The 118,981-nt window shown below is 39.0% G+C and overlaps 6 protein-coding genes across 8 annotated transcripts; 3 read left to right on the top strand and 3 right to left on the bottom strand.

Moving 5' to 3' along the window:
• Positions 1 to 4,604: 4,604 nt before the first annotated feature.
• Positions 4,605 to 15,866, bottom strand: LOC137012896 (gastrula zinc finger protein XlCGF57.1-like). 2 transcript variants are annotated; one of them, XM_067376383.1, is made up of 3 exons: positions 12,194 to 15,866; positions 8,217 to 8,362; positions 4,605 to 5,878 (listed from the first exon to the last, which is right to left on the bottom strand). In XM_067376383.1, exons 2-3 carry the CDS (start codon positions 8,299 to 8,301, stop codon positions 5,058 to 5,060), a joined length of 906 nt encoding a protein of 301 aa, XP_067232484.1. In that variant the 5' UTR covers positions 8,302 to 8,362; positions 12,194 to 15,866; the 3' UTR covers positions 4,605 to 5,057. The 2 variants fall into 2 exon arrangements, with proteins under 2 accessions (XP_067232484.1, XP_067232485.1); XM_067376384.1 differs by lacking the exon at positions 12,194 to 15,866 and adding an exon at positions 9,036 to 9,064.
• Positions 15,867 to 19,649: 3,783 nt separating this feature from the next.
• LOC137012200 (zinc finger BED domain-containing protein 4-like) lies at positions 19,650 to 21,482 on the top strand. The gene has a single exon (XM_067375340.1). The coding sequence runs from the start codon at positions 19,650 to 19,652 to the stop codon at positions 21,480 to 21,482; it is 1,833 nt and encodes a 610-aa protein (XP_067231441.1).
• Positions 21,483 to 30,409: 8,927 nt separating this feature from the next.
• Positions 30,410 to 79,185, bottom strand: jade2 (jade family PHD finger 2). The gene is made up of 12 exons (XM_067376999.1): positions 78,451 to 79,185; positions 69,634 to 69,697; positions 67,789 to 67,874; positions 65,141 to 65,298; positions 64,709 to 64,881; positions 61,634 to 61,845; positions 54,818 to 54,985; positions 52,904 to 53,020; positions 51,350 to 51,865; positions 50,779 to 50,896; positions 40,486 to 40,611; positions 30,410 to 36,601 (listed from the first exon to the last, which is right to left on the bottom strand). Exons 2-12 carry the CDS (start codon positions 69,695 to 69,697, stop codon positions 35,862 to 35,864), a joined length of 2,478 nt encoding a protein of 825 aa, XP_067233100.1. The 5' UTR covers positions 78,451 to 79,185; the 3' UTR covers positions 30,410 to 35,861.
• A 7,594-nt stretch (positions 79,186 to 86,779) lies between these two features.
• Positions 86,780 to 90,768, top strand: cdkn2aipnl (CDKN2A interacting protein N-terminal like). Its single transcript, XM_067376925.1, has 3 exons — positions 86,780 to 87,039; positions 87,241 to 87,352; positions 90,536 to 90,768. The coding sequence occupies exons 1-3, from the start codon at positions 86,822 to 86,824 to the stop codon at positions 90,539 to 90,541; spliced, it is 336 nt and encodes a 111-aa protein (XP_067233026.1). The 5' UTR covers positions 86,780 to 86,821; the 3' UTR covers positions 90,542 to 90,768.
• A 28-nt stretch (positions 90,769 to 90,796) lies between these two features.
• On the bottom strand, positions 90,797 to 100,029 carry ube2b (ubiquitin-conjugating enzyme E2B (RAD6 homolog)). Of its 2 annotated transcripts, none has more exons than XM_067376923.1 (6): positions 99,872 to 100,029; positions 96,388 to 96,468; positions 96,263 to 96,288; positions 94,190 to 94,249; positions 94,027 to 94,115; positions 90,797 to 91,392 (listed from the first exon to the last, which is right to left on the bottom strand). In XM_067376923.1, the coding sequence occupies exons 1-6, from the start codon at positions 99,913 to 99,915 to the stop codon at positions 91,264 to 91,266; spliced, it is 429 nt and encodes a 142-aa protein (XP_067233024.1). In that variant the 5' UTR covers positions 99,916 to 100,029; the 3' UTR covers positions 90,797 to 91,263. The 2 variants fall into 2 exon arrangements, with proteins under 2 accessions (XP_067233024.1, XP_067233023.1); XM_067376922.1 differs by having other exon boundaries at positions 90,813 to 91,392; positions 94,190 to 94,279; positions 99,872 to 100,026.
• A 2,120-nt stretch (positions 100,030 to 102,149) lies between these two features.
• ppp2cab (protein phosphatase 2 catalytic subunit alpha b) lies at positions 102,150 to 113,211 on the top strand. Its single transcript, XM_067376921.1, has 7 exons — positions 102,150 to 102,476; positions 108,554 to 108,763; positions 110,040 to 110,213; positions 110,354 to 110,443; positions 110,577 to 110,738; positions 112,338 to 112,456; positions 112,538 to 113,211. The coding sequence occupies exons 1-7, from the start codon at positions 102,375 to 102,377 to the stop codon at positions 112,608 to 112,610; spliced, it is 930 nt and encodes a 309-aa protein (XP_067233022.1). The 5' UTR covers positions 102,150 to 102,374; the 3' UTR covers positions 112,611 to 113,211.
• Positions 113,212 to 118,981: the final 5,770 nt, after the last annotated feature.

Here is a 118,981-nt window from a genome sequence, read left to right as displayed (position 1 = left end):
AATGAAATATAGAGCTGAGTATCATCAGCATAACAGTGAAAATTAACACGTTTTCTAATATCTCCCAAGGGTTGCATGTACAGAGTAAACAGCAACAGTCCTAGTACTGAGCCTTGCGGTATTCCAAATTGAACTTGTGATCGATATGATGCCTCTTCATTTACTGCTACAAAATGATAATGGTGAGAAAATGGTATGATTTGAACCATGCGAATGCAATTCCACTAATGCCAACATAGTTTTCGAGTCCATTTAGAAGAATATTGTGATCAATAGTGTCAAATGCAGCACTGAGATCCAGTAACACTAATAGAGAGATACAACCACGATCTGATGATAAGAGCAAATCATTAGTAACTCTAATGAGAGCAGTCTCAGTACTATGGTACGGTCTAAATCCTGACTGGAAATCCTCACAGATACTATTTCTTTCTAAAAAGGAACATAGTTGTGATGAAACTGCCTTTTCAAGTATTTTTGACAGAAAAGTGAGATTTGAGATCGGCCTGTAATTGACTAATTCTCTAGGATCAAGTTGTGTTTTTTTAATAAGAGGTTTAATAATAGCCAGCTTAAAAGTTTTTGGTACATATCCTGGTGATAAAGACGAATTAACAATATTAAGAAGAGGATCTATGACCTCTGGAAGCATCTCTTTCAATAGTTTAGTCGGTATAGGGTCTAACATACATTTTGATTTTGATGATATAACAAGTTTAGGCAAGGCAAGGCAATTTTATTTGTATAGCACATTTCATGCACAATGGTAATTCAAAGTGCTTTACATAAAGAAGAATAATAAAAATAGATTATAAGGAATAGAAATAACAGTAAAAACATCTGGATGGATGAGCTAGGAAGTCGTAGGGAGTTTTTTTTGTTATTGTTGTTGTTGTCCGTCAGAGTGGATGGATTTATCCATCAGAGCAAATCTAAATGGATCTTCCTCACACAACAGGACCGCTACCTGTTAAGGCACTTCAAAGTTTCAATCTCCCCTTTTGCCAAGACACCTCAAACTGCTCCACACAGCCCTAATCCCCCTTCCGGAGATATCTTAACCATGCACCACAGCTCAAATTTCCCCATGGTTTGTCCCCCAGATTTTAACCTAATCACTTTCTTCCTGATTCTCCCAGCTCTTTCAACCAGACAGCAATATTTAAAATGCATTAAAAGTCAGAAATAACCAGATGATACATAAAAGATATAAAATATATTAAAAATGAAATAAAAACAGGAAAAGGAATTAAAAGAATAAAAAGATAATAAGTCTAAATAAAGTGCAAACAGTTCGGACATAGCACAGTGCTCAATCAGCAAATGCATAGATAAAAAGATGTGTTTTGAGCCTGGATTTGAATGTGGCTACTGTTGGAGCACACCTGATCTCTTCTGGAAGCTGGTTCCAGCTGCGGCTGGCGTAACAGCTAAAAGCAGACTCTCCTTGCTTTGAGTGAACCCTTGGTATTTCTAAGTGACTTGATCCTGATGATCTGAGTGATCTATTTATATTCTATGAGCATATCTGCAATGTATTGAGGTCCTAGGCCATTGAGTGATTTATAAACAAGTATCAGTACTTCAAAATCAATTCTAAATGCAACTGGAAGCCAGTGCAAGGACCTGAGGACTGGTGTGATGTGTTCATGTTTTCTGGTTCTGCTCAGAATCCTAGCAGCAGCGTTCTGTACGAGCTGCAGCTGTCTTATGGTCTTTTTGGGAAGACCAGTGAGGAGCCCATTACAATAATCCACCCTGCTGGTGATGAAAGCATGAACAAGTTTCTCTAAGTCTTGACTGGAGACAAAGTTCCTAATTGTTGCAATATTTTTGAGATGATAATACGCTGATTTAGTTACTGTCTTTACATGGCTACTGAAACTCAGGTCTGACTCCAAAATCACCCCAAGATTCCTGACTTGATTTTTAGTTGTTTGACCCCTAGAGTGAAGGTACATGTTCACTTTGAGAACTTCATCTTTGTTTCCAAACTCAATGACTTCAGTTTTGTCTTTGTTTAACTGAAGGAAGTTTAGGCACATCCAATTTTTAATTTCATCAATGCACTGGCACAGGGAGTCAATGGGGCTGTAGTCGTTAGGTGATAGGGCTAGATAAATCTGGGTGTCATCTGCATAGCTGTGATATGCAATTTGATACTTTCTCATTTGGCTCAGTGGCAGCATATATAGGTTGAACAGGAGGGGTGCAAGTATTGCAAGTTTAGACAATTCTTCCTCTCCTAAAGCAAAAAAATATTGTGATTGTTCCTCAGGAAGTCTATAATGCACTGTCTGATGTGATACTGTAGTAGACGGTTGCTTGGTTATAATTTTCTCTCTGATCGTATCAGTCCTGCAAGTAAAGAAATTCATAAATCTACTGAATGTTAAAATGTCCAACAATCAGTGCTTTTTCGACATTGACCAATAGGTCTGAGAGAAAATCTGCAAAATCTTTCAGAAAGTCAATGTAGGGCCCTGGGGGTCTCCACACTGTAGCCAGAGCTTTTTCTTATACTGAAAGTGTAACATTTAGCACAAGAACATCAAATGAATTAATGTGTTCAGTTCTCTGAGTAACATTAAGGATATCTCTATAGATTGTTGCAACACCGCCGCCATGACTAATCAGATGAGGCTCATGCTTATAACAGTAGCCTGGTGGAGTAGACTCATTAAGACCAAAATAATCATTTGGCAGACTACACCAAAGCTATTATCTGTGATCAGTTAATTTACAATAACTGCTTTAGGTGTGAGCGATCTCATGGAGCCCAAGCTTTAGAAATTGTTGTTGTCCATCTGTTTTAGGGGTGGCCAACTTCAGTCCTGCAGGGAAAAATAGGACAATTTTGTTGGATAAGTTAAGGCAGTAAACTCAAGTATAGTCTGTGCACACATTTTAACCAAAGCTCAGCTTCTCTACATGATACCACATTCACCTATTAATGACAATCAAGAAATAAACAGCTGCTAATGCCAGTTCTCCTTCAAAAGTTCTCCTACATCTGGTAATGTATGCTACACTACAGTTCCCTTTTAAAAATTAGTACCACGGTTAGCACACTGTGAGGCAACTGTTGAAAAGTGAGGCACGTCCTGATATTGCTGAGTTAGATGCGTTCCTGGGTCAAAATATTTAGTTGATCCTGGAACAACATTTAAGTCTGAAAATTTTGTCTTAACCCTATTCCTACTCCTAAACCTAACCCTACCTATAAGTTATCCCAAAAATCAGAGGGAAATGATAGATGAATAACACTGATGTAGAAGCACCAATTCATGATTTTAAGCCTAAACTTGACATAATCTGTAAACTTGTCCCTCAAATCTGATTAGTTGATTTGAACGTTCCAGGATCAACAAAAATGTTGACCCAGGAATATGTTGAACTCAGCAAAATCAGGTTATGCAAAAGTGAGACCCAGGAGCCAATAAAACAAGCTATCTGGTACTGGAATGAGGTGTTTAAACTATCTGTTAAAGATTAGGAGTTAAGCTATTGGTTTAACAAGGCCATGAAACACTATCAGTTGAAGCCACAGAACAGACTTAAATACTACAATATAAAAAATAATACAAAAATGAATTAGGAATAATGGGTGTACAGTACAGTTAAAAATGGAACGTTTCATTTATTTCAGCAGGTGGTCATGTTGTGATTGTGGGCTCATATCTGCACCTAAACCCTGACTCAAAATGGCCTTCACCTCTAAACTGTGATTATTCAAGCAGAAGTTAAAAATCTCCAAACCAGAAGACTTCATCAAAACGGGTTGTGACATCAGAGGTGGTGGAGCGGTAAGGGTTGGTTTCAGGAGGTTTTCTAGGAAGAGCCAAAGCTTCAATGATCTTGTTATAGTCCATGATCTTCTCATATACCTTAGAATCTCTAGAGGTGAAATGGGTTGTAATAAAGAGGAAGTATGACCTCCAAAAAAAGTGAAGCCAATACCCACAGCTCCTTTAATCTTAGAGGGGTTATGATCTGTGTTGTTTTATTGTTTTATAATGTTTCCTGGGGTGCACTTATAATGTTTGTATGATTTTGACATCAAAAATGGTCATAATTTAGAAACAAAAGGCATTTGATTTACTGACACACAGACAAAGATCATCTGACTGTACATGAATCATTAATATCAGATCAGGCATTAGAATGAACACAGTTACTGACATGTTGTTGCATTACTGTCGAGTCCATATCATAAAAGTCTGTTTGCACCGAAATGCGATTGATTTACCAAAGAATCCACAGTGAAATGAACCGAATACAAATAAATAAAGCTCAACTGAGACATTCACATTGATGAAAATAAATAACCATATTCTTGCATTAGGATCCTTTGAAAGGTAATGTTATTTTAGTCCTGTATCGCTCTTCTCTCCTCGTCATCTCACTAATACACCAGTGGGCGGAGCTAAAGCTGTAATGATGAAGTAGGCGTTGATTTCTTCTGTGGAGGCGGAGTTTCACCATCTATAGACACATTCCAGGATCAGTCGTTCTCTGGGTCAATAAAAGCTTTTATTGGAATAACAAGGAAGTTTTCAGTTCTGAATCTTACAGGATATTCTTATAGTATGATGACCTCTTATATATCAAAAGCTCAAGGAAAAGTTGATTTCTCAAATCATGACCCCTTTAATCTTAGATATAACTCTGGTTGTGACTTGTTGCATGTTCCACCTCAGAGCAGAACTAAATGAAGTCTCTTCTGACAAATATAGTAAAATAGAGAACTCCATGTGTTTCCTGCAGGCGGATCTCTGACACCCTCCTTCATACAATCAAAATTAGAGGGCGTCTACCGCAACCGCTCCATTTTTTAAACTGTGGCAAGAGAGACTGAAAGAAGTGATCATGAAGGCAGAGAATCAGATTTAGCCCAAATTCAGTTGAGGCATAAACAACCCTAATTTCACAAATAATTTATGGTGCAATTTTAAACTTTCCACATAAAGTGCTAAAATTCTCACATAAGCATGACTTTTCATGTGTATCTGCATGAATGATGACAAAATATATATTTATTCCATTGGTCACAACATTTAAATGTGAATCTTCATGTGGGAATTAAGGGTTGCTTTATGTCCGAAACTCTTTCCACACTGAGCACATGTAAACGGCTTCTCTCCAGTGTGGATGTTCTCGTGTTTTTTAAGGTTTCCTTTATGAGTGAAACAACTTCCGCAGTGCTGGCAGGTGAACGGCTTCTCTCCAGTGTGAACTCTTATGTGTTTCTTAAGGTTTCCCTTTTCAGTGAAGCTCTTGGCACACTGAGGGCATATGTACGGCTTTTCTCCAGTGTGAATTCTCATGTGGGCAATAAAAGTTGGTTTGTGTGTAAAACTCCTTCCACACTGAGGGCAAGTGTAAGGCTTCTCTCCAGTATGAATTCTCATGTGGCTTTCAAGGCTTCCTTTCCGAATGAAACCATTTCCACAGAGTTTGCAGACGAAAGGTTTCTCTCCAGTATGAATTCTCATGTGGCTTTTAAGGCATCCTTTTCGAATGAATCTGCTTCCACACAGTTTGCAGGTGAAAGGTTTCTCTCCGGAGTGAATTCGGATGTGCCTGTTAAGGATCACTTTTTGAGTGAAACTCATTCCACATTGAGGGCATGTGTAAGGCCTCTCTCCAGTGTGGATTCTCATGTGAGAATTAAGGTTTGCTTTTCTGTTGAACCTTTTTCCACAATGTTGGCAGGTGAAATAAATTATATTCGTGGCCTTTTGAGCTCTTTCTCGTGAAGTCTTTTCAGTTTGTAAGCAACTAAATGATTTTTCTCCAGTAATAAAATCATGATGTTCCTCATACTGATCTTTCATTTCATTCAGTTCTTGACTCTCCTCTTTCAGTGCCATCAGGTCTAAGGCAAAAAAAGACAAATACTAGTTAACCCCAGTTTAATGGCATAAAGCAACAAACATAAAAAAACAACATAAATATTTAAACCAACAACGTGTATGTTAGATGATCTCTTACTCCATTTACCCAATGAATTTTACCATGAAATTAAAGAAACATCAAAGATTGTTGAACAAATAAATATTATGTACATTGAAGGAAGTTTGTCATCTGACCAATCTGAAGGATTTGAGAGATATCAGCTAACTCTTCTGTATTATCAACAAGTGTTATAAAATAAATGTTATTAACAAAAATATAGTTTTCTACAACTCTGCAATTCTGGACAGTGGATCTCGGGGGTCAGAGTTTAGCTCCAACCCTAATCAAACACACCTGAACAAGCTAATCAAGATCTCCGAGATTACTATTGATCCATGTTAGAGCTAAACTCTGCAGGAAAGTGGATCTGAATGGACCAGAGCTGATGAAAATGTAGAGACGTCTCATCAAACACAAGTATGGAGTGCCACAAGGCTCAGTATTAGGTCCTCTGCTTTTCTCCTTGTACTTCCCCTGAGAGACACTATTTCACTCTTATGCTAATGATATATTTTTTTTATATTTCCTCACATCCTGACAAAAGTTCTCAACTCTCTAAGATAGCAGAGTGTATTAGTGATATAAAAAATGGGATAACTAGTACTTTACTGCAATTAAATTCTGCCAAAGCAGAAGTACTAATTATTGTGTCATTATCTTACGCAGGTGACGCAGTAACACAGTGAAGCTTCCGTGTTTACATCTGAATCCCGGCTCAGTATTGGCTAAAGCTGATCACGTGATCAGCATGACGCATGCGTGTGACGCAGGAGCTGACCAATAAAGTGTTGATTATATTGCTGTCTATGGATGAATCTTAAACCTCTCAAGATGAATGAAAGTCTTACGGGTGTGAGAGAGTTATTAACTCTCATGTTGTTTTTAATTTTGAGTGAACAAACTCTTTCAGGACATGTTGTTGATGATCTCTGCCTAATTTTGTGTCAAATCGTTTAAAAGATATTGCAATTTATGACAAATTAAAAATGGCGAACCGATAGTTCGTCTGATCCTGGCAACATCAGTATCAATAGATTCGGCATGACAAAGTATCCACAGACATCAAGATCATGATTTTCTGACAAATTGTTCAAAAGTTATGAGTAAAAAGAACCATTTTTCAGATCTCAACACTTGTAGGTGGTGCTGTTCCCGAATCTTGCCTCAGATCATGGCATTTTTTGGGTGAACTATATCTTATAAACAGAGTTGGGGAAAGTTACTTTTAAAAGTAATGCATTACAATATTGCATTACTCCCTAAAAAAGTAACTAATTGCATTACTTCTTTACTTCTTATGAAAAGTAATGCGTTACTTTACTTTTGCGTTACTTTTTCTCACCGGGGCTGGGCTTGTTTGTTTTTTAATAACAACAAAAAGTTCTATTTTTGGCAAAAAAGGCCCTTACACAACAAAAGTAAAATGAATAAGCCTCAGGCTGAAGGAAATGCATATTGACTCCTGTACAGTAGAGGGCGCAGCTCAAACAAACCTTTCAGCTGTGCTTCCATTCTGGATTAAAGAAGAACAGGAGGAGGAAGTTCTAGTTCTTATTTCTAAATCTAAAGTATTTTTTGCTTATTAGTTTGGTTGAATTAGGTATATTGAAGGTCAGCAGCAAAGACATTGGATAATAATTGAGATTAAATACATAAAGTATATTTGTGTAATTTAATATAGTTTATTATTACAGATTTGCAGAATTCTGAGATTGCATTTCACTGTTTTTATTCATTTTGAAGAATACTGAATGTTTTTGTGCAAGTGAGATGAGTAAATGCATGTTCACATTTAGTCTAGAACTACAATAATTATCATGTTCACAAAGCGCACACTTTATTTCTCTCAACATGGGGACAGGAGATCTGTCAGTCAATAAATGTGAAAAAGTAACTTGCGTTACTCATTTGAAAAAGTAACTTAGATATTTAGTTGTAAATTGAAAAAGTAATGCGTTAATTTACTAGTTACTTGAAAAAGTAAGCTGATTACGTAACAAGTTGCTTGTAATGCGTTACCCCCAACACTGCTTATAAATACAGTAAGCAGAGTCTTAGATAAAACTACATCGTGATTCATTGTTCACATCACAGCAACACACAGATATGCATTTTTATATCTTGATATCGGTAAGACAATATGTGACCCGTGCTGGCAAAATGAGTCGCAATGAGCAAATTTTCAAAAAGGAAAAGAGAGAAAGCTGCAGGAGGGAAGACAGGGTACTGCTGAGTTAAGCTGCGAGAATGAAACCAACCTGTTTTTTCTTCAGTCTCTTCATGCTTCACTTTGAATGCTGCTTCAATCCTCACATCTTCTCTCTCCTCTTTAATCAACGCCATCTTAAACGTACATCACGTGGATCTCAGTTCTTCTCCAGGAGTTTTTCTGTGTGTTTGGACTCTGTCATATTTAAGATCAGAATAATTATCAGAAAGCAAAATAAATCCAAACTAAATCTCAGGTTTGCGTCTCGATCAGTGCCCCAGTTCATTAATCGGCGCACTGAGAGTTAATGGACTTAAATAGCTTAGTTTAGTCAAAAAACACTCAAAACTAGCACTACAAATTAATACAAGAACACAAATTATTTATATAGGCACTTTTTATTTACTAATGGTATTTATTTATTTATTTATTTGTAGCTAACATTTAATAGATTACATTTTCATGAAAACATTTGCAGTTGTTTGTGTTCCCGTTGCATTTGCACAGTTTTGACCAGCAGGTGTCGTTAGCGTGCGGCGATTCGAATCACTGAATCATTTTGCGAAGCATTTGGTTCAACTGACTCGGAGTTTCGAAAAGCTCAGTTTCTCCATCACTGCTTGGTGCCAGTGACCGAATTTATTAGGATAAATTTATACTCGAAAAAGAGAGCGAAATGAGACGCACCTTTTTCTGTTACTCATGTATGGATGTCATGATTCACGAAAAATAACGTTCACAAATGTTAAATAACGCATTATAATGTTACATTCAATTTTAATTTATTTATTTTACATAGCTTGTAAACGATTAAATTGATCGAACAGTTTGATTGATTTAAACACTTTAAATGCGTAAAACCACAAACCTTTCTTCAGGTTAAACACAACAGACGCAGAAGTGCGGCGCTGCTTTATGACGTCACATCGCCAGACCAAAAATAAAAGCCCCGTTCACACATTACTGTCACAAACGGTACATTGTTTGGGTGCAGAAACCATTTATACCAGATATTATATTATTAAAATGCAAATAGTAACAAATGTGGGTTGCAAGTTAAAAACACATACTGAAAAGAGTTTATGACATCATAAGCAGTGTTCATATTATGTGCCACTTTGGAGTGGGTGATATGACGTAAATAAAGATTCTTTCAGTTATTCAAGAAAATGTATTTTACAGTAACTATATCACAACATAGTTATTTTTGCTATATTATTTATACAAAAAAAGCAAAGGACAAAAAATAGAAAAAATACAATAGAAGACAAAGTTTTTTTAGGTGTAGTAGGTGTAAGTAAGAAATACTGACAGAGGTCATAATCAATGGGATTCTTTCTTTCAGGAAATGGTGAGAAATGAGGGATTTGAAATGTTGTAAAAGTGATGCGGAGATGATGGCGTTTTTATTGCTCAACAGGTGAGTAAAGCATTTTATTGAACAGTTAAATTTCCATATTTAGCTCTGTAACAGTTCATTGTAAATCATTATCTATTGTAAAGGGTCATTTTATTATAGTTGTTGTAGCGCTGTGCTGGAATTTATTTTCAAGGAAGTACAGTGTTTATTAGTGGGTAAAGCTACAGTAACGTCTTCAGCTAGTCAGCCTGAGGTCCTTTCCATCTAAACTTGTTGTATCTTAAGCTTAGTAGTGAACGTTTTATGAGCAGTAGGATAAACATATTCATCCACTCAGTCACGCAGAGCTAAAGCACAAACAAAACAATGTTCTTCCACAAAATGCATGCATTTGGGACCAGGCGACACCGATGGGTCCTGGAGGCAGAGGGACCGGGCGATACCGATGGATCAGATGGGACCAGGCGACACCGATGGGTCCTGGAGGCTGAGTTGAAGCCACAGCAACAAGCAACAGAGGTGGAGCCAGGGTGCCTAAGGACCAAGATAGAACTGGAGGGAAGACGAAACCAGACAGAGCCAAAGGGGTGGAGAGACGGAGGGCACTGTACGGCTCGTAAGTCAGTGGCACAGACAAGTAGATGTCTGATCAAGTTGGAGCTGGAGGGACAAGGCTGTTAGGATGATGGTATCTGGTGGAGTCAAGGGAGAAGCCAAGGCAGAGCCGATAGGTCGACAGGCTGAGGTGGAGTGACGGGATCAGCAGCTGGAGGCGGAGCCGAGGAATTCTCTTTACTGGGCAGAGCCGGAGATCTGAAGTCAAGTCAAGTCACCCTTTTTTTTTATTTATATAGCGCTTTTTACAATGCAGATTGTGTCAAAGCAGCTTTACATTGATAATTGGTATATCATTTTTCCTTTTAAAGAATAGTGGCAATGCAGGCAGATCAAAAGCACTGTTGAATAAATGTCATGGATACTGTTGAATATCAAATGTCAAGTCAAGTCAAATTAAATTAAATTAGGGCTGCACGATTAATCGTATTTTATCACGATAACAATATCTGCTTCTCTCGATTGATTTTAAATAATCATCACGATATTGGCCCGCTCTATGAAAATGAACATAATTTGGAAATATTGGAAGTAATATTAGGAATTTCGGTGTTTTATCTTTTGAAGCTCCTAAAAAAGTTTTACCAGTTTTCATAATGTTGATCAGCTAGAAATTATTTTTCTTTGCTTTACGAATTTGCGGGGCAATTTGAATCTGGTTTGTCTTATTGCAAACGAATTGTGTTGCTTTAAAATCTAATGTGAATACATATTACAAAGCGCTCACCAAAACCTGAAGACCTGAGGTAAATTGACACCATGCAGAGGTGTCAGAGTAGGGGTGAGAGGCTGAAGGGAACCAGTGGAGGCAGGGCTGAGGAACTGGCTGACTTTGGAAGAAGGAGTTTGGGTGGGAACTCTGGAGACACAGGAGACTTTGAGCTGGACAAGACTAGCGGGGATGGGAGAAATGGGTGAAATAACCTCCTCCAGTTCCTCTATAAAATTTCCAGAACTCATCCACAGCATGGGTGGGGCTACCCTCCATGCCCTTGAACTCCACAAGCAACTCCACAGGAACGGATGATGTAGCCGCCTCACATACCAGGTCAGACTGTCCGTTGGGCTCGGGCTCCTGGGCGAAGTGTGGCATAGCCATCGGCTCTGGTGCTTTCTCTGAGGCAGACTCGGTCTCTGTGTCTGCAGTGAGCTCAGGCATGAAGTCCTTGTGCATGAAGTGTGGCCAATTGGCTGGGCGTTGGGAATAGAGTTGAGTCCACTGGAGGATTATGGGCGGCTGTAGCTGGAATGGGCATGCCGTTTGTGGAGTGGGCATTCTCCTCAACCTCCTCTTCTGTAAGGAGAGATCCAGTCATCCACAGTGCATATTCGGTGTATTAAAGCAAAGAGCTCCTGGAATTTCCCACAGGCAATTGGGGCCTTTGCACTGGAGGAACCTTTTATAGTTCCTATAGTTTATGGCCAAGTACCTGCTTTTTGGTGTGCTTGCACTGCAGGAACTGGGAATGATTTTAGTTCTAGGAACGCTTTTTGAGGGAACTAAATTAGCTCCTACTCCCCATTTTAGGAACTCCCAGTGACGTAAGTGTATGCTGATTGGCTGAATGCACGTGAAACACCAGCAACCGCCATTTTTTAAAAAGCTGTGTACACACACACAGATTATAGCCTTCATATTTATTCCACAAACTAACTCTTCAAACTTGGAAAACTGTGATAGATGGAAATCCCAACCTTTATGCTAAAGAGAAAATCCAACGCATCTTTGAGGGGACCAAGCGAAACGTGATTATATATTTCTGCCAACATGTCCTCCAACCAATACGCCCATATAGGTTGTTTGTCACTTCCCTGAAATACGACCCATAGGAGCATTTACTAAAGTTGCGCCCCTATCGACAACAGGACGCTTTCATTTTAATTCATTGTTCCCTTTTATCTGCTTCATATTTCAGGTTTCGCGTAGCTCAATTGGTAGAGCATTGCAATATACAACAATATGCTATCATGTGATTATGCGATTGTGTGTTCGATCCCAGGAATATTTAGTTCTCGGGGGCTAGTTCCTAGAACTAAGTTCCTAGAACTACCTGGTGCAAAATGGGCTAATGTGGCCTCATTCCAGCAAACTTGGTGGCACAGTTCAAGGAAGTCCTCCACATAATTCTCCAGGGAATGTCCCCATTAATAGCTGGTCCTCAGGGCTTTTTCTTGCTGCTAGATCCATATTTAGAAGGTCTTGTGATCTGTCACGGTGTGGTCAGGCAAGGATCTAATTGCAGCACTTTAATAATAGGAAAAAACAAAGAATTCACAATAAAGATGATCATTAGAAAACACATGGCAGCATAGGCAACACAAGACAAATAATTAAAATTGAAGACTATAAATACACAGAGGAAACAAATGAAATGTAGGTGAAACAAATCAGTAAACATGGAAACAAACGGGCACTCGTTAGGAAACTAGGTTAATTAACAATGACAAAGAGCACAAGAAAACAGAAAGGGAACAGACCCAAAACAGAATATACATGTTACAACACTACAATAACAACTGAATGACTATGTTTTCCATCAACACAAACAAAGCTTGAGAAAAGCACAGATCCACACTGACACACTGATCTTACGGTCTATATGAGGATATCACACATTTATTCTGACATGTTATTTCAGTGACAGAAGTTCAGCTGTTGTATTAATGTAATCAAGAGAAAATAGGAAACTCTATAACATCTCACATTACTGATTCATAATTCAGCTCAAAGTATTATCGGTAGAATCTCTCTGATGATCTAGGATAATAAACATTAAACCCAGGATAGAGAGGCTGAGTGAATGTGGCCTGGACTGTGTCAATGAGGCTCATTTTGTCATAGACGCTGTAGAAGGAAAGAGTTCCTGCACTGTGGTCCACATTCACTCCTATTCTACAGCTGGACACTACAGGGAGCTCAGAATCTGTGATATTATGAATGAATGAGTAACTGGAAGGGGAGCAGGTCAAACTCCAGGACTGATCATTACATCCAAATATACACTCATAACCTCCCCCCTTCCCGCTGATGCTCTTATATAAAATTGATATAGACACATTATTCCCACTCCAGTAACAGCATCCACACATACTCCCTCTACACAACACTTAACAATATCCATCAAATCTGTCTGGATTACTCTGTTCCTATTAGACAGTTGGAGGCTTTCATTCACTGTGATCCAGGATTTGGATCCAGAGTGAGCTGATGGGAATCTGATGGAGATAAAACACATCAGACTCAGGAATTATAAAACTGTTAGATTATTTCTCTATTCTCCAGTGCCACCAGAATATGCTCAGTCCTTTCAGGAATGACTTTCAAGCTGAGGGAAGAATGTTAAATTTTTTCCTTGTACAATAAGAATATACATTACATCATATAGGAATCTAATACAATACTAAAGACGAAAACAATACTTTACATTGCTCAGATGTCCTGGAAGCAGATTCCTTTAGCTGGACAAATCCAGATCTCCTATGTGGGCTGGTTTTCAAGAACCATATATACATATCCAAATAATAAAAACAGATGTTCTGAAACAATAACAAATTCTTTTCCCCATCTCCATCTTTCTCTTGCTCCCCAAGGTTAACGAGTACATGCAGGGAGAGAGAGGGGGCTAAGATCCCGTTTTCTATCAATTTTACTTCCCTTTCCTGTAATTCTTGAGCAATTTTGGTCATATACTTTAAACCTTCATCAATCAAATGTCTATTAACATTGTTGTCAGGCATGAATGTGCAGCAAGATGTTCCTACTATAACACACACTCCTCCTCTCACCGCAGTCAGTTGATCCAGAACCAGTCTGTTTTGCAGAGTAGTTAGGCGGAGTCCTCTCCGTTCCTCTTTGATAGCCGCTAGAGTGTGTTTGGTGGTGTTAATGAACATAATAAGTTCATATCTTGTAAATTATATTTGCAGGCTGTTGACGCCTATTGCTGGAAATATGCCTTCAAAGAACCTTTTGGTACCAGTCCAATGTTTCTTTTGGCACTGGGTTGTTCTGCCTAGATGCTAATTGAACTGCGGCTGGAGATGAAGCAGTTTTTTCCTTTGTTTTGTCATATTGTTATGGCTTTGTGGTTGGATAATCATGGAGTGCTCTTCCAAACTTACCAACGGACATCTTCCACTCCAGTATATGGGGACAGATGTGTAAACAGTGTGTCCATACAGCCAATACCAGTCTTTAATGACCCTAGTTCCAATATGGCTTGGGGCATACATGTGACAACTTTGGCTTTCTTAAATGCACAGTGTGGTGTGCATCTATTCCTTGTGATGTGATTACTCCCATTATATGTAAGCACAGTGAAGTGGTAACAGCAGGGAATTATTTTTATTTGGCAGTGCCAATACGTTTGATTGCATTTATTGCTGGGGATTTCACCTAGCTTGAATGCTCGATCTTTTCTTTCCACACAAAATTATTCTGGGATTGAACCTATAGTTGTCACTCTGGCCCATTTCCCGGTTGTTTTATAGGCTGCTAGCATTCCAACCACGCTAAGAAATACAGGGCACTCCCATTCCTCTTCCAAGGCTGGGGGCCCAACCACTACAAGTGGTCCGGAAGCACTATGTGGCATTTTCGTGCAAACATTGCAGGCGCCTTTCTTGCCTTCTGACTTTGCAGTATAATTGGCTAGTCACCAGCACATGTTTGCTGCTTAAGCGGGTGGTGCTTCTTCATGATCTAACCTAATCTAAATTCCATTACCCGTGCTGACAAGGGCTTGCGAGCAGGTAAGCAGGCTTATCAGCATAGCCAGGCATATTGTTAATTTAGAGGCCATGGCCTAATAGGTTTAGCAATAATTGTTGCTTTCTCTTTTGTCTCTGTATACACATCTTTTTGTCCTCAGTTGGCTCCCCCCTGCTCATTGGATTCAGAACAGTGATGGAACTTCTTGTTCAGCTCCTCCACCACTATACTTTCCCCTCCGAGCCAGTTTGAGCTTCCCCTATGGCTGGAGCCGCCTTCAGTCCAGTGGCATGAATCCACTGTGGCTGGAAGTGAGTCCGCACTCCTGTCCTTGTCACAGCGATGACAGTGGCAGGCCCAAGATACCTAGGCTCCCCAAGCTTTGTGGGCTTAAAGCACTTTATCAAAACCTGTTGGCCTGGAACAATAGGATGAGTTGGCTTTTCTGCATGAAATAGGAAAAGAAAGAGAAACATTAATGCCATTCAGTGTTTTGACTAGGGAATCCACATACTCTGCGATGATCACCTCTGTGTCACTTGTGGAAAAAATAGCCTGTGCAACATTTGACCCATGGGGTTGGGAAAGGTCTACCCATAATAATTTCACATGGAGACATCTTTGTTGTTGAGGATGGGGGCATTCTCACTGCAGATGATTTGGAATGTTAAAATGCCAAATAATATAATTATAATATCAATTAGCTAGCAATTGTGTGACTTTTTAGGCGAATGGTGTTCACATTCTATGACCGCTGGTATACCAAAACACAGTATAATTTCATTTAGCAAGCACCACTTCTACCGTCTACACATTTTCTTTACCACACGGAAAGGCCTCCGGCAATTTAGAAAATTGATAGACTATCACGTCACGTACAGGATACAGCAGAGAATCGTGGCTAATTGCCTTTTGTTTGTTTGTTCATTCACACACCAGGCAAGGATCCAACAAAGAATTCTTTCTGACATTTGCTATGCAATATGATTGAAGCAGTAAGTATACTTCGTACATCCTTGCAAAATACTTCATTTGACTCTTACGTGTACACAGGTGATCGATTACCTCTCCCTGGCCTTCAGGGGTCCGCAAGGAGCAGTTAAGCAGTTCTTACGGTGTGACAAATGACACAGAAGAAGAACAACAACAACAATGGAGGAGAAGGACATGCTGCTTTGCTTGTTGTTGTATAAATCATGCACATGATTTATAAATCGAGGGAACAAAATAGTAAATTGTGTGCATGTTTTAGTATATCGAGGGAACGAATTAGTAAATCGTGCACACGATTTAGCCTACTATTTTTTTCCTGCATGTCATGTCCAGGGCTTTGTAGATTGGGAAGCTGGACCGGACCGTGTGTAAGCTTTTTCCAGAGCCATATGGAAGTCTACAGCCGAGTCCGTCACTTTTCCATTGCAAACAAAATGGATTGATATCGCAAATTATTTTCGATGATCTGGAACTTCCCACTCTGTGTTTGTGCTATCAATGGGAACCATGTAAAAATCAGAGCGCCTCTGAACTCTGGCACTTTAACTAATGAGGGACACACTCAGTTGTGTTAATGGCAGCTTTTGACGCTCACTACTGTTTTACTATGGTAGAAATGTGAGCCTATGGTTGTCAAAGTGACAGTGGTGTCTTCAAAGAGAGCACCTTTGGATCCAGACTCCTGGAAGGCAAGCTAGGAATACCACCCCCGACCACTCTGCCAGGCACAAATGTCATGGCCCCCTACTGCACTGCAACTTGAAGCGTCCAATTCCTGGTCAGTATACTTCTAAATATTGATTGTGTAAATGTTTGGTTATATACACGTAACATGTTTTCATTCTCTTTAATCTTGTTTCACCCAGGCTCAAACCTGCACCTCAACGATCAAGTGTACAACTACCATCATTCATGGGCACGAAGATCCATCGAGAACACATTTGAGATCTTGGCTTCCCGGTGGAGAATCTTTGGCCGGCTAATTTACTGTAGTACAACAAACACTGTACACAGTCAAAGATTGCGTCACGCTGCACAATTTGTTAACCTGTACAGATGCTGCAAACCCTGGCAGTACCAAATACATTCCTGCCAATTATACAGACACCACAAACTTGAATGAAGATGTTCATCTGGGGGAGTAGAGAAGATTAGTTGAGGGAGACACTAATCTCCTGGATCTGAAGAACCTATCCATGGCCAAAGCAACAAGAACTGCTTTGCACGCAAGACACAACATGTACAGGTGTGAAGGGATTGTTACTTTCCTGACAGGGCACTACTTGGGCCTTTTCCCACTATGGAGTGGCATTTCCCTTGGAAAACAGTATGATTCAGAGTCCAAAAAACAACCTGAACCAATAACACAAGACTGAAAGAGAACCAGGGACACAAACAGCCAGAATGTTAGTTTTGGATTATAAAAAATTATATCCTACAAAGAAGAAATGGCAAGAGGGAATCATGAGAAGGGGTCTACTCAATGTCTTAAAATAAGTCAAGCTTTAAGTGAGCTATTATCCCTGGTCCCTCTTCAGCTTCTTTGAAACAGGCAGAGAGGGTGATGGGGAGGCAGTTGAACGCCATTCCAAGGGCTCTCAAGACAATGGGGATGGGGTGATAAAGGGGATGTGGACAGGGGAATGACCTCCATGTCACTGGAACATGGGCCCGGTGCAATGCACTCGAGGTTCAGTGTGATGAGAGGGTCGGTGTGATCACTGCACTTGTTCTGAAACAACAATATAAAAGATCAGAAATGCACTGTACCGCCAGCAAAACAACAGCCATAGCATGTTATATTTTAACTTAAAAGGTGGTACTAAGCTTAAAATTGAAAGGCAGTAAGAACCCTTTGAGCTGAATTTTTTTTTTACAATGCACTTAAAACAACACGTGAACTGAATGAGCTCTAATAAAAAGTAAAAAGCCAAACAATTTAAGAAGGGACACAACAAGCACAGAGGGCAACCAACCATGCGAGTGCCCAATTCCATCATACTTAGTGAGGTAGCCCAAAATGTTTTGAAACTGACACACTTAAAAAGTGTCTCTCAGTTGTATGGCACAGTAACTGGAAAAATGTGCAGTCAACAGTTTTTACACATTTCCGAAAAACAATTAAGCTTACTGACCACCTGGATAAGAATGAGGAAGACAATACAGATGCATTATCAGACCATGATTATCTGTGCAATGACATGGCTGAGGAAAATAATGAACTGAATTACTTCTTTGAAGAAATTCATTCACTTGACCAGCTTGTAGAGCCTTAGGATGACAGCAATGGTGGACCAGAGAATACAGGACAAAAGGAAAAAAGCCAATGGACATCAGCAACAACTGGTAGAAAAATATCGGCTAAGAAGCAGAACTAAATCTCAAAAGACTTGGACTCATAGTTTACAAACAGTTAAAAAAAAAACAAAAAAACATGTCCAATTGCAATTAAAGGATTAGTTCACTTTCAAATAAAAAATTCCTGATAATTTACTCACCCCCATGTCATCCAAGATGTTCATGTCTTTCTTTCTTCAGTCAAAGAGAAATGAAGGTTTTTAATGAAAACATTACAGGATTTTTCTCCATATAATGGACTTCACTGGGGTTCAACAGAATGAAGGTCCAAATGTCAGTTTCAGTGCAGGTTCAAAACGTTCTTAAATGCTCACCTTGAACTAGCTCTCTTCTTCTTCTTCTCTATTAGAATTCCGGCAGTGTAGACGCTGCTAAGTGTATTACTGCCCTCCACAGGTCAAAGTTTGAACTGATTGTTATATACTTGCACTAGCATATTGTATATGACAATTTAGTTCAAACTTTGACCTGTGGAGGGCAGTAATACACTTAGCAGTGTCTACATTGCTGGACTTCAAATAGAGAAGAAGAAGAGAGCTAGTTCAAGATGAGCATTTATGGTTAAAATGTATACAATTAAGGCCTTCTCAAACCGTTTGGCAAACCCATTTAATCTGCTGCCTATTACACGTCAAACTAAGATTACTGTAGAGACAGAAAGTAAGACTGTTAAGTTAGCACTTTTAAACATCTGCTCACTTAAAAATAAATCACTTCTAGTCAATGACTTTATAACCACAAACAACCTAGATTTTATGCTTCTAAATGAAACATGGCTTGAAGACAGCTGCAGTGCAACAATCCTGAATGAAACAGCCCCTCCTAACTTTACTTTTATGAGTGTCTGCAGAGCTGTTAGGAGAGGTGGAGGTGTAGCTGCTCTATTTAAAGATGTCTATCAATGCAAGCAAGTGTCATATGGTGATTACTTGTCTTTTGAATACTTGGGTATTGTGTTAAAAGGTGCTCCTCGCATTCTACTTATAGTTATTTACAGGCCTCCAAAATACTCTCCAGCATTTGTGGAGGACTTTACAGAACTGTTATCAGCAATTTCCTCAGAGTTTGACTGTTTTACTATTACTGGGGACTTTAACATCCACACAGAAAATGCAGAATCCAGTATGGCAAAAGAAATCATAACTGTTTTGAATACTTTTGATCTGACTCAACATGTACATGGACCCACACACAATCGTGAACACACTCTAGATCTAATTATTAGTAAGGGTCTAAACTAGGGATGCACCGATGCATCGGCTGAACATCGGAAACGGCCGATATTTGCCTCGTTAACTGCCATCGGCCATCGGGAAATAAAAATGACATTCACCGATGTCTGATGATTATGTGTGTCATGAACGCTGTGCTCAGGAGAAACTTTTTTCCCTCTTTTTATTTGGGCAGGGGGAGATACCGAGTCCTCAGTAATTTAAACAAAGAAGATGGCGGTCGTGTGGCAATATTTTACAGTTTCAGAGAAAGATCAGCGTTTTGCAGTTTGCAATACGTGTTCCGTTGAAATTTCAAGAGGGGGGGCTGTTAGAAAGTCATTTAACACAACAAATCTCATTGGACATTTGAAAAGCAGGCACGAGGCGGTGTACGGCGATTACCTGCAAGCTGACCAAAAACGGAAAAATGAAGCCGCCAAGAAAGCGCAAACCCCCGGTAACACTCAGACTTCAATTGACACGGCATTTGAGAAAGCCAAACAGCTGCCTCCAGACAGCGCCAAAGCGAAGCAAATAACAAAAAAGGTGATGGAGTTCATCGCTTTAGATGACCAGCCTTTCTCTGTAGTGGAGGACGTGGGTTTTCGGAGTCTGATTAAGTTTATGGAGCCACGCTATACGCTGCCGAGCCGGCGTCACTTTGCCGAGGTCTGTCTCCCCGAAATCCACAACATTGTGGCCACGCACATTCGTGAGCTACTGGCTTGCGACATCGCTGCAATCAGTTTCACCACAGATATATGGAGTTCAGATGTAAGCCCTGTGAGCATGCTTAGCCTCACGGCACAGTGGATTGATAAGGACTTCAATCTGGTGAAGGCAGTGTTGCACTCCCAGGAGTTCGCAGGTACCCACTCAGCATCTGCTATCTCGGAGGCATTTGAGAAAATGTTCCAGACGTGGAAAATCGACAAAACCAGAGTGCATGCTGTCGTGAGAGATAATGCTAGGAATATGACGAAAGCTATGATGGACAGTGGTCTGGCTAGTTTTGGCTGCATGGCTCACACACTGCAACTAGCAATTCATGATGGTGTTTTTAGCCAGCGCAGCCTCACGGATGTTGTGGCTATTTGCCGAAAAATCGTCGGCCACTTTAAACACTCACCCCTCGCATATTCACGTCTCCAGGCTGTGCAGATCCAGTTGGGAATGAAACCAAAAAGGCTACAGCAAGATGTTTCCACTCGCTGGAATAGTACATTTTATATAATGGAGAGCTTGCTGGAACAAAAGCGCGCACTTGCTACATATGCCGCAGACTACGACCTCCCGGCCACTCTCGGTGCGCACCAGTGGCAATTAATTGAAAACTTTATAACACTCCTCTCCCCGTTTGAACAATTGACGAGAGAAGTTAGCTCATCAGAAGCATCAGCTGCAGATGTCATCCCCTCTGTGACAGCCCTGAGACGTCTTCTGAGTAAGCAGGCTGACACAGACCACGGCGTTAAAACAACAAAGACCTCATTATTAGAGGCTGTAAATAGACGCTTCGATCAAATCCAGTACGATCCCATGTTCTGCATTGCCACCTATTTGGACCCCAGATACAAGGATCGTTACTTTGATGAGGATGTTAAACAACGCGCTCGAGAAATACTTGAGGCACACCTGTTGCCTGCTGCCGGTGCAGAGGATTGGACGCGCGATGGAGAGCGCGCACATGACACAGAGCGCAAGAGGCAACGATCCGACAGAGCAGGGCCCTCCCTGCATGATGTGTTTGAGGAGACTCTGGAAGAAAATGGACCAGAGAGGACAAGTACCTCTGTATCCCAACAACTGGGTATTTTCCTGGCAGAGACCACTATTCCCAGAGGTGAGAGCGCACTCTGTTATTGGAGAAATAACCACCTGCGTTTTCCCGAACTCGCACAAATGGCACGCAAATACCTTAGTGCGCCATGCACCAGCACCGAGAGTGAGCGGTTATTCAGCTCTGTGTCTCATGTCTTGGATGAAAAGAGAAATAGGCTTTGCTGTGACAAGGCAGAGATGCTTATCTTTGTAAAGAAAAACATGCATCTTATTAAGAAGTAGGCCAGAGATACAGCAGGTTACTTATGTGTCATTAATGATCAGAAGTGGAGGTACTGTTTTTGTTTTATAAGATGCCCCATGTTCCAGCCTGTAAGTTCTGAAACACTGTAATGTTTTATTCTGTATGAGAAAACACAAGTTGAAAGATAGCCCTATTTATGTTTGTATTTATGAATAACAATTTATTTTAATAGCATAATTTATTTATTTCACTTGTTTTTGCATTTACACTTGATGTATTTTTTTTTTATTTATCAGAAAAAAATGTTTTATTGGGCCATGAAAATAATCTCATTGAGTAAGTTTTTGTTTATCAGGCTAAAACCACTCAAATAATTTTGTTGGGCAATGTACTGAAACAATCTTTTCATTGATTAGTTAGCAGTCAAATGTTTTTGAATGTTATTTTTCAGAAAGGTAAAGAACTTGTCATAAATAAGGTTATAACTAATGTCAACCAAGTGACATTAAAGGTTGCTTTTGTTTCATAAATTGGTTTGATTGAATTTGTGCTTATTCTAGGATAGTGTGATCAAGAGCTGAAAGACTTGTAGGTTTCCGTGGCACAAAAGAAGAAATAAATAACAAAAAGAAAAAACATCGGCATCGGCCATCGGCCAAGATGTTATGTTAAACATCGGTATCGGTATCGGCCCAGAATTTCCCAATCGGTGCATCCCTAGTCTAAACATTTCATCCATTGTCATTAAGGATGTAGCGCTATTTGATCATTTCTGTATTTTCTTTGATATATTGATCTCTCCAACTGTTGAAGCTAGATCTGTCTCAGTCAAAAAGCTATGCTTAAATGACAATACAAAATACACAGTTTATGAAGGCTATATCTTTAACACCAAGCATATCTGCAGACTCTGTTGATTTTCTCCTTGATTCTTTTAACTCAAAAGTACAGAATGTTATCGATAACATTGCTCCTGTGAAAGTCAGGAAGAAAAGTGGCAGACAAAAAGCACCGTGGAGAAACTCAACAGCAGTGCAGAATATGAAAAGACAATGCAGAAAAGCTGAGCGCATGTGGCGTAAGACAAAACTCGAAATCCATTATAACATCTATAAAGATATTCTTCATGCTTTCAGTGTGGAACTAGGCAAAGCTAGACAGACCTTCTTCTCAAATATTATAAACAGAAACTTAAACAACACCTGCACTCTTTTTGCTACTGTAGAGAGACTAACAAACCCCCCCAAGTCAGATTCCCAGTGAAATGCTCTCAGACAGCAAATGCTGTGAGTTTGCTTCCTTCTTCTCTGAGAAAATTAATAATATCAGAAAGGCGATCAGCACATCCTTGAGCTGCACTGGGGTAAAACAGATCAGATCACAACCTCATAAAGCAGCTATTATGTCTGTTTTCGAAGCAATTGATGGTAAAATTTCGGAAGAAACAGTACAGCACCTTAAAACATCAACCTGCGCCCTTGACACACTTCACACATCTTTTTTCAAAAGCGTGTTTAACTGTTTAGAAGCAAATTTCCCTAAGAAGTGGTAAACGCCTCACTTCTCTCTGGGACTAATCCAAAATCCCTGAAAACTGCAGTTGTTAAGCCCCTCTTGAAAAGGAGCAATCTGGATAACACCATATTGAGCAACTACAGACCAATCTCAAATCTTCCTTTCATAGGCAAGATCATTGAAAAAGTTGTTTTCAATCAGCTGAACAAGTTCTTAAGCTTGAATGGATATTTTGACAACTTTCAATCTGGTTTCCGACCGCATCACAGCACAGAGACAGCACTCATAAAGATAATAAATGATATTCGCCTAAACACAGATACAGGTAAATTATCAGTGCTGGTTCTACTCAATCTCAGTGCTGCATTTGACACTGTCGATCACAACATACTTCTTGACAGGCTGGAAAACTGGGTTGGACTTTCTGGGATGGTCCTTAAATGGTTCAGGTCATACTTAAAAGGGAGAGGTTATTATGTGAGTATCGGTGACCATAAGTCTGAGTGGACATCCATGACATGCGGAGTCCCTCAAGGTTCAATACTTGCACTCCTCCTGTTCAACCTATATATGCTGCCACTGAGCCAAATAATGAGAAAGAACCAAATTGCATATCACAGCTATGCAGATGACACCCAGATTTACCTAGCCCTATCACCTAACGACTACAGCCCCATTGACTCCCTGTGCCAATGCATTGATGAAATTAAAAATTGGATGTGCCTAAACTTCCTTCAGTTAAACAAAGACAAAACTGAAATCATTGCGTTTGGAAACAAAGATGAAGTTCTCAAAGTGAACATGTACCTTCACTCTAGGGTTCAAACAATTAAAAATCAAGTCAGGAATCTTGGGGTGATTTTGGAGTCAGACCTGAGTTTCAGTAGCCATGTAAAGACAATAACTAAATCAGCATATTATCATCTTTAAAAATATTGCAAGAATTAGATGCTTTGTCTCCAGTCAAGAAACTTGTTCATGCTTTCATCACCAGCAGGGTGGATTATTGTAATGGGCTCCTCACTGGCCTTCCCAAAAAGACCATAAGACAGCTGCAGCTCGTACAGAACGCTGCTGCCAGGATTCTGAGCAGAACCAGAAAACATGAACACATCACACCAGTCCTCAGGTCCTTGCACTGGCTTCCAGTTGCATTTAGAATTGATTTTAAAGTACTGTTACTTGTTTATAAATCACTCAATGGCCTAGGACCTCAATACATTGCAGATATGCTCATAGAATATAAACCTAACAGATCACTCAGATCATCAGGATCAAGTCACTTAGAAATACCAAGGGTTCACTCAAAGCAAGGAGAGTCTGCTTTTAGCTGTTACGCCAGCCGCAGCTGGAACCAGCTTCCAGAAGAGATCAGGTGTGCTCCAACAGTAGCCCCATTCAAATCCAGACTCAAAACACATCTTTTTATCTATGCATTTGCTGATTGAGCACTGTGCTATGTCCGAACTGTTTGCACTTTATTTTATACGTATTATCTTTTTATTCTTTTAATTCCTTTTCCTGTTTTTATTTCATTTTTAATGTATTTTATATCTTTTATGTATCATCTTGTTATTCTGACTTTTAATGCATTTTAAATATTGCTGTCTGGTTGAAAGAGCTGGGAGAATTAGGAAGAAAGCATCAGTGATTAGGTTAAAATTTGGTAAAATTTAAATAAGGGGACAAACCATGGGGAAATTTGAGCTGTGGTGCATTGTTAAGATATCTCTGGATTACAGTCAGGACACTTTCCAAAGGGGAAATTCAAACTGCGTTGCATAGATATCTCTGGAAGGGGGAATAGGGCTGTGTGGCGCAGTTTGAGGTGTATTGGCAAAAGGGGAGATTGAAACCTTGTTTATCAGTTTGAAGTGCCTTAACAGGTAGCAGTCCTGTCGTGTGAAGAAGATCCATTCAGATCTGCTCTGATGGATAGATCCGTTTAGATCCACTCTGACGGACAACAACAACAACAAAACTCCCTAAGACTTCCTAGCTCATCCATCCAGATAGCAAAATTGTCTGTTTTTACTGTTATTTCTATTCCTTATTAGGGCCCGAGCACCGATGGTGTGAGGACCCTATTGGAATTGCTCAGCCAATTATTCTTCTTCTCCAAAAATGAATCGCATTTTTGAGGGCCTAAACGTTCTCAAAAACTCATGAAACTTTGCACACGCGTCAGAAGTGGTGAAAATTTACATCTGATATGGGTTTCAGAATTAGGTGTGGCAAAATGGCTCAATAGCGCCACCTACAAAATTTCAATTAAGCGCCCTTCGTGCTACGTTTCACATACAGTTATGAAATTCAGTAGACAGATGTAACAGCCCAATACCTACAAAAAAACCTGTGGGTGCAAAGTTTGTAAACCCAACAGGAAGTGAGATATTTTGAATTTTCTCTACAAAATTTTGGCAGTTTTTGCCATTTCCACATGTTGTACTTTAACGAACTCCTCCTAGAGCTTTAATCAGATCAACATCATATTTGGTCAGTCTAATCTAAAGGCCTTTGAGACGTTAAATTGCGAAGATCTAGAGTTTTCGATGAAGGGCTTGTCCGAGGCGGCCTGGCAAAGTTCGATGTTTCGCCATGAAACAGGAAGTTGTTGTAACTCGGGCATACAATGTCTGATCTGCCCCAAACTTCACATGTTTTATTAGAGTCCTGACCTGAAGACATCTATATGACAATTTTCAGTTACAGTCATAGCGCCACCTGGGGGCAACAGGAAATGACATGTTATACACTGTGATTAACTCCTCATAGAGATTAAACCAGATCAACATCATATATGGCCAGTCTAATCTTAAGGCCTTTGAGATGTTAAATTGCAAAGATCTTGAGTTTTCGTTGAAGGGCGTGTCCGTGGTGACCGTCAAAGTCTGATGTTTCGCCATGTAAGGTGAATCACTTTTTTGAGGGACGAAACATACTCAAAAACTCATGAAACTTTGCAGATGCGTCAGAAGTGGTGAAAATTTACGTCTGATATGGGCTTCAGAATTAAGTGTGGCAAAATGGCTCGATAGCGCCACCTAAAAAATTTCAACAAAGTGCCCCTGACACTACGTTTCACATACAGGTATGAAATTAGGTACACCAATCTAACAGCCCAATACCTACAAAAAAGTCTCTTGGAGTGAAATCTGAAAACCAACAGGAAGTGAGATATTTTGAATTTTCTTTGCAAAATTTGTGCAGTTTTTGCCATTTCCACATGTTGTACTTTAACGAACTCTTCCTAGAGCTTTAATCAGATCAACATCATATTTGGTCAGTATAATCTAAAGGCCTTTGAGACGTTAAATTGCGAAGATCTAGAGTTTTCGCTGAAGGGCGTGTCCGTGGCGGCCTGGCAAAGTTCGATGTTTCGCCATGAAACAGGAAGTTGTTGTAACTCGGGCATACAATGTCTGATCTGCCCCAAACTTCACATGTTTTATTAGAGTCCTGACCTGAAGACATCTTCATGACAATATTCAGTTACAGTCATAGCGCCACCTGGGGGCAACAGGAAATGACATGTTTTACACTGTGATTAACTCCTCCTAGAGCTTTAATCAGATCAACATCATATTTGGTCAGTCTAATCTAAAGGCCTTTGAGACGTTAAATTGCGAAGATCTAGAGTTTTCGATGAAGGGCGTGTCCGTGGCGGCCTGGCAAAGTCTGATGTTTCGCCATGAAACAGGAAGTTGTTGTAACTCGGGCATACAATGTCTGATCTGCCCCAAACTTCACATGTTTTATTAGAGTCCTGACCTGAGGACATCTTCATAACAATATTCAGTTACAATCATAGCGCCACCTGTAGTCAACAGGAAATGACATGTTTTACACTGTGATTAACTCCTCATAGAGATTTAACCAGATCAACATCAAATGTTATCATCTTAAGACCTTAGCAATGATAAATTTCAAAGATCTTGAGTTTTTGCTGAAGGGCGTGTCCGTGGTGACCGACAAAGTCTGATGTTTCGCCATGAACGATAAAGCTGTTGTAGCTGAGGCATACTATGTCTGATCTGCTCCAGACTTCACATGTGTGATAAGAGTCCTGGCCTAAAGACATCTATATGACAATATTCAGCTATCCATAGCGCCACCTGCTGGCAACAGGAAATGACATGTTTTATACTGTGATTAACTCCTCATAGAGATTTAACCAGATCAACATCAAATGTTGTCAGTCTAATCTCAAGACCTTAGCGATGATACATTTCAAAGATCTTGAGTTTTCGCTGAAGGGCGTGTCTGTGGCGGCCTGACAAAGTCTGATGTTTCGCCATGAAAGAGGAAGCTGCTGTAACTCAGGCATACAATGTCCGATCTGCTCCAAACTTCACATGTGTGATAAGAGTCCTGGCCTAAAGACATCTATATGACAATATTCAGCTATCCATAGCGCCACCTGCTGGCAACAGGAAATGGCATGCTTTACACTGTAACTCACTGCCAGATTCACATTTCATTATGCCACGAAGTATGAAACATGCTAGAAACACGTTAAATCATGCAACACTTGGCTGAGTGCTAATTTATGCGATTAACACCACTAAAGAAACAGGAAGTTGTTGTAACTCAGGCATACAATGTCCAGTCTGCTCCAAACTTCACATGTTCGATAAAAGTCCTGGGCTGAAGACATCAACATGGCAATATTCAGTTACGGTCAAAGCGCCATCTGTTGACAGCAGGAAGTGTGGCATTTCGAAATGACTTTGGCATAATTCTCCTGTATTCACTCGCTTACATGCATGTCGCCCACTGTTCACTGTTTTCCTGAGGCCAACAGGTGGTGGTGAGCCCGGGTGCGAGGGCCCTTTCATCGCTGCTTGCAGCTTTAATGTTATTATTGTTCTTTATGTAAAGCACTTTGAATTAACATTGTGTATGAAATGTGCTATACAAATAAAATTGCCTTGCCTTGCCTTGCATTGCTCTTGTTCTCCCAAGAGATGGTTTAAAGCAGTGGTCTCAAACTCAATTCCTGGAGGGCCACAGCTCTGCAGAGTTTTAAATGAGAGGCTTAATAACAGCCATCTTAAAAGTTTTTCGTACATATCCTAAAGACAAAGATTAATTAATAATATTAGGAAGATCTATGGGTGCTTCTCATTTCTTATTTGTGCATCCTTGTTTCCTTTCCTCGTGTCTCAGCTCCACCCCCCATAGGATATGAAGGGAGGAGGCAAGGAAAGAAAATGAGGACGGAGGAATCGAAGGTAAAGTTATTTGTATATTGGAATGTTCTTGATCACTTGAGCGTCACTTAAAAGTGTCATCAACAAGCTGGAGGATGTAGAAAATCAAGGAAACGAGGAAGCATCAATTTGAATCAAATGTTGAGAAGCACACTATGACTTCTGGAAGCATCTCTTTCAGTAGCTTAATCGGTATAAGGTCTAACATACATGTTGTTGATTTTGATGATTTACAAATTTAGGCAATTCTATAGCAAAAAGATTGGAATTATCCCTCAGGAGGTCTACAATTCACTGTCTGATGCGATACTGTCGTAGACAGTTGCATGGTTATAATTTACTCTCTGATAGTATCAATCTTGCAAGTAAAAAATTAATAAAGTCATTACTGCTATGTAACTTAATGAAGCTCTATTTCTTGTTAATTTATCCACTGTATCAAATAAATACATACGGTTGTGTTTGTTTTCTTATAATAGTTAAAATTACAAAGTAAGCAGATCTAGCAGTTTTATGGCCTTTCTGTAGGCATAAATACTGTCCTTCCACGCAATGCTAAATACCTAAAAGTTTGCTATAAATGCAAAAACTTTTTTTTGCAGGGGCAGTCTGCAGGCCTAATGGATAGAGAGTCGGATTTGTAACCCAAAGGTCATGGGTTCGAGTCTCAGGTCCGGCAGGGATTGTCGGTGAGGGGAGTGAATGTCCAGCGCTCTCCCCACCCTCAATACCACGACTGAGGTGAGACCCTTGAGCAAGGCATCGTACCCCCAACTGCTCCCCTGGCGCCGCAGCAATGGCTGCCCACTGCTCCGGGTGTGTGTGTTCACTGCTGTGTGTGTGCACTTGGATGGGTTAAATGCAGAGCACAAATTCTGAGTATGGGTCACCATACTTGGCCACATGTCACTTAACTCACTCACTCAAAAAGTTTTGTTTTCTACCAGCTGTGCTTCATTTTCTGATCTGCTCATTATAACATGGCTTTGGACTGCTCTCAATCTTCTTTAAGCACAAAGGAGCAACTGTGTCCAATGTGCTAGAAAAGAGAGTTGAGAGTTGATAGTTTCTGTTGCAACATTGAGTTTTTCTAAGCTGTCTGGTACGCTGAGGAGTTCAGGAATCAAGAAGATTATTTGTAAAGCAATCTTTAGTGGTAGAAGGGATAGTTCTACCATATTTGTAACAAGGAGTTGGTTTTGCAGCCTAGGCTAAATGGAGTTAGGGTAAGACTGGATAATGATCTGAGATGTCATCGCTCTGCTGCAGAATTTCAACAGCCTCAACATCAATTCCATGTGAAAATATTAAATCTAAAGTATGATTACAACAATAAGTGGATCCTAACACATGGGTGAGTAATTAATGACAGAATTTTCATTTTTGGGTGAACCCCTTCACTTCACTTTCTGTGCCTATCTCTTGTGGTGTCCCACAGGGATCTATTCTGGGCCCTCTTTCGTTTTCCCTCTGCATGCTTCCCTTAGGCTCCATCTTTGAGAAAAATACCATTAATTATCATTGCTACACTGACGATCTCGAGCTCAAGCAGAAATTAATTTATTAGATAATCACTTTAAACTTAGCAGAAATTGCAGTGTGCTGTTCTTTTGCATTTATTGATCTCTTTTAATGCCTTGACGAAGTCAAGTTGATCGTAGCTCCATTGGTGGCAATGGTTCTACGATCAATTTAGGCTTATGGAGCCCTGGATGGTAAATAATTTCCTACAACTGAATGAAATAAAACTTAAATGCTTCTGCTAGGTCATACTGTTACTCCCCACAAAATTTAGAGTCTAAATTGTTTTATTAAGAAAGTTTGGGTGAGCATGCTCAGATAATCTACTCATTCAGAGCGAGAGGAGGCTTATATATAGAGGCGACTTACCTCTGTTCCATGACAGATTTTCCAGCATCCCTCCTCCACCCAAACTCCTCACTTTCAATTCCCATCCCAGCCAGGGATGGGGATGGGGAATAGTGCTCCAGATTTGGGCCAAATTTCGAGCTCAGAGCCTTCTTCTCGGTCAGCATGCCAAATGCAAATATTTTATATTATATCTGATTATATGCAAGTGTGAACTCGTGAAATAAAGCTTGACTTGACTTCAGACATTGACCGCCAGGGAGTTTGAGTGTGACCCATAAGTAAGGAATACCAAACTGCCTGTCCGATGTAGGGATGCTGGAGACTATGTATGCTTTCAGTTGGTCCTAAATTTTATTATAAAATTCCAAAATGTCATGTAAAAATAAAATTGAAAGTGAACTTATTAATAAATCATGATTTCTATGTGAAAACATTTGTATACAGATTTTAGTAAATATGTGCATGTGAATGACAGTCACTTGTCGCCACCTTCTGGTGTAATTTAGCTTGAAGAAAGAGCTAATGTAAAATCCCCCTCACTAAAAACTTACTGAAAGCTTTTGATATACTGCGGTATTCTTTTGTGTTTTGCACATATGGTGTAGCCACACAGAACACAGAGACGTGTAGACAGAAAGCACAGCTTTATTGACTGCACTGGTCGACCACAGCCGAGCGCTGGCGATGATGGGACGGGAGCTGTTATTAAGGCATCACAAACAGCATGCACATACAGTCACATGAACATTATATTGCTCTAAAGACTGCTCAACATGGAAAATGTACAAAACGGAAAAATAGGTTTTTGCACTGATGAAAAATACTTTTGTCCTTCTATAAAGATTTCCAATACAAGAAAATAAATATAGCAAAAAAAAAAAAAAAAAAAAAAAACTAAAATAATTTAAAATAGCTCTTTTTTTTTTAATATGTTCAATAGTTCTCTCTGCTATAAACAAATGGCACAACATTCTTTGAAACAAAGAACATAGAAGGATAAACCCCTGCAACATTCATATCATCATATCGTAACCGTGTCGAGCGGAAGATGTCAATAGATTTACAGGACACAAGTGATTCTTAATAGACTACAGCCTGCTAGTGCTTTACCTCTCCTCTGCCTGATTTCATTAATTTAGGATTTCACTGAACAGTAAACAAGTCAGTGGAGAGAGTTCAGACTTCGATATGACAGCAAAAGCTGCTGTTGGACTTTCATGATGGGATTCTAAAGCGCTGCAGAAGTTCAGAGCATCACTGAACTGGCCCACATCTGAACGCAGCTTCGGTACAGACATGCACACAGGTTCAGCCAGAGGTAAACCACAACACTGAAGGATATTTGGATGAAGGGGGTATGTGAAAAAAATAAATAAAAGAGCCTTAATGTTCCTAAAAATTGGCTTCATTTTCTTTATGCAAAATATAATTTATTTCAGTGGATGAAATATGACTTTTCTTCAGCCATTTCTTTGAGATTCAACTATTTGCAATAAGGAGCCAATCATAGATTCCCTGTAACTTTACTCCATGGATGAGAGGGCAAGAACAAAGGTGTCCTCTCAGGCCGAACTGCCTGCTTTTTAAAAACAGACCACTCAAACCACAAGAAAAGGGGTGTGCGATGTGTCGTCTACGATGTTAATTGTTGTTTTAACAATGTGAGCTGACATTATGGAGTATATCACTCACTTTGAACAATCCAAACCCATCTTGAGAGAACTCTTTCACTGTGATGTAGCCTAGTAGAATGAAGCCAGAATGACCCCGAAATTAAATATGTAGGGGCAAAAAATGCTCTGTATAAGTTTTTGTCTTTTATATTTATATCACGATACAGTTAAGCAATGTCACATGAGCAAGTGTGCGGTTTTCCCAAATATCAGCACAACTGCAAATGTGATATTGATTTTATAAAATTCAACCGACAAGAATTTTATATTAAATGAGTTACATTTTAGACACATTATTGTCTGTTTTTGCTCTAATTCACTAACGACGACAGTTCTAAACAAAGCCAAAGCAGAACCGTTTTGAGTTTCTGAGCAATGAGTGAATGATTCAGTGACTCACTCATCTAGACAGTGACTTGCCACTACCTACTGGGGTTTTTAGTTTCATAATTAAAGTATTATTTCATTTTTAACATTTATACTAGGGCTGCACGATTTATCGCACGCAATTTGGCAAAAGCTGTGATTATTTTATGCGCAGCTTGTCAGAGCTGTACGGCTCTGTGATCAGTAGTAAATGCTATCGCTGTAGCTCAAACAGGAGATTGAAACGCTTTGATTGATTAAACATGACTGAAACGTTTTGATAATGAACACACGACTGCCTTATTCTGTGTAAGAAGCCACATCATCTCACAGAAGGATGCTCAACTGAAGTTATGAAGTGAGTTTGGAGTAAAAACATGTTATTAAATGTTGTCTTTTGTTGGACAAAATGTTAATAAATGCTTCTCATGTCTGGAAAGATGTTTTGACACGTTTTGTTTTTTCAAACACATTATAAGCGATTCAAACTTTCAGTGCTTTCAGATGGATTAGCATTTGGAGCCATAGCTCAGTGATAAGCCAAATCGTTTAAGTGCGATGTCAATGTTTTTTTTCTAATCGTCCGATTAATCGTGCAGCCCTTATTTATACTTCAAAATTTTTATTTTTAAACGTTATACTCATTGCTTTATTCATGCAACTGCAGTGTAAATTAATTCATGCCACCTCTAAACTGCATTGCACAGTCTGTGTAAATACATCTAATGCCACTTCAGATGCTGTTTAAATGTAAATTTTAATCGAAGAGTTCATTTCGGTGAAAAAGAATATGAAGAATGTGTTTACGTGAGTCAGGCCTAAATCAGCCAAGACAAAAACCAACTCAGCAAAACATCATCTAATTATTGTTAGCAGAAAATACAGAAACATTTTTTGTCAATATCGCACACCCCTTGTTGGTCTTGATGATTACCAGCAGCCAGCAGTTTTGAATCAAAGCCAGCAGTAAAGTCAAAAAACAACAAGTGCAAACACTAGTTCCCCTTTTATGTCGAAGTGTTTAGCTCACTAACAACATATCTGCCAACAAATACAAGTGTCAAGACCTACTCTGTCATTCTTGTCCTGTTACGATGTGGGAAGAAAATGATTGCACAGAAGCTGAACATTTACAGAGATTACGTAGAGTATATGTTATAGTTTTGGTACACGAACGGCAGCGAAGCATGATAAAGAAGCGTGAACTCTTGCAGGTGGCTGAAACTAGATCACTAAAGGCACAGTATTCAATGTCTGCGTTTGGTGCATACTGAACCAGAGAACGGCAAATGACCAGCATCTATGATTAGTCCCTATTAAAGCAGCTAAGATATATGAGATCTGTACAGGTCGCTGTCTGTGGTCTGTATGGATACAGCAGACAGCCGTCACGGTTTAAGCCAATGAAGAGTCAGAACGAGGAGTGAAGAAATTCAGTCGTCGTTCATCCACCGTGGAGACGTTCCAAACCCGTATGACTCTTCTATGGTACAGAGAATGACAAAGACTTGTTTATCAGAAGACTAGAATACAGCACACTGGAGATCTATGGTGGAATGGAAGGTTTTCAGTAAATAAAGACTTGGAATGTGGCGCATGGACTCCTGACTACTCTTTTGTCTGTCTTTTTTTTTGGACCCATTTACCTTCATTAAATGGAAAGGAACATTGATACGGGTTTGGAACGACATGAGACTGAATACATGGTGACAGAACTGTCCTTGTTGGGTGGACTAACCCTCTGTTGGGTGGACTAACCCTCTGTTGGGTGGACTAACCCTCTGTTGGGTGGACTAACCCTCTGTTAGGTGAACTAACCCTCTGTTGGGTGGACTAACCCTTAGTTGTTCCCTCAGGTCTGCAGAGAGAAAACACTCTCCGCTCATTGACACACATCACGTATGCGACATATCAGTTGATTTTGTCTCATAAACGAAACATTTCTGGACAGAGCATCAGACTTCCTGTGGCCCATCATGTGATCACTGATGAGAACGATGCTCGATTGATGATGCGATCCAGGAGTGTACAAGTGGACATCAGTGCAGGTCGGGATCTTCAGAAGATCCAGACTCAATGTTTACATCCACTTCGAAGTATATGCTGACTTACTTTTCTTTGGCATCATCATACAAAAGAAAGAAAGAAAAGAAACTCAGTGTTTCATCATCATTATACCGTGAGAAGATCCTCTCAACACACGTGAAGCTTTGCCAAAGAATGTACAGGTTTAAACTTTTCAGATGATTGCGATCACTTCTTCTCTTTAACCCTGAGATTAACACTGTGAGTTGATTCATTAGACGTCACAAATGTCAGTAAACAACTGAAGAACTGACTGACTGATGTTGGTTCAAGAAAAGCACTTTGCTAAAGCAGGATCGATTGTTGGCTGGATGCTGTTTTCTAGGCACCTAGAACATCTACGGCCTCGACACTTTCATACGAGCTTTTTGGACCAAGCAGGTTTTCATTTCTGATTGCCATCGTTGTATTAAAATGGTAAAACATGCTGATTATTAGCTTGATTTGGGGGGGCTACAGAAGGCACGCTTGAATGGAGAATGACAACAGTTCTTTCTGAAGAAATGGACCAAAACAAGTGGAAGAGAACGTTTGAATCTTGCAAAAAGATCCCAAAATCGAAAGAAAAAACACATTTAGATTTAACTGGGTCACACCATCACGAGTGGTCCGGTGGAGGTTGCCTGACCATTTGTAATTTATTTTGAGGGATTACCTCTACGTATTACCTCTAGTGTATTTTACTTGGTTTGACCACAGCTGCTGTCTTCACTATCTTGACTCAAGACGTTCCTAAAGCTCCTTGAAACAAAAACATATGTTTAGGGTATATTACAAAATACATTTTGCCCCCTATGAAGTGCATATGTGAATATTATGTAGATGTATTGTTTACATCAAATTCATGCTTTAATAGTAGCATAATTGCAACAGGTTTCATCAGTCCAGTCTGTCCATTTAATGGCTTGCAAACATAAATGTCTGCGTTTCATTTCAAAGGGCGTCTTCGACGATGTTTTTTCTGCGTACAGAACTGCAGTGACGAAACTGTGCTCCCAAATGATCTATCGTGCAACATGCAGAACATTTCAATTTTGAGAATTTTCACAATGCAACTCCTCTATTGGCTGTAAAAATTTGTAAAAAAAATAAAAAAAATAAAGCTGGTTAAAAAGCTACGGCTAATGGAAATCTGGAGGAAAATAAAAATGATCAAGCAACCATTTTTGGACCACTTGAGATAGATTGACCCAACTGTGCTCAGATCTGTCCACTGGTAGACACACACGTACACGCTCGTGATGCTGGTATGTCTAGACTCAAAGCGAATGAGGCGGTGGATTCGACAGGTACACGTGTGCTACATTCCCCAACGGCTATTTGTGCTTATTTGCGTCATATTTTCTCTGTAAATAATTTTAAAGTAGCCACATCCTCTGGAGACACACAACATACATGTTCATTCAAAACAAACACAACCTGAACAGACGTTATAATGCCCACGTCATTGTCCCTGCTCCAGGACAGATCCTATTGCTTCCCAAAAGGACACATCCGAAAGTGTTCATTTAGACTTTTTCTTGTTCCTTGCCGTTTTGTCAAGCACAAATGGTTATGGTTGCATAAATGTAGGCGACTGGCTAATATACTCTGACAGATAAAACAAGAAAAGAAGGTCTGGAGACGGATGTGTCAAGAGAGACCGAGTCTCCTACTGATGACAGAAACAGCACTAGGAGTGACACCAATAGTTTTAGGAGGCGAGCACGCTTCGCCGCACTACTTGCTCCTTCCCAGCATGCAGTTGGGGCAAGCGCAGCTTTCGGCTGGATGAGCGCAATTCACTGTCACTCTGTTCTGCATCAGAGAAATAGCCGTCTGTTTCAGTGTCCGGTGCAGATGTGCTGTTCCCAGTGCTGTTCTGTAGCGAGGCCTGGGTCGTTTCACTCTTAGACCGTGACTTGCCCTGTCTAGGTAGACGTAGGCGTAAGGCCATCTGCGAACGCTTGCCGCTCTCCGTATCCCCAGTGCCGCCATCCCAAGAGCCATGCTCCTCAGAAATGTGGCACGAGTCCATTTTGGAGATGGCTGGCTGCAGAGGGTCCGACCTGCCCTCGCCGCGGTTGTGATGGTGTTGGAGATGGCGCGTTCGCTCTCCTCGTTTGGGCCGCTGGTCCTCAGACCAAACCTTGCTTTTAACTGTGGATCCGATCCGTGGAAGTGAGACGGACTTCCTGCGGTTGCGTGGCCCACCCCTTGCCTTGCGGCCCAGCTGAGGTGTTTTCCAGGTGGACTTCATGGAGTGGTCCATCATCAGGCTGAGCAGGCTCTCCTCGCCCTGCAGGAGCTGGTCTGAGAGGAGGCTGGCGGACGGGTCGTCGCTCTCTCCGGATAGAGACCACTGGCTCAGCATGTTATCTGCTGTGATGTGAACGGACTGAGCCAGCCAGCTGTCAAACAGTGAGCCGTCCAATGGAAAGGATTTGGAGAAACCTGTGGAAGAGATGTTCATTAAACATTGACCTGTTGTGTCACTGCGACACAGCATGTTTAGGAGGAAAACAATGTTTCCTGAAACAGTATACTACACTAGCAATCACTTCAAAAGTATGAAAATGTTTTGGACAATATTGGCATGAATCCTTTTTAATTTGTGATAATTTTGCACTGATAAGGGACAACACAAACTACGAAATCATATTTTATTATATAAACAGTTTATATTAAACTTAAATTTTCAATTCCTCAAAATATCCACCATTAGCAGCTATCTGACCTAAACTGGGTTCTAATTGGTTCATTGTATTCTAAACTTAATTGGCAATCAATTGTTGAAGCTATTAAGGTGTGCTGACCCAAAAATCTTTTACAAACCTGGGCCAAGTTTAAACCAGTAACCAGCATATCAGCTGGCAAAGGGGCATGTCTGACTTTGACATGTATATATTGCCATTATTATGTACAGTGGGTACGGAAAGTATTCAGACCCCCTTAAATTTTTCACTCTTTGTTATATTGCAGGCATTTGCTAAAATCATTTAAGTTCATTTCCCCCCCCAATTAATGTACACACAGCACCCCATATTGACATAAAAACACAGAATTGTTGACATTTTTGCAGATTTATTAAAAAAGAAAAACTGAAATATCACATGGTCCTAAGTATTCAGACCCTTTGCTCAGTATTTAGTAGAAGCACCCTTTTGATCTAATACAGCCATGAGTCTTTTTGGGAAAGATGCAACAAGTTTTTCACACCTGGATTTGGGGATCCTCTGCCATTCCTCCTTACAGATCCTCTCCAGTTCTGTCAGGTTGGATGGTAAACGTTGGTGGACAGCCATTTTAGGTCTCTCCAGAGATGCTCAATTGGGTTTAAGTCAGGGCTCTGGCTGGGCCATTCAAGAACAGTCACAGAGTTGTTGTGAAGCCACCCCTTCGTTATTTTAGCTGTGTGCTTAGGGTCATAGACTGGGCCGAAGGTTTACCTTCCAATAAGACAGAGGTCCTGAGCACTCTGGAGAAGGTTTTCGTCCAGGATATCCCTGTACTTCGCCGCATTCATCTTTCCCTCGATTGCAACCAGTCGTTCTGTCCCTGCAGCTGAAAAACACCCCCACAGCATGATGCTTCCACCACCATGCTTCACTGTTGTGACTGTATTGGACAGGTGATGAGCAGTGCCTGGTTTTCTCCACACATACCGCTTAGAATTAAGGCCAAAAAGTTCTATCTTGGTCTCATCAGACCAGAGAATCTTATTTCTCACCATCTCAGGCTTTCATGTGTCTTGCACTGAGGAGAGGCTTCCTTCGGGCCACTCTGCCATAAAGCCCCGACTGGTGGAGGGCTGCAGTGATGGTTGACTTTCTACAACTTTCTCACATCTCCCGACTGCATTTCTGGAGCTCAGCCACAGTGATCTTTGGGTTCTTCTTTACCACTCTCACCAAGGCTCTTCTCCCCTGATAGCTCAGTTTGGCCAGACGGCCAGCTCTAGGAAGGGTTCTGGTCGTCCCAAATGTCTTCCATTTAAGGATTATGGAGGCCACTGTGCTCTTAGGAACCTTAAGTGCAGCAGAAATGTTTTTGTAACCTTGGCCAGATCTGTGCCTTGCCACAATTCTGTCTCTGAGCTCTTCAGGCAGTTCCTTTGACCTCATGATTCTCATTTGCTCTGACATGCACTGTGAGCTGTAAGGTCTTATATAGACAGGTGTGTGGCTTTCCTTATAAAGTCCAATCAGTATAATCAAACACAGCTGGACTCAAATAAAGGTGTAGAACCATCTCAAGGATGATCAGAAGAAATGGACTACACCTGAGTTAAATATATGAGTGTCACAGCAAAGGGTCTGAATACTTAGGACCATGTGATATTTCAGTTTTTCTTTTTTTAATAAATCTGCAAAAATGTCAACAATTCTGTGTTTTTCTGTCAACATGGGGTGCTGTGTGTACATTAATGAGGAAAAAAATGAACTTAAATGATTTTAGCAAATGGCTGCAATATAACAAAGAGTGAAAAATTTAAGGGGGTCTGAATACTTTCCGTACCCACTGTAATCAAAATGAAAATTATTATTGCTGGTCTTCAATGATAATGTCAGGTTACTTTAATGTATTTGCACCAAAAAATGATAAGTATTTATGCTGATATTGTTCAAAACCACACTTAGCCAGGGGTGTTTCCAAACTTTTGGAGGGCAGTGTATGTTAAAAATGTTATTGCAATTAAAACTCTAACCTGCCACAAAGAAAATGTACTGCAAAGAGTAGTTCTTTTAGGCATCCCATTGAATTTCTTTCTTTCTTTCTTTCTCTTTCTTTCTTTCTTTCTTTCTTTCTTTCTTTCTTTCTTTCTTTCTTTCTTTCTTTCTTTCTTTCTTTCTTTCTTTCTTTCTTTCTTTCTTTCTTTCTTTCTGTTTATTTATATAGCACAATTTAAAAGGCAACCAAGGTTGCGCCAAAGTGTTTTACATAGGAGAATAAAAACATACATCCACAACATAAAACACCACATCCAAAAAAAAAAAAAAAAAACACTTCTAGTCATTATATGCTACCACCATTAGGTGTGCAACAATTTCTTAAATATTTCCAAAGATTTGGCGGACCTGATCGGCAGAGGTAGTTCATTCCAGAGTCTTGGCCCTATCACAGCGAATGACCGATCGCCTTTATATAGGCACCTTGTTCTAGGCACTACAAGTAAATTTTGGTTCCCTGGTCGTAGTGTTCTGGGAGTATTATATGGATTTAAAAGATTTGTCAAGTATGACGGTGCCTGATTAGTTAAAGATTTAAACACGAACAATAAAATTTTGTATTTGATTCTAAAACGGACCGGCAGCCAATTTAGGGAAACCAACACAGGGGTAATTGGTTCATATTTCTTCACCTTCTTTAGTAACCTTGCCGCAGCATTTTGTACCGATTGTAGATGGGACAAAGATGTGGCAGAAATGCCAGAGTACAGAGAATTACAGAAATCTAAACGTGATAAAATAAAGGCATGAATTACTCTTTCAAGGTCAGAGTTTGTTAAGAACTGTTTTACTTTAGTTAAAAGACGCAAATTATAAAAACATGCCCGTACCACTGAGTTAATTTGCTTATCTAATTTTAGGTTATTATCAATTAGGAATCCTAGATCTTTTACTGCTGTTTTCAAATTTGGCGCCAGTGGGCTCGAATCTAATACATTTTTTTGTCTAGTTCTTTAAGTGGCTAAAAACTATAACCTCAGTCTTTTCCTCATTCAGCATAAAAAATTGGATGGCAAAACATTTTTTAATGTCCTTTAAACATTCTAGAAATAACTCAACTGAAATTGTGGAATGTCTAATTGGTAAATACATCTGCGTGTCGTCGGCATAAAAATGGAATGAGACACCATATTTTCTAAAAATACTGCCCAAAAATTTGTTATAAATATTGCAACAATAAAATGTCTAAATAACCAAATAATCAAATCTGTTGTTCTTCTTTAGAACGTAATTTGACTAACATAAATTACACCTGTGAGATCCTAAAATGACATGGCGGTAAAGAATGAAGACCAAAAAATGTTGAGAACCTCTGCTGTATTTACTCTGAAGTAGTTTGCCTTGCTTAAGAAACATTAAAGGAAGTATTTTAAAAAATGCATTTTAAAAGCACAATTGAATTGTGCTGCTGGTCAGTGTACTAAACCAAACTGATCCATTCTGATTTTATATATATAAAAAACGTTTATGAATCTAATTGAATTAACCATCACCCCAAACATTCACTTCTCCAACAGGTGCTCATCTCAGACAGCAGAAGTCTTTTTTGGCAGATCTGTACAGACAATGAAATGGAACATATAATTCACTGGAGAAGTACACACTTACCCAGCTGTGTGAATAGAGAATTGTCGTCTGATCTCCATTTGTCCTTTTCTGGACTGCTCTTCCTCCTTTCTTTTACTCGTTCCCTGACTCCATTGCGATGAATCTTCTCCCCTCTCAGAGTTTTCTCTATAAAGTGCAGAAAACAGAGTATGCAATATACTTAAAATGAGCAATTAATCCTCCTTGGCATAGCTGAGAAAATAAATTAGAAATTTTCAATTAAATATGAAAAATTACACATCCAGTGCTTCTAAAACCTGTCACCACACATTTGCCCTAAATTTCTCATGTTTTTCTAATCACACACCTGATTTAGATCATCAGCTCATTAGTGAAGACTGTAAAACCATAACTGAGGACAAAAGGAAGACATGTGATCAGTGGCGTAGTCGGGGGCCATACGCATAAATACGCCTTATGCGCCTTATGCTTACTTCTTCCCCAGGACTGTTTGCGTATAACGACTATATATATATATATATATATATTATATATATATATATATATTTACAAATTTACTTCTATATTTACGAATACCTAATTATTCTGTTGCTTCAGAAGCCCATAATCACAATAACTGCAGTGATTTTGTGCAGTGTCTCCAGGACAGGTTTACGAAGCACTGCGTTATAGAAAAAGATCAGTGAACACCAGATTATAAATCAACAGTCCACAAGAGAGCGCAAGGCATAACTCGAAACCAAACAGCAACCCGTTTTATTGTTCATTGTAAAGAACAAACCCGGCTGTCAACAAATGCATTTACTTTTAATTTTAAAACATATTCTTTTAATTTAGTCAGTATTTCATGCCATATTAATTTGTCAAATTTAATAAAATTGAATCTAATATCAGTCTATATAAGTTTAGTTTAGACAAAAATATTCTAACATTTCAAGCATTTAAACATGTATCTACATTTACAGTAAAACATTTGAAAACTGTCCTTGCAGATCTCCTGGCTCAATAATATTATAATGGGTACATCACTATGAAATACAGTATCTTGAACTCTTTATATTTCAGTTATTCATTGTCCATATTCTAGTACATTGTACCTGAAAGAGCACAATCACAACGTGATTTACACATTTTGAGCAACACCGCGTTCATATCTGATTAAAACGTGTGAGAAGTGCACATAACCATATTTGTAAGAGCAATTACGAGTCACAATTCCCTGTCTCTGATTTAAAGGACTCTTATTTTGATATGCTTTTGTCTTGTTTTGCCTGTGTTCAGTTCCTGTGTTTTAGTTCCATTTCAGTCAGTCATGTTCGATGTTACATCAGAACTGAACTGACGAATAGGGATCTCGCCTGAGAGCCAAATCACCTTTGAGTGCAAGCTAAATGATACAACGGACATTGGCCTGCGAGATTTGCATCGCGCTCTGCCAGCGAAGCAGGTATATAAGGAAGAGCGTGTGCAATTGCACATTCAGCTTTTCGCTGAGCACATTTGCTGAGCAGAGCCGAGCACTTCTGTTCCGCTGCAATCATCTGTTCAAGTTACTAAAACTACGAGTCAGGAAGTAGCTCTGCATTCATCGGTGTTTGTTTGCCGGTGCTGCAGCGGTGGTTGTGACTTCAATGAGTTTTCTGCTGTTCCAATACAGCTTAAAAAGAGCCTAAAAGCACACTGAGGGGGCCTTCTTGGATGAGTCATGTACCCACTGTGGGAAGATAACCATCTCGGTGCTGCGGTCGAGACTCGATTACCTCAGATGCGGTGGAGTCCCCTCACCTATACCCCAATCTAGCTTTTGGATGAGATTGCTGGTCCTTCTCATGGGGGACCAAGTGTTTCATTCAGGGCTCCATTGGAGGATCTGATGTCAAACGCTGCATCGGAGGTTGCACTAGAGTCCTCAGGGGATAAAAACCCGGCTGTGTTACCTCCTTCGGGGAGAGCAGCATTAGTCGAGTCAGACCCAGAGCTGACAGCCTTTTTTTCCTGGGCCGCTGATGGCGTCAGGTTCAAGTCGAGGCCTCCACCGTGTCCTGAATGCTTGAGGCTTGATGACTGGTATCTTGGGGCGGCCCGCGTTGACCATCAGCACCCCGCTCCGATGCCTTTCTTCTCAGAGGTGCATGAAGAGGTTATCAAGGCCTCGGAAGGTACCTTTCTCTGGTGCCACTTCCTCCCTCACTACTCTCGATGATGGGTCAGTCAAGGGGTACGTGGAGATCCCCCTCGGTGGAGTATGCTGTAGCAATGCGATTGTGTCCGCAGACCACTGCCACCTGGTTGGGTGATCTGCATCTCCCTTCCAAGGCCTGTAAGTTTTTGCCCGTTTTCACGGGCAAGGCTTACAGAGCTGCTGGACAGGATGCCTCCTCCCTGCAGGCCATGGCTCTCCTGCAGGTATATCAAACCAAGCGAGTTTAAGAGCTGCACGAGGGTAGTTCAGACTTGGGGCTAATGCAGGAGTTGCGCACAGCAACAGACCTTGCCTTATGAGGGGCGAAAATAACTGAGCACTCTTTGGGAGATGATGATATCCACTCTGGTGGTCCAGGAACAGCATCTTTGGCTGAACCTGGCAGATATGAGGGAGACCAACAAATAGCGTTTTCTCAACTCCCCGATCTCCCAGGCTGGCCTCTTCAGCAACACAGTAGAGAACTTCTGAAAAGGGCTGGAGTGAAGGTTGTCTCCCTCCATGACACGGGTCTTGAAGTGGAACCTGTTTGTTGAGTGGTGTTATTCTCACTGAGAAGACCCCCGAAGATGCTCGATCAGAGCCATGCTTTCCTTACTGCAGGAAAGACTGGAGTGATGGCTGTCTCCTTCCACACTGAGAGTGTATGTTGCTGCTATTGCGGCACATCACAATGCAGTAGATGGTAAATCTGTGGGAAAACATGACCTGAAAGTCAAGTTCCTGAGGGGTGCGAGAAGGTTAAATCCTCCTCACTCTCACTTTGTACTCTCTTGGGACCTCTCCTTGAAGCCAACAGCATTACAGAGAGTGCCCTTCGAGCCACTCCAGTCAGCTAAGCAAAAAAAATCCCGTCGTTGATGCCAGGGGGTAAGATCCAGTTTTCCCTGGTTGAATACCTTGACATTGCCTTAATGCTGAACAGCTCATCATTTACTGGACAAGGAATCCTGCAATCCCCCAGTACCTATCACGCCAGAGTCTCGCGATGGATCCATAATTGAGGTCAGTGCGAGCAGCTGGCATGCCAAGTCCAGCGCCCTCAAGTCTGGTGGTCTCAGCGCCCTCAAGTTGTTGGTCTCAGAACTCTGAACTCTGTGTTTTACCTGTCCTCTCTGTTATCTCTGTCTGCCCAGCCACGATCACAGACACTGATTATGAACTTTATGTTATTATGTTATCTGTTCTTTTTTACAGCCACAAAAGCCCATTATGAACTCTCTGAGCATCTTGTCATGGCCATGGAAGCTGATTTTGAACTCGCTGAGCTCCCTGCTATGGCAATTGAGGCCGTCAATAATCTCTCTGTGCTCTATGCTTCAGTTTTGCCATGGTATCCAGCACCGACAGTACCGCCAGCTCCACCATTGTCTTCAGAACCATCTGCTGTGCTGTGGGGGTCTTCAGTTCCATCTGCTCTGCTGAGGTGGCCTTCTGTTCCGCCGTGAGGGTCTTTACTCCCATTTGCTCTGACGTGGTGGGCTTCTGCTCCGCAGTAGTAGCCTTCTGCTCTGCCTGCTCCACTGGGGTAGTCTTCTGCTTCACTGTGGTGGTCTTCTACTACGCCTGCTCTGCCCTGGTCGTCTCCTGCACCTTAAGCTCTGCCTTGGTGGTTTTTTTATTTACTTATTTAAAAAAAATAAGTGGGGTGGGGGTGGGGTTCTGTCACAATTCCCTGTCTCTAATTTCAAGGACTCTTATTTTGATATTCATTTGTCTTGTTTTGCCTGTGTTTTAGTTCCTGTGTTTTAGTTCCTGTTTCCTGTGTTTCCACTGCGTTAGTTGCCATAGTTATTCATTGTTAAATTGATTAGTGTCTCAACTGTTACTTTCTGTAACTTTCACTACTGTCTATGCTGGTTAGCTAGATGCCTAATACTACCAGCCAGTCAGATTTCTTACAGGCTAATTTGTTTATTTTAATAATTACAATTAATTGTTAAAAAAATAATAAGTAGTATAATGAATCAAGGTTGTTTGTCCACAGTTGTAAGACAGAAAGACTTTAACACCTTACAGTCATTTATTTCTTCTGTAAATGTAAGGGAATCTTTTGCTGTAATCTCTCTCTTCATTCAATAATCATACAGAAACCTTGGTTACTCATTTATAAAATTACTCTTTTGAACTAGCACTGACAGCTTGGGCTGTTTATAAGCAAGACAACAGGAAATCACAAAAAAATTCCCAGGAAAATCAACCCTGATTCATCTCACAAATTAGACGAATATCACATACTACTGAATCTACGCAGGCTGCAATCATCCACCTAATGTCATGCAACGCAACCATATATTACTGCAGTAAATCTCTGCACCAGGTAATGATAGTTGCTTGAATGTGATGTTGTCAAGAGAGGTTTGTCTGTAGTAGTGTTTTCATGATACCAAAATGTTTACTTCGATACGATACCCGATTAAATGATCTCAATACCAATACTGAAATGATACCACGGTAAAAGCCTAAAACAACAGGAAAAGTAACTGAGTAATAGATGACAGAACATGGTACTTACAATTCGGTTTTATTTATTTAAAAAAATATGAGATGAAGATGTTTGCAACATTGATAAAAGAAACAAGCCAAATTAAAGTTATTACTGCCCTCAACTGCATCAAATTCATGAAAAAAAGTTTGCTTGGCGCAATATAAATCACACTCATTTGATGTCTATTTGGAGGGCATGAGCATCATTTAAAGCACCAGTCGAAAGTCTGGAAACATTAGTTTTTTTTTATGTTTTTAAAAGAAGTTTCTTCTGCTCACCAAGGCAGCATTTATTTAATCAAAAATGCAGTAAAAACAGTAATATAGTAAAATATTACATTTAAAATAACTGTTTTCTATTTCAATTGAATCGCCACTGGTCTCACGATTCAATTCGATTATCATGTCAATGATTCAATTTGGTTCCATGATGCATCACGATGCGTTGTATCCTCAATTTTCAATATTACTGCCCATGGCTACATTTTCGTCAATGAATACAAGCAGTCAGATTGTTATTTTATCTGCTCTAAGAAAGTACACTTTCTGAATGTAGCTAAAATCAAACAAAACTTAAGTGTGAACACAGCATATGACAGGAGCATTTAGAACTAATAAACACTAGTAAAAACTAAAAGTGCATGAACCTGTCAAGTACTGTACTTAAGTTACAATAACGCTTACAGACACTCGCACACACTCACACACTCGCACGTGCTCACAAGTTAAAATAGTGGGTTTATTTTTCATTACTCATTTTTGTGATTCACCTCCCTCCGCCATTTTACACTAGCGCGAGAAGCACTTATGCGACAAATGACGTCAGAGAAACGTCAGTAGGCTATAATCAATTATGGTCTATTGCTGCATCAATGCAGAATCGTCCACGCCATCATTACTCCAATCTTCAGTCTCACATGATCCTTTAGAAATCATTCTAATATGCTGATTTGCTGCTCAAGAAACTATTATTATTATCAGTGTTGAAAACAGTCGTGTACAATTTTTTTTTTTTTTTTCGAGATTCTTTGATGAATAGAAAGTTCAAAAGAACGGAATCAAGGTAATACTAAAAAATATCTACGTAGCAGTTTTTCCTCATAGTATCAAAAATGGTATTGAATATCGATATTTTTCAAGGTATCATATAAAAGTTAGAAACTCCAGTATTGTGGCAATACTGTTTAAATGTGCACCGATAATAATATGATTAATAATAATAGAGTAGGAAATAAGAGGTTTACATCATAAGCAAACCTCTTCACATTTCACATCTATTTACATGCAGTTTTCCATGAATACAAATATTATTAATAATTATTTACTTTAATAATAATTTAACTACATTACTTTAATATATATTCATATTCCTGTTATTTTTCATTTTATATTGCTTTTCTGTTTAATCTTATATTCTATGCGGTGTTGTCTCCTCACAAGAAATTTAGAGATAAGGGAATGTCTCCATCTCAAGGTTTTTAACATCACAGTATAATGTTGTGAAGCAGGAATTTTCATATAATAAAACTACAGACAGAGAAAGATATTTAACAGATTATTCAAGATGAACAGATTATTAATTTTTAGCATCACGTTGTCTCATTTGTAATATATAATAAGTGGACATGGCAAAACTGTAAGAGTGGTGAGCATAAACAAAACACAAAGTACATAAAGTTCAAAAATATTAACAATGCACTGGTTTTACATGTCTGAAATTACTTTGAGGTAAAAAAAAAAAAAAAAGAAGAAGAAAATTGAGTAGAAAGTGCAAACAGGGTTGTTGCACATTTTTTTTAAATTAAATTTAAGACAAGACCTTTTTAATACCGAAGAAATGCCCTGACAATTTTGCTTATTTCTGTTAATTATAACATTTTCATGGCTAAAGTCTGATTACACTGTATTCAGCACAAACTTTGCTACAATAATATAAAAGTAAAATAAAATACAATAAAATAAAAGTTTGTTTTGAGAAAACAATGTTTATGCATGGTTAGTAAAAAAATATTTTTAAGTCACGGATATAAGGCCATAAAACACATACTGAACAGGTGTTCACAAGACTTTTGAGAAGTGGATCTTGTAGCCTAAAGGTGTTACTAGAAAAATGATGTGAAAATCATCATGCCCACACATTCACATAAAATAATATATTGATTTTTTTTTTTTTACAAGACAATTTTTGTGTTAGAATGGCCGTATTTAAGGGAGTGTCACTGGCCATGTATATTGATGTGATTCACACCTGGGAACACAAAGACCCTCCCCTAATGGGCCTATCAAGGTAAATGTGACTGAGAAACCAAAGAAAGAATATGAGGAGATTAAAAGAATGGGTTTTTCTTTGTTTGTAGTTTATTTACACACAACATAATCAATACATACTGAAGATCAAATGCACATTATTGAGCACACTTAACTTAAAATAGACTCTTGAACTGTCACACACCTTTGTGCCATCCCTGGAAACAGTTCCTGTTTAACTGTTGATACAAGTAAACCATACCTGGTATTTCCAGTGTGTCTGCTGATTCTTTTGCCATGTACTGAAGAAAAAACTGCCCCACCATCATTAGTCAGTGAGTCACCATGTTCATGTAGAATATTAGTTCAATTTAGTTGAAAAACTTGCCGATGTTGGTATGGCGCGGTCAGAAAAAACAGTTTGAAGAGACTCGTGTGAAAGTTTGAGTCTGCAGGACTCATCAGTGGTGTCTATCTCGTCCCTGTATTTAAAAAAAATAAAATAAAATAAAAATAGAAAGAAAAAGAGAGGCGTGTAAGCATGCTGATATCAGGAGCAACTATATTATTGCATTAGTAATCACTATTAATATTACCCACTTATAACAAAAACATGATTTTTGTAGTAATAGAGGCACGCATGCTTTGTGTTTATTGTCATATATACAGTACAAAAGTCATTTTATGCTTTAGAAACAACATTATCACTTTATAAACATCTAAGTTTGAGCTGATATTTGCAAACAGTATTTCAAACACTAGTCTAAACATTCTTAGACTATAACATTCATCATATTACAGTGTAAACACTCTTATTACTTTTATATTGTACTATGTTTTAATATTATAGAGCAAAAAAAAAAAGCTTTATATAATATTAGATGCAAAGAAAGATTGCTTATATTTTATATTTCAAAGCTTCACTTGATTTCACAGGGAAAAGCCCAACTAGTAAAATGTGTACAAGTTTATGTAAAAATAACACGGTAGCTAATGTAATAATGAGCTACTTACTCGTCAGAAAAGATATCCACCGCTGGATCAAGCCGCGCATAGCATAGCATTCTTCTTCTTCTGAGGTAAATTCAAGGGTTATTCCTCACAGTGTGTCTTCTTCCAAACTCAATGAAAAGCAGAAGAATCTGATGAAGCTTGATGCTTTGTTTATCGAGGTTGATGGGGGCGTTTACAGGTTCGCATGGCTCACATAGACGATTACCGTATGAATAGCCTGCACTGCGCACGGTCATATTAAAAATAGGGAGGTTATGCGTAATGAGTTTTCATAATGTGATATAGGTTATAATGTAATGAGGTTTCATAAAGATTACATAAAATGAGAATATCTGTTTTCAATTTGATTTGATTTTAGTAGACATTTCAAGCTTTCCATAGACATGTTTCTCATGTCTTTGTAGCAAGTATCCGCTGAGTTTCAGTTCATATTTGTGATGCATTTCAGAAAGAAATTCATGGAGACTTAGACAGCAGAAAGCGCACCCTGTTTGTTTACTTTATTTTACAAAAGCACAGTTTTATTGTTATTGTGAGTGTACACTAGTAAAAGTAGACTTTTAAGGAAGATGTATTTCTTCTATATGTATGACCAGAAATTACAGAGTACTTTAAGTTCTTTCCGCTGGCTACAGTACTCAAATTGGTATACTATAAAAATATTAAACACCTGACATTATGTAACACCCTAAAACATGTTACATTGCTTAGTAAAAGTTCAAATCTATGCATAATTGGATGTGATGTGACTGATCAAATGACGTGAAATGAGTGAATGGCTGTTTGAAACATTTAAATACTGTTCAGAAACAGAAAGTAGCACCGCTGCTTTGTTTACAGGGGTTATCAGGGTAACAGCTACATTTCTGCTGTTCCATAAGCACCATCTACTGTCAGCAAGCGAATGTGCGTTTTCATTCAGCGCGTCTCCTGCTTTTCATCTGTATTGGGTTGTTTCCATCAGAGCGCGGATGCCTCTTTGACATAGCACACATGAAATGCATCGAAATAATCGAAAATAATAAAATAAAATCGAAATAATTCGTAATTCCCCTTAATTCCCATTGTACCCAAATTATGCGTCTTGCATAAATTGCACATGGCTCCATTGCTGTCATTAGTTACTTCTAACTCATCTCCGAAACTGTTCATCTTCAAGCTATTGAGAGTTAAATTTGCACTTTCCCATTTTGCTCGAATTTGCCCGCTCTTGTCTTCCAAGCGACTCATCCTCATCGACTCATCTCTGTGACATACTACGTAAGAAAAAGACATACGTAACACAGTCAAGTTGCAAACTGGATACTACCAAAGACTTGGTGCTACACAGCCTAAAACCATATTTTTTTTAATCAGATTTAAGACCATTTTAAAATGTATTGCCTAGCAGAAAGACTTTTTAACTGCCTTAAAAATCACGGGAGTCTAATTTCAGACTTTTAAGACTTTTTAGGCCCCGCGGTAACCCTGGAGAAATGTAAACATCGTAAACCGGTCACTATGCTACACAGATTAACATGGGACCGCATTCTCATACTCTTGGCGTTGTCGCTGGGATAGCACCTTTTCAGGTAATGGAAAAGGTTTGTTGAGTTTCCTGCCTTGGTTGGAACCGACCGTCGACATATTTTGCAGACTGTCTGGGTCGGATCACAAAATGTGTTTTTGCATTCCACTGCACTACTTTTGCATTGGTTTTCTATGTAAACGTGCTAGACGGATGTCTTTCGCGTCTTTTGTAGCGTTGCATGCATGACAATGCATTTTAAAAACGCAGTGTTCAAGTTAAAAGAAGTTCAACATTTAAGAAACTGTGTATTAAGAGCTTGTTCCATTGAGCTTCATCTCTTGTTTTCGCAAATAACGCATTCTGTGTAATGCGTTCTTACCTTTTTTCTTTCAACAATTTCCTTAGCTTTGGAGGGTAACGAAAATTCAATTTCATTTTCGTTTTCCTCGCTGGCTCCTTGAATACTGACTGGATGTTGTCACGTTTTACTTCTGATATGTGATAGACTGGTAGGTTAATCCATATAGAGTAAAAATGCCAAGAGCTTATCATCGTTATCAACATATATTTTATGGCATATATGTTATCGCATATGATATATTTTATCTCAGTATGATATTGTTTATCGCTTAGCTCTAGTTTGAGCACCTTCTTTCGCTGACCATTTGTTTTAAAAGGAAAAAATAAAACATTTTTGTAGGGTCTATTTTGAACCTTATTTTAGCTGTAAATGAACTTGACTCCCAAACACTGCTTACAACTCTCATATTCTTCTCACTTTGGTGCATTTCCAGCTTAGCTATCAATCAAAACCGGCAGATCAAAATGTCAAAAGAAAAACATAAGAGATTGTTGTGAAGAGTTTCCATACCTCCATCCAGGTCCTTCTCTAAGAGCTGAATCTGCAAGGCAAAGATCTTCTCCTGCAGGTTGCATAAAGAGTGTTTGATCCTCTCTCTGCGTGTGACCATGTAACACAAGTTTCGGACCTGAAAGAAAACACGCCAGTCACTGAAATTATTAGCATGTTTCTGGACAATGGTGTAATGTTACACCTTCAGCGCCTTTTACAATCTACATTCCAGGGCCCTCACATGCAATTTCTTGCCTACAGTGACCCTAAATATGAACATTATTTCCTAAATGTTTCTACAAATGATTTATTATTCAATATGCATCATGCTTTACAAATCTCAGATCACATGCACATAAGTAAGAACATCTGCCCCATCCACATGCCCTTCTATGGCGAGACAATGGAATTAAACACATACTCCAGGTTCATTCATATTGTATAATGTTGTCACGGTTCTGCCAGTGTATTTAACTCATTAACCTAATCAGTGACTAAGTTTCATTATCAGTAATAGATTCATTTGCCAAGCACTTTTACTGTAGATCAGGGATGGGCAACTTGTGAGAACATGTGCAGCTACACTCACCCTCTCGAGATCCTGACGCAGGTGAGTGAAGAGCTTCAGACGGCGATACAGAACATCCTGCTCCTGCTGGGCGAGGTTGTCCACCTCATCCCTCTTGATGGTCACCAGCGGCTGGTTGAAGTTGGCCTTTCGTCGCAGTTTCCAGTACTGGAAGAGGAAGTCCACATGAGCATCTGGCAGGGAAAGGCTTTCCGCAACATCCTTGGGGTCCACTAATCTATAAAACTCGTCTTCAAGCTCTTGCAGCTTCTGCTTGCGTTGGCTGGCCTTCTCCCGTTCCGCTTGCTCCTGCTTTGCACGATCTGAATGAGAGATCCCTGGAAGATCCGGCCCAGCGTGCCGCGGTTCGGGCCTGTCTGCACTAGCGCCACTGTTTGAGCGCGAGACGCTACTGTGCTCTAGACAGTACGATTTGAAGCGCACCTCATCGTTCTCCGCCAGAGTGGTGCGCATCTCTAGTCCGTGGTCAAACGCACAGGTCACGTGGAAGGCCACGACGCAGGATGGCATGGAGCACTGTGCAAACAGAACGGAATAATTAGAGCGGTGTTTCACATTCTGTCATTATTTACTTACCTTCATGTCCTTCCAAACAGGAACACAAAAGGAAATATTTAGGGCCTGAAGCTTTCGAGCTTCAAAAAGGGCAGAAACGTTCCATAAAAATATACAACTTGCTACTCCCTAATTCTTCTGAAGTCAAGCGACCAGATTTCAGCCTTTTAGACTTCGGTAATGTGATTTAAGAATACTTTCCCCATTAACCGTATAAAATGCACAACACCGCTGTATTCTGCATCAGTGACACGTGCTCAGATGTAAACAAGCCCAGCATGCATGAGAAGCACATGACTGAACGACTGAAGGAGACACTCTGAATGAAAGTGCACGTTCACTCTCTGACAGCAGAGGGCACTGATGGAACAGCAGAAATGCAGCGGTTACCCCGGAAACCCCGCAAACAAAGCAACTGCGCTACTGAATAAATGCCTCAAAGCCATTCATTTTTTTGTAATCTCAATGTTATCCATCTCAGCACCAAATACTTAAAAGACTTAATAGGCTATTTATTTTCAAACTTAAACATTTTAATCTGGACTACAGCATGCCCTAATGATTAGAAATGTTCTGATTATTTGTTATTGTACAGTAAAACTTTGAGACATCATTAGTTAACATTTTAATTCATTATTACCAAACTGACAATGAAAAATACTTATAAAGCATTAACACTTTTTTTTTGCAACTTATTTCAATGTCGTGATAATACCGTCATAAAAGCTTCAGCAATTAATCGCAACATGAAAATTTGATACTGTCACATGCCTACAGCCTTTATTCCTGAAAAAAACTTGACATCCACCTGAGCTTTCCAAGTAAAATAGTCCATGAATTTTTGAACAAATGAAAGCTGATCCTGTTCTTAATGACTTGTGTATGAATCAGACTAATCTAATTCTTGAGTTCACAGCCAGTTGCACCAGCTGTGTCACAACTTATTCTGCTCTCATGACTTCAAATGTGTCAGACATTCAAATCCAGCATGCCTCTCACCTGAATACATGTGCCAGTGTGTTCACGACACAGGCTACAGGACAAGGCCCATCGACTGGCCGGGATGTGTGATACTTTTGTAATGGGTTCCATCTTCTCAGGGCAGCCAATGCTCACCTTTGTCAACATGAAGACAACAGTCAGAAAACAATGCGTAATCAGATTAGGGATGGCTGACTAGTAGTCATGATGAATATTTCAGTTTTACTTAATACATCACATATATATTATACATGGATCAAAAAACAGATATTAATACTTTTATAAAACAAGGACACATTCACTTTATATTGATAAAAGTATGAAGAGAAATGTTTTTAACATTGATATTAAGTCCTCAAACCCGAAGTGGCCAGGTAACGGGTTTCTGCAAAGTTATCATCATGTTATCATTACTTTACTTCATATACATTTCATTTTAAAACTTCGAAGCTTGGCTTTAAAGTGAATATAATGAATATGTCCAACTCTAATGCAATACGTTACTTTTTTAAGGGATGATACGATATTGTAACTCTACTTTTAAAAGTAACTTTTTCCACAGAATCTACAGCAGGCACAATGACCGAAAGCATCTCTGGGGGCGACACTTTCATGTTAGATTGAAGTTCAATTCTTTAAAAATGAAATAAATGAGTCTCACGAAGCCTATCAAGGAATTACACTTTGCATTGCATCACAAGTATTTCCCCAATCCTCTCAAAAGTGTTACAGATCAAATTAGCAGAAATGGGGAATAGATATGAATTCACTGCATCTGTAAGCCATGGAAACTCAGCCTATGTGTTCATTCAGTTTATTCATCAGCACTGATTTCTGTGAGCCTTTTCACTCGCTTTTGTGGCTTTCTACATCCTCATCATTCGTCTATTGTTACTGCCTCGCTCTTCAATTTCTGTACATTTTATTGGAATACCCATTTTGGCCAGGCTTTTCAATATTCTCTCTTTGAATCCTTATCTTCTTGTCAATTCTTCTTTTGTCCTCCTTTGGATATTCAGAATGTAAAACTATGCACTAAATGTGTGGGTCTGTGTGTCACGCCTTTACAAAAACATCTTGCCCTCCATCTGACCAAACAAGTTAAAATTTCCAGCTGAAAAGCTTTCCTTTCAATCACATGACAAGACAAAGCGAGCCGGGGGAAATATTTCAATTAGAATTCATCCATTATTGAATGCTAATCACAATTTTCCTGTGTTGAATAAGTGTGAATATGTTCTGTAGCACTTAACAAAAATAAGCTTTGTGTGAAAGGCTAAGTGACATGACCAATGATTTCCTTTCTGCTTTTAATACTTTATTGCATCTTTTATCAGGCAATCATTTGTGAGGCAAAATTCAATCAAAAGTGAATTTCAACTCAACTAGGGCTGCAACAAATCAATAATGTAAACAATCCACTGAATTTCATTATCAATTAGTTGCATAAGTGCACCATGCACCAAGAACCTACATCAGAAAATAGTGCACTAAAAAACACTATATTTACAGGGAAATATGTATGACTGCAGAACATTCTACCTCCTACCAAGTAACACGATTGTTTTTCCTTATTATAATGTATAATTCAGTGATTTAAAATGCCCTGATGCTTCCAAACCAAACCAAAAAAGCTGCAAATGTTGTTATGATCAATTTAACCCCATAAAGCTACTGTATCGTATTTGATATGCAAATTTATAAGGCCTTTAAATGATCAACATGATCAAAACTTTTCTGATAAACCTGTCACACACAATCTACTCCATGCCATCTGTCGTTTGATTGATGGTTTAGTCTTTCTTAGCAACTAAACTGAGCCAAAAAGTCAGGGTTTCTGTTCATATTTTCATTGACAAAACCAGAATGTTTTCATCCCTAAAATTGAACACTACTTATAACTACTATCCCCAGACTAGCTTTGTTTGATACCTCAGGGATCCATAAGGCACAGCTGACGTGGACCCATTTGGTTCCACTACGAGTGGGTTTCAGAGCTCCTCCTCTCCTGGGACAGAGCAAACATTTGGGCTGCACTCCAAGGGCACATGTTCGGCACAGCCAGTTACCCTGCGGCACCTTCAAGATCCCGTAACATGCCTGCAGGAGGAAAAACACTCTTCGTCAACACAACCAATAATTTGCAAAAATCTGAATTGTGTCATCAGAATTATCAGTTTCTCTCGAATACTTTAATTGTGATTGTACATTTTAATGAACAGAATTTATTTTAATATGTGGAGCAAGTGCATGTTATTCTTAAGAGTAAACATACAAAAAAAGCTAAAAAAACCAGGGGCTGGATTCACAAAAATATTCTTCAAGTAGTTAAGACATTTCTTAAAATTAAGTTTGTAAGAATTATAAGAATGATCAAGTGCAATTCTTGAAAAAATCTTTCAAGAATTTTAGGTTTATATGTTAAAATTCATTCTCCATTGTTCATTGACTACTATTAGTATGCCATTCATTGGTTTATCTCTCCTATAGATGTAAACACTGAGCCCCTCAGACACCATTAAAACAGTGAGAGCGTCTGCTCAGGGGCGTGGCTACTGTAACAGGCTGAGAGATTAGGGCGTGGCTACTGTAGCAGACTGAGAGATTAGGGTGTGGCTACTGTAGCAGATTGAGAGATTAGGGTGTGGCTACTGTAGCAGACAGAGATTAGGGTGTGGCTACTGTAGCAGACAGAGATTAGGGTGTGGCTACTGTAGCAGAATGGGAGTTTGGGGCGTGGCTATAGTATCAGGCTGAGAGTTTGGGGCGTAGCTACTGTAGCAGGCTGAGAGTTTGGGGCGTGGCTACTGTAGCTGACAGAGATTAGGGTGTGGCTACTGTAGCAGACAGAGATTAGGGTGTGGCTACTGTAGCTGACTGAGATTAGGGTGTGGCTACTGTAGCTGACAGAGATTAGGGTGTGGCTACTGTAGCAGACAGAGATTAGGGTGTGGCTACTGTAGCAGACTGAGATTAGGGTGTGGCTACTGTAGCAGACAGAGATTAGGGTGTGGCTACTGTAGCAGAATGGGAGTTTGGGGCGTGGCTATAGTATCAGGCTGAGAGTTTGGGGCGTAGCTACTGTAGCAGGCTGAGAGTTTGGGGCGTGGCTACTGTAGCTGACAGAGATTAGGGTGTGGCTACTGTAGCAGACAGAGATTAGGGTGTGGCTACTGTAGCAGAATGGGAGTTTGGGGCGTGGCTATAGTATCAGGCTGAGAGTTTGGGGCGTGGCTACTGTAGCTGACAGAGATTAGGGTGTGGCTACTGTAGCAGACAGATTAGGGTGTGGCTACTGTAGCAGAATGGGAGTTTGGGGCGTGGCTATAGTATCAGGATGAGAGTTTGGGGCGTAGCTACTGTAGCAGGCTGAGAGTTTGGGGCGTGGCTACTGTAGCTGACAGAGATTAGGGTGTGGCTACTGTAGCAGACAGAGATTAGGGTGTGGCTACTGTAGCAGACTGAGAGATTAGGGTGTGGCTACTGTAGCAGACTGAGAGATTAGGGTGTGGCTACTGTAGCTGACAGAGATTAGGGTGTGGCTACTGTAGCAGACTGAAAGATTAGGGTGTGGCTACTGTAGCTGACTGAGATTAGGGTGTGGCTACTGTAGCTGACAGAGATTAGGGTGTGGCTACTGTAGCTGACTGAGATTAGGGTGTGGCTACTGTAGCTGACTGAGATTAGGGTGTGGCTACTGTAGCTGACTGAGATTAGGGTGTGGCTACTGTAGCAGGCTGAGAGTTTGGGGCGTGGCTACTGTAGCTGACAGAGATTAGGGTGTGGCTACTGTAGCAGACTGAGAGATTAGGGTGTGGCTACTGTACCAGGGTGGGAGTTTGGGGCGTGGCTACTGTAGCTGACAGAGATTAGGGTGTGGCTACTGTACCAGGGTGGGAGTTTGGGGCGTGGCTACTGTAGCAGACAGAGATTAGGGTGTGGCTACTGTACCAGGGTGGGAGTTTGGGGTGTGGCTACTGTAGCTGACTGAGATTAGGGTGTGGCTACTGTAGCTGACTGAGATTAGGGTGTGGCTACTGTAGCAGGCTGAGAGTTTGGGGCGTGGCTACTGTAGCTGACATAGATTAGGGTGTGGCTACTGTAGCAGACTGAGAGATTAGGGTGTGGCTACTGTACCAGGGTGGGAGTTTGGGGCGTGGCTACTGTAGCTGACAGAGATTAGGGTGTGGCTACTGTAGCAGACTGAGAGATTAGGGTGTGGCTACTGTAGCTGACTGAGATTAGGGTGTGGCTACTGTAGCTGACTGAGATTAGGGTGTGGCTACTGTAGCTGACAGAGATTAGGGTGTGGCTACTGTAGCTGACAGAGATTAGGGTGTGGCTACTGTACCAGGGTGGGAGTTTGGGGCGTGGCTACTGTAGCAGACAGAGATTAGGGTGTGGCTACTGTACCAGGGTGGGAGTTTGGGGTGTGGCTACTGTAGCTGACTGAGATTAGGGTGTGGCTACTGTAGCTGACTGAGATTAGGGTGTGGCTACTGTAGCAGGCTGAGAGATTAGGGTGTGGCTACTGTACCAGGGTGGGAGTTTGGGGCGTGGCTACTGTAGCTGACAGAGATTAGGGTGTGGCTACTGTAGCAGACTGAGAGATTAGGGTGTGGCTACTGTAGCTGACTGAGATTAGGGTGTGGCTACTGTAGCTGACAGAGAGATTAGGGTGTGGCTACTGTAGCTGACTGAGATTAGGGTGTGGCTACTGTAGCTGACAGAGATTAGGGTGTGGCTACTGTAGCAGACAGAGATTAGGGTGTGGCTACTGTAGCAGACAGAGATTAGAGTGTGGCTACTGTAGCAGACTGAGAGTTTAGGGCGTGGCTACTGTAGCTGACAGAGATTAGGGTGTGGCTACTGTAGCAGACAGAGATTAGGGTGTGGCTACTGTACCAGGGTGGGAGTTTGGGGTGTGGCTACTGTAGCTGACTGAGATTAGGGTGTGGCTACTGTAGCTGACAGATTAGGGTGTGGCTACTGTAGCAGGCTGAGAGTTTGGGGCGTGGCTACTGTAGCTGACAGAGATTAGGGTGTGGCTACTGTAGCAGACTGAGAGATTAGGGTGTGGCTACTGTACCAGGGTGGGAGTTTGGGGCGTGGCTACTGTAGCTGACAGAGATTAGGGTGTGGCTACTGTAGCAGACTGAGAGATTAGGGTGTGGCTACTGTAGCTGACTGAGATTAGGGTGTGGCTACTGTAGCTGACTGAGATTAGGGTGTGGCTACTGTAGCTGACAGAGATTAGGGTGTGGCTACTGTAGCAGACTGAGAGATTAGGGTGTGGCTACTGTACCAGGGTGGGAGTTTGGGGCGTGGCTACTGTAGCAGACTGAGAGATTAGGGTGTGGCTACTGTAGCTGACTGAGATTAGGGTGTGGCTACTGTAGCTGACTGAGATTAGGGTGTGGCTACTGTAGCTGACAGAGATTAGGGTGTGGCTACTGTAGCTGACAGAGATTAGGGTGTGGCTACTGTAGCAGACTGAGAGATTAGGGTGTGGCTACTGTAGCTGACAGATTAGGGTGTGGCTACTGTAGCTGACAGATTAGGGTGTGGCTACTGTACCAGGGTGGGAGTTTGGGGCGTGGCTACTGTAGCTGACAGAGATTAGGGTGTGGCTACTGTAGCTGACAGATTAGGGTGTGGCTACTGTAGCAGGCTGAGAGTTTGGGGCGTGGCTACTGTAGCTGACAGAGATTAGGGTGTGGCTACTGTAGCAGACTGAGAGATTAGGGTGTGGCTACTGTACCAGGGTGGGAGTTTGGGGCGTGGCTACTGTAGCTGACATAGATTAGGGTGTGGCTACTGTAGCAGACTGAGAGATTAGGGTGTGGCTACTGTACCAGGGTGGGAGTTTGGGGCGTGGCTACTGTAGCTGACAGAGATTAGGGTGTGGCTACTGTAGCAGACTGAGAGATTAGGGTGTGGCTACTGTAGCTGACTGAGATTAGGGTGTGGCTACTGTAGCTGACTGAGATTAGGGTGTGGCTACTGTAGCTGACAGAGATTAGGGTGTGGCTACTGTAGCTGACAGAGATTAGGGTGTGGCTACTGTACCAGGGTGGGAGTTTGGGGCGTGGCTACTGTAGCAGACAGAGATTAGGGTGTGGCTACTGTACCAGGGTGGGAGTTTGGGGTGTGGCTACTGTAGCTGACTGAGATTAGGGTGTGGCTACTGTAGCTGACTGAGATTAGGGTGTGGCTACTGTAGCAGGCTGAGAGATTAGGGTGTGGCTACTGTACCAGGGTGGGAGTTTGGGGCATGGCTACTGTAGCTGACAGAGATTAGGGTGTGGCTACTGTAGCAGACTGAGAGATTAGGGTGTGGCTACTGTAGCTGACTGAGATTAGGGTGTGGCTACTGTAGCTGACAGAGATTAGGGTGTGGCTACTGTAGCAGACAGAGATTAGGGTGTGGCTACTGTAGCAGACAGAGATTAGAGTGTGGCTACTGTAGCAGACTGAGAGTTTAGGGCGTGGCTACTGTAGCTGACAGAGATTAGGGTGTGGCTACTGTAGCAGACAGAGATTAGGGTGTGGCTACTGTACCAGGGTGGGAGTTTGGGGTGTGGCTACAGTAGCTGACTGAGATTAGGGTGTGGCTACTGTAGCTGACAGATTAGGGTGTGGCTACTGTAGCAGGCTGAGAGTTTGGGGCGTGGCTACTGTAGCTGACAGAGATTAGGGTGTGGCTACTGTAGCAGACTGAGAGATTAGGGTGTGGCTACTGTACCAGGGTGGGAGTTTGGGGCGTGGCTACTGTAGCTGACAGAGATTAGGGTGTGGCTACTGTAGCAGACTGAGAGATTAGGGTGTGGCTACTGTAGCTGACTGAGATTAGGGTGTGGCTACTGTAGCTGACTGAGATTAGGGTGTGGCTACTGTAGCTGACAGAGATTAGGGTGTGGCTACTGTAGCAGACTGAGAGATTAGGGTGTGGCTACTGTACCAGGGTGGGAGTTTGGGGCGTGGCTACTGTAGCAGACTGAGAGATTAGGGTGTGGCTACTGTAGCTGACTGAGATTAGGGTGTGGCTACTGTAGCTGACTGAGATTAGGGTGTGGCTACTGTAGCTGACAGAGATTAGGGTGTGGCTACTGTAGCTGACAGAGATTAGGGTGTGGCTACTGTAGCAGACTGAGAGATTAGGGTGTGGCTACTGTAGCTGACAGATTAGGGTGTGGCTACTGTAGCTGACAGATTAGGGTGTGGCTACTGTAGCAGGCTGAGAGTTTGGGGCGTGGCTACTGTAGCTGACAGAGATTAGGGTGTGGCTACTGTAGCAGACTGAGAGATTAGGGTGTGGCTACTGTACCAGGGTGGGAGTTTGGGGCGTGGCTACTGTAGCTGACAGAGATTAGGGTGTGGCTACTGTAGCAGACTGAGAGATTAGGGTGTGGCTACTGTAGCTGACTGAGATTAGGGTGTGGCTACTGTAGCTGACTGAGATTAGGGTGTGGCTACTGTAGCTGACAGAGATTAGGGTGTGGCTACTGTAGCAGACTGAGAGATTAGGGTGTGGCTACTGTACCAGGGTGGGAGTTTGGGGCGTGGCTACTGTAGCAGACTGAGAGATTAGGGTGTGGCTACTGTAGCTGACTGAGATTAGGGTGTGGCTACTGTAGCTGACTGAGATTAGGGTGTGGCTACTGTAGCTGACAGAGATTAGGGTGTGGCTACTGTAGCTGACAGAGATTAGGGTGTGGCTACTGTAGCAGACTGAGAGATTAGGGTGTGGCTACTGTAGCTGACAGATTAGGGTGTGGCTACTGTAGCTGACAGATTAGGGTGTGGCTACTGTACCAGGGTGGGAGTTTGGGGCGTGGCTACTGTAGCTGACAGAGATTAGGGTGTGGCTACTGTAGCTGACAGATTAGGGTGTGGCTACTGTAGCAGGCTGAGAGTTTGGGGCGTGGCTACTGTAGCTGACAGAGATTAGGGTGTGGCTACTGTAGCAGACTGAGAGATTAGGGTGTGGCTACTGTAGCTGACTGAGATTAGGGTGTGGCTACTGTAGCTGACAGAGATTAGGGTGTGGCTACTGTAGCAGACTGAGAGATTAGGGTGTGGCTACTGTACCAGGGTGGGAGTTTGGGGCGTGGCTACTGTAGCAGACTGAGAGATTAGGGTGTGGCTACTGTAGCTGACTGAGATTAGGGTGTGGCTACTGTAGCTGACTGAGATTAGGGTGTGGCTACTGTAGCTGACAGAGATTAGGGTGTGGCTACTGTAGCAGACTGAGAGATTAGGGTGTGGCTACTGTACCAGGGTGGGAGTTTGGGGCGTGGCTACTGTAGCTGACAGAGATTAGGGTGTGGCTACTGTAGCTGACAGAGATTAGGGTGTGGCTACTGTAGCAGACTGAGAGATTAGGGTGTGGCTACTGTACCAGGGTGGGAGTTTGGGGCGTGGCTACTGTAGCTGACAGAGATTAGGGTGTGGCTACTGTACCAGGGTGGGAGTTTGGGGCGTGGCTACTGTAGCTGACAGAGATTAGGGTGTGGCTACTGTAACAGGCTGAGAGCTCTGAATTCCATTTTTTTTTTATACTGTAGAAGTCACTCGGGACCAGCAACTGTTTTTGAGAATACAAAATATCTTTAACATTACTATTTACTCTTAACATCGTGTAAAAAATAAGAATTGTCAATTTTGTTTTCATGGTGACTTTAATTACAGTCCCCAAGCATTGGCAGTAGATCTCAATGCAATCTGGATAATTTGTAGAAGAAGTACCTGGTGCACACAAACGTTGCACTTGTCACAGAAAACCATCTCGTTGCCGTCCTCCCCCTCAGGTGAGCGGCACACGTCACAAACTACGTCCTCGTCGTATTCGATACCCAGCCCCTCCTCCGTCTCGATGGCCTGCTGCATGTTCTGCTGACACCTGCTCTCCAGCTCCACCACAACCTGCTCCATGGTGAGCTCGTCCAGCTCCGGAAGTGCTGGGAAGCACACATGACAAGACAGGCTAAGTAATGTAGCACAGTGAAGAGAATTGAGAGAAGGAGAAGGAATCGGGACATAAAGACTGCTTGAAACTTTTTGCAAAATGCAGGTCTTTTAATTATAAACAAGCCTGAATACACCAGGACTCTTATGTTGAAATGTCTATGCTTTACTATTGCTGGCAGCTAAAATATGATCTCTTACAAACATCTACAACATATTACAGTACAAACACCATAATAAAGTAAACTGTGAAAATTCATCAACAGTAAATCATAATCAATTGTTTGGCATAAATGTGTAATATTTATTGTTTATGAACTGCTCTGAAACAGTGAGCTGTGTTTCTATATTTGAACATGCAGCGCTTGTATTCATTAATGAAATCACAGCCTTCTGAAGTTTAATCATCACACTAAGCCGTATCACAATTCCTGTTTTTCCATCCCCAAATTTAAAGTCCGCGTGAACTGGAAGTTGCAATCGTCTTTTCTCCAGTGTTGTAATGTATTTCCAAGTGAAAATGAATATTGAATAGAGGGCAGAGTTTGACTTTAGCGCTCCTCCTCTCCATCTCTCGCTCATAGCAGACTAACGGTTGCAGAGGAGTGGTTTACACGTTTTCAACCCAAGCCGTCAAACTGACGTCATCAGAGAAGGAACGCCATTCCAGACCGGAAGTAACTTTTCAGATTTTGATTAAAGATTACTGTGACAAACAATCGTTTTTCTGTGTTTTAACTTGCACGGATTAATTGTTCACCACAAGATTAGTAATATGCACTAACAAAGGAAATAGGGTCGATTTTGATTTCATGACGACTTTAAGGCCTCTTAAACTGATCATTAGGACATACCATTTATTAAAATATTTTTGTTTAGACTTTTTAAGGACTTTATTTATTTGTATAGTGGTCTTTTGGCATCTCCATGTGATGTGGTCCTGTTTGGTATAGCACCTTCACATAGTATATACATAAAGCTCTAAACAAATATAACATTTATTTTTTGCTGTTGCATTGTATACATTTTGAAAATTAAAAAGTATTTCTTTTTGTTTTTTAATTGAAAACTATGCACTGGAATGTTTGTCATGTGCGCTTTGATGTGCACAGTAGTTCTGAGTTAAATAGACTGGGTATGGATATCAGGTGTCTTTTTGGAGTCTCAAAGTGTCTTCTTTGGAAAGACACTTAAATTTATATAGAAAAAAGCTTGTTCAGTCTTGTCACTACCATCCTTAAACTTAAATTAGAACTTGATAAAACATTTATCTTTTTTCAAATATGTTTCAAGCCTCTCAAATCCTAGTCTTACTAATTTTTTTTCTTGAAAGTATATCATAGAAAAGGATTATACCTGTAGAGATGCAGCCATTTCATTTTGGTTGATACTAGTATTATGTGTTATTTTAGTGTTTATTGTAGTTTTATTACAGTTTTATTAATATTTTGAATTAGCTTTTATTTTTTTTGTTAATTTTAGTTTAATTTTTTAGTAAATTGTAATGTGCTTTCATCATTTTATTAGATTTTATTTATTTATTTTATTTTATATTGATATTTAGGTTTATTTTTATTTCAGCTTTAGTTTTTAATTTATTTCCAGTTAATAATTTTAGTGGTTTCTAATTAAACTTATTTCAGTTTATTGCCGAGGCAATCAGCACTAGTACATGACTAGTACTAGTACACAACTTACACAAAGATCATTTAGCTGAAAACTGTAACATTTATCTGACAAATTTACAAATAATTTGGCAGAAAATTACATAATCTGAACTGAATTAAGATGGAAAATGCCACTAACTTGTGTTGTACTGTATAAAGATCTTGAATCTTTTGGTAGACAGTGAATCGATTCAATTCCAGATCGTTTTTTGCAAATTCAGAATGATTTAATTCGAGACAATTCACAATGAGATTCGATTTTGCATTTTTTAAGTGCATTCATATGATTTTGTAAATGCTTTCCCTAATGTGTCTTACTCAGGGTGTGAAATAGACCTTCAGGGGGTCAGAGAGTGATGAAAAAACCCTTTTGTCCGTTGTTAGATCATGTTAGTTCTTAATGATGATACATCACTTTATTTTGATAGCCTATAAAAATGTACATTTTTATAAGCCAATATTTTAAAAGGCTTAGCTGTTGATATTATCTGTTGTGTAGGATCGTGTAGGTTCTTTATTTTATTTTCATTTACAATAAAATGCCAGTTTTTAACTTTTCCTTTCTACCGCCCAGTGATGATTCTGAAAGAAAGCGGGTGGGTGTTTCATGCTCATCTGACTAACAGATAAACCACAAGCTTTTGTTTCAGTGTTGTTAATGTTGTGGTTATTTCAGCAAACAGTTTGCTTCCTACTTTCAATTTAACTGCATTAAGTTAAATTTCATTTATTACTCAACGGAACTGTGCGCATGCATTTTAGACACTTTATGTTTATGACTTTATGTTTTAGCTCCGTCCTTCATCCATCCTCAAATAAGCGGGTTTTACTTCAGCTGCTCAGGTAATGTCAATGGAGTGACCCATTTTCGGGGGCAGCCAAAATTACACTTTAAAATAAGTCTGAGCTATAGAAATGTATCTTTATACTTACAAGTAAAGCTTCATGTTGCAGGATTTTATCTTTTCCATGACTTTATCAATGGTTTGAGCGGTTTGACTCAATTATTGACCGAAGCAAATGATTCACGATTTAAAAATACATGTTTCAGGATTGATTCATATGCATTGTCAGGATTTGTAATCGATGCATTGAGAAAACGAGTGAATCTTTGATACTGACTTGTTTTACAATAACAAACTTGCATCATTAAAAAAGGAAAATGATTCAGATAGTCAGTAAATCTTACCTAACTGTCTGAATTCAGTATTAACTAGTTCAAGCCAGGTCACATCCAGATCATCCAGATCGTAGCGACTCAGCGGCTCAGTGAGACCATGTGACTCTCCGAAGCCAAACTCTGACTGGCCCCTGGCTTGGATTGGTGAAAAGAATGGGATTCGATTGACATCAGGAAGCTCCCTGGTGGGGAAAAACACACCTGAATGACCACACAACTCATCATACGTGCATCAAGCATTGGAAGTTTCAGGTTCAACTCCGTGGACTGTATGTGCTGCATAACGCTGATCAGGACATGCATCATGTGACTCATTCCATATTGACTTATAAGCAAAAATCAGGTTTTGAATAGAGCACCTATGATTGGTCACTGAAATCAGTCATACTGAACAGGTTCCAGTGTTTTCAGTCAGATGTTTGTTTTCTTGCTGAATCTCACCTGACTACAGGCTCAGGAATGGGTTCCACATTGGCTGGCACCTGCACACCCTTCTCCCATTCCTGCCTCCAGGGGTCTGACAGGAAATAGAACTCCTCTGGGCTCAGTTGTGCTGAATCAGGCAACTTCATGGCTGTAATGAAATCTGTCCGAAACACCTGAAAGAACAGAACATTGGCAACATTCAACAAGGATGCTTTCTTCAGGCCGTGGTGGCATTTTCACTGGCGCTGAGGTGAGAATAAAAGCAACTTTGTGTCAGAATGCAAAATATATGAGAATAAAACATTAAGAGTTTGAGCATGAAACAAGATCTCTTCACAGAAGACAAACTTTAAATAAACAGACACTTTTAAAAACTTAATTTGACTGAGTATTTCTGAGTGGGTGACTTAAACGTAGGGTGGGACAGAAACCAAAAACATTATTTGTTCATCCTTCAAAGATTGTTCCCATTTGTAAAACTAAAAGTTTCAAGATGTAGGAAAACTAACACTTGTTGGCAAACAAACACATATTTGAAAATAAAAAGACATTAAATTAGCACTATAACCAGTAGATAGAAGCAGACAAGCACTTATTGGCTTATTAGCCAGTCCCTCCAGAAAAACGCGATTATGCGATCGTCTGATTTCATGCATAATCAGCCAAAGTCCGCATATTTATGCGGGGGTCGCATTTTTTCAAATACGCCGCACTTTCGCCCAGTGCCCAAGGAAGTCGACCGGAAGTTGAAGTCGGCCGGGTGCCGCCATCTTGTAGCAGAACTTCACTTGCGTTAGCATCCCCATTGACTCCCATACATTTTGGCGTCACTTTGACAGTGAATAACTTTACGTCTGAGGCGTTTAAAGACTCCATTTGTCCATTATTTATTTCCAAAGATACACGACAATGTATAAAGGGCTCCATTACCTTCTATGTTACATTATGGCCCCGTAGAAACAGTTTTTGTAAAAATAAGCTAACGATTGCGTCATAACCACTCGACTCTCTGTCGCACAGAAGAGAAGTTACCGTACAGACAAGAAGAGAAGCTCGCAGGCAATCGGGGAGACGTCAAGAGAGAAGCCTACTGGCGTTACATTTTAAAATACTATACAAACTAATTAATCAGAATACTTACTCCTGCTCACTCACGCCAAAGAACTCCCCGCTCAAGCTCGCCGTCTCTGCAAGATTAACGATGGCAGTTTGCACGCACAGCTACTAGAAGATTTACATCTGTCAGACAGGTTGCTGACGTCATCAAGCTTAGTTTGAGACTGCGCGTCAGAAAAGGAAGTGCTAAAAATCGCTGAAAATGGGCTTCACTCGTCTCAATTGAGTTCCAATGGGGTCGCTGTGTCCATTTCTTTTACTGTCTATGCTTTCGCCGCATAAACTGCCGATTTCAGCAAGCAAAATATATGCGGGGCTAGCATGATTTCATAATCCCTGCATTTTCGTTGCAAAAAAGTCACATATATCTTAGCAGAAAGTTGAAAAATGTTGCATTTACTTCACACTAGTAAAGCGCCATTATTTTCCCCCTATTGCCATGGGAACCTTGTGAAGTGACGTAATTACGCGACGTGAACATCATCTGCAAACCATGAAACCATGATGAAGCACACAAATCATTCTCATTTGCCAATAAAATTAAGCGCAAAAGACCGCGCAAAGCAGTTTCCTGGTGTGTTACATGACAGTGGGAGCAAATTATTTTGCGTGCTGACGCTGGAAAACCACTTTCACTTTGCCACCGCCAAGGATGGTTAAAGCAGCAGCGGAAGCAGGCAGGAAGAAGCACACATTTTTAAAAATATTTTATCTATTCATTTTTATAGAAGTTGTTGGATATTAATAATAATACGTTTATTTTATATAGCGCCTTTCTACAAACTCATATTCCTTTTGTAAAGCTAAGACTCAATGTTTTGTAAGTTTGAGCCATGTGTTAATTAAGGTCTGAAATAAAACAGAATGAGAACTTAAATATTCTGTGATTTAGTATTCTTGCTTATCATAGGAAGTAATAGGAAATACTCTTTACATTAAAGTAGTAGCCTAGTGAGAACAGGGTGTTGGGGGAATCACCTTTTATTTTTTTCTGTTTTTCATCAAACCGCAGTTTTTGCAAGTTCCCGCAATTTCATCGCATAAAATTGCAAAAATATCCCGCATATTCCATCGCATTTTTTAACAAAACGTGCCGCATAATCAAGCATTTTAGCCCGCAACAATCACAAAAAAATCCCACGTTTTTCTGGAGGGACTGATTAGCCATTTCCTAAGTAAATCTCATGAAAAAAAACAAAACCTTTTTTTCTTTCAAATTGCGACTGAATTACACAAATGAAACTTCTGGATGCACTTAGCCAAATCATTTAATGATTAATTTCTTATTTAAAAATGAGCTTTTTGTATAATTGTATAAATATTAGACTTTTTAATTAAATTCAATAATTCTATTGAATCTGAATTTAACATAAAATAACCACACTTTTATACCAATAGCAAACCACAACCATCCAATCATCCAATCAATTCCCCAGGGACAAAATCAAGCCCCGCCCTACATTTGTTCTTGTTCAATAAGGAAGAAAAGACTAGCACAACTTCACTTTCATGCTGACTTTAAACTTGCGTGAAACAGTATTTCTCACCTCAGATGGTTTCTTCTGCTCATGGCGTACCCATGTGCTATTGGTCCCCGTGTTCTTTGAAGACCGTGACCAGGTGGTCACATGACCTGCAAGAGATTGAAGTGTCATACCTAAACTTACAGAGAATTACATCATCATTTACTCACCCTCATGTTCTTCCAAACCTGTATGTCTATCTTTTTGAATGACAACAATTGGTGCTGTGCTGTTCGGCATAACTGATTAATATCTGATGATAAAATTTACACTAAGGTCAAAGTTGGAAAATAAACAAAATTAAACTTTCATTTAAAAAGAATAAGTATTGTTTGACCTATAATTCATTTGTCTTTAGTGTTAGCACTCTGTTGATTAAAGGTTGCATTAACCCTCTGGTGCTCTTCTGTCATTTTCGACTGAAAAAGTTTACAGTTTTATTTTTCTATAATTTTTTACTTCATCGGAATAGTATGAAACTTGGTAAAGGTTTTGGCACTTACTGCGTGAACAAAAAAAAAAGTAAAAAATGAGCGCATTGGAAATAAACGAGAGACGAATTTCTTCTAGTGGAAACTTTTGGTACTGCGGCCAAACAAAATATTACAGCGTAAATCTAATTTAGTACCATAAAATCACCTAAAAATACAAAATATTAAATAAAAAACATTATCAAACTAAAATATAGCACATTCATTTCATTGAAATAATAATAATTGAAGCACCAGAGGGTTAAGCCTATGAAGCTACTGTATCATATTTGATACGCAAATTTCTAAGGCCTCTAAATGATCATGATCAAAACTGCTGATAAACCTGTCGCACACAATCTCCTCAGGTCCTTCTGTCATCTGATTGATAGTTTAGACTTTATAAAGTAAAAGTCTTTTAGTATAAATGTGCAAATTCTTCGAAATCTGCACTGATTTTTATCAAGTAAATGCAAGAATAACTTTGATATTGTTAGTAATATTTCAACTGGACTGAAGCAGGTTTACTTGATTATCCAGACATCATTTATTACAAAAATCAAAGTATCAAATATGATCATCAGGCTTTTGGAAGGTTTATTTGTTCATCTCTCAACCATCATTGTATAGCATTGCATTATATGTTTTAAAACTACAAAGCTTTGAAAAGAATTTAAATATCATCTTACTGAGACATATTGATATTTAAATGCATTTTATGTCAGTATCTGCTATACTGTTATAAAGACATTGATTTACATCACAAGAGTCAGAATTTCATCACTTTTTGTTCATATTAATATCAGCATCTGCACCAAAATTGCATATTTTTGCTCCTCTGAATAAAATTGAGCTGTTTTTTCCTCACTATATCAGACTATATGAGACATAAAAGCCTGATGGATCCAATATTATACTCAAAAAAAAAAAAATTAACTTTTTTTAATGATTTTGTCAAAAAAAGTTCTCAAAAAAGTACCTTAATCTCTGGAACAGTACATTAATCATTCAAGTAATGGTCGATTATCAAGAATAATCATTATTTACAGCCCTCATTACTATTTTATAATATTGAAATCTGATATTAATCATTATTATACTACTGTAATTTAATATCCAAGTTGGCTGAGTTTAAAAAAAAAAACAAAAAAAACAATCGATAGTACAAATATTATTATGTATATCATACAGTCGGCATCTTGCTGTGCCGTTCGAGTTGGATAAGAGAAAGAACTCAGGAGCAGATCACATCTGCTGGGACGGATGATGTGGCTCGTCAGGGTCACCAATGAACAAACACTAACTTCCTTCAAATCTAAATAAAGCTAGCGACTGACACTACAGTCCTCTTCACTAATGTGTTTCCATCTCCCTGTCTCCATCTGTGTTTATTACTCACTGTCGGTGGTGTCAGAGTCGTTGCTGCTGGTGGAGTACTTCCTCCTCTTCATCTCACTCTCCATCTGTCAGGAAAGAAGGGATGAACAATTATCAGACTCTGAAAAGATGGCAGAAACGCGTGAGGAAAGCAAAGTGTGAAAGTGTGTGTCTGTGCTGACAGGGATGCTGTACACAGACAGAAGAGGAAACACTTCACTGGCTGTTGGCAGATTTATATGGCCATAAAACAGGGCTTTTCCCTTTCATGCTGGTCTCTTCCTGTCGCCTTTCCCTGCTCGATCATCACTTTACATGAGGCTGAGAATCACACTCGCCGATGCTCCAGCTGCCCTCACTACAAGCAGGGCTGCACGATGTGGGGAAAATATCTAATTGCAATTTTTTACATTCATTTTAAATCGTGATCGAATCAAAATTCCAGGTTTGTGTGCTTGTTTGTAGGGCTGCACAATTTGGCCAACATTTTGTGATTACTTATCAATACAAATATAAAAATAAACAATAATAATAATTATTATTAACATTAGTATTACTAAATAAACAAATAAAAATTAGTATAAAAGTAAACTACAGCTATTGTAATATTTTACTATAAAAAATATTTAATATTTAAGAAAAATCATATAATATTATATTAACTAATGTCCGGTGCACACTGCATAGTTTTCAAAGTTGTCAGATCACTATTCTTCTCACACTACACGACTGTCTGGGGTACCATGTTGTGCACAGTACATGACGGATCGGCGACATTACACAACACTTCAATAGGAAGAATCAATGACAACTCTGTCCAATCTCTCCAACAGTGTGTAATGTTAGCTTTAGCCCGTTAGCCACGGAGCATACCATCAAACTCATTCAGAATCAAAATGTAAACATCCAAATAAATACTATACTCACATGATCAGCATGCAGCATGCATGACGAACACTTTGTAAAGGTCCATTTTGAGGGTTATATTAGCTGTGTGAACTTTGTTTATGCACTGTATTATAGTCGAGAGCTCGAGGGCGGGGAGCGCGAGCAATTAAAGGGGCCGCAGCCTGAATCGGTGCATTTCTAATGATGCCCCAAAATAGGCAGTTAAAAAAATTAATTAAAAAAAAATCTATGGGGTATTTTGAGATGAAACTTCACAGACACATTCAGGGGACACCTTAGACTTATATTACATCTTGTAAAAAAAAAAAAAAAAAAAAAAAAAAAAGTTCTAGGGCACCTTTAATTTCTTTTTGTTTTCTATCAAATGTTGGATTTCCTACATTTTGAAATGTTCGGTTTTACAAATGGGGACAATCTCAGAAGGATGAACAAATAATATTTTTGGTCATCACATTAAAAATAACATTTAAAGTGCTGGAGAAATGTTGCGTGTGCGTGTCTAATTACAAACACAGTGTTTCTTATTCAAACGTTCCCATTAGCTTTGTCTTTATTGCAATCAATAAACTGGTTTATTCGTGGTTTATTCGTGTGGTTTTGTACAGCGAGTACAGAATGAACAGATAACAGTTCACATGGTCAATTAGTTCAAAGGATTTAAAGTTTTGAAAAGCTTTGTTTCTGATGAACACATCTCTAAAGAACACAGGAAACACTGGAGTATACAGGTGCTGGTCATATAATTAGAATATCATCAAAAAGTTGATTTATTTCACTAATTCCATTCAAAAAGTGAAACTTGTATATTATATTCATTCATTACACACAGACTGATATTTTTCAAATGTTTATTTCGTTTCATTTTGATGATTATAACTGACAACTAAGGAAAATCCCAAATTCAGTATCTCAGAAAATTAGAATATTACTTCAGACCAATACAAAGAAAGGATTTTTAGAAATCTTGGCCAACTGAAAAGTATGAACATGAACAGTATGAGCATGTACAGCACTCAGTACTTAGTTGGGGCTCCTTTTGCCTGAATTACTGCAGCAATGCGGCGTGGCATGGAGTCGATCAGTCTGTGGCACTGCTCAGGTGTTATGAGAGCCCAGGTTGCTCTGATAGTGGCCTTCAGCTCTTCTGCATTGTTGGGTCTGGCATATTGCATCTTCCTCTTCACAATACCCCATAGATTTTCTATAGGGTTAAGGTCAGGCGAGTTTGCTGGCCAATTAAGAACAGGGATACCATGGTCCTTAAACCAGGTATTGGTAGATTTGGCACTGTGTGCAGGTGCCAAGTCCTGTTGGAAAATTAAATCTGCATCTCCATAAAGTTGGTCAGCAACAGGAAGCATGAAGTGCTCTACAACTTCCTGGTATACGGCTGGATTGACCTTGGACCTCAGAAAACACAGTGGACCAACACCAGCAGATGACATGGCACCCCAAACCATCACTGACTGTGGAAACTTTACACTGGACCTCAAGCAACGTGGATTGTGTGCCTCTCCTCTCTCCCTCCAGACTCTGGGACCCTGATTTCCAAAGGAAATGCAAAATTTACTTTCATCAGAGAACATAACTTTGGACCACTCAGCAGCAGTCCAGTCCTTTTTGTCTTTAGCCCAGGCGAGACAGATGCTGTCTGTTGTTCAAAAGTGGCTTGACACAGGGAATGCGACAGCTGAAACCCATGTCTTGCATACGTCTGTGCGTAGTGGTTCTTGAAGCACTGACTCCAGCTGCAGTCTACTCTTTGTGAATCTCCCCCATATTTTTGAATGAGTTTTGTTTCACAGTCCTCTCCAGGGTGCGGTTATCCCTATTGCTTGTACACTTTTTCCTACCACATCTTTTCCTTCCCTTCGCCTCTCTATTAATGTGCTTGGACACAGAGCTCTGTGAACAGCTGCAAGGTGTCAATGGTCGTCTTTTGGACAACTGTCAAGTCAGCAGTCTTCCCCATGATTGTGTAGCCTACAGAACTAGACTGAGAGACCATTTAAAGGCCTTTGCAGGTGTTATGAGTTAATTAGCTCATTAGAGTGGGGCACCAGGTGTCTTCAATATTGAACCTTTTCACAAAATTCTAATTTTCTGAGATACTGAATTTGGGATTTTCCTTAGTTGTCAGTTATAACCATCAAAATTAAAAGAAATAAACATTTGAAATATATCAGTCTGTGTGTAATGAATTAATATAATATACAAGTTTCACTTTTTGAATGGAATTAGTGAAATTAATCAACTTTTTGATGATATTCTAATTATATGACCAGCACCCGTAGAGCATACTAGACTAACAAGACACAGGTGAAAACAAATGAGGGGAACCAAAAGAACTACAAAAGGACTACAAAACTAGACACAGGAAACTAGAAATACAACATAAAAGTCCAAACAAGCAGAGAACATGTCACAGATGAAACGTGTAGGGCTGGGCTAGGATGGGATGGGTACAGCTCTGCGGCACGAGCTAAGAGTGTGTGTGGAGAGCTGGATGTGTCCAAAGAGAAAGTGAGCATGAAGAGGAGAATTCTGGGTGAGAGAGAATAGACTGCAGTCCCCCAGGGAGAGAAAGAGAGACATCTTCAGCTGTTCTCTCCTGCACAGCACAGCCAACGCTGCTATTTTTAGGAACCAGTGAACAGGAGAAAGAGACACTCTCGGACGAGAGCAGAGTAACAGAGCCGGCTGTGTTACCGTCACACTGATGATGTTACAACGGCTGTAACTCTCGGCTCATCCGATCACATGTTATAGAGCGACACAGAATGTGAGTGAGGCTCACAAACAACAAGAGAGTGTGAACAGTTGTGTTTTATTATTTTATATAATTTTTTTTTAATTGTGTTAAATTGTTACTGTTTCTGATCTCCCCGAAATGCCTCCATCTTGAGTTTTCTTCCCAATGTTCCTCATTTAAATAATTAATGCGCAGAATAAAGGGGCGGGGCCTGGTTGAGTTAGTTAGTACTGTGTTGAAACTGGCGGTTATGGTAATGGGAGGGACATTTCCCAAACACCAATCACAACACACTGCTCCAGCCGACCAATCAGAGCACATTGTGCTTTTCAGAAGGAAGGGCTTCATAGAGACAGGAACTAAACAGAGCGTTACTGACAGACTGGGAAGAGAGGAGCTGCAACAATGGAGAATATGAGGAAAATAATCAACATTCAAGCAGGAAAACCTGCTCTAGTAGAGCACAAAAACAACACTAAGACTTTGAAAAAGGTATTTAGGTCCTCTTTAAAGTTATGATTTCAATAATTAGACATGCTTTCTAGAATCAATTAAAACAGAAAACACTGAATTTGGGAAAAAAAAATACATCAGATTTCAAGTGTAGAAACATCTCAAAGATGATCAGACAAATTAAAATGCTCTATATTTCAATTGTAATAGCAATGTAATTATTGAAGATTTTCTTTTCAATAATTAAGCATTTCTCTCTGGTTTATAAATCAAAGCATTGCATAGTCATCTCTCTGGGTGAAAACACTCATCTGTTCGCTCTTCTGGAGACGTCGTCCTAACATCAGGACCACATCCATCTCTCACATCATTTAATCTCCAGCACGAGCACACGCTGCGGTGAACGCTTTCTCAGAAGCATGTCACGCAAGATGTGTGACACAAATCCACTAGTCAGTGGAGCGTCGCGAGAGGTTACGGGTGATGGGGAACATCAGAGCCTGAGCTCCTTCATTCATGAATAACCCCCGCCCCACTGAGAAACACACACTGCTACCCATGTGACTGCCTCGCCTCCTTCTCCACCAATCACATGACAGCTGCCAAACACATTGAACAGATATAGATGCTCTAACAACACCCAATACCAAACACCTTCACAACACAAATGCTAAAAAAATATATAATAAAGATAAAAAAATAAAGATATATTTGGACACACAAGTGTTTTTAACAACAATTTGTATATATCTGCTCAAAACCTGATTTATAAATCACTTTTTAGGTTTTTTTGCAGTTGACAACTAGACAAGAATTACAAACATTGTTACACCAGTAGGTGGCGACAAATGGCTGTTAAAAATGTATTTGTCATTGAGTGACTGCATCTGAAATTGCATACTTCCCAACAAGTATATTCTGATGTGTGCATATGATGGACACTTTACTATCCCATGAGGCAACGGGAGAGGATTTGTGAATGACAGTGAAGCGACGCAATTGATTTTTTAGCAGCAGTGTGAGATTTCGGATGCAGCCAATCGTTCACTCATCTGTTCAAAAACTGTGATTTATCCTTTAGAGAAACAAGAAGTATATGAGTCAGTCATTGAATCATTCATTCAAACCATTATTTTTTAAATAATTCAAAATGATAAATAATAAATATTTTTTTTAAATAGACTGCAGCAACTATTTGTCAGAACCTCTAATAAATTAAATGTTATTTTAATTAGTTGCCTATTCAGAATCATGGGAGAATCGTGATCTTTATTTTAAATCTCTACTTTAATCCAGAATCATGTAGCTCTACCTAATTTAACTAATTTACTCAAATTTAATGCCAAGGTAGTTAAACCAAAGTAGAACATTAAAAGTAGGCCTGGGCAATAAAACGGTATCGATATTTATTGACGGTATGTCTAAATCGATGACAATAGAAAAAAATGTTCGATATAACTCTCTATATATTATCACTTAAATGCGTAAAAATGTAAACAGATATGAAGTTAGGTTGCATGAACAACTCTCAAGTGCACTCCGTCCCTGGATCACAAACAGACGCGCTACAAGTGAAATGCAAACAAGTTGCTGTGGAGTTCAGTTGCACAATCACCACGTGAAATCAGAACACACAAACACATGAAAATGAGTGCTGTACCTGCTGGCTACGAGGAGATTGTGAATAAAAAAAGGACATATCAGCTCGTCGCTGTGGCAATCTTTCTGAAAGAAACTTGGCGCTGAAAACGATGCCTTTCTCGATTACATTATTTCACCACCAGGTGGCGACAAGTGAGTGTTAAAAAATTTATTTGATATTGAATCTTCATCTGAAGCCTGCACGCTGAAGCATGTGTACATCGCGTAAATATTGAGTTCTCTTTCAAGTCTTGCGCTTGAACGGACAAATTCACACAAAGATTATGTCAACATGCCTGTCTTGGTGAGTATCCTAGCAAACATGGTAGGTTATGTCTTAAGTGAACTTAAACACTCAAGAAAGAACCATGCGTTCAGTATCAGTGCACTGGATCCATGCATTATGTTTTAAAGTGACAGCAGCCTAATATTCCTGCTGTCTGAATGTGTTTTTAAAGTTAATCAGACAACAAATGACAAGGAAATCACTCATTGCTGTTGACTGAATAGCTTTTTAACTTAATTAATAATGATTAATCTTTATTTAATTTATACAGTGAAGATTATAATCAATATTGTTTTACAATTGATTAGCTACTTTCAGTTTCTGTACCTGAAATCTATTGTTAGATACCTGAAAAGCACTATTTTATTTGTATCTTTGCTCTACTGTATTTATTTGTGCTGTTGCTTGTAGTTTGATTATTTGTTTTTATTTTCCGTATTTTTATTTGACAGTAGTCCTTTTTTTCCTTAACATCGCACATACCGAAACCGTGACCCTAAAACTGACGTAAAAACGGAACCGTGAGTAATCTGTACCGTCCCACCCCTACTTTGATTCTTATACACGTTTTGCTCAACATGACAATCTTGACATATTTACACAAACTTACAGTATCAAATTCTCATGTTGCGATAATTGCTTAAGCTTTTATCACGGTATACGGTATTATCACGATATTGAAATAAGTTGCAAAAAAGTGTTGTCATAGTAAAACAGGTTTAAGAACTTTTTCTTATAACAAAAAAAAACTCTGAACATTTAAATACAATAACGCAGTACACAAATTATAAAGTAAAATGTTTCAAACAGATTAAAGTACAAAAGAATTATAAAGAAAAACAAATAACACTATATAAGGTCTCGTTATTTAATGTTAGTTAATGCATTAACTAAAATTAAGTATGAGCAATAGCCACATTTGTTACAGAAAGTAATATTTTTTGTTAATATTAATTAAAAAAATACAACTGATCATTGTTAGCTTTAGGTTCATTAAATAATAATTACAACTTTTGACTTTAGTAATGTTAATAAACGAACTAGAAATTAACAGATTAATAAATGCTATTTTAAATGCTAATAAATGCTAAAATAAAAGTATTTTTTCATTGTCAGTTTGGTAATAATGAATTAACATGTTAACTAATGAAGCCTTAGGTCATCAAGTGTTACTGAACAATAACAAATAATCAGAAAACAAAAAGGGCATGTTGTAGTCCATTTTAAAATATAAAAATGTTTAAGTTTGAAAATAAATAGCCTATTAAGCCTTTAAGTATTTGGTGTTGTGATGGACAACATTGAGATTACAAAAAAATGAATGGCTGTTTGAAGCATTTTAAAAACGTCACTAGCGCAGCTGCTTTGTTTGTGGGGTTTCTGGGGTAACCGCTGCATTTCTGCTGTTCCATCAGCGCCCTCTGCTGTCAGAGAGTGAACATGCACTTTCATTCACTATTCGTTCTGCCATGTGCTTCTCATGCATGTTGGGTTTGTTTACATAGTGAGCGTGCCTCATTCATTATCGTGATATATCGTAGTACCGAATATCAGCATATGTCTTCACCCAAAAATGAAAATTCTGTCATTAATTACTCACCCTCATGCTGTTCCACACCCGTAAGACCTTCGTTAATCTTCGGAACACAAATTAAGATATTTTTGACGAAATCCGATGGCTCCGTGAGGCCCTGCATAGGGAGCAATGACATTTCCTCTCTCAAGATCCATTAATGTACTAAAAACATATTTAAATCAGTTCATGTGAGTACAGTGGTTCAATATTAATATAATAAAGCCATGAGAATATTTTTGGTGCGCCAAAAAATAACGACATATAGTGATGGCCGATTTCAAAACACTGCTTCAGGAAGCTTCAGAGCATTATGAATCAGCGTGTCGAATCTGCAGTTCGGAGTGCCAAAATCACGTGATTTCAGCAGTTTGGCGGTTTGACATGTGATCCGAATCATGATTCGGCACAAAAGATTCATAACGCTCCGAAGCTTCATGAAGCAGTGTTTTGAAATCGCCCATCACTATATAATCATTATTTTGTTTTTTTGGCGCACCAAAAATATTCTCGTGGCTTTATAATATTAATATTGAACCACTGTACTCACATGAACTGATTTAAATGTTTTTAGTACATTAATGGATCTTGAGAGAGGAAATGTCATTGCTCAGGCCTCACAGAGCCATCAGATTTCATCAAAAATATCTTAATTTGTTTTCCGAAGATTAACGGAGGTCTAAAACGACATGAGGGTGAGTAATAAATGACATTATTTTCATTTTTGGGTATAGTAACCCATTAACTGGAAGAATTTGAAATGGAAAACTAGAGTAAAAGTACTGCGTTAAAAAAACGATAAAATAATGAGGTAAAAAAATATGAAACACGTTTTCCCGCTCCTCACACGCAGCCTCGCCCCCTCCGCAAGACGTCACGCTGTGTGCGTGAGCAGCAGCAGACTGTAGGGGGCGTGGCCGATGACCCGCAGGGCTTGTTTGTGAATCTGTTCGTAAAGGCCGTTCAGCGTTCATAACTTAGCCGCTGATTTGAGCTTAAACTCACCGCACTGCACTTACAAACAACTTTAGCATGATCAGCTGCAGTCTGTTGAGTAAAACCTCGACCCCCCCATAAAAACTCAAGAAGAGTTTATCAATAATGACAGACAGGTCGAAAACAGCACATAGTTCGTGAGGATTTCGCAGAATTCACTTGACAAAATCAAACGCCCATCCCGAAACTGCGTGATAGCAGAAAAAGATGGCACATTCTTTCGCTTTACCTTATTCGAGGGCGTGATGTCCTCGATGGCCAGAAATCAGGGGATCATTTGAGGCCAGGCACATGTATATCTCGTGTGACAGCAGCACGGCGGATGATTTCCCCTCCACAGCCCGAATAAAAGTTACTGTCGGCGGGTTAGCGCGACCCGATGGCTTCCGTCGAGTTGTTGTTTCCTCACTTATTATAGCAACGTTCATCTGTTCGTCATCCGCAAAACTGTTTCTGAGGAAAGCATTTCCTCACATCCCTGCAAAGTGAAGCGCACTAACTGCTCCAGTGTCGTGACAAGCCATCGACTTCAGCGTCTGAATTTCAGGTTTATCATGTTGTTTGTGTTGGTCTGAGTGAACGCGAGCAGCAACATAAGCTCACTCTTATAACTCTTTTGGCGCCATATTAATGACGTACCAAAAATTTCCGTTACAAGCGAGCCGAGAAAACACAGTTCGTGCGCGTGAGCATCACACGAGCTGGAGGAAAACGCAGCGAAAGCGCGTCGCGTTACCTGTCAAGTTGTGTAATGTCCATCAAGAAGCGAGCATGAAGAAGAAAGTCAGCGGCTTCTCTCCTCAAATGAGTGAACGGGGCGGTTCGCTAAAATAATCGACCATTTTACAGTGAATCCGATGGGGGGAGCCATGAACAAACACGAAAGAGGAAATGCCGTTTGACACAACAAATATGACATCTTCAGTTTTCCCTGCAAGAGGACAACTTTACTTGGGTTTAGATGTGAAATGCATCACAGTTAGTATCTGACGTTAAAGTTTCTTATAATGAGGGAACATTAAAGTCACGTGATTCGGTTATAACACTGTATAAGCGCTGTGATGAGGCAGATGTAATGCTCCAAGAGGTGGCAGTGATGAACCTTTCATTGATCAGTTCTGTAAAGAACATTTTGAGCAACGGAAAGAATTTTTATTTGTTTTAAAGGGATAGTTCACCCAAAAATGAAAATTCTGTCATCATTTATTCACCTTCAAGTTGTTCCAAACCTGTCTGAGGTACTTTGTCCTGTTGAACATAAAAAATATGTTCTGAAGAATGTTTGAAACCTAACCAACCAACTGTTTAAAATAATTTATTCAAAATAGCTTCTTTGATCATTTATAAAGATGTCGTGTTCAGCCTTTATCGGCCGCAATTAATGTTGTGTGCATATCTGCAATTCGAATCTGAATGCAAGTAGAATTAAAATGCAAAGAGTTCATATTAATTACTGTGATTTTTAACTAGAAAAGCAATGTTTCTTAGATGGATGGATGAATAGATGGACGGATGGGTGGATGTATGGACGAGGGAAGGATGGATGGATGGATGAATAGATGTATGGATGGACGGAAGGATGGATGACAGATGGGTGGATGCATGGACAGATGGATGGACGGATGCATGGATGGATGGGTAGATGTATGGACGGATAGACGGATGGATGAATAGATGGACGGATGAATAGATGGATGGATGGGTGGATGTATGGACGGATGGATGGGTGGCTGGAAGGACGGATGAATGATGGATGTATGGACAGATGATAGATGGACAGGTTTATGCATGGACGGATGTATGGATGGACAGATGACGGACGGATGGATGGATGGACAGGTGGATGCATGGATGGATGTATGAACAAATGAAGGATGGACAGATGGATGAATAGATGGATGGATGGGTGGGTGGAAGGACAGATGGGTGGATGGATGGACGGATGGATGGATGGGTGGGTGGAAGGACGGATGAACAGATAGACGGATGATGGATGGATGGATGGACAGATGGGCAGATGCATGGACGGATGGATGGACAGAAGGATGGATGGACAGATGATGGATGGGTGGGTGGATGGATGGATGGATGGATAGAAAAATATAATTTTTGTGTTCAGCAGAAGAAAGAAACTCATTCAGGTTTGGAACATCTTGAGGGTGAATAAATGAAGACAGAATTTCATTTTTTGGGTGAACTGTCCCTTTAAGAGTGCAGAGGCCTGAAAACATACTTGGACTTTAATATCTTGATGTCATGCATTTCAAAATATTCAAGTGGCATTTATTGTGAAAAATCGCACTTGTGAAGCAAAAAGAAGTTGTTTCGGTTTGAAATGATAAAAGACAAATCTGGTCAGTGTTGTGATCCCTAAACCTGTGTGAACTTGATAGATAGATAGATTGATGGATGGATGGATGGATGGATGGATGGAAAGATGGATGTATAGATGGATAGATGGGTGGATGGATGGATGGATGGATGGACGGATGGATGGAAAGATGAATGAATAGAGGAATGATGGGTGGGTGGACAGATGGGTGGATGCATGGACGGATGGACAGACGGATGGATGAATAGACGAATGATGGATGGATGGACGGATGGATGAATAGACAAATGATGGATGGATGGATGGATGGACGGATGGATGTGTGGACAGATGGATGGATGGATGAACTGATGGACGGATGATGGACAGATGGGTTGATGCATGGACGGATGGATGGATGGACGGACAGGTGGGTGGGTGGACAGATGATTCGTCCATCCATCATTCATCTATTCATCCATCCGTCCATCCATCATCCGTCCATCCATCTGTCCATACATCCATCCGTCCATCCATCCATCCATTCGTCCATCCATCCATCATCTGTCCATACATACATCCGTCCGTCCAACCATCCATCCATCCATCTGTCCTGATGGAAGGACGGACGGATGGATAGATGGATGTATGGTTGGATGATGGATGGGTGGGTGGATGTATAGAAAAATATTAATTTTGTGTTCAGCAGAAGAAAGAAACTCATACAGGTTTGGAACATCTTGAGGGTGAATAAATGATTACAGAATTTCATTTTTTTAGGTGAACTGTCCCTTTAAGAGTGCAGAGGCATTTCAAAGTATTCAAGTGGCATTAATTGTGAAAAATCGCACTTTTGAAGCAAAAAGAAGTTGTTTCAAACCGAAACAGAACTTGAGCAGAACCGACTTCATTCACTAAAATCACTCAAACACATTGCTGAGAGAAGCTGTTTCAGACAAGAGAGAAGATATCTATTGAAATAAAATGCATTTATAAATTTTGATATTAATAATAATAATAATATAGTTAACCAATTAAATTATAAGCACAAGGTTTGAGTCATAAACATTAGACTATTATTCAACACCCTTCCTGCCTCTGTTAAACAATATTGTCATATTCAGACTTTTGATGGTTAAAAATGAATCTCAGTCATTGAGTTGTAACTAATCACACCTCAGCGTGAGACCTGCATCTTGATGCTTTGAAACGTGAATAATATAGCAGTAGTTCGAGGGCTGCAGGACAGAACCGCAACAATATGAGTCATATTAGACTGTAATGGTTGTTGTAAATAATCGTTCAGTTCTGCAGCAGAAGCACATTCGTGTTCCAAATTATAGCGTTGGCCTGACCGAGCAGACAACTCATCAGATTTTCTCATAAAACATGCCATTATTTTGCCATAGCAGTCTGTTTCAGAGTCTGTCTGTGGCCGAGAGATGTAAAACTATCACACTATAAACTTGTGAGTTACAGGAATGATGTGACGTGCGTATGAAACCCTGTTTATGGCACGAACAACATAAACCTGATTTTATGAATTTAGAATAATTTTAGTTTTACAGAACGAAGCATGTGAAAAAATGAATGAATGAGTGCTGCAGTGCATGCAGTGTTGTGGATACCTTTGACCATCTGCACCCATTCGACCAACATTTATCGGTGTTGCCAACAATAGCTTATGAAAATCTCTCATGGTGAAGTAAATGTGTTTTAAGTCGGCATGAAAGTGAAGTTTACTTGGTCTTTTCTTCTCTATTGTGTCATATATCTGAGTGAAACTGCTTTGCAAACCAGAACAAATGTTGATTTTGTATGTGGGGAATTGAGTGGATGGTTGTGGTTTGTTATTGGTGGATCTCATGTGAGTGACAGGTTGCCCCACCCTCATCATCAGAGAAGAGAAGAGATGCTGCAAGAGGGAGGAGAAGATATTCTGATTCAAGATTACCAGAACTTGAATTTAAAATAGGGATGCACCGATATGAAAATTTTGGCTGGTACCGATAACTGATAATTCTCTATATTTGAAAGCCGATAACTGATATATTGGCCAATAAATCTAAATCCAAAATGTTATATAATTTTTGAGAGCCTGATTACAAAAACAAAAGCCTCATCAATAAAAAGCCATGTCCCAAACACACGATTATTATATTCTCAATATAATATTATGTAGCCTATATGACAGATTTGTGCTGCACGTTGTACTTAAAGGTGCCATAGAATTGAAAATTGAATTTACCTTGGCATAGTTGAATAACAAGAGTTCAGTACATGGAAATGACATACAGTGAGTCTCAAACACCATTGTTTCCTCCTTAAGTAAATTTGATTTGTTTAAAAGACCTCTGAAGAACAGGTGAATCTCAACATAACGCTGACTGTTATGTAACAGTCGGGATCATTAATATGTACGCCCCCAATATTTGCATATGCCAGCTCATGTTCAAGGCATTACACAAGGGCAGCCAGTATTAACGTCTGGATCTGTGCACAGCTGAATCATCAGACTAGGTAAGCAAGCAAGAACAATAGTGAAAAATGGCAGATGGAGCGATAATAACTGACATGATCCATGATATCATGATATTTTTAGTGATATTTGTAAATTTTCTTTCTAAATGTTTCGTTAGCATGTTGCTAATGTACTGTTAAATGTGGTTAAAGTTACCATCGTTTATTACTATATTCACGGAGACAAGAGCCGTCGCTATTTTCATTTTTAAACACTTGCAGTCTGTATAATTCATAAACACAACTTCATTCTTTATAAATCTCTCCAACAGTGTGTAATGTTAGCTTTAGCCCATTAGTCACGGAGCACTATCAAACTCATTCAGAATCAAATGTAAACATCTAAATAAATACCATACTTACATGATCTGATGCATGCATGCAGCATGCATGATGAACATTTTGTAAAGATCCATTTGAGGGTTATATTAGCTGTCTGAACTTTGTTTATGCAATGTATTATAGAGTCGCGAGCTCGGGGGCGGGGAGTGCGAGGATTTAAAGGGGAAGCATGCTGAATCGGCGCATATTTAATGATGCCCCAAAATAGGCAGTTAAAAAAATTAATTTAAAAAAATCTATGGGGTATTTTGAGCTGAAACTTCACAGACACATTCAGGGGACACCTTAGACTTATATTACATCTTGTGAAAAAGCATTCTAGGGCAACTTTAACTGTATTTTTTCTTTTTGAAGTTATTTTTTCATATTTCAAGCAATTCAGAACCATCATGGTGAACAGTGCACATCTGAAGTCTCTCAGCTGAAGGAAATAATCCATTATTTATCGGCTTTAATATATGTTCTTATCGGCCGATAACAATAACATGAAAATGAACATCGATACCGATATTGTGGCTGATATATTGTGCATCCCTAAGTTAAAACAACAATGTGCACTGATAAATCATTTATAATAAACACTGCGATATAAAACCCAGTTCATATTTAAGTGCATCCGTCATGAATGGAAGAATATTTAAACTTTTATGTGATATGTTTGTTGTATGTATTGTATTGTATTTTATTTTATTTATTTTTCAATCTTGTTTTGTGTTTTGTTGGCAATTTATACTATGGGTCTGAGGGAAACAGAATTTCAATCCTTTGTATGTCTTGAACATATAGTAGAATTGACTAATAAAGATGAATTGAATTTAAATTGAATTGAAGAAAAATAATATGCGCCGTAATGAAATTCTTGAAACGGCCCTGCTGGAGAAAATATATAAGGTTTTTGTGGGTTTGTTTGTTTTTATTGTTGTCGCCAATCTTCAATCCACACTCCAGTCCAGTAGGTGGCGGTAATTCTCCTATACGCTGATTTGCCAACCGCCAATAAACGCTAGAAGAAGAATTGCTTTTCAGTAGGTGGATGAAATGAACGTTCAGATCAAAGTTACTTTTAAAAGTAATGCATTACAATTTCGAGTTACTCCCTAAAAAAGTAACTAATTGCGTTTTATGGAAAATAATGCGTTACATTACTTTTGCTTTACTTTTTCTCATCTGGGTTGAGTTTGCTTGTTTGTTTTTTAATAACAAATAAAAATTCTATTTTTGGCAAATGTAAAGGCCCTTTCACACCAAAAGTGAAATAAATAATGCTGCCTTTCACGCGCTATCGGAAATTTGATAATTCCCACTTCTGAAGTCGTGATTATGAGCTTATCGCATTCAAGTTTCGACATGAGAGGGCATTCATGTGCAATTTTATACCTAGGAAACTCATATTTATGATAATTCAGTGAGCACGTGAGGGCAGCATAAGCCTGAGACTAAGGAAACGTAAATTCACACCTGTACAGTAGAGGGCGCAGCTCAGACAATCCTTTCAGACGTGCTGCCATACTGGATCACAGAAGAAGAAAGTTCAACACTCTTACTTATGCAATAAGACATGAAAAAGAAACACAAATGTATGGAGCCCTGCACATGACATGCAAGAAAAAAATAGTAGTAAATAGTAAATCGTGCGCACGTTTTAGTAAATCAAGGGAATGAATTAGTAAATCGTGCGCATGTTTTAGTAAATCAAGGGAATGAATTAGTAAATCGTGCGCATGTTTTAGTAAATCGAAGGAATGAAATAGTAAATCGTGCGCACGTTTTAGTAAATCGAGGGAACGAATAGTAAAACGTGCGCACGTTTTAGTAAATCGAGGGAACGAATAGTAAGCGGTGCGCACGTTTTAGTAAATCGAGGGAACGAATAGTAAGCGGTGTGCACGTTTTAGTAAATCGAGGGAACGAATAGTAAACGGTGCGCACGTTTTAGTAAATCGAGGGAACGAATAGTAAGCGGTGGGCACGTTTTAGTAAATCGAGGGAACGAATAGTAAGCGGTGTGCACGTTTTAGTAAATCGAGGGAACGAATAGTAAGCGGTGGGCACGTTTTAGTAAATCAAGGGAATTAATTAGTAAATCGTGTGCATGTTTTAGTAAATCGAGGGAATGAAATAGTAAATCGTGCGCACGTTTTAGTAAATCGAGGGAAAGAATAGTAAATCGTGCGCACGTTTTAGTAAATCGAGGGAACGAATAGTAAATTGTGCGCACATTTTAGTAAATCGAGGGAAGGAATAGTTAATCGTGTGCACATTTTAGTAAATTGAGGGAACGAATAGTAAATCGTGCGCACGTTTTAGTAAATCAAGGGAACGAATAGTAAGTCATGCGCACGTTTTAGTAAATCGAGGGAACGAAAGAGTAAATCGCGCGCACGTTTTAGTAAATCGATGGAACGAATAGTAAATCGTGCGCACATTTTAGTAAATCGAGGGAACGAATAGTAAATCGTGTGCACGTTTTAGTAAATCGAGGGAACGAATAGTAAATCGTGCGCACGTTTTAGAAAATCGAGGGAACGAATAGTAAATTGTGAGCACGTTTTAGTAAATTGAGGGAACGAATAGTAAATCGTGCGCACGTTTTAGTAAATTGAGGGAACGAATAGTAAATTGTGCGCACGTTTTAGTAAATCGAGGGAACGAATAGTAAATCGTGCGCACGTTTTAGTAAATTGAGGGAACGAATAGTAAATCGTGCGCACGTTTTAGTAAATTGAGGGAACGAATAGTAAATCGTGTGCACGTTTTAGTAAATTGAGGGAACGAATAGTAAATCGTGCGCACGTTTTAGTAAATTGAGGGAACGAATAGTAAATTGTGCGCACGTTTTAGTAAATTGAGGGAACTAATAGTAAATTGTGCGCACGTTTTAGTAAATTGAGGGAACGAATAGTAAATCGTGCGCACGTTTTAGTAAATTGAGGGAACGAATAGTAAATCGTGCGCACGTTTTAGTAAATCGAGTGAACGAATAGTAAGTCATGCGCACGTTTTAGTAAATCGAGGGAACGAATAGTAAGTCATGCGCACGTTTTAGTAAGTAGCGGGAACGAAATAGTAAATCGTGCGCACGATTTAGCCTACTATTTTTTTCCTGCATGTCATGTCCGGGGCTCCGTACAAAGTTTTTGCTCATTCGCAGCAAAGACATTGGTTAATAAATTTTAATTAAATAAAGTGTATTTGTGTAAATTTACATATTATTGCATATTCTGAGTTTTCACTGTTTTTCTTTTTGAGAAATACTGAATCTGTTTTTGTGTAAATGAGTAAATTCATGTAATGCAAGTAAAATATTAATTTCCCATCAATAATTCGCACTCCAGCTCAGTTGGTGGCGGTAGTGCACCAAAAGCTGGTCTGGCAGCCGACAATAAAGTGAAAAGAAGGAAAACAGTAGTGACGTCATCTCTCAAAGATGGCGACTACAGATGTCGAAGATTTCATCGGACAAAACAGGCTGTTGGCAGACTTTGTCGAGAAGTTTCGCGGCCTGTCCGAAAGCGACAAGCAGTGGAAGTACAGGAGGGAGTTTTTATTCAGGAACATCAGCAACTATGAAGAGGAAGAGTCTCGAGTGGATCATCTGCTCGCGATGTCTATGGTGTGGGCGAACAACGTGTTCCTGGGCTGCAGGTCAGAAACACAAACACTGACCGGCCAGCATTTGTTGACATGCTTTATTGTGAGATATGCGAGAAAGAAACAAAGATCTTGTTTCATCGTCTGTCCTAAATGTCTTTATGGCACTTTTCTCTCTTTTTGCTGCAGTTATTCTGCTTATCTGTTGAATAAAATACAGTGTTGTGTTGTTCATGTTCTCATGTTACTCTGCAGGTACAACCCAGAGCTGCTGGAGAGAGTGAGAGAGATGGCTGATGGGATTGATGTGGAGGACGCTCCTGTTTTCAAGACCAGAGATGAGCTGATCCAACAACAACAACAGAAGGTGAATAATCCTAACGCCTTTCAACCGATCCTTCATATTACAGCTGAAGTGTGTACAATCTTACAATTTGTTGGCCTTAAAACGTATTAAAATGCACATATGTACACCAGGGAAACCTAATTTTTCTGGGGGGAGCATGCATATATATATATATATATATATATATATATATATATATATATATATATATATATATATATATATATATATATATTATATGCATAAGTTGCCAGAGTAACTAAGTTTTAACAAATTTGTTTGTTTTATGAAACAGAATTCGCTGACAATAAGTCTGACTAACTAAAATAAGCCTGGCTTGTTTTGTAATCTTGTTTTATGAAACAGCCCTCTGAAATCTTCACAAAATAAGTGTAACACATTACAAGTGACGCGAGTTGTGTAATCAGATTACTTTTTTCGAGTAAGTAGTGTAAACATGATGGTTATTGTAGTTCTAGATTAAATGTGAGCAGGCATGTACTCATCTTCCACAAAAACAGATTCAGTGTTCCTCAAAATGAATGTATTCAATCTCACTTTATTAACCAGTGTCTTTGCTTCTGATCTTTCCAGTTAAAGGGTTAGTTCACCCAAAAATGAAATTGTCATTAATTACTCACTTTTATGTCGTTCCACACCCGTAAGACCTTCGTTCATCTTCAGAACACAAATTAAGATATTTTTGATGAAATCTGATGACTCCGTGAGGCCTGAGCAAACATATTTAAATCAGTTCAAGTGAGTACAGTGGTTCAATATTAATATTATAAAGCCACGAGAATATTTTTGGTGCGCCAAAAAAACAAAATAACGACTTAAATAGTGATGGGTGATTTCAAAACAATGCATCATGAAGCTTCGGAGCGTTATGAATCTTTTGTGTCGAATCATGATTCGGATTGCGTGTCAAACTGCTGAAATCACGTGACTTTGGCGCTCCGAATTAAAATTAACGCTCCGAAGCTTCCTGAAGCAGTGTTTTGAAATCGTCCATCACTATATAAGTCATTTTTTTTTTTTTTGGCGCACCAAAAATATTCTCGTGGCTTTATAATATTATTATATTGAAGCACTGTACTCACATGAACTGATTTAAATATGTTTTTAGTACATTAATGGATCTTGAGAGCGGAAATGTCATTGCTCCCTATGCAGGGCCTCACGGAGCCATCAGATTTCGTCAAAAATATCTTAATTTGTGTTCCGAAGATTAACGAAGGTCTTACGGGTGTGGAACAGCATGAGGGTGATGAAAGGGGATAATGAAAGGGGCACGCTCACTATGTAAACAAACCCAACATGCATGAGAAGCACATGGCAGAACGAGTGGAGACGCGTTGAATGAAAGTGCACGTACACTCTCTGACAGCAGAGGGCGGTGATGGAACAGCAGAAATGCAGCGGTTACCCCAGAAACCCCACAAACAAAGCAGCTGCGATAGTGACGTTTTTAAAATGCTTTTGTAATCTCAATGTTGTCCATCACAACACCAAATACTTAAAGGCTTAATAGGCTATTTATTTTCAAACTTAAACATTTTTATATTTTAAAATGGACTACAACATGCCCTTTTTGTTTTCTGATTATTTGTTATTGTTCAGTAACACTTGATGACCTAAGGCTTCATTAGTTAACATGTTAATTCATTATTACCAAACTGACAATGAAAAAATACTTTTATTTTAGCATTTATTAGCATTTTAAATAGCATTTATTAATCTTAGTTAATGTTAATTTCTAGTTAATGTTTATTAACATTACTAAAGTCAAAAGTTGTAATTATTATTTAATGAACCTAAAGCTAACAATGATCAGTTGTATTTGTTTAATTAATATTAACAAAAAAATATTACTTTCTGTAACAAATGTGGCTATTGCTCATACTTAATTTTAGTTAATGCATTAACTAACATTAAATAACGAGACCTTATATAGTGTTATTTGTTGTTCTTTATAATTCTTTTGTACTTTAATCTGTTTGAAACATTTTACTTTATAATTTGTGTACTGCGTTATTGTATTTAAATGTTCAGAGGTTTTTTTTGTTATAAGAAAAAGTTCTTAAACCTGTTTTACTATGACAACACTTTTTTGCAACTTATTTCAATATCGTGATAATACCGTATACCGTGATAAAAGCTTAAGCAATTATCGCAACATGAGAATTTGATACTGTAAGTTTGTGTAAATATGTCAAGATTGTCATGTTGAGCAAAACGTGTATAAGAATCAAAGTAGGGGTGGGACGGTACAGATTACTCACGGTTCCGTTTTTACGTCAGTTTTAGGGTCACGGTTTCGGTATGTGCGATGTTCAGGAAAAAAAGGACTACTGTCAAATAAAAATACGGAAAATAAAAACATAATCAAACTACAAGCAACAGCACAAATAAATACAGTAGAGCAAAGATACAAATAAAATAGTGCTTTTCAGGTATCTAACAATAGATTTCAGGTACAGAAACTGAAAGTAGCTAATCAATTGTAAAACAATATTGATTATAATCTTCACTGTATAAATTAAATAAAGATTAATCATTATTAATTAAGTTACAAAAGCTATTCAGTCAACAGCAATGAGTGATTTCCTTGTCATTTGTTGTCTGATTAACTTTAAAAACACATTCAGACAGCAGGAATATTAGGCTGCTGTCACTTTAAAACATAATGCATGGATCCAGTGCACTGATACTGAACGCATGGTTCTTTCTTGAGTGTTTAAGTTCACTTAAGACATAACCTACCATGTTTGCTAGGATACTCGCCAAGACAGGCATGTTGACATAATCTTTGTGTGAATTTGTCCGTTCAAGCGCAAGACTTGAAAGAGAACTCAATATTTACGCGATGTACACGTGCTTCAGCGTGCAAGCTTCAGATGAAGATTCAATATCAAATAAATTTAACACTCACTTGTCGCCACCTGGTGGTGAAATAATGTAATAGAGAAAGGCATCGTTTTCAGCGCCAAGTTTCTTTCAGAAAGATTGCCACAGTGACATTATTTTCATTTCTGGCTGAACTAACCCTTTAAACCATAATAATAAGCAAGAAATGTTTGGAAAACGCTAGTGTGAACTGAGAGCGTTTTAAATTAAAACACTTTTCAAATGTAGACATAGCCTAACCCAAGCACAACTGAAGGTATCGCAAATCTGATGTCTTTTTTCTCTCTTCTGCAGAGGTGATGCCTGAAGGATTCGCCGTCGTTTCATTACAAACACCTGATGAGGAACTGACGGAGATCTGTGGATCAGAACCGTCTCCTCAACATCAATCACTAGATTTTAATGATTAGCTTTGACTTGTAACATCTTATCCCTAGTTGTACATAAGTTTTTTTTAAATATATTTTGTTAAAATAGGCTTTTGTATTATTAGTAATTTGCATGCAATAAAAGAACACATTCTCTTCACTCCAAGTCTGAAAAAGTTTTATTTTTTTTATACAGCATATTAGAAGTATAAATGTTCTCATGATAAATTCACAAAATCTAACATCCTCATAACACTGTCATCCAGGTATCATTGCATGTAGGACACCGTTCATCTGGACATGCCCTCGGTTTTTTATTTGAAGCACAAACATGTGAGCATAAAGATGCTATCAAATACAGATACAAAAAGATGATTCCCACAGTTGATCTTCAGGTGTGTTTAAAGGCAAAACGGGCATGTAATCTTTTAAGAGATTGATTTTCAAATATATTACTGATGGTTTACTAAAAAAACTCAAAGATGGATATATTCAGGGACTGCAATCGTCAACCGCATCAATCGACAACAGTACATTTCAAATTGTGTTAGCAATAACTTACCATGCAGTTAAAAAAAAAAAAAATAAGCACACACATGTTGATTTTTGTCAAATGTTCCTGTGGATTTGTGGTTGTGGAGTTGAATGAGAGCGTTAAGAGTCGACCCAGCTCTGCTCCACGATGGCCGACACTCTCTTCTCATATTCACGTTTGTTCTCCTGATAGAGCTGAGCGGCTTGACTGTTGGCTGGGCTGTTTGGGTTGGGCTCGTCCAATAGAGACTAAACACAACCACACAAGAATTATGGGAAGAGATCTGAATGAGCTGAATCTCACCATTCAATAATATCTGCAGGTCATTTTCCATACCAAAATCATCAAAATGTTAAATTACACAAATATACTTTATGCATTTAATCTCACTTTATTAACCAATGTCTTCGCCGCTGATCTTTGATTCAGTTAAACTATACTAACAAGAAAAAAGACTTTAGATCAACATCACTTTTGTTTCATTTATTAGTTTTTATTGCTGAAGTAAAAGTATTGAACTTTCTTCTCCTGCGATCAAGCAAAAGCTTATTCATTTCATTTTTGGTGTGAAGGCCTTTACATTTGCCAAAAATAGAGTTTTTGTCTGTTTATTAAGATAATAAAACAATCAAAGCCCAGTCCAGATGAGGATAAAGTAACGTAATGCATTACTAGTCAATGGGTTTTTGGTTAAATGGCTGAAATATGTCCAAGGTTTTAACATCAAAAAAACGATTTGAAAGTATGCTATGATTGAGTAACAGTTTTGCATTTACAACATCTCCCACCATTACATGGCTGGAATTGTTTTTAAAGTTTAAAAGGTGCAATGTGTAAATTTCAGGAGTAAATTTCTGACAGAAATGCAATATAATATAACTATGTTTTCAGTGGTGTATAAAGACATAATGAACCGTTATATTTTTATTACCTTATTATGAGCCATGTCAAGTCGTCATTGTGCACCAACATGTTTCTACAGCAGCCCTAAACGGACAAACAGCTCTCACGACCACATCTTTGTCCTGTGTTGGCCACCGTAGCATCTCTATATTGCAATTCTCAACCTCACCGCTAGATGCCGCTAAAATGTACACACCACACCTTTAAATTAAAGTTTTACTTTTTCCTTTGCATGTTTCGTGTACAGACGACAACGTTGACAAAACAATTCCCGTTCACACGGATCCACGAAAACAACTAATAACGTTGTATTCTGCTGCCAGGCCAGTAGATGGCGATGTGACTTTGTAAAAAAAAGACCGCGCATATAGACTGAACACGTAATACACATGACGTCATCGTTTTCATAAATTCACGTTTACTACTATACTATAGACCGAACACATAGGCTGCGTCCGAAAGCTTAAAAACTTCGGAGGATGCGTTCCAAGGTTGGAAGGCATCAAGGAACGTCCGAATTAAATGTTAGCTTCACTTCTTGTCACCTGAGATCCCTTCATCTGATTTTTTTTATTTTATAGGCAGCATAGATGTATCCTTCACTGCCTTTGATATCCCACAATCCTGTGCTTGCCATTCTGTGACAGTTGAGCTAAAAAATAAAGATGGTGTCTGAAAGTTGTGGTTAGTCAATTTGTGTGTAAATGTACGTTTTTGACTAACATTTTCCACTTTTGATGTCATTTCTAGTGAAAGCTCACTATTGTAGTAATTAAATATTCGCTTAGTTCTCACTAAAGCTCGCTCAATTTTGCTGTAGATCATTAAACTGTTACGCTGCCTCAGAAGTGTGTCTGAAATCAGTTTCATGAGGAAACGCTGCCTACAAAGTCACTGTCTGATAAGGCAGCGAGAAATTTCACCCAAGTTCGGTTAGTTCACCCAAAAATGAAAATAATGTCATTTATTACACACCCTCATGTCGTTTTAGACCTTTGTTAATCTTCGGAAAACAAATATATATATATATAAACAAAGATATTTTTGATGAAATCTGATGGCTCCGTGAGGCCTGAGCAATGACATTTCCTCTCTCAAGATCCATTAGTGTACTAAAAACATATTTAAATCAGTTCATGTGAGTACAGTGGTTCAATATTAATATTATAAAGCCACAAGAATATTTTTGGTGTGCCAAAAAAACAAAATAACGAGTTATATAGTGATGGGCGATTTCAAAACACTGCTTTGGAGCGTTATTAATCTTTTGTGTCGAATCATGATTCAGATCGCGTGTCAAACCGCCAAACTGCTGAAATCACGTGACTTTGGCCATCCGAACTGCTGATTCAACACGCTGATTCAGAACGCTCTGAAGCTTCCTGAAGCAGTGTTTTGAAACCGGCCATCACTATATAAGTTGTTATTTTGTTTTTTTGGCGCACCAAAAATATTCTCGTGGCTTTATAATATTAATATTGAACCACTGTACTCACATAAACTGATTTAAATATGTTTTTAGTACATTAATGGATCTTGAGAGAGGAAATGTCATTGCTCAGGCCTCACGGAGCCATCAGATTTCATCAAAAATATCTTAATTTGTGTTCTGAAGATGAACGAAGGTCTTACGGGTGTGGAACGACATGAGGGTGAGTAATTAATGACATTTTCATTTTTGGGTGAACGAACCCTTTAAACACCTCTGATTGGCCATTGCATTCATGCACTCAACAAACATGTCTGTGATTGGCTACAATGATCAACGCTGCGAAGACACAATGTAAATAGAAACCTTTGACGCTCTTCACAAATACACACAGGAGTGTTTACCAGCAGGTACCAGATTGAACCAGTAAGGTGGGTATCGTTACGTTTTTAACTTTAAATAAGTATAAGCTTATTAACAGAGACATTCAAAATTCATGTCACACCACAGGACCATTCATAAATCAAAGTGTAGCAAACCCATCATGCACCTGGATGGATGTCAGAATGGAGGAAACGTCATATGTGGGACTCCAGCGGTTCTGAAGAATGTCTAAACATATACTGCCATCTGCATACACTAACATACAAGAGAACATCATCAGTCAGAAACACCGCAAACATTATCTCAAAACTCAACTGTTAGCAGCTCACCATTTGGGTGAAACATTTTGGAGATGAAGCGAACCGTAGGAGGCTTGTTGGGATATTCTTCTGAAAATTCAATAACAAGTTTAAATGTTCCTGCAGAGAGAGAGAGAGAGATCAGGTGAATACAAACAACATCAGACACGACCTTCAGCCACAAAGAGACTAGAGCTGCAACAACAAATCAAAAATAATCGAACATGTAATAATCAACTACGAATTTGATTATCGATTAGTCATAGTAGAACTGCTGAATGGAAATGCCAAGATGCGCATAAATTCTGAAATGAGCACAAAAAAAACTTGTGCACTAGTTTGAGTCAGATACATCCAATAAGAAAACATGCACATAAACTACAATTGAAATACATGTACCGAATAAATTCCTCGATGCACATCAAAAACATCACGTGATTTTGAGCGTTGGGACAGCATAACGGAACTAACCAGCGGACCGATCCTGTTGCACAGCATCTGAAATGCTGTTTTTGTTGTTCTGAAATGCCTGAGCAAAATCTGTCGTCAAATTGATTCAGATTCCTTCCAGAAATTTCTTACACGACTGCATTCCCAAACAGCAGGGATCCGCCTCACAAATGCATTTACTGCGTTTCATCTACCCGCTTTGATGCACAAGTAATTTATTATATATGAAATATATATTATGTATATATATATAGTTTATATACTATGAAAAATATTATATATGAAAGTAATATTAGGCGCCAGTTTATCAGGAAATGACGATTTTGATCTCTTCGACTCACTGGATGGAAACACTACTTTATTCGCAAATGTTTTATGTGATATTCCCATTTTGCAATTAAGTTAAATTCACAATTTTGGATGGAAACAAACAAGTCTCATTACAAATCTAGTGAAATGCTATAATCATCTTCCCACAAAAATGTTTGAAATTATGCAAATGTGAAAATAAAGCACAAATGGTGCCTGCTACATTCGCAAAACTAAACTCACAGCACATGAAGAGATGATGGAATTCATTCACTGTGAACTGAGCTGTTCTGAGACGCAGAAAACACCAGATCACCAGCACTTCGATTTGAAACATGCAGCAAGTTGACAACATAAGTCATAACTGTAATTAATCTGTTCTATCTCCATGCAGTATATATTCGCAGGCTCTGTAGGCATCATTGTTCAACTCCGGTTCGAACATATAAGGCTGAACACAGCTAGTTTCTGACATTTTCAGTGCGTGAGATTGCCCCGTTTTGTTGTTGCATGAGCTCTTGGAGCTCCGCCCTCTTCTTGAAAGGGGGCTGGGAGCAGCAGCTCATTTGCATTTAAAGGGACACACACAAAATGGCTATTTTAAAAAATGATCTGTGGGGTATTTTGAGCTGAAACTTCACAGACACACACTCTGAGGACATCAGAGACTTATTTTACATCTTGTAAAAAAGCGGCCTCTGATGTCCCCTTTAAGATAATCAACTAACCTAGCTAATTCTTTTTATTGTTGGTGTTTAATTCGATTTAAATATGTTAGTCAGTAGAAGAAAAATAAAAACGTTTAGATATCAATCTGCATATGCAATGGACATCAGTTATGCTGATCTTAGCTTGCTTCTTTGAAGGCATCTTGAGTAATACGGCTCTATATTTAAAGAAGTCCTGAACCGGAAGCAATGTAAACTGTTTTTACAGAATACGGACGTTTTTTGTTTTTTTTGTGCATATTAACACCTATTAATTTTTTCTATGTGGTCAAAATGCACATTGTTTAGAGGACAACCTTGGGCACAATATGAAATAAAACTAAAATGATTTAGATTTTTCTTCCAATTCATTGGTTAACCAAATAAATAATCAACAGATTAATTGATTATCAATATAATTGATAGTTGCAGCTCTAAAAATGACACATTAGGACTATTTATCCCTGCAAAGCTGCTTTGAAACAATCTGTATTTTGTAGAAATAAAGCTGACTTGACTAAATATGTCAGAAAAGTTCCTGAGCCGTGCACAGCTTATATAAGCCGCTCTCAAATAAATAATCAATGCTGAGTTGATGGTTATTAACTAGTATTTATTTATTTATAGATTGACTCACCATCTTCAAAGGGAGTTCCTACAGGCCTGCAGGGAATAAGACAGGAACAACAGTCATGTTCACGGAGAATAAACACCTACTGTAACAGCTGCCATTACCCATGAGTCTCACTTCAGCAAACATACCCAAAGATCACAGCGTTCCACAGCATGATGTTGTTTTCTGAAGGAGCGCCACTCACACCGGTTGGAGGATCTTCTTGAAGTCTGTAAACCAAAGCAGTTATACTGAAGTCTCATTTCTCTTAGTTCATCAAAATAATTCACGAAGCGACCAGAAAACAAACTGTAAAGAGAGACAATAGGCCTTTGCAGCAATGCGTTTACTGGACCTTTATTGATTTGTTATTCCTGACAGGTGCCGATGCATCGGGTGAATAATCATCTCGCAGACGAGTAGCATCAAAAGCAACACTGACGCTATTGTTTCGCTGATAACAGTTATGATGAACAGACACTCTGTATTTACAGACGCTTGTGCACAAACATTCGGCTGACTTTGAGATCTGTTTATCAGTAGTCGAGTGTGTTTAATAAGGGCCATCTCGTAACTTACTCAGCCTAAAAATATCATGGTACAGTAACACTGTTGGACCATGGTAATGAATGACAACAGCGGTACACTGATACCTTTCTTATTTTAACTGACACTTTTGTCCAAAGCGACTTACAAATGAGAAAAATCACAAGTAATCTGTTGTTTGAGTCACAAATGCCAAGTTTAAACTATACACTAAAAAAATATCTGTAAAAAACAAAACATATTTACAAAGTAAAATACCAGTTTCCAATAAAACAATAATATACCGTAAAAACAATGCATTCTGGGTAACATTATTTGTCGTTTTTGAGAAATGACAAATACAGAATGCGTTGTAATGTACAGAAGTAATATACTGTAAAAACATTGTATTTTGGATAATATTTGTCGTTTTCGAGAAAGTAGTTGCGTTCGAAATTGCTTAATTTAAATTTGCTTCACGACGCTTGAAAAAGTATGTTCTATATAGTACAAATGTGTAGAGTATGAATGAAATCTGGATGTACTACATCCGCCATGTTGTTAATGTCACATGACCCACCAGCGTCAATTACAATTACGTGTCTTCAACTCTATTCACAAATCCTCTCCCGTGGCCTCATGGGATAGTAAAGTGTCCATCGTATGCGCACTTCAGAAGTAGTAAGTCATCCGGGTAATTTTCGCCTACTGTTTTTCGAATACTGTGAATTTGGACATACTACTCTGTTCTCATACTGTTTTCACATACTATATAGTAGAGAAGTATTCGATTTTGGACGCAGCGTAGGTTACTTTTCTCGAAAGTGACAAATAATATTACCCAGAATGCATTGTTTTACTGTATATTACTGTTTCAATGGAAACAGTATTTTACTATGTTAATTTGTTTACTTTTTTACAGCTAATTTTTAGAGTGATATGCGAGAGGTGAACTCCACAAAAAGAAGAGAGAGAGCAAAATGGTAACACTTTATAATAAGGTTAAATTTTTTTAACATTAGTTAAAGGTAGGGTAGCAATAGCAAGCTAGCTTTGAAAGCATTAGATCCCGCCCCCTCCCTGCAGAGCGCTCCAAAGCCACGCCTCCTTCAAAACATGAGTCTGCAAAGCGACGTTAAATTATGGTGAGTTCAAGTCCTCCTGGGAAGTTCGTATTTACGATGATAGGTGCGTTCAAGTCACTTTCGTCGGAGTATGATGGTGGTGTGCCTTCTCTAAATTAATTACACAAAATAACACTTCTACTTATAGAAAATGTAGAGCAAAGAATGTGCATTGGTTGTATGTTGCTTTTTTATGTTTTTAATTAATTTATGAAGCCATTGTAAACTTTATCATGACATATTATATTGTTATATTATGGTGCTATCAGAGGTCGCGTTAACTGAAGATTTTCCGTCATTGACGGAATTTATTTTGCAGTGACGGAAAAATCTGAAGGCTGTCCGTCATTTTGACAGCTTACACTGAGGCTGATGTAATTTGTAACTGTAATTCCCACCCCTGTCCAGTAGGTGGTGAGTGCGCTCCAGTGTGGCAGCAGAGCTCGAGTCTCCAGAATAAAATTGAAATGATGCGTTTGATCACACACAAGTGAGCACCCAATTTAAGTCAACTTTATAATAATAATAAAGTTATAATACTTATACTTACATAATTAAGTTTCTAATACAGTTTGTTTTGTTTTAAACAGTTTGTTCTGTTATTTGTCTTGCTGACTATCAAATTTATGGTCAACGAATGGCTTTTCTGAGGTAGCTATATAATGTTATGTGACATTGCTTCCAACATTGACTGAACTGATTAAGACGTGATACAGATTTCGGTAAGCTACTGTGTCTTTCAACATATTTTCTGCTGTTCGTTCATGTTTATTTCGTTCTGTAAAGTAGTAAAGAGGAAGGGATGATCACGTTCACTCATGATCCGCGACAACTGTTCAAGATGAAAACTGAAAAGTGACGCACAGTCTTTGTTCAACTTTCTTTTCATAGTATAAACAAATGCATATTTGCTTATCCTGTAGCCTAAGCTCGTGAATAAAAATGAAAATGTGGACAAAAAAAGAAACTAATAAACATCTTATTATCATTAAAATATAAAAATTAAAATGACGGGTAATAATTGATTATGACAGAATTTTTACTATCCTGTCCGTCAAAATGACAGACAGTGCGAAAGTCTAATGCGACCTCTGGATGCTATCATATTTTTTACTGGGAATTAACTTACTTCGTTGTAAATAGAAAAGCCCGACAATGTCACTGCTAAATACTTTTAATTATTGTGGTATTTCGCCATGTTTCTCACTGACACGCCCCCAACTCGTTCAGATCGGGGCTTAAAGAAAATCCCGTGCTCATTCGTATTTACGACATTGTGGTGGCGTCCGTGTACATTCAGCTCGTAAATATGATCTTTACGACATGCACCATAACCTCACATAACATTACAGTAATAAAAAACGTAAACAACTTACAGAGCTCTTACTTAGACTTCCACAGGAAATATATGTACATTTATTTAAATATTTAGACCACTTCTATTATTGCTATCCGGATGTAAAGAGAGTTTCAACCAGAATAACAAAGAGCGTTTAAGAAAAATAGCCTACCCTACCTTTAATATGAACTAACAGCTTCTAATCTTAGTTAATGTTAATATATTATCAAAATCTAAAATTGTATCAGTTAATATTACTGAATGGACCTCAGAGGACACGAACTATCAAGAAACAATTATATTTTTATATTAAATGATGTTTACAAAGACTAAAAATGCTGTAAGACTATTATTACTCATGGTTAGTTCATATATAGTTAATGCGTTAACCAATGAGACCGAATTGAAAACTGTCACCACATTTTTATTAACAAAATGAATCCCTCAGGAGTGCTTTCCAAGCCTGCCTATGATGGACACAACTGCTGTCTACCCTATGAGAAAGTACTATGGTACTGTACTGTGGTACTGTGGAGAAAAACAACACTGGCGCAGGCCTGGCTAACGCTGCTAAAGGCTAATCATATAAACACAGCCCGCGTGAGGCGGTACATCAACACATAACACTCATCTGCAATCACAAACCTCTTAAAGTCTCTCATCAGCCGCCGTCTCGCTGGAGTAGACATGCTTTAATAGCGCCTTATTATGTCATAAAACGAGCAGAACACTGTCAGGCTCAGGGCGATAGGTGCGATGCGCAGGTGACGTCACCCGTGACGCCATAGACCTGGCAACAGCCGCAGTGGCGCTTTCTGTACTGAAACAGTTTTTACACTAAATTTAATAAAAAGCAATAATAATAATAATAGAAAGGGCGGTGAAACCATGAACTCGTCTACTTAAATTTTAAAACTGCAAGCATATTATCTTCTTTATATGGGATTTCTGCCACATAATTATAAATTATGACATATTATACGTGATATTTATGAGATGAAAAGTTTAAATTTATGACTTAAAAAGTCATAATCATGACATAAAGGGTGGAAATTGACATAAAAAGTAGAAATTATAACTTACTGTCTTTTATGGCCTCTTATGTCATGACAAAAAAAAAAAAAAATCAAAACTATGACTTTTTAATAGGGATGCGCTTATGTGAAATTTTTGGCCGATACAATAATTCTTTATATTTGAAAGCCGATAACCGATATATTGGCCAATAAATCTAAATCCAAATTTTATATAATTTTTCATTATTTCTTATTATAATATTTTGTATCTTATATGACAGACTTGCGCTGTACGTTGTACTTAACTGTATTTTCCTTTTTGAAGTGATTTCAGTCCACCATCACAGTGAACAGTGCGCATCTGAAGTGTCTCAGCTGAAGGAAATAATCCATTATAACCGATAATTCTTTATATTTGAAAGTCGATAACTGATATATTGGCCCTTAAACCTAAATTCAAATTTTCATATAATTTTTGAGAGCCTGATTACAAAAACAAAAGTCTCACCATTAAAAGCCATGTCCCAAACACACAATTATAAGGAAATATTCCATTATTTATCAGCCGATACCGATATTGTGGCCGATATATCATGCATCCCTACTTTTTAAATTAGGATTTGGACTTAGTATCTCATAATTTGCTACTTTTATGTCATCATTTATGACTCAATTCATCTCATAACTTACTATGTCATCATTTCGACTTTCTAATCTTATAATTATGACCTGGTGTGTCATAATACTACGTAAGTCTTTTATGGCCTCTTACGATACGATAATTCTTTATATTTGAAAGCCAATAACCGATATATTGGCCGATAAATCTAAATCAAAATTTTTATGTAATTTTTCATTATTTCTCATTATAATATCATATAACTTATATGACAGACTTGTGCTGTACGTTGTACTTAACTGCATTTTCCTTTTTTAAGTGATTTCAGTCATATTTCATGCAATTCAAAGCCATCAGTGCGCATTTAAAGTGTTTCAGAAGGAAATAATCCATTATTTATCAAATTGAATATATAGGCCAAATTTTCTTATCGGGCCAATACCAATATTGTGGCCGATATATCATGCACCCCTACTTTTTAAGTCATGATTTGGACTTAGTATCTCATAATTTGCTACTTTTATGTCAAAATTTATGACTCAATTCATCTCATATCTTACTATGTCATAATTTCTTTTTAATCGTATAATTATGACCTGGTGTGTCATAATACTACATAAGTTTTTCATGTCCTTTTATGTCATGACAAAAAAATCAAAATTATGACTTTTTAATAAGGATGCGCTGATAAGAAAATTTTGGCCGATACCGATAATTCTTTATATTTGAAAGTCGATAACCGATACATTGGCCGATAAATCTTAATCCAAATTTTTATATAATTTTTCATTATTTCTCATTATATTATGTATCTTATATGACAGACTTGCGCTGTACATTGTACTAAACAGTATCATAATTTATACTTAAAAGACTTGATTCATCTCATAACTTAGTATGTCATAATTTTGACATTTTATATTTTAGACAGGACTCTCTTTACCGTAACAAGGCAGTATCTTACTTTCTCTATGACTGTTCACCCCAAAGTTTGGATCAAAATTTAATGTTTCACAGTTTCTGAATCTGAAAACATGCTTTTTTCTGTCAACATTGACATTGAGCAATTATGAATGTAATATTTGTCAACAATTCTAAATAGATAAATAATTATAAAACAATAATATATTTCATACACACACACAAATAAATAAAATAAAAATAATATAACCGTTGACGTGTTAATGAGATCCCATTGCAGTAAAGGAAAACGCCCAACGACGCATTTGGCAACCAATCAGAGCGGAGTATCATCGGTGAGCGTCCAATCAGCGACGCGCCGGTTGTCGGTGTCTGATGTGAGGAAGGCTGAAGTGAAAACAACTGTGGGTCAGGGTGGGACTCTGAAGGCCGTCGGCTTCTCTTTCCTCACAGGATTCCCTTCTCTAATTACTCCAAGATCCCTGGCCACATGAACGTTTTAAAGTAATCAGTCGATTTCGGGTGGATATTCGTGGAAAGCTGGGCGAAGTTAGATCAGAAATCTGAGTGAAAATCGAGTAAAGAAGCAGACATGGACGAAAAGGCGTTCACGAAAGAGCTGGATCAGTGGATCGAGCAGCTGAATGAATGCAAACAGCTCTCAGAAAGCCAAGTCAAGAGCCTCTGTGAGAAGGTATGTGTGAGATTCACCATCAAACACCGCGTTTCGGGCTTTATTTTATATATTTTTTACATTTAGCCGCGTTAGCTGCTAAGCTACAAGATGGCGGATTTTAAACCGACGCAACACTCGTAAGAAACTACGATTGTTCTTCATTTATCCGACATGTCTTGTGTAAATCTTTAATGAAATCACTCGTGAATGTTGAGTCGATCTGTGCCTTTTGTTATTTACGGTAGTCTGAAAGCTACAGCACTAAATAAATCGGGACTTGTTAAATCACATTCACTTCTATTCGGATAAAAACAACGTGTAATATAGGTTTTACAGAGTTTCTAAATATAAATATGTGTGTTTTATTGTAAAAGCGAGGCGTTTGAATGCGGCTGCTTCCTCATCACTCGCAGTGTCTCAAAATGGCGCCTGTGTGAGTGGCCATCATCCGATGACAGCAGAGCACACATGCTACACTAGCACAGCAGTGCTCTTTATTCTTCTCTGATCGTGTTAAGTACTTCGACAAATTGCTAAAGTGTGAAGGAGGGATTGAATCATGAGTTTGTGAAAGTTTTGATCGGTGACTTAAATCTTGAGAGTAATAATGCATCCTTCATATCCCCGAAAAGTCTTTAGTTTTGTCATATTTATAAAAGATAGATGCGCTTAACCGAGTCTTTCCGGAAAAAGCCGAGCTTCTGGAGGCGTGTCTACCGTCAGTGCTGTGGGTGGAGCTAAAGAGTCACGAGCGCGCGCAGCTTCTGCGTATAAACAAACGGGGAACAAAAACATTTGTGTTGATTATATTATATGCACTTGCACAACACCGACATCTGCAGCTTTACTCACAGCACGCGATCTGCAAATCCTGCGCCGAACTGGGACTTGTCAAAGTATTCATCCTTGAAATCCCGGGAACAAACATACGTGCACAACTCCATTGCTACCTCAGAAAAACAAACTTCATCCTCTGTTCCCTTAACACTGGGTCCTTTGGGAAACTGAAAAGGTAATCTTTCCCTCACAACCAAAAACAAACTCCTCTGTTGACAGGAGCTGCGTCTCATTTCGGAGGCTGCGTCCTCCGGAGGTCGCATTTGAAGGCTGCATAAGTCATCAAGGATGTCTTATTTAAGAAAAGTAACCGTAAAAAAAATTGTTGAATGAGACAGCCATTGTTGAGAAATCTCTCGGCTTCTGTATCCCGAATGAACTGCGTTGATGGGCGTGATCTTGCTCTGGGTTGTGTGTGTGTGTGTGTGTGTGTGTGTGTGTGAGGGAGAAGAGCCTATACAAGGATCCTCTCTTTTGACGTCATACAGGACACACTCGAAAAAAACTCTCAGAAACCGGAAGTAGTGTATTTAGCACAGAAATACGCCGTCATACATCCAGCTCGTGTTTTGAAACTTTGGCCATGTTTAGTATGAGAATCCAACTCTTCAACAGTGTAAATAAGTCAGAATGCATGAAATAGCATTACCCCCCCCCCCCCCCCCTTTAAAGCAATCTATTTGGTACCATGACAAATAAAATTAGCAAAGGTTGTTCAGTTATTTGAGTAAGCCAGTTTAAAAAACAATATAAGTAATCTCAACTTGTTTAGTTTGAATTAGACATGCACTGATACTATATTTCTCCGCCGATTATTCAGTGTGTTATCTGCCGATACCGATAGTTTGGGGGTTCTGCTTTTTATATCTTCGTTTAAAGGAATTGTAATTTCATTATAGTTAATAATTAATCATTATATTTTTAATTAAATTTTTCAATTTTCACCATTTCATCAACTTGTTTCAGAGTAACTGGTATCCGTTATAAACATAAACGCATTACTCAAAGTAATATTAACACACATTACCAAATTCTGAAGATTTAAATTGATATTTCTTAACATTCTGAATGTTATTAATTCATACAAGACTATTAATATTAAACATCAAACTGGTTTCTTAGCATTTTCTTTACACAAAGCACACATTCAGTGCATTTTCCTGCCCTCTTTTGACTGACAGGATATATCGACCGATATATTGGTGCATCTCTAATTTGAATCCACTAAAAAACAGCTAATTATTACCTGCAATAGTGCACATTCATGTTAGAAGACCAAATTTTAATTAGTCACAGGAAATAAAGTCCACAGGAAGTGGTGAAGCCACAGTCCATGACGGGCAGATTGATCACAGCATAGATGGATGCCACATTCAACCGCGTCCGCCATCTTGGAACTGTCAACATAACGAATGCTGTCGTCACTCAGTAAAAATCAATGAGTTTTCCAAGATGCCACAACATTGTTCAGCCTCTGGTTGTAAAAACTGCCCAGATTTAAATTCCGAAAAAACGTGATGACCTTTCACAAGTGAGAACGTGTTGTTTTTTTTTGTTTTTTGTTTTTTGTTTTTTTTATCACTCAATATTACAGGTTTTTAAACTATGGTAACCCTTTTTTTTTAGCATATGCAGAATTATCTAACATTAATGATAAACTAAATCCTGTGAAATCAGGTCTATTGCAGATATAGATACATGGGCGTATAACCACACACAGTCAACTCGAGTCTCTTGAGTGTTCATGGACCGACTTTGACTGTTCCAATATGGCGGACAGCTTACGCATAGTGGCTCATAGAGACAGCTGCTAACTAGGCATCTGTGTGTGTTTGTGTATGTGTGATATAAATATATATATATATATATAATCCGTCTGTGGTTAAAACGGCCAAACGTTACCCACTTCACATGGCCGCTCGCTCTAACATTAACCTAGATAAATGTGCGCTATTATTAGGCACATATCCAAGTGTAGGAGCTAAAGTAGTGCCGTGCTTGATGTGCATTTCTCTCTATAGACTCATCCACTATACTGCAGAGATGACAGTCGTCTGACTCAGAAAGCTCTAGTGTATTAAACAGCTCTAGCTGTCACTAGTAAGAATGCGCTGGTAACATTTTAAAGGAACACTCCACTTTTTTTGAAAATAGGCTCATTTTCCAGCTCCCCTAGAGTTAAACAGTTGAGTTTTACCGTTTTCTAATCCATTCAGCCGATCTCCGGTTCTGGCGGTACCACTTTTAGCATAGCTTAGCATAGTTCATTGAATCTGATTAGACCGTTAGCATCACGCTTAAAAATGACCAAAGAGTTTTGATATTTTTCCTATTTAAAACTTGACTCTTCTGTAGTTAAATCGTGTACTACGACCGACAGAAAATGAAAAGTTGTGATTTTCTAGGCTGATATGGCTAGGAACTATACTCTCATTCAGGCGTAATAATCAAGGAACTTTGCTGCTGTATCATGGCTGCAGCAGTGCAATGATATTACGCAGCGTCTCTCACATACGTCTCCATGGTGGCAAGGCACGTTCCCTGTGCAAGCAGGGGCTCACAGGCGCTGCGTAATATCATTGCACTGCTGCAGTCATGGAACGGCAGCAAAGTTCCTTATTACGCCTGAACGAGAGTATAGTTCCTTAGCCATATCAGCCTAGAAAATCGCAACTTTTCATTTTCTGTCGGTCTTAGTACACGATTTAACTACAGAAGAGTCAAGTTTTAAATAGGAAAAATATCAAAACTCTTTGGTCATTAAGCGCGATGCTAACGGTCTAATCATATTCAATGAACTATGCTAAGCTATGCTAAAAGTGGTACCGCCAGAACCGGAGATCGGCTGAATGGATTCGAAAACGGTAAAACTCAACTTTTTAACTCTAGGGGAGTTGGAAAATGAGCCTATTTTCAAAAAAAGTGGAGTGTTCCTTTAAGCTTAAAACAGCTTGCCATACTAGACTAATTATCGAACAGTTTTCAGAAATGGGTAGTTGTATCATTTTATTAGACTGTAGATCAGGGTTTTTTTCACAACCAAATTTATACAGAATGCATTCTCAGTTTTTCATTGCAGAATGAAACAAGAGATTTAACTCCCACTGTTAACTTATGAAATAACAGAAACCTCGAATAACGAAGAAGAAAACAGAACTACAAAAATGAGGATGGATGTTGCACATCTCTAACCACAGTACAGTCGTATCTACAGACACACGTTGTTACAGCAGTTGGATTATAGACTCATGGCTTGTGGCATCAAAAAAAGAGATAAACTAATGCGTGTCCTATCACAGTGCGACGTCTTTTTCGTGTTAATCAGAGTTTGTTCTAACCAGCTGCAATGGCGAGAAACGACAATGGACTAGAGGTCTTCAGGGGTCCACTTGGATCCCAAAACCAGAGGTCCGACCCGAGCGGGTTCAGGTCCATAACTTCAGGTGCCTCAGACTCGGGTCGGGTTCGGTATCAGTGGTCTCGGGTAATTTAAAATAAAGGTGCTTTTTCTGGATGGACCCAAAAAGACCCGAATTCTTTTAAACTATGTCAGGCATTTAACACAATTTTATTATTTAAAACAATTATATTAAAATGTTACTCTTTGAATCCATGCTTCTACGTGCAATGGACTCAATACGCACGGTTGCTTATTCCACATTTACACTCCATTTTTTTTCCTACTGTTTCAATGACTGCCGTCAGCCCAGATTAAAATAAACTTTAATCATCTTATGGTCAGGTAAATAAAATTACGCTAAAAGTTACAGGACGTAATGCGGTTACAGTGATGACTACTTGCATGTTCATGTCAAGTGCACTTTTGAAAAATGCATAGAAAAGGATCAAACGTTTGTAACCTCGCACAGAGATCCATCAGGAAGAGCCGATCTTGAGTGCCATCGAGGAGGAAGATCTAGAGAATGTGAAGCTGCCGTCAACGGCATGTTTGTTTATATCGCGCTGCAGTTCTGCTAGTGACGTCAGGGGCAGTATTTTGATTTTCTGTCATGATTGTGAAAAATGTCGCCGTTGTAGGTAATTTATGAGTCGAGAATTGCAACAGGAGCTCACATCATCGTTCAGGGAAAAAACTGGATGGTGTGATACAATTTTCGCCGTTTCTGCATGTAAAGACACATGCAGCAGGTTGAGGAGGTGACGGGGAGACGCTGTGTAGTAAATCTAATGTCACTCTATCACTCTGAGCTGAGTGTTTGTGAAAGATTTGTATTTGTTTTGGTGTAATAATTAACATTACATTTGCGAGTATGACTCTCACTCGGCGTGTGAATGAGTAACTTGAACGCACCCACTTCAAAACTGTTCACAAGCTTCTTTTGGGTTGTCATTTGTTGAAATAAATACAAAAAATACAGTGTGTCAGTTTCTGTCCGCTGAATGACCATCTGATTCTCCTCCGTGGCCATATGGGAAAGTGAATATTTACAAAGACAACATTAAAACCAGTTGGCCTACATTTACACCCTTCCAACAAAGAAATGGATCGACTTCTTTCAGCTTGTTGAACTTAGTTATTTTTCTACCATATGATGGCTGAAGCAGCATTGTTTCCACGGTAACCAGATCAACAGTCATTCTACAGAACTGAAGTGAGAACACCAAATGATCATGATAAAATATCTTCTCTTCCCTGCAAACGATACCATGAAGAATGTGAATATTTAAGTCAAAAACAAAAAATGTAAGCAGGTATCCATATTCATTTCAGTATCAGCAGACGCCAGACGCTGTAAAACTTTAAAGTTAAAAACCGATATATAAGTTACATAAAGGATAAAAGCTCTCTCGGTTTGATCGATCTGAGCAAACATAAACGTAAATGGTGATTATAGAAAAATCTCTTCCTGCCCTCCAGCTGCATTTTTGCTGTGAGAGCAAATGAAGTCTCTCATTCACCGCTATAAAAGTTTACCCAACTGTGATGACTTATGCTTCTGAGAAACCTGAAAGTGTGAAAAGGGTCAATTCTAATTTAGAAACGCTATTTCTGTGATGTCACAGCTGCAACAACAGCAAAGACGCTGATAATCTCAGGTGTTGATGATGCGCTTTATTTAATCTAATGTGAGTTTGAATATCAATTTTGTGTGACATTTACAGCCGAATCAATAATCCACCTCAGATCTTGAAAATAAAGGAAGATGAAGTGTGTTCTGACATTTATAATAATGTTGAATTGATGTAATATTGGCAGGTAAGAAATCTGAATGACATTATTATTATTTTCTCCGCAGGCTAAAGAAATCCTGACCAAGGAGTCTAATGTGCAGGAAGTGAGATGTCCGGTCACTGTGTGTGGGGATGTTCACGGCCAGTTTCATGACCTCATGGAGCTCTTCAGAATCGGAGGAAAGTCACCAGACACGAATTACTTGTTCATGGGAGATTATGTTGACCGAGGCTATTATTCTGTGGAAACAGTCACACTGCTCGTCGCCCTCAAGGTGAGTGCTTTGTAGTTTTTTCTTTCTCACAGTGTATGAAGTTGTTCGATCAGGGATTTGGTTTCTCTAAACCCCGCCCTTCTGAGAGCCTGCTCTGCTCTGATTGGTCAGTCTGTTGTGATTGTTACAAATCTACACAGGTTCAGGAGTTACTGAGGACTCGTTTCAGCCGTTCAGAATCACTTCTCTCTTTTAGGAGACAATAACTGAACTTTGATCTTTGAAACTTTTGCATTCACAAACGGCTCTATCAACACTGCATGAAAGGGATTATCCCAAAAAGCATAATAGGTGCACTTTAAACTATCATAAATTGTCCATTTATGAGTATTTAAGGTTATCCTTAAGTTAAGGATACTGTATTGATTCTCAAAAACACTGTATCAATATTTATTCATTTGTTTACATCCAAAATTCATGCCAGTGACCGCTAGATGCTAGAGATGCACCAGTCGACTGGTCATAAATCAGTTTTTAGTTTTATTTTGGCCTCTTTTCTTTATTCCGGACGAACTGCATTGCCATCATTTCCCAAAAATGTCATTGGTGTGGAAATATTACAACAGGACGTTAACACAGACCAGAGACAGGACATGCTGAAGAAGGACACAAAGAAGAGAACGGATGCGCCGCCAGCATTGTGTGTTTGCGCAACTATAATAGACCAATTGTGTGTTTGCAAACAGTGATGCGTGTTGTGGGCGGAGCCTACCTGAGGCAGAAAATGACAGTTCTGCAGTCTAAGGAAGCCATGGAACAAAAGAATAAAAACAAAGTTTATATTCTTCAATTCTAACTTTTTTTTCCTCACAATTCTGAGTGTATATATATCTCAAATCTGAGACGAAAAATCTGAATTGCAAGAGATAAACTTAATTGTTTATATCCTGCAATTGACTTTTTATTGTGGTGTAAACTAACACTTACAAGTTGTATAGTCTGTATTAGAAGATATAAATTCGCAATTGCGAGAAAAGTCAGAATTGTGAGATAAAAATCTGTTTAAATATCATTTCATGCTGTAACTGTAGCGCACATATGTTTCTGCCTCAGAATGGGATTGTAATTGGAAATGTTTGTTAGCTGTGCAGTCTGAACTCATACTCGAGTCACGAGACGAGGGTGGTCCATGAAATTAGTCTCAGTGAAGGTTGATGGTCAAATAAAAATGTTAAAATCATTGTGATACTGCTTAATTTTATTCTGCTGAGACACTTGGGAAGGTTTTTTAACAGTAGGTACGTCTTTAATCACTGGTTATGTCTTTGAATTCCAGGTCAGGTACCGTGAACGCATTACGATACTTCGAGGGAACCATGAAAGCAGACAGATCACACAAGTGTACGGCTTTTATGACGAGTGCTTACGAAAATACGGCAATGCTAATGTTTGGAAATACTTCACAGACCTCTTCGATTACCTTCCCCTCACTGCCTTGGTAGATGGTCAGGTAGGTCAATTCTCCCTCAAGACTGTGACTTGATTTTATTTACGTAAATATATATAATTTGATGACAGATACGACACACTTTAGCTTTAAACCCTTCAAAGGGTTGTTGTGAAGTTCACCTCTTATTTTCTGCTCTGTAGATATTCTGTCTTCATGGAGGATTGTCACCGTCCATAGACACTCTTGATCACATCAGAGCGCTGGATCGTTTACAGGAAGTTCCTCACGAGGTATTGATCGCTTATCTGATCGTGTCATTTCTTACCCTCATACGTGTGACTGTTTAAACTGCTGTGGTTTTGAGTCAAATGGCAAAATAGAAATCAAGCACTAATGTTTCTCCTCATCTTTGTTTTTCCTCAGGGACCCATGTGTGATTTATTGTGGTCTGATCCGGATGACCGTGGAGGTTGGGGTATTTCTCCCAGAGGTGCAGGCTACACTTTTGGGCAGGACATATCTGAGACATTCAACCATGCAAATGGCCTTACGCTGGTCTCTAGAGCTCACCAGCTAGTGATGGAGGTGGGTTCGTCTGCGCATGTCCTTCATTTACTCTCCCTCGTGTTGTTACAAACTTTTGGAACACAAACAATGAGAGATTTCTGTCCCTTCATTGACAGTTATTCAAAACACTTCAAGACATTCATAAATAGATGACAAAATCAGTCGCTGTGTGCATTTAATGTAATATAATCAATAATTCGCAGCTTCTGACATTTTAATGAAGCTACATATCCAGGATAAACGTAAATGTATAATTGATGGTGATGAATATTAACATATTTAATAATGAATGAATCCGGATTTACAGCAGAATGTGGTTTGCTAACTCTCTCAGGACAAAGTTGTAACAGTACAGTACTTACTGAAGCAATTTTTCCATCATGGTGGAGCTCCACTCAGTATTCTTCAGCGATTTTTCTGTATATGAGAGAGAATTTCCGTATTTTTTCAACCCGGGAGCGATTACTAAACAAACGGCAGATTCTGCGTTTTCTCATTTATTTCATGCATGTCATGTGTGAGCTCACGGCTCCATCTAGCGGCAGTAAGCGGTATATTTTAGTGTCTCAAACTCGCCAAGCTTGTGATTCGTGAGCTGAAAGACGGTACGTTTTTCCTTTATTACCCGATCTTGTACAATAGTCTTTTTTTTTTTTCCTTTTTTTTTTTTCTCTCGATCTTTGTGACTTCGCACAGGCAGCGTATGACTGTACCGTGTAACGTAGGGCCCTATAAAATCTGTTTTATTTTTTCCCAAATTCCGTTTTAATTTTTCTTTATTCAGTTTTTTCAGTTTTATTTATTTTTTGACTCCATTTTAATGGTTAAATTTAATTTTTAGTAATCAAAAAGCATGTCTAATTTATTGAAATAATGAATCTTGTCCAATTTATCAACAATTTAATTAAAAATTAAAAAATTACATTTATTTTTTTTTAAGGGACCTACGTTTTATTCTTTCCCCTCAAATTTAATTTTTTACCAAAATTATTTTTTCTGGATTCCATTTTAATAATCAGAAAGCACGTCTAATTAATTGAATTCTTAAAAACAACAATATTAATTAATTAAAAAAATATATTTTTATGATTTCTTTTTTTTTTTTTTTTTTCAGAAGTTCTGTTGTGTATTTAAATTTCTCTGCCAATCAAATGAACGCATACCATTTAATTTCTTTTAATCATGAAATTAAGCTTTGTTTTGTCAATGTGCTGCACAACAGAGCTTTAATGTTAAAATTAAAACATGGAAGAAACACTGAGATTTTTTTTAAATATATATTTTAATAATTTATTGTTAATTTAATTTATCTAAATTTACTGTACAGTAATTTGTTTCTGTCAAGTTAAATCGAACTTTTATTTTGACAGTTTTCCTAGAGCTTTGAGTTTGGTAGTTTTCTCAAACGAAGCGATTAAATGCTGATGAAGTGACTTTCAGAGCAGCTCTGGAGATGAATTTGTGCGTTCATATAGTGAGGCGACAGAACGAAAACACTGCGCAAATTATCAGGAAAAGTTTATTTATTTAAAAGTGGACTAATCCTTTGAGTCTTACATTTGATTTGTTTCTTTAACCTGTGTCAGTCAGTTAATTTTTTATCTTTTTGTCCTCTAGGGCTACAACTGGTGCCATGATCGCAATGTGGTAACGATTTTCAGCGCACCAAACTACTGTTACCGGTGTGGTAATCAGGCGGCCATCATGGAGCTCGATGACACCCTGAAGTACTCGTTGTAAGTTGAAACGCTTGATGGAAGAGGAAGCAGAGTTCATGAACGCTCAAGTGTCTGATTTGGTGTTTTGTTTGATTTCAGCCTTCAGTTTGACCCTGCGCCGCGCAGAGGAGAGCCGCACGTCACTCGCCGTACCCCCGACTACTTCCTGTGAATCTCTCACTCTGCACAGTATTGCCATGATATAATAATCTTCATTCAGTTTAAAATAAGAGGAGAGGGATGGGCAACAGTATATAAAAAAAGATTAAAGAGAAAACTGATCCAGTGAGAAATGTCTGTGGACCAAAAGGTGTGTGCCATATCCAAACAGATCCGGCTTCAGTCCGACACCACGACCATGAGATATCCGCTCTGTTCCCGTCTGCTCTTGCTTCTGTCCTCCGGTCTCTAGATGAATCCAGTCAACAGGCTGTGAAACCCTTCTGAACCCTCTTTGTGTACTTTCTTTTTTATGTCTGTTTGCACTTTTTTCAACTGAACGACAGCTAACACATGTCAGTTTTACAGTTTATTTCCCCTTTTTTTCATGTGGTGAGGGAGGAATGAGATTAGATGCTTCTGTATCCCAACCGCCAGTATCTTTCCTACAGTGAAAACATGTTAAACAAATGCCAACTACGTGATATGTGGCAGACTAAGATGGCATGCCATCGTAGGAATGCTGGCGTAGCTTCATATGATGGTTTGTGTCTGTATAAAGGGTACCAGTTCAACAATAAAGATGGATCTTGCTCCTGTATTCTGTCTGTTGCTCTGCGTGATTCCTGCTCTAAAGTCGTCACATTTATTTCTACAGCACTTCATACAATTTTAATGTGAAGTGGCTTTGACACAATCGTTTAACACTGTTGTTTTCCAGTGTTTTTGTTGTAAAATTCATCAATTATGAAACCACTGTTCCTTCTTTGGAGCACTTTTGATAGATACTGACACCCCACAAGAGCTGCAGTTTTGGAGATGCTCTGATCCAGTCATCTAGCCATCACAATTTGGTCCTTGTCAAACTCGCTCAAATCCTTACGGACTTGCAGCGTTCGCTTTGTCGTGTCCAGGGGCCGGTTGCATGAATTGAGCCACTAGACAAAGTGTTAAGAACTAGTTTAACCAAGAGGTAATCCATCTTACTTTTCCAATTCAAATGATACCAATCTACCTTTTTATGTTTTTGACTTTAAAAAGTTTTGATTAGTCTTGAAGAAAACATTTAGATGACTAACTTTTAAGACTAGTTTATGCAGCTGGCCACTGCAGACAATCTTGAGCTGTTGTGGAACGGTTAAAAGACATGAAAATATAACTAGGCAGAAAAATTTTGGGAACCCCTGAATTGAGTGCTGTTTTGTGACGCAACAATGCATACAAACTTAAGGTATACATGAATGCACGGGCGAAAGTAAAGACCTAAATTAATCTGAAATTGGTTTGAAAAGTGAATTATAGACCGTAGCAGAGTTTCCATTACAGATTTGCGTGAAACTTTTGTGATATCTTTTAAATGTTGATAAACTATTTTGAAATGAAGTTTCCATTAACTGATGTTTTTGATAATTTGGCATTTCTTTGGAATCCAGTATTCCCATAATTCTTTTGTCTTTTATGAGTTTAATAAAGATCTCGTCTTCTGTCCAAACATACAGCACCATCTTTAAATAATGATCAAATTTTACATACTGCTTTCATTGCAGTTTTGCAAAATATTGCTTTTTCTAATTGCTGGATAAACCACCTCAAAATGTTTTTGCTCATTTTTCAATCATTCAATATATTTTCAATTTGCAACTTCAATTTGTGCAGTTTGAAGGGTAATGGAAACTCGGCTACTGTTGTAACTATGCAAATACGTTCCATGCAGAGTGAAGCCATACTGTGGCCACCTATGACAAAAAAGCCAATCACAATGCTGAGTTTAAAAGCTAGGCGCCAATTTGCAAATCCCTCCTGTTTAGGATGGAAAAAATGGTTCCAGACAAGAACCTTGTGCTCCAGGAGTTCAGTGTTTCCAGTGTTTATGTTAAAAGCTGTTTAAATGGAATCCAACTCCTTTCTTCCCACTGCGACACGGCCAAGCACAACAGGTGCAAGACGTCGCCATCACCAGACCCATCACGTGTCCAAGCGGAACGTAAATATCACTTTACCCAGGGGTGGGTTTACCATGTTGGAGGCCCTAAGCAAAGTCAGGATGTGAGTAAGTTTGACAGGTTTGTGTGTATTTGTCCGTTCAAACGCAAGAAGACGCAAAAGAGAACTCGATTGTAGTCGTTTTTTGATTCACAAACCAGTTGCCGGCAAACATGCAGGTGAGGGCACAGCTTGTTCAGTTTTCATTTTTATTTTTCGGCGAAAAAAAAAGTATGTTTTGTCAAACTTTCAGTATTGGATTTCTTTTTTGTTTTCTTTCTTTTTTGAGTGCCGCTTGGATATGTATTTAATAATTGTTTCTTTCTACTTAACCTGACCACCCAGAAATAAATTATATCAAAAGGAGTCATGAATTGAGTTAAAGCAGAACTCAGTAAGATTTGCGGAGCTCCCCCTACAGGTTCCTTCAGTGAATCACACTGTCGTAAATACTCCAAGCGCAGCTCTGGAAAAAAAGGTAAAAAAAAGTTATTTAGTTCTGCTTTAACTGCTTTTGACCAGCAGGGGGCCCTCCAAGCCCGCGGGGCTGTACGCATTTGCGTGGTTTGCATGTTGGTCAGCAACGCTACTGACTTTAAGTCAAGTCAAATTTATTTATATAGCGCTTTTTACAATTGGTAATTGTTTCAAAGCAGCTTTACATATTAGAAGCACAGAAAAAAGAGAAGTGGTTAAAAATAAGCTGTACAAGCAGGCATGGTAATATGTAACATACAAGATGGTGCTACATTAAGCCAATGTCGGCTGACTCCCAGGGGTGGAAAAAACCCTAGGAGAAAAACCCAGCGTGCTAACACTGGGAAAAAAAGTCCTAGGAGGGAAAAAAACCCTTGGAAGATATATATAATATATGTAAATGGATATGGAGATCAAAATATGAATTATAGATGCAGCCAGAACTGGATCTGTAGGCCCATTGTCTCCTGGGCTACGTTGTAGTCAGGTCTAAACACAGGTTCTCCATCTGATCTGGATACGGCCTGGATCCAGCACCCGGCAAACCTCAGGATAAGCAGAGAGACAGATATTAGCGTAGATGCTATTCTTATTCTGATGTACAGGTGTATCTAGTGTTATAGGAAATGTTCTCGGTTCCGGCCGACCTAATTATTGCAGCGTAACAATCCTTTAACGGATTTGAAAAATGTTAATGTATTGATAATGTGTTATGTGTATGCAAGAGATGTGTTTTTAGTCTAGATTTAAACAGACAGAGTGTGTCTGCTTCCCGAACAATGCTAGGAAGATTGTTCCAGAGTTTAGGGGCTAAATAGGAAAAGGATCTGCCGCCTTCAGTTGATTTTGATATTCTGGGTATTATCAACTGGCATGAATTCTGAGATCGCAATAAACGTGAAGGACTATAATGCATTAAGAGCTCACTTAGGTACTGGGGAGCTAAACCATTTAGAGCTTTATAAGTAAGTAGCAAGATTTTAAAATCTATACGATGTTTAATAGGGAGCCAATGTAATGTTGACAGAACTGGGCTAATATGGTCATACTTTCTGGTTCTAGTAAGAACTCTAGCTGCCGCATTTTGGACCAACTGTAGTTTGGACCAACTGTTCGTCGGAGTGATGAGATAGTTAGCAGGTTATCATCACTCAATGGCTGGCTGTCTAAGTGGTGTGCGCAGAATAATATAGGTTTCATAGACAATTGGAAAAGCTTTTGGGGCAGACCTGACCTGTTGAAAAGAGATGGTATTCATCCCTCCCGGGATGGTGCTGCTCTTCTCTCTAGAAATTTGGCAAATAGTCTTAGAGCTGAAACATGACAAACCAGGGCCCAGATCAGGACGCAGACAAACTGGCTAAACCGACCGTCTGCTAGCCGCCTCACGTCACAGAACTCAGATAATTCACAGCACATTCACCTAGATATTATCACATAGAGACTGTGTCTGTACCTCGAACTAGTAAATACAAAAAACTTCCGAAACCTTTTAAGGGTAAAAATTTAATTGATGTTCAAAAAATGAAAATCACAGATAAATCAGATAAACAAATGATAAAGCTTGGGTTACTGAATATTAGATCTGTTTCCTCAAAAGCACTTATTGTAAATGAAATTATCACAGACAATAAACTAGACTTGCTGTGTTTGACAGAAACCTGGCTAAAACCAGACGATTACATTACTTTAAATGAATCTAGTCCTCAAGGTTATGATTATCGACACAATCCTCGACAGAAAGGCAAAGGGGGAGGTGTTGCTGTAATTTATAGTAATATATTCAGAATCATTCAAAAGAATTTCAAATATAATTCCTTTGAAGTGATGGTGCTTTATGTAACATTATGTAAGTTGACATTTGTGCTGGCTACTGTATACAGGCCACCAGGGCACCATACTGACTTTATCAAAGAATTTGCTGAGTTTCTATCAGAGTTAGTACTGGCTGCGGATAAAGTCCTTGTTGTTGGTGATTTTAATATCCATGTACATAATAATAAAGAATTATTTGGATTGGCATTTGCAGATATTTTAAACTCTATTGGAGTTAGACAACACGTGTCAGGACCCACTCATTGTCGTAATCATACCCTAGATCTAATACTGTCGCATGGAATAGATATTGATGCTGTTGAAATTCTACAGCAGAGCGATGATATATCAGATCATTATTTAGTCTCGTGTATAATACAATTAGCCAAGGCTACAAAACCACCACCTAGCCATAAATATTGTAGAACAATCACGTCTGCCACTAAAGATTGCTTTATAAATAATCTCCCCGAGCAGTTTCATCGCCTTAGTATACCTGACAACTTAGAAGAACTCGATGCTGCAACAGAAACTATTGGCTCTCTCTTTTCCAGCACATTAGATGCAGTCGCTCCTTTACGTCTAAAGAAGATTAAGGAAACTAATCCAACGCCGTGGTATGATGAGCACACTCTGGCTCTAAAACGAGCTGTTAGAAAAGCTGAACGTAGTTGGAAGAAAACAAAACTAGAAGTTTTTCACCTTTCGTGGAAAGAAAAAATGATTGAGTACAGAACGGCTATAAGAAATGCTAGATCTACTTATTTTTCAAATCTCTTAATAGAAAACAAACATAATCCTAGGTATTTATTTGACACAGTGGCTAAATTAACTAGAAACAGAGATTCAACTGCTGACGTTTCCAAAGAGCACAGCAGTAATGACTTTATGAACTTCTTTACTTGCAAGTTTGATAATATTAGAGAGAAAATTAAAAACATGCAACCGTCTACAGTTTCGCTTCAGACAGTGCACTGTAGTGTCCCTGAGGTAAAACTAGAATCATTCACCGCTATAGGAGAGGAAGAATTATCTAAACTTATCAAATCATCAAAATCAACGACATGTATTTTAGACCCAATGCCGACTAAACTACTGAAAGAAATGCTTCCAGAGGTCGTAGGTCCACTTCTTGATATAATTAATTCATCTTTAACACTAGGACACATGCCAAAAACCTTTAAGCAGGCTATTATTAAACCTCTTATTAAAAAACCTCAACTAGATCCGAGAGATTTAGTAAATTACAGGCCAATCTCGAATCTACCTTTTCTGTCAAAGGTACTAGAAAAGGCAGTTTCAACACAACTGTGTTCCTTTTTAGAAAGAAATGGAATCTGTGAGGATTTCCAGTCAGGATTTAGACCATACCATAGTACTGAGACTGCTCTCGTTAGAGTTACAAACGATCTACTCCTATCATCCGATCGTGGCTGTATTTCTCTATTAGTGTTATTAGATCTCAGTGCTGCTTTTGACACTATCGATCACAACATTCTTTTAAAAAGACTTGAAAACTATATTGGCATTAGTGGAATTGCTTTGGCATGGTTCAAATCATACTTATCTGACCGTTATCAGTCTGTGGTAGTTAATGAAGAGATGTCGTATCGATCACAGGTTAAATATGGGGTACCACAAGGCTCAGTACTAGGACCGTTGCTTTTCACTCTGTACATGCTGCCCTTAGGAGAGATAATTAGGAAGCATGGTGTTAGTTTTCACTGCTACGCTGACGATACTCAGCTCTATATTTCCTCGCGCCCTGACGAAACCTACAAATTCACAAAACTAACAGAATGCATAGCTGACATTAAAAACTGGATGACAAGAAATTTCTTATTATTAAATTCAGAAAAAACTGATTTCCTAATCTTTGGACCAAAAACTTCCTCACGAAAAAACCTTGAATACTCTCTAACACTTGACGGGTGCTCCATTAAACCTTCGTCCTCAGTTAGGAACCTGGGTGTGCTCTTTGATACCAATCTTTCATTTGAAAGTCATGTTTCTAGTATCTGTAAAACCGCCTTCTTCCATCTAAAAAATATATCTAAATTACGACATATGCTCTCAATGACAAATGCGGAACAGTTGGTTCATGCATTC

Source organism: Chanodichthys erythropterus, chromosome 22 (genome assembly GCF_024489055.1).
Source record: "Chanodichthys erythropterus isolate Z2021 chromosome 22, ASM2448905v1, whole genome shotgun sequence".
In the NCBI taxonomy this organism is placed as follows: domain Eukaryota; kingdom Metazoa; phylum Chordata; class Actinopteri; order Cypriniformes; family Xenocyprididae; genus Chanodichthys; species Chanodichthys erythropterus.
The sequence above is the reverse complement of the archived record's forward strand: the minus strand, read 5'-3'. Positions and strand labels throughout refer to the sequence as shown.

Excerpts from the sequence above, each read along its gene's own strand:
- LOC137012896 (XM_067376383.1), bottom strand. The coding sequence starts at position 8,301 with ATGGCGTTGATTAAAGAGGAGAGAGAAGATGTGAGGATTGAAGCAGCA. Across the intron at positions 5,879-8,216 it reads AGAGACTGAAGAAAAAACAG|ACCTGATGGCACTGAAAGAG; the intron begins GTTGGTTTCATT and ends TTTTTGCCTTAG.
- cdkn2aipnl (XM_067376925.1), top strand. The coding sequence starts at position 86,822 with ATGGCGACTACAGATGTCGAAGATTTCATCGGACAAAACAGGCTGTTG. Across the intron at positions 87,040-87,240 it reads AACGTGTTCCTGGGCTGCAG|GTACAACCCAGAGCTGCTGG; the intron begins GTCAGAAACACA and ends GTTACTCTGCAG.
- ube2b (XM_067376922.1), bottom strand. The coding sequence starts at position 99,915 with ATGTCTACTCCAGCGAGACGGCGGCTGATGAGAGACTTTAAGAG. Across the intron at positions 94,116-94,189 it reads CAAAATGTTTCACCCAAATG|TGTATGCAGATGGCAGTATA; the intron begins GTGAGCTGCTAA and ends CTTGTATGTTAG. Across the intron at positions 91,393-94,026 it reads CCATTCTGACATCCATCCAG|TCTCTATTGGACGAGCCCAA; the intron begins GTGCATGATGGG and ends GGTTGTGTTTAG.
- jade2 (XM_067376999.1), bottom strand. The coding sequence starts at position 69,697 with ATGGAGAGTGAGATGAAGAGGAGGAAGTACTCCACCAGCAGCAACGAC. Across the intron at positions 65,299-67,788 it reads AGCAGAAGAAACCATCTGAG|GTGTTTCGGACAGATTTCAT; the intron begins GTGAGAAATACT and ends CTGTTCTTTCAG. Across the intron at positions 51,866-52,903 it reads ACACTGGCACATGTATTCAG|TGCTCCATGCCATCCTGCGT; the intron begins GTGAGAGGCATG and ends CTGTTTGCACAG.
- ppp2cab (XM_067376921.1), top strand. The coding sequence starts at position 102,375 with ATGGACGAAAAGGCGTTCACGAAAGAGCTGGATCAGTGGATCGAGCAG. Across the intron at positions 102,477-108,553 it reads TCAAGAGCCTCTGTGAGAAG|GCTAAAGAAATCCTGACCAA; the intron begins GTATGTGTGAGA and ends TTTTCTCCGCAG. Across the intron at positions 110,739-112,337 it reads CTCACCAGCTAGTGATGGAG|GGCTACAACTGGTGCCATGA; the intron begins GTGGGTTCGTCT and ends TTTGTCCTCTAG.
- LOC137012200 (XM_067375340.1), top strand. The coding sequence starts at position 19,650 with ATGGCGGTCGTGTGGCAATATTTTACAGTTTCAGAGAAAGATCAGCGT.